At 44.8% G+C, this 144,179-nt stretch overlaps 1 protein-coding gene across 1 annotated transcript; it reads right to left on the bottom strand.

Moving 5' to 3' along the window:
• Positions 1 to 29,117: 29,117 nt before the first annotated feature.
• Positions 29,118 to 139,106, bottom strand: LOC138288375 (coagulation factor XI-like). The gene is made up of 11 exons (XM_069229945.1): positions 138,975 to 139,106; positions 120,352 to 120,414; positions 101,420 to 101,567; positions 79,687 to 79,796; positions 76,343 to 76,505; positions 74,496 to 74,608; positions 70,737 to 70,905; positions 65,635 to 65,738; positions 49,292 to 49,451; positions 33,420 to 33,532; positions 29,118 to 29,354 (listed from the first exon to the last, which is right to left on the bottom strand). The coding sequence occupies exons 2-11, from the start codon at positions 120,404 to 120,406 to the stop codon at positions 29,350 to 29,352; spliced, it is 1,140 nt and encodes a 379-aa protein (XP_069086046.1). The 5' UTR covers positions 120,407 to 120,414; positions 138,975 to 139,106; the 3' UTR covers positions 29,118 to 29,349.
• Positions 139,107 to 144,179: the final 5,073 nt, after the last annotated feature.

The following is a 144,179-nucleotide window of genomic DNA, read 5'->3' as shown; positions in this document are numbered from 1 at the left end:
GTCAAAGGGCGTATCTGCCGCCTCCACACCAGGACCATCTAGATCAGGAACATACATTTGTGTTCCAAACAGGCACTCATATGAAGTACGACCCCCCAGTGACCTTCTAGGCAAGTTATTAAGTGCTCTCTGTACTCCATATAAGTGGGCTAGCCAACCACGACCCGTACCTATAACCCTGGCCGTTAAGGATTGCTTTAAATCACGATTTAAACGCTCCTCGACAGAATTTCCCTCGGGATGAAATGGAGACGAGAATTGGAGTTGGACCCTCAACGAAGCCATGGTGTCCCTGAATGCCTTAGAGGCAAAAGCAGGGCCCTGGTCCGAATGAAAAGCCGCAACTGCAAATGTATCGACAAAGATGCGCAAATCTTTAATAACAGTTCGAGCGTCAGCCGAGCGTTGTGGCCATACCCACACAAATCTGGAGCACGAATCTACAGCAACCAATATATATTTGTATGCACTATCTGGTGTCAGCGGACCACAATGATCCAAGTACACACACTGTAAAGGTTTATTTGAAATCAGAAGGGGCGTCTGCTGCGGGCGTCTAGCCGACGATGCTTTAATTTGTTGACAGATGTCACAACAAAGGACATACTGCTTCGTCTCTTTATAGAGACCAGGCCACCAGTAACGAGCCTGTAAAAGTGAAATCGTGGCAGCCACCCCAGCATGTGCAGAAGCCACCCCCTCATGTGCTGCAGAAATTAATCGAGGTCTCTCAATTTTATTGGGAATTTCACGTACACCAATGCCTGGAATTGTAACAGTAGCATTCAGCGCACCATTCAAGCAGTAACTATATTTAGAAGGAAATCCTTTAGGAAAGGGCGTGCCATCAGCCGTAGCCTTTATGGCAGCCGAAATTTCTGTGTCTGGTTTGGAACTCGAACGAGTCACTGCGGCCACAGTGGCGACAGCCACTGCCGATTTCGCGGCTTCATCAGCCAAAGTATTCCCAGCAACGTGTATTCCAACGCGCTGGTGTCCAAGTGTATGCACAACATGGACGTTAGGAAGCATTTCCTTCAGATCCGCAACCTTACCCCACAACATTTTATGTTTAATGGTGTTGCCTTTAGAATCTCTGAACCCATTCATCTTCCAATAGTGCAAATATTCATTGAAAGACTGTACACAGTAGTAGGAGTCACAGACCAGCAAGGTTAAAATCGCCGGATCTGCGTGCTCCAACGCTAACAATAGAGCTTTGAGCTCAGCCAGCTGTGCCGTGCAATCTCCCAAGGTTTTAGTATAAGTATGTCGGGGGCAGAGCACTTCCCCCTCCATAGTGCCGCTCACCACCGCACATGCAGCAGAATACTGTTGTTTAGTCCCAACCGCTGGTTGCGCAGAGCCATCGGTACACATGACCACTTGATATTGGTCAATAGGAAACGTACCAGCAGGAACAGGGTATTCCATCTCATATTGAAGAAATTCTTGAGTCTGCAGTTTAGGGTCAAATACATAATCTACATCAGTGGCTGTCAAAGACGTAGCCCATTGTATCCATCGCGGGTGTAAAGCTTTCGAATTAGGAACACTCGCTTTTGTAACAGCCTCTAAGGCCGGAATCGGGGAAACAACAATAATGCGTTGGCCCTGGGCAAGCGGTCTTTCTTTAATCACAGCCATCTGTACTGCAGTGAGTATTTTCTCAGTCTGTGCAAATCGTTGTTCTGCAGCAGAATACAAGTGGGACTTGTATGCAATCGGGACTGTCTCACCCTCATTAAAGGTGACATACGTAAACCCAACAGCCCCAGGTATCACCCTGATGACTAAATGTGTCTTATTGTCCCGTGTGTGTAAGTGTTTAACTGCTAAGAGATCAGTCTGTAACTCTCGTAGTATGTGTGTATGCTCAATCGTCCCAAATTTACTTGAAAAGTTTGGGCGAATCAATTCGTATAAGGGTTTTATACACGTAGCATAATCAGGAATGTAAGTTCTGCCAAAATTCAGAAACCCCAACAATGACTGGAGCTTCCGAACCGTATTAGGAGGCTGCAATAAAGCACATTTCTCCAAAAAATGTGGCGCTAAGCTCTTGCCCTCACTCGACAACTCATATCCCAGGAAAATGACGCTGAGGAAGGCAATCTTTGATTTCTTAAAATTAAACTTATAGCCAATATCAGCAAACCCCACAACAATGCGCAATACACGCCTTAGATGTTGCAGAATCTCATCGTCTGTCAGATATATGTCATCAACATATGATAACGCTTCAGGGTCGAACTCGTGCAGCATTTCAGTTACACGAGCCGAAAACAGTCCTGGGCTATTCTTATACCCCTGAGGCAAACGACAAAAATTTTCTGAGAGCCAAACGCACTGAAACTGGTATAGTCCCGACTTTCGGGCGCTATATTCTGGCAGAAAAATCCATTCGAGATATCTAATGTAGTTTTGTATTTTTTACGCACTATATTATTCATAAGGGCTGCGCTATGTGAATTCTGTATTGCATATGTGCGTGCATGACTATTCAAATGTCTATAATCCACCACTATCCTATATGAATGGTCCGGTTTAGCAACCGGAAATAAGGGATTATTCATCGGCGAGACACAGGGCTCAATTACACCCTGGTACTCCAATTGTGTAAGAAGTTTCCTAACCGATGCCCTTGCTTCAAATTTAATAGGATACTGCGGTTGTGGCTGAGGTTCGCCCTTTATCGGAATTACGTGATAAGGTGATTGCCTGTCCCACCCCACGTTATTTCTATACAAGGCAGGAGCCTGTGCTAGAGCCCATGATTTACTATAGGACTCCGCTAGTTCTCTCGGAACAAGTGGTGAGAAGGAAGGTGTAATAACCTCCTCCCCAACCGGACAGTCGCGAACAAAGTCAGGTGGCCAATCCTGTTCGGCCAGCAGAACATCATATGATTTTACCACATGGTCCCAAAAAATGGCGTTTATAATACGGTCAATGTCCCCTTCCAATCGCAGAGTCACTTCATATACTCTATCAGGATCAGAGACTCGCATATCCACCGTCTCGACTTGTATGAAGTCATCAGTTGCTTTCACCTCCAGATGCTCTAGAAGACTCCGGCGAACTATTGTGACCTCTGCCGCGCTGTCTAACAGTGCTAACGCCCATGTCTTGTTCGTCAAGAGAACTCTCTTCTTGAGCGGCATGTCTAACTGAGACTGCTGCCACTTTCTTCTTTTTAAATTGCTGTTTTTGTTGCAGCGGTTTCTCTTCTTGTTTAATAGAAACCTCCGCCGAGCATTGTGAATCCTGTCTCAGTTTCACGTACTCCGTCCTCCGCTCTGACCGCCCACCTCTCTCACTTCTCTTTTCCGAGGAGTCCTGAAAGGAACGAGATTGGCGTGTATCAGTATATTGATATCTATCAGGCGTCTTCAAAGTATCCCTATTCCGGAGATTATACTTATTCTGTGGGGTCTCCGGTTGCGGAGACTGCCCACCATCTTTTTTAGGTGTTTGCTGTTTCTTGTCCCAGAGCTTTTTTGAACCCTCAGGTTGTTGCTGTTTAGCATTATCTTTATTATTTTTACCCTGTAACTGGGGTTTCTGTGGTCTAGCACCTAGGCTATCTCGACCAATACTAGAATATGTTTCCGCTATTATTCTCGGAAGTTCCCGCTCCTAATTAAGCAGCTGAACATCCCGAAGACGCATTCGCACCGCTAGCGCTACTGCCTCTCCTTTGAGATTACTCAAAATAATAGAAGAAACTGTGGCAAAATTGCCCAGCAACTGCATGCCCAAGTCTAAGGCAGGGGCAGCCCCATATTCATCTTGAATTTGTTTAAGCACGTCCGGTAAATTAGCTAATGTCGGTGTACCGTGTGCCGTAGTGTAGAGCGCGCAAACACCGTGCCCCAGGTATTACAAAGGTCCACCGGAGGAACCTTCCCATATGGCAAACACATCGTAAAAATTCTATGTTTATCCTGAGGTCCTGTATGGGGAAATACTGCTTCCAGCGTATTAATTTTTTGCGCCAGCCAAAATGGAGTCTCCTCTCGTTTAGCCGGTACCTTACCCATAACAGAGTGTACAGTGGCCGGATTAATACCCGGAACCACTGCCTGTGGGTGCGCTGGAGCAGCACGCGCTGCGTTTGTATTTAGTGTCTGCATTACAAACTGAACTAATCGTCTATATGTAACCGTTAAGTCTGTATATAAACGACGAACTTCAACCACTGCCAATTGAGCAACCGCAGGATGAGGTGTATATGTAGCCAATAAAGGCCAGGTAGGACCATCATTACTCAGTGGACCTAACCAATTATGGTGTTCTTGATAAGATAGAGGTATTTCTAAATAAGCGTAAGCCCTGTATTGTCCAGGGACATTCGCAACAGTGTATTCGTGAAAATTATTTGTACCCCCATCCACTGCTGGAAATCCGACCCAAGAATAAAAAAGTTCCGTTCTATAGGCTGCATGGGCGTCCACCACAAAAGTGACTGGACCCCCCTGGACCGTCAGTCCATGTGCCAACAGATGTCCTGTGAGCGGTTGATGCATATTGATTGTAATATTCACTACATTAGGATTCGCCATTTATAAAAAATAGCTCCAGGTCAGAGAAAGCACACCAATATCGGGGTTTTCCTTTCAAAGTTCAAGCTTGAACAACCAACCACTAAGCAATAGGAAGCACCTATCCCGTGGCGGCGGAAAGCCTCAGCCCCACGGACGTCTCCGTATACGGAACCGAGGAGTCAAAATATATATGAGACCAAGAGAGTCAGTCAGACCTAAACATTAGAGCCAGACCAAACGTTGGCGGCGCCATGTCGCGTGGGCTCTCATTTTTCTAAATGAGACTACTGGATTTCTAGGCTGCAGGATCTATAACGGTGTGGGGGACTGAGTCTGACCCACGTGTAAAGAACTCTGTCACCCTAAATCCGGCTTTTGCTCCGGCTAACTAGCAGTGCCTCATTTTTCCCATGAGGAAGGAATGATTTGGCAGCCGAGCGCATGACATCTTTGGAACTTCTCAGGGAAGTCGTGGTCACTCAGATCCAAACCAACTCTCTTATTTCCAATATGATCTCATATACAAATGACAAAGACAGTATAAGTTTTATATAATATTTTTAATAAAACTACTGTATTTTAGATATTAAGGCGTGAGCCGCAATAACCAGAACGATACAACACAGTAGGATTGAAATAGTCACCAGGAGAGTAAAACATAAGAACAAAGCTATCATATTGTCTAACAGTTTCTACTCTCCCTCTGCTTGTTCTATTTAGAGCACAGCATGTTAAGCTTCTAGCTTGCCTGTCAGAATCACTGTGGAGACATCAGACCTCATACCTGAGCAAAGACCTGTGATCTTGGTTCAGCATCTGCAACGAGGCAGTCAGCGTCTAGTTGTGGTTCCCTGGTCGGAATCTCCCTCTTGCGTGTATTGGGAAAAGGAAGTGATTTTATAACTAACATGTCATCGTGATCACAAAATGTCCCTACGCAGGAATGCCAAGTCTAAACTCCTACCACGTCTATCGGCAATGTACCAGACTGTATCCTTGACTGAAGCACAGAGTAAATGTTATGGAGAACTCCAGTGCTGAAGTAGGCAAAACAGTGTGATATGAATAACAAAACAACACCGTAGAACTGGCTATTCGAAAAATAACAGTACAAAGCCTAATAAAAAGAATGTAGAGCAAAGTGCACAGAGGCTCTAAGCTGTCAGCAAATGAATAAAATATATTCAGGGCAAAGTGCACAAAGGCCTAAAGCCTGAAGCTAAAGCGCAACGAATACGTAAAACTAACCACACTACAGTGGGAGGAGGGGTTTGTGCAGGGTTGTGTTTGGGTAACTTCACTCACTAGTGCATTTCACCTTCCTGTGAACCTTTCTCTTCCTCCTCCCCCCTTTTGTATCTTCCTTTATCTGGGAGAGGTTTTCCTTGCAGTGGGATTAGTTTTTAGGGATCAACAGATTTCCCCTTCTCTGCAGCACCTTCCCCCACTACTCCCCGTATTTCCCTCACTCGCCTTCCGGCCCTGTAGCCAAGCCGGCAAGAAAACAAAGGCTAGGTACGATTATACCTGGGAATGCCACGCCCCTCCTGGGACATGGCTGGCCCCATCGTGATATACTGGTTTCTCCTCTGCGTTCTTGGGAGGCGCTACAAGTCTTCCCCCTTCCTCCGGCTTCTTCTCGCTCGATCCGCGGGCTTCCTGGGATCCTTCATCCAGCAGCGTCTCCTTCCTCTCGGTCCGTGATCGCAGGGTTCCTTCCTGCTTCCTTGACAACGGTTTCGGGTGTCCGTCGTCTATTTCAGGGCAGATTGCGACACCTTCCGCATCTGACGTCAGTCGTTCGGGACTCTCAGGAGTGCCCCGGGGGTACAGTGTTGCGGGCCCTGGCTGACAGAGAGTAACCGAGGCGATAGATGCCCGGTTACAAATACTTAGTAGGGTATGCTTCTGGGAGAGGCTTGCCTTCAGGTGAAGCTTTCACGGCAGCCAGGATTTCATCATCCAATCTCGTCTGAGAATGGGTCCCTGCAGCAACAGAAGCAGTAGCTACTGCTGATTTGGCTGCTTCATCAGCCAAGGTATTTTCAATAACGTGTATTCCTACATGTCAATGACCCAATGTATGGACTACATGACCCTCTGGTAGCTTATCCTTAAGATCAACCACTCTCTCCCACAGAGTTCTGTGTCTTACGGTGTTCCCCTTTGAGTCTCTGAACCCATTCAATCGTCAATGATTAAGATAATCATTGTAGGACTGAACTCAATAGTATGAATCACACACAATCAATGTGAGCTGTCCTGGATCTTTATGTTGCAGTGCCAAGCTAAGAGCTTTAGGCTCAGCTAACTGTGCTGTGCAGTCCCCTAGGGCCGGCGGAGTGGGAAGGTGCGACGGGTGCAGTTGCACCCGTCGCGTATTTCAGTGTCTGCTAGGCAGACACTGAAATACTTTGTGGGGCCCTCTTACGGGGGCCCCTGCCGTGCCCATGCCCCCGCGGCACCCCCTACCGCCATCCTGTTCCTGGCGGGCGAACCGCCAGGAACAGGATGGCGGTAGGGGGTGTCAGAATCCCCCATGGCGGCGCAGCAAGCTGCGCCGCCATGGGGGATTCTAAGGGCAGCGGTAAACCGGCGGGAGACCGCCGGTTTACCCTTTCTGACCGCGGCCAAACCGCCGCGGTCAGAATGCCCTGCGGGGCACCGCCGGTCTGTCGGCGGTGCTCCCGCCGACCCTGGCCCCGGCGGTCTGAGACCGCCGGGGTTAGAATGAGGGCCTAAATGTGATTTATATGCTATGGGCACCATGTTTCCCTCATTAAAGGTGACATAGGTGAATCCAAGGGCACCAGCAATTATTCTGATGACCAAATGTATTTTGTTATCACATGTTTGTAAGTGTTTTGCTTCTAGCATGTCTTGCTGCCATCCTCTGAGGATTCGCGTGTCTTCAATTTTCCAGTGTCTACTTGGTGAAATGTTGGCAAATTAAATCACAGAGCATCTTGATGCGTTGGTCATAATCAGGAATGTAAGTTCTGTGAAGGTTAAAGGAACCAAGTAATGAATGCAGTTTCCTGATCGCGTTTGGTGATTGAAGATGAGCACATTTCTCTAAAAAGTGCGGGTCCAGGTTTTTGCGCTTGTTTGATATCTTGTATCCCAGAAACAAAACACTGAGAAAGGCTATTTTAGTTTTCCCAAATTAAATTTATAGCCAAGGGCTGCAAATCCTAGAACGATCCGATTGATCCTGGCAAGATGAATGTTGAGGTTATCATCTGTGAGATAGATGTCATCCACATAGGACAACCGCTCAGAGTTAAAATCATGGAATATTGATGATACACAGGTGAAAACAACCCTGGGCTGTTCTCATAGCCCTGGGGCAAACGGCAAAACTGGTTTTGTGAGCCAAATGAGAATGCACTCTGGTCCCGACTTTCATATGCGACGTTCTGGGAGAAAAAAACTTTGGAAATATCCAATGTTGTTTCGTATTTTTTATGCACAATGTTGTTAATTAGTGTAGTGCTGCATGAATTTTGTATTGCATAAGTGTGTGTATGACTGTTTAGGTGTATGTAGTCTAAGACTATTCTATATGAATGGTCTGGTTTTGCAACGGGGAATAACAGGTTGAGATCTCCCTCACTGGAGCTTTAGTCCTGTGTTTAAGAGGACATTGTGGCTGAAGGTGGGCAGTAGGCCTGATAGGTATTACATGGTATGGGGAAACTCTATCCCACCCTACATGTTAGCGGTATAGCACGGGTTCCTGCTCCAAAGCCCAGTCGGCAGCGTAGGTTTCTTTTACCGCTTCTGGAACAAGATCTGAGAAAGAAAGCAAAATAACATCTTCCCCATGTGGGAGCTTACAGACGTGGTTGGGGGGCCAGTCTCTTTCTGCCAATAGGATATCACAATTAAGTTAATCCCCAAAAAATACACCAATGGTGCACTTTATGTCTCCCTCAATCTGGATATTTACATCATAAACCCTGTCACGTGGGAGAACTCAACTGCAAGAAAGTCATTAGTTACTGTCACAACCAGGTGAAATATTGTGACTTCTGCTGCGCTGTCCGGCAGAGTCACTGCCCATGGCTTGTTCTTCAGCAATCTTCTCAAGTTTGCTAACATGTTTAATTGAAATTGCTGTCACCTTTTTTATTTTTTAAATTGTGGCTTTTGTTCTCAGGATTAATCCTCTTTCTTCTCTGAGGATCGCTGAAAGTCTTTCTTCTGTTTCACGTAGTCAGGACATTGCTCTGACCTGCCCACTCTCTCACTACGTCTATCCGGTGCATCCTGAAAGGAACCAGAAGGACATGAATTAGTATATCTGACAGGAGCCTTTATATTTTCTCTATTTCTGGGATTGTATCTCCATTTTGGAGTTCCCCTAGATGTTGAGAATCTGTTCTCTGACTTTGCCTGTCTTTATTTTGTTTTTGTTTATCCCAGCACTTTTTAGAACCCTCTTGTGCTTGTTTAGTACCGTCCTTAGGGTTGGTACTGTGAATGTCAGGTTTCTTCGGCTTGACTCCCAAACTATCCAATCCTATACTGGTATAGGTGTCGGAAATAATTTTCGGCAGCTGACACTCCTGTTCCAACTGTGAAATCTCCCTGAGCCGCTGGCATATTGCCAAAGCTACCGCTTCCCCTTTAATGTTACTAAGTAGGATTGAGGAGACTGTGTTGAAGTTGCATGTCAGTTTCATCCCCCGATTTTTCTTACGTTAGCAATAAGTCTCAGTCACACACAGGCAATAAAGAAGATGCAGGAAAGTTTTCAAAAGGTTTATTAAGAAGACTGCAGTCTACAACAAAATGCATGAGCTTCAATGATTAGGATAACGAACAATGCAAGAAGCAGAATGCTAAAGATATGAGTCGTGAATACAAAGACCCCCACCATTTTGAGCAAAACAGGAAATGTAGAATGCCTAAAATCCTAGCATGGAGAACCTAATCTCTGGCCTAACGAGAGCTAGGTGTGCTAAACCTAATCTGCCAGTACCAGGTCCATGAGAAGCACCCCCAAACCTTGTTACCTTGGAATGAGGTCTCTAGATCAGAGTACATGGGGACACAAAGGCTGGGTCTGCATCGAAGCGACGTGCAGCATGGATGGTGTTGATAACATCTGGTAGGAATCCCTCTGATAACCTTGTCTGTGTGAGAAGTATTTATAAATATTTTGTAGGACCCCTGATGCAGGTATATTCCCAAACAATAGATAAGGGGGCAGGCTTGTGGCGGCAATTACGTAAATAATTCCCACCAAAAGTACATTATGTTCCTGTCACACAAAAGTGGAAAAGGGACATGATGTGAATACCTACGTCCATCACTTGGTTTTGACGCTGATAGTGACGCCTTCACAGAGTGGCACTGATAACGCAAATCAAAACATTGCTTTAACTCTAAGCAAGGGCAGCCATCTTAAAAGAAATAATAAAATAAATGGGCTAAGACAGAGGAGGATAAGTAGGTTAAAAGTCACTAGGTGATAGATGCACAGGCCAGAAGGCCAGAAGGCTAAGCTAAACTCCTGAGTCCCATTAAAACTAAGTAGGATCCACTACAATATCCTATATAATTTTATTGTATATACACATTGCGCGGTTTCAAGTGCCCTAGACTGAGAAAGTATATTATTGTTAAAATTTAGGATGCCAATTTGCTGAACTAGTGTCAAAGTGTTTGAATCAATATTTTCAGTTGGAGGTGGGGGCTGTAGCGAGTACTGGAGATGGATAAAAAAAGCCATGTCTTCAGTTCTTTTGTGAAGCTGGGAAGGGAGGTGGTTTGTCTGATGTGGATGGGTAGGGCGTTCCAAGTGGTGGTGGCGAGGTAGGAGAAGGAGCGTACTCCTGTTCTGGTTTTCTGGATGCAGGGTACTTCTGCGAGAGAGAGCTGGGCTGAGCATAGGGTCCTGTGGGGTATGTGGAAGTTGAGTTGCTGGTTAAGGTAGGCAGGTTCGGTGTTGTGGAGGGCTTTGTGTGCGTAGGTGAGGATATGCACAGGTATGTCCTAACAGAATACACTAGCCCTCTGTTCCTAAATTGCAAAGGTATCAGAAAAATACTATACGTTTCCCTCAGTCCCACCCTTTTCAACATATACATGACACCCCTCACCAGCATCAATCAATCACAAGGCATCACCATTATCTTCCACACCGATGACACCCAACTCATCCTCTTTCCGACAGACAATGCAACCACCACTAGAATCAACTTCAGCAGCTGCATGACCATGGTAGCAGACTGAACCAACTGCCTGAAGCTCAACTCAAACAAGAGAGAAGTACTGGTCTTCAGCAGCAAGACCTCCCCACGCGAATTCACTTCGTGGCAGCAGAGCTAGAATGAACACCCACAGACCATGCATAAAATCTAGGTATCATCCCAGACAACAAGCACAACATGAAGGCTGAAGTCAAGACAGTGTGCACCTCCTGCTTCAACATCCTATACAAGCTGCAAAAGATCTTCAAATGTTTGCCTCAGAACACCAGACACACAAGCACTCACCACCAGCCGTCTGACCATGGCAGCAATCTCTATAAACAACTCTTACTTAGACCATCCAGAACACTGCCACAAGATTCATACTCGACCTCCCACGTCACACCAACATATCACAGCACCTCAGGAAGCTTCACTCGCTACCAATTCACAAGCATAGCCAATTCAAACTTCTCACTCAGACACACTCCCCACATCTGCAAACCCGGAGGTCGCTCATTTTCCTACATTGCACCCAATACATGGAAAGACCTCCCTCAACACATCAGAGCCTCCTCCTCACTTTTGAGTTCTGCAAGAAGCTGAAGTCCTGGCTCTTCATATAAGCACGTTGGGGAATGCACACCTACACCTACACACCTGCCCAAGAGCCGGGATACCATCTTGGGTGATTAGTGCACTATACAAATTAGCATAACCATGATGTAGGTTTAAGTTGTACAGCTTTTCTTGTGAGTAGGGTAACAGTTTGCATATATCCCGGGTCCCTGAGATTATGTAATTCTGCAGCTGTAACAGTTTTTGGATACTTATGGACTTGCCACATAACCCACCATTAGTATAATTAAAAGATTTCAACCCCTCCAAATTTTAGCTACCTTAAACCCATCATACATAACTAAAACAAACCACCACATGCAATACTGCGCGGTGAGAACCCCTTTGCAAAGGATGACTGCTCATTGCTGTATTCATTCATTAAATTGATCCACAAGAGGTGAAATGTTTAGCCAGACAGTATTAATGTGTGTTAAAATTATAAAAAGTAACATAATGTATCACTGATACAAATTGTGCCACATTTTGCAAATAATGTGCCTTTTCCTACAGGATGATTTAATTAACAATGCCACATAATTTGGTCCTCCATAGCGCATAATGCCAGTGGCCCTGTTCATATCCCAGATGCACAAGTAATGCTTCCAGCACTGATCATGTTATAATAGATGAGTAGTTAACACTGTGAAAAAAGTGCATACACATTGCCCTACTGTGCAAATAATGTCTAGAATATACATTTTTTCTGCTAGTCTTTAAAGAGGCAGAAGTTAGACAGACAGACTGTACGTCTATCTGTTTGTGCAGAACCTCTTACATTGCCACAAAAAAACAACCATTGACAAGCCAATAGGTGTGGCTTTACCATAGTAATTTGTGCAAACACACGCATACACAAATGGTGCCTGCTTGCGACCGACAGCACATTAAATCCAGGTTTATTGGCTTTGCCAATGCTTATGCTTCTTGGCAGGTGACCTGGAGGATATGAGGCAAGGAGGAGCAGGGTGATTAATGTAGCAGACTTCAGGTTGTATCCAGACCCCAGACAAACACCATGGTCATGAATCGGAGTAGAAGTTTAACTAGTAGACATCAAATATTTATAGATCTCGTTTTCCTTCTTAGGTAAGGATATTATTCTGTGCAGACTGCTGCACATTGGTGGTATAATCAGGTGCCCCCTTCTGGCCAAATCTTTTTCTTCTCAGGGTTGGGATATTTAGGGGTATATTTACCAATATTTCTCGCAATACAGCGAGACAACTTGCCGCGCCACTTGAAAGGCCGACAGCAGAAATATGCCATACCTTCTAAGATATGACATATTATTTCTGTCTTCTAGCACTGACACACGTCTGGCACCTTTGCACCAATGCAAGCACCTTTGTGCCATGCTTCTAGGGTGCCTGCATTAGGGGCCGGATTTTTTTTGTGCAGGAATGGACATCTTCCTGCACAAAAGCAATCCTTTGATGCATTTTCCTCTTTCTGTAGGTGCTGCAGAATGCAGCACACATAGAAAGAGAATGAAACAAGGAAAAATAAACATATTTCCCCTTGTTATGCCTCGGTCAGGGAGGTGCACCATTTTGGTGCAATTCCAGGCTTACTGACTTTAGCAAATGTGGGAGTGTGTGGCATGGTCTCTTAATGTTATGCCACTAACCCAAAAGAGTCAAGGAGGACCTCCAGACAGATGGCACTGTATATAATGATGGTGCTTCCCCGGTTCCTCTATTTGCTCCAGAACTTCCCTAACCACATCCCCAGGCGATGGCTCAAAGAGACGGAGGCGGTCGTGCGGCAGTTCCTGTTGCAAAGTTCACACCCCCGGCTGGCGTTTCGCACCTATCAGGGCAATGTGTACGAAGGGGGTCTGGGGATGTCTAACCTCTATCTTTACCACCTTACGATGCATCTACTGGTAGTTAATGACTGGTTGGGGGGGGTTGGTCGGATCCTGCTTACCAGCTGGAACTCTTGACGATGAGCTTTCCCGGTCTGTTCGGGATGCTGTACGGTGACCCCCTACCGCGTAAAGTCCCGGAGGTGACAAGGGTGGTGCTGATGGGGTGGAGAGCTGCACTGAGGGTGACGGGGTGGTTGCATCGTCTTACTCAACAGACTCCGCTGTGGCAGGGATCATGGCTCGGAGAGATATCGGCACTTCGGGGGTTCCATAAATGGGAGCTCATAGGCATTTCGCTGTTGGGTGACATCTGGGTGGGTTCCCACATGCGGTCCTTCCAGGAGCTTCAGCAGCAGTTTTCACTTGCTGGGACCCAGTTCCATAAATATCTGCAGCTCCGACACGCATTACATGTGCATATTCATGCAAGGAGGGTCCGATGGAGGACGAGGACTGGAGGGACGCTTTGATGGCTCCGAGGACACTGACCATGACCTCCCGTCTCCGGGTGGTGCAGACCTGCTTTCTCCACACGGCTTACCTCACTCCCGGCAGGTTGCATAGAGCAGGCCTCCTGCCCAGGCTGACTGTCCCCGTTATGCAGGCCCTAGTGCTGACTTTTTTCCATATGGTGTTGACTTGCCCCCACATAACAACCTACTGGCAAGCTGTGGTGAGGAGACCAGGCCTTTGTGGGGATGGACTGTTTAGTGGCCAAAAGAGACAGTGCAACAAAATGAAAAGCAGAAACGGCTCCCACTAAGTGGCGCCGAGGGGTAGACTGGTGTGCTCAGCAAGAAAAACTGGTTTATGAAGCGAGGGGCTGCCCTGCTAAAAATGACAGAGTGTGGGGGGAATGGATGGGGACCTGGGGAGACTGTGCTGCAGGCATGAATTCAATGTAGGAATGTTGTGTGCCTTGTCCTTGACTACTACGATGGTGCTTGATCATATACCTTTGTTATATGCTTCAGACTTGTGCTGTGTTCAGTCCGCAGAGTGCAATTGTGACCTGTTTGGTTTTATGTTGTTACACAAAACAAATAAAATTGCTTATCAAAAAAAGATGTGGGAGTGCGTCAAAAACCACGGGTGGATTTGTGGGAACACCCACACTCCACCCATGTAACACAATTTTGTCACAAGGTAACACAAAATAGTAATATACCTTGCATTACTTTGGATTTACTAAACCATGCAGAGTTATGTAAGGTAACTGTATAGCTTAATAAATACCATTTAAGGACTTGTGTTGCCATGCAATGATTGCATCATGCAAGGGCAATGTAAGCTATTAGTAAAAATGTCCCTTAATATAAGTTTTCTAATCTTCCCAGCCAGCTTTCTTGTTCATTCATTAGAGTCCTTTTGAGCTAAGAACCTGGAAACAATAAAGGCTGCACCCTGTACCCACCAAAAGGTTTCAAGACAGGAGGACAGACCACTCCCTACAGGGCAAAGGCATGCTATTCAAGCGTCTGCAGCAGGATTCTCCTGAATAATGTATGCATACCCAGCAAATGTTTACTTCACAAACCAGCCCTCCATACAGAGAGGAACCTGTGTATCTGTAGTACTCAGAAATCCTCGACACATCCCATTAATTACTTCTAACAGATATCGTCCGGTTATGACCCCCTAAACTGTTCCTGTTTTCCCCATACTCTTTGATGACTTAAGAAACTCAAATCCACACAATCCCTAAGCTTCGAAGGTCAGACATACAAGATGTCTCCAAAGAACTGGTCATCTTTTGAACCGGCTCTGGCTAGATGGACTTACTTGCACCCAAACCCTCTAACAAAGTTCCTCTTAGTTCTCTATCAAACACTTGTGCCACTGGGCTTACCCAGACGCACTCCCCAAAAAACTCAACTTCTAAGAATATGCAGAGTCATTTTGTCAGAGATGACAGTCAGCAGTTCACTATCATAAGCACCATAAATAATCATCACCACTTGCAATCATACTGCACACTAAATATGATGATTCCTGGGGCTGAGCACTGCACATTCTAGACTATGCTTGCCATCATTTGTCTGTCCTCTTAAGGCCATCTTGGCTGTGTCCGGGTTTCAAGTGCAAAGTCTGCTTTGCGGCTACCTCCTATCTCTTTTCCTCCCTGTGGTGGCCCTGGTGCTAGGCTTTACAAAGCCCACCATGTACTGCATCCTTCACCTCTCCCTAGGTCTTCCAACCGACCTGTAGGTGATGTCATTTTGCCATTTATTATCGCTGTAGCCTAACCCCTGCAAGATACACCTCAGGCTTCCAGGCTAGGCCCATTACTGTTTTTGGGGAGCCTCTTTTCTCTGGTGCCACTTTGCCTTTCCCCATTTACTGATCGAGTGTCTACCCCTCTTAGAAAGTGGATTATTAGGTGGGGTGGATGGTAGTCCAGCACTAGTAATTATGACACTATTCTTGTTCGGTGCAGTAAAGTTTCAGTACTTTAAACCTATGATTGGCCCCTGATAGCTATGGCACAGAGCAGGCAGACTTAATTTAGGAAAATGTGTAAAACAGTTAGAAGTACCAAAGCAGTTAAAATACAGTACAATAAAAAACCCACTCCAGTTTATGAAAAAAAAGAATGTTTTAACAAATACAATTACATTAAAATTTCAAAATCTCACCAAGGGAGATATGAATATTAAAGTTTTTAAATAAAATAGTGCCAAAACATGCCAACCTTTGGCAACTGATCACACTGGACTGCGACAAAAGTAAGGTTCCAAGCTGACCACAATGGAGCATGGATCAGATACAAGGTCCAGGTTTGTCTGCATGAAAGAGTTACCTATGGGCTTGGAAATATTTCTGAAGGAAAGGTGGTCATTGACGAGTCGTCGGTGGGACAAGCTGTAAGCTCAATCCGAGTCAGGATTCGGCAATGGTGAGTTGCTGAAGAGCGAGGTCTCAGTGCAGTTGTTGATGAAGACCAAAAGGCTCCGAAAAGGCAAAGACCAGCAGGAAGGTCTCTATGTCAATTGGCTTTGGATTGTGCTGCTTTTGGTGGAGCCCTTTACATTGGACTTAGAGATTTTATTGGAAGTCAGATTGTTTCAGTGGGGTTGTGTGCCCCCTGAATGTCTAGTCAATAACATTGATGGGACAGAATGTAGAACATAAAATGTTGAAATGTAACTAAGTCTAGATATTATATACCTAATTCCAAATATATGTAACTATGTGGTACATATGTCTTCAAAGTACGTAGATATGGAGAAAGAATTAGTACATCTATACTTCTCTATATGCATTTTACTTTTAGATATTTTGTCCCTCGAATTTCTGTCCTCGATATTAGTATGCCATGATATTGTTGGTGTTGATATTCAGTAGTTCAAATAGTGAGGCAGACCAGCAAGTTAGATCCGACTGGCACATTGATGTCGACTACTTCTGCTCACCATGCAGTCTCCAGCAGATTCTTTAGAAAAAAAGTTGGCAACATTTTCTAAGACCCCGCTTTTGCAGTTTGGACAGGAGGAATACGCTCTAATAACAACCAAGGGTTCTAGGACCCCAGAAACAGCACTTTCAAGTCAGGACTCACTCCAACAGAAACCACCATCAGAGTCCAGGGCAGGTCCAGTTGAAACTGGTGAACAGGGATCTTCTGGAATGTGGGGTTCTAGCAGCTTTTGTGCCCCATTAGCTTAAGACGAGGTCAGCCAAACAACCCTTGGAACTACCTTCTTGGTCCTGGGTACAAATGGGAGCATTTCCACCCCTTAAGGTCCCCCTCACAGGTCACAACAACAGGTGCAGCATTTCTTCTGTCTTCCACAGGTCCATCAGTGTTCTGAGAAGGTTACTGGAGGTGCCACATGTATGCCCAGTGCCAGCCTGTCGGTGGGGAGATTCCTGGCCACATTTTACCATTGGGGGTCAAAGTTTCCAGGGGTGACCCTACCCACTTTTGCAGCACTTCCAGTGTTTTACTGTAAACTATCCCACAGTGCCCTATTCTACCTGAAATCAACATGAAGAAACATTTCCCCCTGTGCAGAGCTCCCTGTTTTCACCCACGGGTGTGGCTATAATAATGGGCAAGCCCTGCCTTGTGATCACCCCAGAACAGTTCTGTGCTTGCAGGCAAGCTGGCTTTGAAGACAAATGGAATGCAGTCCTAGGTGGCAGCTACATCTGCCAGTGATGGTAAACATCCTTTTAAGCACAGGAAGAGGTTGGGCAAGCGCCCAGTGAGGAACAACATCTCCTCACACTGTCTAAGACCGGTCCACATCTCACAACAGGGGAGTTATCAACTGTCAAGTGACACCGAACACTGGCAAACAAGTACAGTTGGTTCATGCAGGAAAATGACAATTTTCTAACATTTTCCTTTTCAAAATAGAAATATAAAATCCAACTTGACCATTATGTTGGATTTGAAATTACTATACAAATGAGTCCTAATATAATTTTTTCTAGCTAATCCCAAAAGGATGTTCGGCATTATAAGGTGTTATGAAGAACGGAAGGGCTTCCCTATGGAAGAACCAGCCCTGCCACAGTAAAAAACGACTTAGGTGGTTTTTCACTGCCAGGACATGTAAAACAAAAGAATATGAATATCCTACTTTTTAAATACCACACACCCTTCTTTAGAGATGACTTATAAGTATTAAAAAAGAAGGTTTATGCCTGGCAAAAGGTTTCTTTTGCCAGGTCAAACTGGTAGTTTTAAAACTGGACACTTGGGCATATTTACTAGGAACTGGTGTAGGGCAGCGCCGCAAGCCTTTCTGCTGTACTGCTCTATGCCAATTTGAAAGGGCTGAAATGCACAGATCTGCACTATGCCTGCTTATGCATCACAAAAAGTGATGAAGCGCAAGCTCCTTGTAAATATGCGCCTCAGTCTGCAGGAGCAGGCCAGGAGACATGCTTTCATGCTTTCCATTGTCACTTTAGTGGTGGCACAATGTGTGCCGAAGTCCACAAATTAGATTTAACTTACAGGTCCTGGGTACACTTGTGTACCTTATACTAGGGACTTATAGGCAAGTTAAATATGCCAATCAGGAGTACGGTAAACTTCAACATGCTCTAGAGGTCAGAGCACATGCACTGAGGCCTGGTTAGCAGTGCCACAGGATGCAGAGTCAATAAAGCACAAGCATCAGTCCATAAATATCTGGGTGACCGTACAAAAAGTGGCATTTCCTCAAACCGCCCCACCCCATGTGCTGCACACTGAATGTCAAGGTTCCATTTATAAAGATCCTTCCTTTGTACTTACAGCTCATTTATGATAGAGAACAGTGCCAATCAAATCGGAAGCAACCCTAATCATGGTGATAATGAATAGTATATGTATATGTATGCATCTACAGAGTTGAAAATTGTAAGCATCACACGATTTCTTAGAGCAGGAGTGACACATCAATGTCCACACTGATGGGAAATATTTGTTTTGCACAGAGTGAGAGAATGATTGGTTCTTTATTGGTTCTTTCTTATGTCCTTCCCAAAATTTACTAATTTCATAGGTCCCATATAACATAAAATGGATGACATTAGATTAGAGAGGAAATGTGGGAGTTAATCAGGGTGAAGGACCCTAGGGCTGTCCTCCGGATTTCCACAAGGTCAGCGTGGATGTCAATCCTATCATATTTCATAAACATACAATTCTTTGTTGGAAAACAAGCCAACATGGCTGCTATTAAGGTACAGCCAATGGAAATAGTGATTGAATCAGCCAATTGTATGTGCAGACAAAAGGGGTGATACCCATGGTATATATCAGGTTGGATGTTCAGAAAATTATATCAATAAAATAATCAGGTGAATGAGGTGCTGTGAAAATACACGAAGACCCTCCATGAGTTTCAAGGTTGAAGATTAACTTAGCCAAAGGGTCTGCAAAGAGTGATGGGTCATCCACCCAAACACTTAAGTCATCAAGAGTGGTGTTAGAGCAGTTTGCTTGGTTAAGTTGAGAAATTCATTTCAGGCTTGAGAAGAAAATAAAGTAGAGAGGTGGAGATGGAGAGAGAGAACAATGTCAAATGAAGGTTTTCTGTCAGTGGTCGCTTGAGCCTAGGGAAGTTGGGCTCTACCTTCCTTATTTTTTGATTTTCAGCAGTTAAAATGATTGACTTACTCTGCATATACACACTTCCTGCAAAGTCATGCAGAAAGATCAGTGCTTCACCCCTGTTCTGAGCGATGGTTTGGAAGCACTGGCTGGTGACCGAATGTTCTAGCCCCAAACCTCCAAGGTTTGTACACTTGCAGAGATGATTCACATAAGAAAAGTGTAGTTGCTCAGCAATGCCAATAAAATGTAGGTTGGCTGCTGCCTGCTGTAGCTCTATCAGTGACCAAGTCTTTGGTCTGTTTCACACATAGGAAGTCCCTTCCCCAGTCAGCAGAGGCTGAACCTCATTGACACTACTGTGGTATGTGACTAGTAGGGAAGAGTGGGATCAAGAAGGAGTCATGGCCTACTATTGGTAATGTGCTCCACATGTCTCCTTCTTGAGCAGGAAAGAGGAAGACTAAACCCATTAGTGTGTGACTGTAATGTGTTGTGGAAAGGGATAACAATTAATTGTCTATATTTCCTTCCATTTTATTTTACTATTTAATTAATGTATTTCTTTATTTTTTGGAATCAGGGAAGAACAAACCATCCGGTGCAAATATAAACATTGGTGTCACAGAACTATGCTTGCAAACTGCAAAAGGAATACCCTATTTATCCCAGACCCATTTGAAACTGATTTGAAAGAGAGCCACCAATGGTATGTCCCTCCCACATGAATGATAATCTTGATATCATTGGTCTATGGACAGAAGTGGAAGATTCCATTATAGTTGAGCTTGGTTCACATAGATGATCCATATAGGAGCAATACAGAGGGAAATGGGTGGTTTCCACATTCAACAATAGGCGCAGGGCAGAAAAAAAAGAGGAATCTGACCTGTTGGAATGAGTTCGCAAGATATGACAAGCCAAAAAATTACTGAGCAATCAGTGTTGTCAAATGATACCATTAGGGGCTGCTTTTATTCTATTGATACCTTGATGTTGTTCAGACCATAAATTTGTCTTTGCATCATGGGGCCCATGCTGAGCCTACAACTTTTAATGAGATGCAGTCTGGAATCATGAGGTTTGTTTCAATAAAGGTGGGACCAAAAAGGCTTAATTTCCTTCAATGAAGAGGTGTTGTTTCCCCAGCGTTTAGCGCAATGGATGCAGACTTGTCCAGCAGTATGCTCTCCCTCCACCTGACATAGGCCAGGTCCATCGATGGAGAGTCTGTTTCCTCCACACTGCTGGATACATGATTGGCAGTGTCTCCTGTAAATGTTATGACACCTGGATCCCCTCTTTGACATTCTCACTGCCATTCTTCCCGTTGCTACTCTCCACCAATCCCTTGGTTGAAAGGATTTTCTTCAGAGAGAGAGCCTTGCTAGGGGTATGTTGTATGGTGTTCCATCCTGGAAGGTTGATTATTATTGTCAGATTATAAACTTTATATGCTCATTAAAGTGTTCAGTTCAATGTGAAATACGGTGTTACACTTTCTATGCACCTGCATTGAATCAACTAAAAATCCACGTAACCTCCCCATCAATAGAATGTTTCAGCATGATGCATACTCTGTGGTGAATACTTGGTGATCTGTATCCCACTAATCGGAATCCTTGAAAAGCTGTCTCAGCCTGCTGTTCTTCTGTTATTTGCAGTGTAGGAAATGGCCATCTTTTGTGTGATGTCCCACCAGATTTTTGCCTTAACTATTTGTGCTGGCTCTAGACCTCTGTGCCCTTAACCTCTGCTAACTAGTAGTACAGCGCCTGTGCTCTTCCTTTCAGCTTGATGAAATTGGTATCCTATATTTTTGATGGACGGGAAATCCGTCACCGTTGTGATGGAGTAACTCATCCACCAAACTGAAATCGGGCCCAAAGACTAATTCCAAGCCTGTGGATCGTGACAGTCTGTTTGCGGTGTACCACAGAATCTTCATTTTCAAGCACTCTGGTCCAAGACTGTGCACAGCATTATGCGCCAAACAGAGAACCTTAAAGGCCACTCGTTTTTGTATTAGATGCCAATGAAGCTCTGACAAGGCAGCTGAGATCGATTTGAACTTTGGGGTCTTCTTAAGATGATGACCGACTGCATTCTATAGTGTCTGAAGCTTTTTTAGAAAGTGTTTTTGAATGCCCAGACTAAGGGCATAAACAATAAACCAATCTAGATAATAGTGCAATGAAAACTGATTTCTGCAAATCGAAGGGAACAAATGGAAAAACCTTTCTTAGTGCTTTAAGCAGGCATAAACAAGATGGTAAAAGACAGCTCAGCATCAAAGATTACTCTGAGGCTTCTAACTTTGGATACTGAAAGAGGGGGGAACCCAGAGGCTGAGGCCACCAAGATTGATTCCAGAAGGAGGTGTACTTTTAGAAGAGGAGGATCTCAGTTTTTCTGGATATTAACTTCATGCAATTACTGCTCACCAGCTAACAATTACCCCTATACATCTGTTGAACAAATTGGCTACCTCATCAACATTTCTTGAAATCAACACCACAGTTTGAGTTTGATCAGTGTAAGACACTGTGGCAAAGCAAAAGGAGCAAATCAGCTTTGCTATGGGGGCCATGCAAATATTAAAAAGTGTTGGGCTCAGTGATGACCTCTGGGGAACACCACAAGGCAGAGAAAATAATTTTTAATAAATTCTCCAAGCACCACAATCTGCTCTGTTTGTTAAAAATGAAGAGAGTAGATCAGAAGCTGAACCAACGAGCCTTATTTCTGCCAGACGCTCAAGCAGGACTGCGGGGCTCACAGCATTGAAGTCTGGGGAAAGGTCCAAAAGGACCATGGCTGACCCCTTCCCGTTGTCCATGATGTGTCTAATCTCTTCGAAGACTGCAACTAAAGCTGACTCAGTACAATAGCTTGACCTGAAAGCGGTCTGCACCTTTTCCAAAAACTCATTCTTCTCTAGGTACTTTGAGAGAGTATTATTAAGGCCCTTCACCGAAACAGGTAGACACTAGATGAGTTGATGATTTTTCTCTTTAAGTTTAAGGGAGGGCTTTTTCAACAAAGGAAGAATTGAGGCTTTCTTCCATTTTGTAGGGAAAATGCCTACATTAATAATAGTATTTAGCAAATTGGTTAGAACCACAGCTATCTTATCAGCTACATCATGTATTACTTTGGGGGGACAGAGGTCTGAGGGGGTTCCTGATTTAGTGTGACTGATTAAGTTAGCACTTGGGTAGTGATCAAAGGGGGAAAATTCCAGAGCTCTCTAGTATTGGAACTCAAATGGGCAGGCTCTAAGCTTACATCCATAAATGATTAAGGGGAATCAAATTTGCCACACACTTCCTTCCCTTTACTCTTGAAAAAGTCTGTCAGCTGATCACAATAATCTGGCTAGGAAAAAACGTGTTAGGGGGCTAGGGCTGGAGAGTGCCTGGACAGCTTTGAAAAGGTCTCATGAAGAATGATTTTTGCAAGATTGATTTTTCCGTACAGTAAATGTGAAAATGCCTATTGTGGGTAGGGTTGGCCCGGGGAACTTTTACCCTATGGTTAGAGTGTGTTCAGGTGTCATTCCCATCCAGTAGCTAGTATCTGGAATAAATGTAGCTCCTCGAAGCAGTCAGTCCAGAAAACTGCTGGACCTGAGAAAAAACAGAAGGTGACTGGGCCTGAAGACTTTGACCTGCGAGAAGCCCTGATGGACTGGGCGGACACTCTCTTGTACCCAGGACAAAAAAGTGGACTAAAAGGGCCATGACGGTGACCTCCTGTTTGAACTACAGGGATACAACAAGCTACAAGAGGCCTCTGCTGCAACTGCCCATCTGACCAGTGCAGCTAGCCCTGGACTGGACACTGCTGTTGGCCTCTACTAGGTACTCTATAAGCCTCAAAGTGCCTCCCCAGAGGCCATCAGGGGACTCAGAAATGTATGCCTGTGGTTGTTTGGGACTTAAAGGACTAAAGGTCTGATTTAGTGTTCTGCCAAGCAGTTACTTCATAAAAAATGTGATGGATGTCCCATCCCTCGTATTACAAGTTTAATCTATCCAATGACCCTTGTAATGGGGTGGATGGGATAGCTGTCACATTTGTGGGGGAGTAACACATCTGCTGAACTCTAAATCAGGCCATAAGTCAGAAGGTAAAATATTGACCATGAGGAACCTAGTTGGTATATCTAGCCTGCGTTTTATTGCGGCCAACCTCAAATTGTGTTTAGGTCCCAGTCTACCAAGACCAGCGACTATCATTGGCACTTTGTGATTTATTTGGCGCTATTTCTACTTGAACTTTAAAAATTCATATCTCTAGTTCCCCTTATTGAATTTTTTGTCATTTTAGGGTAATTTTATTTATTCCGTTCTACTCTATTGTTCCAATTTGGGTGGCAGTTTTTATTGTTTTGCATTCTGACCTCATTACTGTTGTGGTACTGCATAAATACCATACACATTGCACTAGGTTAAGCCGGTTTGCTCTGTACCATAGCTACCAGGTGATTGAGCTCATGTTAATTTAGTGGCTTTGAGGGTTCACCCTGATAAGTGTTGGGATTATTCCTTGCAGTGGGCAGTCACTCACCCTCAAATTTCTTACATGCAGTACGTAGAAACAGCAGACATTTGGTATGAAGTGCAATATAAATAACAGATAAGTAGATGACTCCAAGCCTATAGCAGTAAAGGAAGGGAATAACCAGCTCAACGGTGTACAGGAAATGTCCACACAACTCTCACAATGCACAACTTTGCTACTTATGAAGTAGTAAGTCTTTTGCCACATTCCTAGGTCTTTCAGAGAGCACAGGCATACGCTTTCACACTGCTCTTGGGTAAATCTGTTACATCGGCCTATGGTAATCCATTCAGAGACTGTTGTAAGTCTTTTGTGGTGCTCTGCAAGTGAGTCACTGCTCAGGGATACATCTTTCACAGTGCTGTGCACAAAGTCTTTTACAGTGCTCAGGGGCATGTATTTTGCTTTACTTTGTGATAAGTCTTACACAGGCTTCTGTCGTAAGTCTTTTACTGTGTTCTTTGGTGAGTCTTTTGCAGTGTTTTTGTTATGTCTTTGACACTTCTATGTGGTCTTTTGCAGCACGCTGGGTAAAGTATTTTGCAGTGTTCTGCTGTACATCTCACGAGGCACTCTTGGGAAACATTCGCATTGCCCTAGAGCAAGTCTTTCACAGTCTTGTGCAAGAAGTATTACGCACTATTTTGCAGCAATGCCTTTGCAATGTTCTTTGGTTTAAGTCTTTCACTGTGTTGTGCAGTAAGTCTTTTCACAGTGCTCAGAGGTAAAAAAAAAATGTATTCTGCAATATTTTCTGTGCTCTCTGGTGGTAGATCTTCCTCAGTGGCCTGCAATCATTATTCACAGAGTTGTGCATCGTCTTATGCAGTGTTCTGTGGTACGTCTTTCAAAGGTCTCTTGCAAACCATAAGTTCAAGCTTCTGCTGTTGATAGTTACTGGGTTTATTTAGTTTATCACTAAACTTCTGATCCAGGGATTTTTCATGTTATCAGCCATATATTTTGGTGTTCCACAGGGGAGTAACTTGTTCTGGAACAAAACCCATGTGGTGCTCTAAAATCGGACTTGCAAGATTGGTCTCTAATTGTACCTAACTATTTGATTTTATTTCCAGTCCTACAGCTGAAACTGCTTCAGCTGAACCTTTTATTACATTCTTTCTAAATGGCGAACAAAAAGATATGTTAGTTATTTCTCTGTGTTGCCTCACACTCAGTGCTTAATTTGTAAATAAAAACATGCCCGTGTCCAAAGCCCTCCTCTTACACAGCGGCTTTATTGTGACGCTTTTTCGTTTTTCTCTTCCTCCGTTTTTCCCATGTGTGTCTTTTGCTCGCAGTAAATGCCAGAGGCAGAAAAATAAGCCCTGGCCCTCAAAAATAAGTGTTGGTGCCCTGCACCATAAACCACAAGCACAAATTAAGCACTAATCACACTGCGATTGGAAGGCGTCCCATGGGCGTTATGGTTGCTGTTTGCACGTAACACCCATGGCATTTGACACATCCCCAGATTTACAACATGCTGTAAACCTGGAAATGAGTCAAAAGGCTATGCCTCCCCAGGGGAGGTGTAAGGGAGGCACAACGAGGAGAAATAACATTATTTCTCCTAGTTTTCTCATCTATGTGTGCTGCATTCTGCACAAAAGCAATCATAACTACAACACAAGAGTGGCTGCATTGGCACATGGCAGCCAAAAGTGCGGCAATGCTGTGGAAGTGGACAGGAATGTGCCATATCTTGTAGATACGGTGCATTCCTGCCCTTTTCTTTTGACGCAGGGCAGTGCAGCAAGAAGGCTTGTGGTGCTGCCCTTCACCAAAAAAATGTAAATATGCCTCAAAGGGGATTGTAACAATAAGCGCTCAGATGATTGAACTGTTCCTAAGTGTCTATCTTTTAATTTTTCTAGAAATAAATCCCGTTACATCACACTAAATACAATAAACAAGGCACAGAACTTCAAAAGTTACAAGTTGTGGTCTCACGAGAGACTTACGAATGACAGTTGAAGAGCTAAATGTAGGTGCACCAACTGCCAGTATAACTCCATGATTTTGGATGGATTGCAAGCAGCTTAGAAGTTATGTTTTGATACTACGGAATAGATTTTTCCAATAGTATAGTCTTGATACACTGATGGTTGAAATAGCCATATCTCTGCCCTCTGATGATAAATATGTCAGAACCTGGCAAAGTTACCAGAGATGGAAAATACAGGGCACTCCCACTGCTGACACCTAATAATCCATCTATATTTATATCTGTAAACACAATTCTACCCCTTCAACACAACCGCCTCAACCAAGACCATCTCAGTGCTACACTCTTACACCAACACCCTTCACTCATGCATTATGACTCCTACGTGTTCGGCCTACAACTTTTATAACGCACCGTACTCACTTAGACCACATCACTTCTGCATTCTTATACACTCATTTACTACTTCAAACCTGCTCTTTCCCCAATCTGCACCATCATTATTAACATTCCTGGTGAATGGGGTGGTTGTAACAAAAAGGGAGAGACAGATAGTCACTGCTAACCCCTGATTGTCTAGGGTGGTTTTCCCATTCAGTGTCTATCTGATTTGAGTGTACACAATGAGCACCATATAGTGTGGTTACCAGGAAAGCACATGTGTGTCCATCTACCTAATGTAACACTCCGTGAATGAGATCTTCCAAAGGCGCCAATACAGACACCACTCTTAAGATCACTTAGGAAACCTCAGCATCCTCATTTCAAGTCCCACTAAGAAAGTCGAGACTGAAAAAACGTTATCCTATTTAAAGATTTCTTTACTGAATATTAACACAGACCTCAATAATGAAAAACAACAAAACCAGCACACAATTTTCATTACAGGGATATGTGACAAATGAAAGGGAACCTCTACCTAAGCTTTTGAGACTATAGTGCCCCACAAATAAACTCTCCCGCACAGCAAAATAGAACTGCAGATGAAATGATGGAACTTTCCATTCAAGTTTCAAAAATACAACTAATAAAATTGACACTTGCTATGGCTATCTGGTCCAACCAAAGCATTTTCATGTTGACTTCTCTGTTTTTTTTGCGATTTATTACTCACATACAAACATGTCATCCTAGCAGGAGGCTTCATCTTTTAGCTAGAGAACATCTCTTTCCACTCTTTAAAAAATCTCTCGGATGGCTGTGATGGCCTGGAATTAGAAGTCTTTTCCAAACATCCCCTCAGACAACAAAGGCTATTCAGTGCCTCAACGCCACCATCGATCATGGTATGAATGTGACCTTCACATATGTAGCCTACGTTATCTTGTCTGACCACAAAACTATCCATGACCAAACAAAAAGCCTCAGACCATACAAGTACATTTAGAGTTAACAAAAAAGCTGTCATTCGAATAGTTAAAAACAGGTTGCTCTCTTTCATATTTATACCCATCCTTTTCAACTTCTACACAAAACCCCTAATAGACGTCCTAAGGCCCCAGTCCATACTTGTTATTCATAAGCAGCCCTTATACAAATGTGCATGAGGATAACAAGTAAATACCACCAATTTTAATAAGTATCCAGTGGCTTCAAAACAAATCAAACATAAGTGTGCACGAACAGCCAAAAGGCTTTAAAATCAAGATACTAGTCGAAGGATCAACCTTCTGCTCAGACAACCTAGCACTCTGCTGTCCACCCATCCCCATCAAAGCAAAAATCAGGAAAAATGCAGTGTTATGTGGGAGTCTGACCTGAACCTCAATGCCCAAAAAGGGTTAGGAATTAAGTCTTCACTCTACCAACTAAAACTTTAAAAAAATAACCCTGTTCTTTATATCAACAGAACATCGTTGCATTGTTGAAGGTGCTCCTGTCAACTCAAGCATAGACCGTGGCTCATAGTGTACAGCAACCTAACATGATAGCACTATAAACTCAGAAAGACCAGAAAACAAAAGCACACCTCATTTATTGTCTTCAAAAACACTACTTGAGCACATCCTACATCAGAAACCGATAATGGCTGTCCATCCAAGTTCCTCACCCACTAAAACTTGGAAGGTATGGCACCAACCTATCTACTTGAAACCATTTAACTCTACCAGTTTGATTAATCTCTCTTATGTGACAAGGCCAACCCTTATCATCTCAAGAACCAACTGTAAACTAAGAGGAGACCAGACTGGCAACTAAAATCAGCTCTGACAAAAATGTTCAAACTTACCTCCACTGCAGAAGACCACAACTAGATGGGCCTCTGTGGTCTTTTGTGGTTAGTTCATGGTTGCCCATCCAGCTTTGAAAGCTGACCAGACCTGCATGCCAAAAGGCAGAATGGCCAGTCTTGTATTGTGCAGTACAATGCAACAGCCCCCCCTCAGACTTTCATGCACCCCCAACCTCAGCTATCAGGGGGCATATTTATGGGAGGCTTGCACCACCGAAGCATCACTTTTTTTGACTCTCCGGCAGCACAGGCCTCTCAACCCTATCTATGAGGCCGTGCAATGCCTCATAGATATGAAGTAAGGCAAGGCAGTTCAAGTCCCTATGTTGTCTCACTCTGCATCAGGGAGGCATTCCAATAGTCGCTGACCCAGATTTACTTAATCATGTAAACCTAGGGCAGAGCTAAAACCTTACACTTTACAGGGCACAAGTAACGAGGAGAAATATTTTCATTTCTCTTTGTTTTTCCTCTTTCCATATGCTGCATTCTGCAGCACACATGGAAAGAGGAAAATGCCTTTCGGGATCGTTTCTGTGTAGCAAGGTGTGCCTTCCTACACAAAAACAATTCTGCATGCAACGTGCCTGCATTTCCACTAGGCAGCCAGTTGGGCACCAGCACAGGGGGAAAGGTCAGGAATGAGCCTTATTTCATAAATAAGGTGCATTCCTGCCCTTTCACATTGGCATAGGGCAGCGCAGCAAGAAGACTTAAGTATGGGCCCAGGTTCAAATCAAAAACATACTTCTACAACCAACCGAATCCTGACTGATGGGCTCACATGACATGGTTATGCTCCAAAGCATCTCAATTGGACTTTTGAGCTCCTTTCCTTACAATCAGCAGCACGTAGCCTTCTAGACTCACAGACCTATAAATGCAAAATGAGTCACTTTCATTCACACCATGCATTTTCTACACCCCAATCCATCAAGCAGGCCAGTTGTAACCAGTACTCTCTACAGTTCCTCTCTATTAGTGCCTAGTAGCAATTAATGTCTGCAACTCATGCTACACAGACCAACTAATATACATGTGAAACAATGAATCAAAAATACACCAGCCAATTCAAAGATATACATTTTACTGGGTTTATTTTTTGATTTACAAAGTTTTCGTTTCTACTGAAAAAAGATTAGACAGTAGGGATATGAACCCACCACAACACCTTAATGCCCAGACACCCCCCAGCACCCAAAGGAACTCAGAAGCTTAAATCTGTACTCTGAGGAGTCGTTGTTGGCTGGAAAAATCCTCATCAGCCTTCCGTCCTTCGGGCCCTTCAGAAGCTTTAAGGGATGGAGACTCATCAAACTGTTAAAAGAAGATATTAGAACAAGTCAGCTTTGGGAGTTGAGTAAGAGGACATTGTATTTCTTAAAATAAAGTCAGCTCAGAAACCTCTCCATTATTATTTTACTAAGTCAGATTAGAGGGGTTCTCTACAGAGGAACGCTAGCGCATGTTTACAAGCCCCGTGCGCCAACGGAGCATCACTTTTTTTTATGCTCGGTCAGTGCAGACTGCAGACCCATGTCTGTTAGGCCACTCGAGGCCACTTTATGTGGCTTTTCCTGGCCTCACAGATATTGAGTAAGGCAGTACACTACTTTAGAGGGTCGTTCCATGGGAACTGCAGTGGGTTTTCCCATGCAACACCCATGGGTTTTGACGCATTCCTAGATTTACAAGGACGTTTAAACAAGGGAATGCGTCAAAACAATACGCCTCCCAAAAGCCCAGGGGAGGCTTAACGAGGAGAAATATCTTTATTCCTCCTCGTTTTTCCTCTTTCCATGGGTGCTGTATTCTGCAGCACCCATGGAAAGAAGAAAACTCCTCCATGGATTTTTTGTGCAGGAAGGTGTCCATGGTGCAAGGGTGCCCGCATTGGCGCTAGGCAGCCAAAAAGGTGCCAGGGCAGCGGAAAAGGATAGAAATACACCATATTTCTTAAATACAGTGCATTTCTGACCTTTCCCAGTGGTGCATGGCTGCACAGCAAGATCACTTGCTGTGCTGCGTTGCCCTGCACCACTGTTTCGGTAAATATGGCCCTCTGTGCCCACCAAATATGCACAACGGCCTAAAGAAAAGTTGCCTAATAAAGGAGAGATTCAAGCCCAGGTTTTAGGATATTTGCATAATATGTATCAACATATACAAAATATTAACTGAGCTCAGATACATAGCCAGTAGAAACTCTGGAAACCTGGCACTAATTAGGCTTGTAGCACCTGGTATTATCCAGGACTTGGGTGGAATGTGCAGACCAGGCGGATTCTGACAAATACTAGACTAGACTGGTGCTTGGGTTGTTGGTCCAAACAACACAATACTGGTTGTGAGCGAAACTCATCACCACACACTAGACAATTGGTCAGCCTTATTTACCAATTGGCACTGATTGGCCACTTGTCAGAAATGGGGAGCAGATAGGTCAGAGCAAGCTTTCCTACTTCTTCACTTTGAATAGGGAAATGGATTAAATTGTTCAGTAAGCATGAACCCCATGCAAAGCAGAAGCATTGAAGCAGCCCTGTTGAGATGTCTGTGTTTGAAAGGATTTTATTTTAAATGTTCTAATTTCAATGTTTAAGATTGAGAAGGCTATTGATCTTGATTTAAGGCTCTGTGCACTCCAAAGTAAATATCAGGTCTCAGATAAAACTGTGCAAGAAAACCTTTATTGAGATACTCCACTGCCTTTCCTTTCCTGCAAAAATACTTTGAGAAAATATGTATAAATGTGTTAATGAATTGCATGTGTTCGATGTAATATGCTAGGAAAAATAATTGTCAGCAATTAAACATTTGTTTAATGTCCAATTTCACACTTTTTCCTATACAGAATAATATATCTCACATTTTATAGTAAAAAAAGGATTTGCTAACCAAAATGTACAGTCATTAAGTCATATGTGGAATAATTCTAAGTGTAATGTGAAACTAAATTTAACTAAAATGATACCTTTGTCAGGCAAGGCATGTCCAGTGACCCTTGGTTGGGCATCATCAACTCTACCACAAACAGGGGCGTGGGAGATGAGTGGGGCAAGACAGCAGAGGAGAGAGGGTCGGTGGAAGTGGTGCCACTTACTTCCCCTCTCCCCAGCTACTTCTGAGACAAACACTAAGAAATGTGTTGAATTGTATACTGATTCATTTCACAATCCTGGTTCAAGCTTGACTCCTGATTTCTTATTATATTGTTAAGTACTGTAGCAGCCTCAGTTTTCGCATTTCATTGTGGGACAAAAGCATCAGAGAAGGTGAAGGCCAGGTGGAAACTTCAAAACTGGACAGTGGTTTCAACTGTGGCTTTCAAAACGGAGACTAAAATTGGGGCCAACTTCTCTGCCGGATTTCCCATCCATAATACCCTAAAATAAACATTTGAGTCAGATATATTAATTAAATCGATTGTCACAACCCTATAAATCCTCCTAGGTCTTGTCACGCTACTCCCCTGGCCACCTGTTCTGGACTCACATCCCTACATAGAAGACACTTAGAAACAGATGCACATCCTAATATCACCCACTGGGGACCTCTTCCTTTCACAACCCACTCTTCCACATTTTAGGGAATGGCTCTCTAGGTCCCTATGGATTCTCTTCCTGCTGGAAGTGAGCCAGGCCTCCTGTGACTCCTGTCTTCACATGCTTGGGCTTTACTTTTGCTGCCATGGGGGAGTGGTGACTTAGGGCCAGATGTAGCAATTTCCGAATTTGCAATTTGGAAATTACGAGTCGGTGCGACTCGCAATTTCCGAATCACAAATTCGGATGCAGAACGGTGTCTCAGACACCGTCTGCGACTCGCTATGGGGTCGCAAAGACCCACCTCATTAACATTAATGAGGTGGGTTGCATTTTGCGACCCCATACCGAGTCCCTGCACTCACAGGGATGGTGGCCTGCTGAAGTCAGCAGACCTCCATGTCTGTGACTGCTTTTTCAATAAAGCAGTTTTTTATTTTATTTTGCAGCCCGTTTTCTTTAAAGGAAAATGAGTTGCAAAATAAATTTAAAAACTGCTTTATTGAAAAAGCAGTCACAGACATGGAGGTCTATTGGACCACTGCCTGCTCTGAAAAAACCTTTTTGCCAACATTCACAAAGGGGGAGGGGTCCCATGGGGACCCCTTCCCTTTTGCAAATGAGTTACCACCAGTGTGACACTGGTGGTAACTGCGAATTGCGATGCGAGTCGCAAATAGGAAGGGAACACCCCTTCCTATTTGCGAGTCGCATTCACAATTTGCGAGTCGTTACCGACTCGCAAATTGTGAATGTGCATCGCAGAAGGCTGTTTGCATGGCTTAACCGCCATATTATGGACACAGTGAGGACTGCCAATGGCGTCCCTCCTCCACCGCCAGGCTGCCACCGACAGGCAGCCTGACGGTGGAGGGAATCATTTTCCGACAGCGCTGCCCCTCGGATAATGATCCCTTCTGCCACCAGCCTTTCTCTGGCGGGGGAACCCCACAAGGATAGGCTGGTGGAAGGGGTGCTTCGGGCCCCCGTGCGGGGCCCCATCGCGCAGGTCACTGCTCAATTTACGGGCAATGATCTGCGTGACGGGTGCAGCTGCACCTGCCACACACCAACATTGGTGGCGGCTCCATTTGAAGCCGCTGTCAATATTACGGCCCTTTTCCCTTCTGACACTGTTTCCACCCGCCGGCCCGCGGGAAAAATATTATACGGTCGGGGGGGGGGTAGTCACGCTGGTGGTCTTCTATTAAAACCGCTGAGATCGTAATGAGGGCCTTTGTCTTCCTCATTTAAACTGTTTTTATCATTGTTCTCAGTCAATGTCCACAGCTTTTGGATCCCAGGTTTGCTTTCAGAGAAAGAGGTTCATTTATCCAGCCGTGCCTTGTGTCTCTGCACTTCTCACCTGTTACCCAGTTGTGTAACTGTTCAGCTCCTAATGTCCTCACCTGTTCTCCTCCACCTTGCCTTCATTCCGTCATTAATTAATATTTCCACCCGCCCCTCGCCGCCACCTGTTGCTTTTTCTAATCTGTTGTCTCCCCCTTCCTACTAGACTCAAAATTAATTTCAAATGATCTACTAACATTTGTTCTATCAACTATTTATTGTACTTTCTTCCGTAAATTGTGTCAACTTTTTGGGTATTTGTAAACAGATCTCAGTCTCTTCAGGTATTTTACTGTATAGCCCTCTAGGACCCAATTTACAGGTAGAGTGACATTATATAAAAATAAAGAAATAAAATAAATTCCATGACACCTCAATGCAGGCTACCGGAAAGTGGTCTTGGCCCTCTGGGCCAGAACATTAGATAGTGAGTATACACCCTGATGGCCCAAGTTTGTCATGTCATACTCTGTCATGTCTGGGTTACCTGTAAGGGGATCCTCAGTTTGTGGTCTGGAAAATCCAGACACCACATCTTTGAGTTCATTTATTTGAGGAGGCTTCCGGAGCGCAATCAAGCTCTTCAGGTAACAGTCTTTTCTGTGGTGACAAAAAAGAAATAAGTTAATTAGCTGTACAGCTTAATAAATAACGCCCATTTAGCAGCAGGGGCTAACATTCCATAACATAATTAAGTTTTGTGCTGGACTGTCACCAAGGTTTATCACATAATGGACCATATTTCAACATATATACCTTCATTCCAAGTCATACAGTGCAGCGCAGCAAGTCACCTTGAGGTGCTGCACTGCATCACTGGGAAGGAAAGGGCAGGAATGCACAGTGTTCAAGGCATACGTCACATTCCTGTCCTTTACCCTCGGTTGGGGCCCAATGGGCTGCCTCACGCCAAAGCAGGCACCCTTGCACGATGGTGCAACGGTGCCTGCATTGCATGCAGGATTGTTTTTTGTGCAGTCTAACAATCCTTAGAGAGATATTCCTTGGAATGCGTCCGAATCCGTGGGTGGCTGCGTGGGAATACCTACGCAATGCTCAAGGAATGCTTACCTTGCACAAAGTAATGCATCACAGGAATATGCGTTGCACTACTCAAGCTTTTTTAAGCCATTCAAAACCACACAAGTGCCTTTACGTGTTTTTTAAAATTTGACTTGGAGATCTACGTCAAGCCTGTGTGGTGCAAGCATGATGCAAAGCTCTCATAAATATGCCCCAAAATGTATTGGGTGAGATGAGGCCATGGTGGGGTTATTTACATAATTGTGTTACTGCTGAAACTGGTGCGCAGAGTTTTTGAGCTAATTTTAGGGCTTGCACTGATTTAGAATGTAGTGATGTTTAAGTTTACATTTACAGTCCCAAGAGAAACAAGCAACATATAAAACACACCAATATCGAATAATAAATGTTGAGAAACTGTTATTTTGAAAAATATAATGTTGCAAAACTTTTTTTGTGAAGTGATCAAAAATATATGATCTAAAAATGTTAAACAGACCATCAGTAAATTATTTTAAAGAGAAACGGCACTTGAATGTAGCTACTCTGGTTGGATTTCTCTCATTGAAGCTTTCCTTTTCTTTTATGCCGTGGGAAGTGTTTCTTTTGTTCTTTGGATGTTTTCATATGTTGCTAGTACCATGGATCACAATAACAAGACAATGAGGAATTCTGACACTTTTTCAAGGTGAAAATCATTTGAAAAGGATTAATTCATTGTTTGGCATTTTACCTTTAAAATGCTGCTTCTGTTAATTATGCATGCATTGTTTCAAGGCAAGAATTGATTTACGTTTGTTCCCTTTTTAGATCTGGCATTAGACAATACCTCTTTATTTTTCTTACTTACATATAGGGATTTTCAGCCACCTCTCTCCATTCATTGGCTCGTTGTGTCATTCACATCTTGCTTCCATCCTCCACAACATTTAGCGTGGGGCAGTAGGTCAGCCTACTTAAACCACTGGATAACTTTACTTTGAGTAACTGCATTTTGATCGCTCACAAGGAGCACATCTGCATACACGATAGTTCCCTTCAGTGCTAGTGTTTTTTTCTACTTTATAATTACTTTAGTGTTGCCTTTGTGGTTTGAATCTGATGTGATAGCAGGAGGCTTCTGATGTACACTCCTTCTTTATCAAATCCCATCTCCTGCCAATGATGTTGTAAACTCCTTTTGGAATGTTTTACTTTTGCAAACTGTTCTGTATTTATTTTATATTTTATAACCTATTATCCTACATTATTTTTTCTTTCCTTCCTTTTCTCTCTTTATCTTCCATTCTATAAAATGTTTTTATCTTTCTTTTCTTCTCTTGTCTTCTTTTTCCCTCTCTTTCTTTCTATTATATTCTTTCATTCTAGCCTGTTCATTCTAGCCTTCTTTCTTTCCTTTTATGATTTTCCTTCTCTTTTTCTTCTTTCTCTTGCCTTCTTTAATTTTTTCTTCTTTCCTCCCCTCTTTCCTTCCTTCTTTCCTTCTCTTTCTTTCCTTTTCTCTCACCTTCTTGCAATTTTTCCTTCTCATTCCTTCTCTTTTCCTATTTTTCCTTCTCTCTCTTTCTCTCTTCCCCTCTTTCTCTTACTTCATTCTCTTTCTTTCCTTTTTCATTCTATCCTCTTTCATTCTTTCTTTAATTTTCTTTCCTTCTCTTTCCCTCTTTTCCTTCTCTCTCGCCTTCTCTCTTCCCCTCTTTCTCTTCATTCTCTTTCTTTCCTTTTTTTCCTCCTGTCCTCTTTCCTCCCTGCCTTCTTTCATGTCCATTCCTTTTTGTCTACTTTCTTGCCCATTCTTTTTTGCCTTCTTTTTTCCACTTTCTTTTTCCTTCACATTTGTTTTCCTTACTGCCTTCACACTTTTTCCTTCCTCCCTCCCCTTACCTTCCTTCTTTCCTTATTCGTTTTTCCTTCTTTTTCTCTTTTTTATTCCCTTCCCTTCTCTAGTCTTCCTTTCCTAGTCTTCTTTCTTTCTTTTTATTGCCTTTTTTCTTAACTTCTTGTTTGCCCACTTTTCGTCTTGCCTTCTTTCCTTCGCTTACTTTCCCTTTTTCCTTCACAGTTTTTTCTTCTCTCTTGCTTTCCTTTCCTTTCATACTTTCTCTTATTTTTCTTTTTTCTCTCTTTCCCTCTTTCCTACTCATTATTTCCTTATTACCTTCTCTCTTTATTAACACATTTCATTCTCTCTTTCTTTTTATGTCTTCCCTACCTTCTCTTTCCTCTTTTCTTTCTTTCCTTCCTTCTTAACTTCTTTCTTGCCTTCTTGCCTGTCATTTTTTGCCCACCTTGCCTTCTTTCTTGCAATATTTCATTCTTGCCTTCTTTCTCTACTTCCCTTCCCATCTTACCCCTCTTTCTTTCTCTCTTGCTTTTTTTTTTACCTCTGTCATTCTTTGTTTCTTGCCTTCTTTCTTTATTGCCCTCCTGCCCTTTTTCTTGGCCTCCTGCATATTTGTTCCCACCCTGTAGGTGGCAGTAGACACAATATGGTTCACCATCATAATTAGGGAGTCCACTTTACTGCCGTTTCCGTATTTTGTTACATATAACTACAGAGGGGGAAATATTTGATCGTCCTTTGACAGCCTCTCCATTCACTCAGTCAAGGGGGGAGGCCACCTCCAACTCCAGAAAGCATTAGAAACCTGCCTTGTCTCATCAATGTAAACACAAGTTATTAACTATGATGAATTAGAACTAGTAAGTAGGTCACATGCAAATCCCTCACCAAAAACAACTACACCAATATCCTATCTCACTATTCCACAGAAACAATACAGACCACACACATCAGCACATCAAATCAACACAAACTTACATTACACTTATCATCGTACCCACTCTCACCCTCAGGACTACACAAAGAATACAAATTCCATCCTATCTTCACCCCTGCTTTCTCACTCTTCACAAACACCTAACACAAGCACCCCAACCCAGCAACTTTCATTCACTCGCCTCTCCTCCATTGCACAATTTAGAGCCTTACATCATGATCCACATGCTCCTCCACCACCCCTAACCCATTCTCCATCCTCACTAAACAAACGCAAACAAAATAAGCAACATGCCACTCTTAGCAACCTTGCATCCCCTTGTCTATTACATAATAAGACTACCCTACAAAAAACAGTACACTCTTCATGGCTCTCTCAGCCACCAAGCCCACCACCCGCACACACAGACCCAACAAAATGCCTCCTTAACCTGCTGGAAGAGGAACACTATATTGAAAAGCAAGACTATTGTGAGCCTCAAACAGTTATCACAACTAGCAACACTCCTGCTTCAAGCTCAAATTATACTACTTATCCTTCTCCTAAACAAAACAACACTACCACTAACACAGCTTTTCTAAACTACCAGCTCATAAATGCTCAATCATTCTAAAAAAACAAGCACCACATCTACGACCTGCTCACAGACACACAACCTGACTTGCTATTCATAACTGAATCCTGGTTGGGAGATGAGATGGCCCCAGTGTTGCACAAAGCGGTTCCTCCAGGCTATCAAACCATCACACAAAACCGCATAGGCAAGAGAGGAGGTGGACTAGCTATTATATTCAAACAGGCATTGAACCTCAGTAAAACAGACTACATCTCCATAAAAGGTTGTGAAGCCCTCCTTACCATTTGCCACCCTACTCCAACTTCCTCCTATAATTTTCTCCTCCTTTACCGACCTCCACCTAACAACTCCACATTCCCAGATGCTTTTCTAGACACAGTCTCAAACCTTATTACACTATACTCCAACCTATGCATTCTTGGGGATCTAAACATTTGGTTTGACAAACCCAATATGCCCCATCCAAAAACTATCACCACTGGCCTAGTCGCATTGAACCTACATCAGATTGTACACAATCCCACACACATTTCTGGACACATCCTAGATGTCATTTTTGCCAAGCCTGAACTAGTTACTATTCATAGCATCACGCCAATCACTTGTTCAGACCACCATTTGATAACATTTCGACATACAACTCCACATCTCAACACACCCCACAACTACTTACATACATGCACCTATCGACCATGGAGCAAACTCAATTTGGATGACTTAGAAACTCAACTAACAGCCAACACAGATCTAGATACAATTAATTCTGTGCCAAAACTTTATGAGTGGATACAGGAAGCTTTTGATATCCTAATACCACTCAGAAAAACTAAACACGACAAAAGAAAACCAACACCTTGGAGAAACACAGAACTTAAAAAGATAAAGCAACAAATCAGAAAGTTGCAGCAGACCTGGCTCAAAACAAACAACAGTCAGGACAAACTGCAGCTACACAAACTTAACAGACTATACAAATCATCAATCAAAAAAGCTAAAAAAAGGTACTACCCAGACAGAATTCAAAATGCTCAATCTACAACCAAGGAATTTTATAAAATTCTCAATGAATTTCAAAAACCTACATGTATGGAAGGAAGTCATCCCACTACTCAAGATTTCACAAACAAATTGGCAACTCACTACACAACCAAGGCAGACACATTGGACTCCTATTTAAAACAGAAGAAAACCATCAGCACCAACCCCTTTCCTAAAATACCCTCTAAGAATAAACCAACCCAACCTCTACAGTCCTTCAAACAAATATCCCAAGGTGAATTTGTGGATTTGGTCAAAGCAAGCAGACCTTCTGGTTGCCCTTCTGACTCTTGCCCACCACAAATCTTCAAGAACATTCTTCTATCTACTTCTGCTGCCACACCTGTAAGAAGAATCATCAACAACTCTTTAACTACAAGAACTTTTCCTGTAGACCTGAAAAAGGCATACATACAACTGTTATTAAAGAAAACATACCTAGACCCGCGAGACCCCAACAACTACAGACCAATCACAAATGGACCTTTCCTGGGCAAATTGATAGAAAGAGCAGCATTCGCCCAGATGTCACAATACATTGAAGACAATTCTATACTTTCAGACTTCCAGAATGGATTCCGCCCAGGAAGAAGCACTGAATCTGCACTCATAGCAATCTAGGATGATCTTAAAAACACAGTCGACCGCAATGGAGTTGCTGCACTACTTCTCTTGGACCTCTCGGCTGCCTTTGATACGGTTGACCATGACACTCTAATTCAAAGACTCCACAAAGCTGGCATAAAAGGGACTGCTCTCGACTGGATTACATCCTACTTTAAAAAAAGATCAAATATCATCTATTCTCCCCCCTTCTCGTCCAAACCCTACCTCACATAAGCAGGGGTCCCCCAAGGATCAATCATCTCACCTTGGCCTTTCAACATCTGCATGATATCTTTACCAGAATTGATCAATGATTTCCATCTCACATGCTACAACTATGCAGAAGACACACAAATACTACTTAAATTAGAATGCCCCAAAAACATTGACAACTCAGAAATCTTCAGTTGTCTCAGAGCTGTTGATCAGTGGATGACCTGGAGCCATCTCAAACTAAATACCTCCAAAACAGAAATACTCATATGTGGTGACTCGAAAAGTTATGACCCTCTGTGCGTCTCGCCTGACGATCTCGGACCACCTCCTCAATTATCCAAGGAAGTTAAAAACCTTGAAATCACCATAGATTCTAAGTTAACTATGAATGCTCAAGTGGACAAATTAGCACGAACAAGCTTAATCACCTTGAAGACTTTACGACGCATCTTCCCCCCACCTCGGATTTCCACACAAGGTGGAAGCTACTATCTCACTTGTACTATCCAAACTGGATTATGCCAATGGCCTCTACCATGGATCATCTCTATTTATTATGAAAAAACTACAACGTATCCAGAATTCCGAAGCCAGGCTACTATAACATGTAAAGCCGCAAGCCCACATCTCCCCTGCCTTGGGAGCACTACACTGGTTACCCGTTGCCAGAAGATGCACTTTCAAGCTGCTTTGTATCACCCACAAAGCTATACATGGAACAGGACCACTTTTTATCAGAAACAAAAGAACCAAATACATCCAACAAAGAAACCTCCGCTCAAGATTGGCACCCCGCCTAAGAACACCAACTTACAAGAAAAAGACTATAGGTGGTACATCCTTCTCCGTTCAAGCAGCCAAACTATGGAATTCGTTACCCCCAACTATAAGAGCCACAGATAACTTTCTAGTCTTCAGAAAACTACTCAAGAGTTGTCTCTTTCTTTCATAACCACCATATTCAAACAACTATGGACTGCATATGCCTATGTAGATAAATATTTTTTTCTGATTATGTGTATATTTCTAGTTATATATAGTTCTTTAGAAAATATGTATCCCTACTATGTCATAACAATAAAATACACACACACTCTTTAAACCTGTTTGACTAAGTGTATTTTCCCATGGTTCTAATTATGTATTGTATGTGCATATGTGTGTGTATTCATGTGTGTTTGTATGTGTGTGTGTATGTGTGTATTCATATCTATATATATATGTATGTATGTATGTGTATATGTTGTTTCTGTGCTTGGCATGTTCGTGGGTCATTGCATGACTCCTGGGTGGGTTGTTATACTAGATATCTACGAATTCCTGCTCTCATCTTATCACACTTATCTACCCATCATCATATGTCATGTCTCTATCAAACTATCCTCCATTCCCACTCTGACTCATCACAAATCCTTTCTACTACTTTCATCTCCTAAATAACTCTGCCTAAGCTCTTCCCTCCGCTTCCACATCTAACTCACCAAACCTCACTCTACTACCATGACCTCCCACACAACCCTACTAAATTCTCTCTCATTTATCTCACCCTGCTACTATGCTCTCCCTAACCCTTCCACAGACTCTTCCCTCTTCCATCCCCCTTTACTCATCCCAAGCCTTTGGGTTGAGTAAATGAAGGATATACTCCCAATTAACACTTCTGGGTTTCTTTCCTGCTCCACCCCTCCATTACTCCAATCAATCTAACAAACTCTCACATCCGCGGCTCAAATTAACTCATAATAATACTAAAACTGTACTCATATTTCCCGATACTAATCCATCACTAATTCTTGTTGGGTTCCAGAGTAGCATGCTACTCACCGAAAAGCGCTTTGACGCCTCATCAGGGGTAGTAAGCGCTATATAAATACTATTACATTACATTACATGTTCTATTTTCCTCCACGCAAACTAGCTAGCAAGCCCCCCAAGTGCACTGATGTGCTGCGCTGCTTCTCACTTTTGCTAGGGCGGCAGTGACAGCTCTCCACGCGGTCAATTTGATCTTATAATAGACACCGCTCCGTGCATTCACCTGCCACCCATGTCCGCACTAGGTCTGGGGCCTCCACCTCCTCGGACTACCGAGTTTTTAACCAGTCACCTTCCCCCATCTTGCCCATTGTCAGTGGGTCCTTCCCGCTCACACTGGTGATGCTAACGGGACAGTTAAAGTTTTGGGCGGCTACCTGGTGTCCCTCCACTCTGATGGTATTTCACAATTTTCTCGTTAAGACAGCAGTTGGTTCTGAATTGCGCATGTTTGGTTTTGATTGGAGTTTGGGTTCCCTGTGCCTCTGTCCCCTTCCCCTGCGCCCCGCCCGGTGAACAGACCACCTGGACATTACTCACCTGCACCCCAGCATGACCTACATTAACGTCCTGACATGGAATGTGCGTGGCATACACACACCAGCGCATAGATATTCCATAAATTCATATCTTAAAAGGCACTGAATTCAAATAGCGCTCTTGCAGGAAACCCACCTAACGCAATCGAAGGCTGTGCAAATGTGAAGGCGCAGGCAAGGGCAGCTATTTGTGACTAATTACTCCTCATACGCTAGGGGGGCCCTGATCTGGATATGCCTGGGCACTTCGTTTATGGTGGACGGCTGGTTGACAGCTGTGAGATTGATGCTGAGGGACGATATGTGATAGTGCGCGGACGACTGAGAGGCTGGATGATATTGCTGGGGTCCATTTTCGTACCCAAGTTGGAGCAGGCCTCTTTCCTTAGCAGGCTCTCTAGCCCGCTTTCTTGATGAAGTAACCTGTGAGGTGGAGATTTTAACAGTGTACTAGACCTCCAGCTGGATCGCTCCTTTCCCCGGCTACCCGCCTCGCCAATCGTGACTGCTGCACAGTCTGACGGCTGCTGGATATCTCGTGCCAGCGTAATACTGATGCTGTATTACGAGAAGGCCGGCCAAACACACTTGCACTCTGAGGGGGAGTGCTGGGGGAGTGCTGAGTGGGAGCACTCCACCGGCACTCCCCCTCAGAGCACATCATCCCGTGGCCCGCCCCTTTACAAGGAAACGTTAACAAACACTGTATGTTTTCGTTTCCTTGTAAAGGTTTTGTAGCTGTCGTGGGATGACGCTACTACACCCTCATGGAGGAGCCGCCCCTAATGAAAGGGCAACGGGGGTTAAGAGACATGGCAAGCACACCAAAACCCACTACCCCAGTTTCCACCCCTCACTCCGGTTATCTCTAGTGCATTAACAGGTTGCAGCAAACCTAGCTCTGGGAACTGTTCAGAAAGGGAATATCACTTTACTACTGTGATACTTCATGCTGGTAATATATTTATGCTGCTAATACTCAGCACTCATTTCATGGACTTGCTGCTAGAACACTGCAGTGCATAAAGTGACAGAATACAAACAGTAACAGATATTCACTGTAGGCAGGAGTTCCACAGTGATAGACCCACACTGCACACAGGTGCAGTGACACACATACTTGTAGTCTGTGTGCACCAGTAACAGAGATACCCTGTAGCCTGGTGCACCACATGTGATGCACTGTGCACTGGCGCTTTAGCAGTGACAAAGATCCACTGAAAAATGAAGCTCGAAAGTGACATTTACACACTGTGACAGGTGCAGTGACTGAGTTACACCGCAGGCTGGAGCACATCAAGGACAGAGGTGCACTGTAGACAGGAGCTCAGCAGTGTCAGTGATTCCCTCTAGGCACATGCCCGAGTAGAAACAGAGATGCACTGCAGATAGTACCCTCAGCAGTGGCAGGTTCATTATAAGCATGTCAGTCCCAGCAGTGACAGATATACACTGCAGACAGTACCCTTAGCAATTACAGAGATTAAGAGAAGTCAAGAGCGCAGCCACAACAGAGGTACACTGCAGACGTTTCCCAGCAGTGACAGATATACACTGTTGAAGGAGCTCAGCAGATACACTGTACACTGGCGCAGTGGCAGTGATACATTATAGAGGCAACAGATACACACTAAACAGGTGCAACAACCGTGATGCATTGTAGACTGGAGCTAAGAAGCGGTAGAGATGCACTGTAAGCCGGAGCTTAGCAGTGACAGAGATTCATTGTAGACACGTCAGTCCCAGCAGTGACAGAGATACACTGCTGTAGGAGCTCAGCAGTAGCAGATACACTGTAAACAGGAGCAGTGGCAGAGATAATCAATAGACAGGAACTAAGTGGTAAAAGAAACATTGTGAGCAGGAGAAACAACAGTGATACATTGTAGATTGGAGCTCAGCAGCAATAGAGCTGCGCCATAAACAGGAGCTTAGCGGTGACAGATTCACAGCAGAGATCTGTCCCAGCAGTGGAAGAGGTACACTGTAGACAGGTGCCCAGTGGTAAAATAGATATATTGTACATAGGTGGCATGACAATCATGCATTGGAGACTGGAGCTCAGCAGTGACAGAAGGGGCACTGCAGAGAGGATTATAGTAGTGACACAGATTTACTGAAGACACAACTGTCCAAGCAGTGACAGAGAGACACTGCATTCACGAGCTCAGAAGTGACAGAGATTTATTGTTCACAGATGTAATGACAGAGATACAATGTAGACTGGATCACAGCAGCAAGCACGATACACTATAGACAGGTACAGGCACAGTGTTAGGCAGTGCTTCAGCATTGGCAGAGAATAAAACTTGACACAAGTTCCATCAGGAACAGAGACCAGCCATGCACATGTGCTCAGCAGTGACAGACATAATCCATGCACAGTTTCTCAGCAGTGGCAGAGATATTCCGTACACAGGTGTTCAGCAGTGACAGAGATACTTTACTTTGTGCACAGGAGCTCAACAATGACAGAGATATTCTGTGCACAGGTGCTCAGCAGTGACAGAGATATTCTGTGAATAGGTGCTCAGGAGCAACAGACATATTCCGAGTACAGGTGCTCAGCAGTGACAGAGATATTCCGTGCACAAGTGGCCAGCATTGACAGCCAAATTCTGAGCACAGGTGCTCAGCAGTGACAGGGATAATCCTTGCACAGGTACTCAGCAGTGACAGAGATATTCCATGCACAGGTGCTCAGCAGTGACAGAGATATTCTGTGCACAGCTACTCAGCAGTGACAGACATATTCCGTGCCCAGGCGCTCAGCAGTGACAGATATTCCGTGCACAGGTACTCAGCACTGACAGAGATATTCACTGCACAGGTGCTCAGCAGTGACAGACATATTCCGTGCACAGGGGCTCAGCAGTGACAGACATATTCTGTGCACAGGCACTCAACAGTGACAGACATAGTCCATGCACAGGTACTTGGCAGTGACAGAGATATTCCATGCACAGGTGCTCAGCAGTGACAGAGGTATTCCATACACAGGTGCGCAGCAGTGACAGATATCCTGTGCACAGCTACTCAGCAGTGACAGACAGATTCCGTGCACAGGGGCTCAGCAGTGACAGACATATTCTGTGCACAGGCACTCAACAGTGACAGACATAATCCATGCACAGGTACTTGGCAGTGACAGAGGTATTCCATACACAGGTGCGCAGCAGTGACAGATATCCTGTGCACAGCTACTCAGCAGTGACAGACAGATTCCGTGCACAGGTACTCAGCAGTGACAGAGATATTCCATGCAAAAGTGGCCAGCAGTAACAGCCATATTCTTAGCAAAGGTGCTCACAGTGACAGAGATATTCCATGCACAGCTACTCAGCAGTGACAGACATATTTCATGCACAGTGCACAGGCTCTTAACAGTGGCAGACATAGTCCATGCACAGGTACTTAGCAGTGACAGACATATTCCGTGCACAGGTACCCAGCAGTTATAGAGATCTTCCGTGCCCAGGTGCTCAGCAGTGACAGAGATATTCCATGCACAGGTGCTCAGCAGTGACAGAGATATTCTGTGCACAGCTACTCAGTAGTGACCGACATATTCTGTGCACAGGTGCTCAGCAGTGACAGAGATATTCCGTGCACAAATGGCGAGCGGTGACAGCCATATTCTGAGCATAGGTGCTCAGCAGTGACGGAGATATTCCGTGCACAGGTACTCAGCAGTGACAGACATATTCTGTGCACAGGTGCTCAGCAGTGACACAGATATTCCGTGCACAGGTACTCAGCAGTGACAGAGATGTTCCGAGCACAGGTACTTAGCAGTGACAGACATATTCCATGCACAGGTACTCAGCAGTTATTAAGATATTCCATGCACAGGTGCTCAGCAGTGACAGACATATTTCATGCACAGGTGCTCAGCAGTGACAGAGATACTCCGTGCACAAGTGGCCAGTAGTGAAAGACATATTTTGACCACAGGTACTCAGCAGTGACAGATGTTCCATGCACAGGTACTCAGTAGTGACAGAGATATTCCATGCACAGGTACTCAGCAGTGACAGATGTCCCATGCACAGGTACTCAGCAGTGACAGAGATATTCTATGCACAGTGCTCTGCAGTGACAGATATTCCGTGCACAGGTGCTCTGCAGTGACAGATATTCCGTGCACAGGTACTCAGCAGTGACAGAGATGTTCCGAGCACAGGTACTTAGCAGTGACAGACATATTCCATGCACAGGTACTCAGCAGTTATTAAGATATTCCATGCACAGGTGCTCAGCGGTGACAGACATATTTCATGCACAGGTGCTCAGCAGTGACAGAGATACTCCGTGCACAAGTGGCCAGTAGTGAAAGACATATTTTGACCACAGGTACTCAGCAGTGACAGATGTTCCATGCACAGGTACTCAGTAGTGACAGAGATATTCCATGCACAGGTACTCAGCAGTGACAGATGTCCCATGCACAGGTACTCAGCAGTGACAGAGATATTCCATGCACGGTGCTCTGCAGTGACAGATATTCCGTGCACAGGTGCTCTGCAGTGACAGATATTCCGTGCACAGGTACTCAGCAGTGACAGACATATTCTGTGCACAGGTGCTCAGCAGTGACAGATATATTCTGTGCACAGGTGCTCAGCAGTGACAGACAGTCAATGCACAGGTGCTCAGCAGTGAAAGAGATATTCCATACACAGGTACTCAGCAGTGATAGACATATTGCGTGCACAGGTGCACAGCAGTGATAGACATATTGCGTGCACAGGTACTCAGCAGTGACAGACATTGTGTGCACAAGAGTTCTGCAGTGATAGATAAATTCGGAGCACAGGTGCTCTGCAGGGATAGATATTCAGTGCAAAGGTGCTCAGCAGTGACAGAGGTATTGCATGCACAAGTGTTCTGCAGTGACAGAGATATTCTGTGCACAGTCACTCAGCAGTGACAGAGATATTCTATGCACAGACGCTCAACATTGACAGACATAGTCCATGCACAGGTACTCAGCAGCGAAAGAGATATTCCGTGCATAAGTGGCCAGCAGTGACAGACTATTTTGAGCACAGGTACTCAGCAGTGACAGAGATATTACGTACACAGGTGCTCTGCAATGATAGATATTGCGTGCACAGGTACTCAGCAGTGACAGACATATTCAGTGCACAGGTGCTCAGCAGTGACAGACATAGTCAATGCACAGCTACTCAGCAGTGAAAGAAATATTCCGTACACAGATACTCAGCAGTGATAGACATATTGCATGCACAAGTGCTCAGCAGTGATACACATATTGCATGCACAGGTGCTCAGTAGTGACAGACATATTGCGTGCACAGGTGCTCAGCAGTGACAGACATTGCGTGCACCAGTATTCTGCAGTGACAGACATATTTGGAACACAGGTGCTCTGCAGTGACAGAGATATTCTGTGCACAGGTGCTCAGCAGTGACAGAGATATTGCATGCACAGGCTCTCAACAGTGACAAATATAGTCCATGCACAGGTGCTTAGCAGTGACAGACATATATTTCATGCACAGGTACCCAGCAGTTATAGAGATATTCTGTTCACAGTTGCTCAGCAGTGACAGATATTCTGTGCACAGGTGCTCAGCAGTGACAGAAATATTCCGTGCACAGGTGCTCAGAAGTGACAGAGATATTCCGTGCACAAGTGCTCAGCAGTGACAGAGATATTCTGTACACAGGTGTTCAGCAGTGACGGACATATTCTGGGTACAGGTGCTCAAGAGCGACAGACATATTCCCTGCACAGGTGCTCAGCAGTGACAGATATTCCAGGCACAGGAAGTGCAGAAGCCAAACAGAGCAAGATCAACTAGTGTGATCTGATCTCCTCCTAAGAGGAAAAGGAATTACGAACGTACACTCCAATTGACTATCCGTCTGAGACACTTAAACTGATTTGTTGTTCAGAGCAAGTTCTCTTTGTTAAGGTAGATGAAATGTAATTTTCTCAATCGAGGAAACATGGTTCTAGAGGTTCAGCTACCCCCCAGCACTTTCTTTCCTGAGAGCTAGGGGAGGACATGGTGTTCAGTGTCCTGCACTCTGCTCCCTGTCCACTAGAATGTTTAATATCTCCCCAGGGTTTTAGCAGGTAGACCACCTCACTTGCGATAAATGTAATAAAGCCATTGGCTGCAATGAGTAGCCTCATTGATGAATCCATGCCCCAGCAATGGCATTATGTATACAAACTGAGGCTGGAAAACAGTACTTTTGTATATGCTAACATAACTTCCTGACAACCCCCTGGGAGAAATTGGGCTGTTGGTTGACTAGGGTGTGAGCCCTGGCCAAGCAACAGCCACAACCCCCTGCAGGGTAAACCACAAAAAGTCACTAAATGAACCTGTGCTTAACCCTGGGTAGCTTGGTTGAAAAAAATCAGTCAGGCTTAACTTAGGGGCAATGAGTACAGTATTTATGGAGCACACAAAAAGTAATAAAGTGAAAACACAACACAAGAAAAATCCCAAACCAATTTAGAAAAAGAAAGTACATTTTAATATATCATTTGACACTGAATCAATATAACAAGGATAATGAATTTTTAAAGCTTTTAGTAAAAACTAGCACCTAAAAGATCAAAGTGCCAACCTCGGACATATAGCACAAAGGGCTAAGGACAGGAAAATGCTAATTTTCTAAAAGTGGCATTTTCATAATTGTAATAAAAAATCCAACTTTACCACTACACGGAGTTGATCACTACAAATATATACCAAACATGACATACTGGCCTGCTCCCAATTGAACACTGCAGCTTATTAAATGTAATAAGGAATCCACAATGTTATTCTATGGGAAGAATAGGCCCCACAGTAGTGAAAAACAAATATGCAGGTTTTTCACTACCAGGACATGTCGGACTTAAAAGTAAATGCCCAGACTTTTAATTACAAATCACCCTGGTCTATGAGCTACCTAGGGCCTACCTTAGGGGTGATTTAAATGTAACAAAATGGAATTTTAAGGCTTAGTAACGGTGTGTGAGTGCCAAGGCTATGTGTCAGTTTAAACTTCAGGCTGCAGGGGCAGGCCTGGGATATATTTTAAGGTGCTACTTAAGTGGGTGACACAATAAGTACTGTAGGCCTACTGGTAGAATTTAATCTACAGGCTGTGGATTTATGATATACCACTCTAAAATGGACACATAATTATATTAAATATGCCAGTTAGGTATATTCCATTCAAACTATGCTTAGGGGAGTGAGCACAAACACTTTAGCACTGGTTATCAGTTGTAAAATGCACACAAGAAGCCAACAAAAACACATTTTAGCAAAAACTGGAGATAAGTAGGCAACAAGTTTGGGGGAAGACCACTTTAAGGCTGACAGGTCTAACACCACCATACTTCTGAATGGCGTCCGGCCTTTGATGTTCAGCTGAACCTCTCTGTTCCGGTAGCTCACCGGTATCTGACCCACCAAAGGTACACATTCCCTGGTCCCTGTAACCTCTTTCTGTTTGTATATGCACTGAAAACAGCTAACTGACGATCTGAGCACTATTTCAAACACTACCAATGGCACAATACATTGAAGCCAACTAATGTTGATAACTTGAGTACCAGTTAGTTGGAACAAAAATAATATTATCTACCTACTGCTTATTGATGCTTCCTGCTCATCTCAAGAAACATTAAAAAAATGTCAATAAGTGCTATTTCATTTTAGCTCTTGTAGTTAGTTGCACACAAGTATGATGAGATATTTACTCAAACTTGACTTGAAGAAATAAAATGTACCTTTGGGCTACGTTAGAGAAGGTGTCTTCCACATAGGTGAAAAACAGGCAGAAAGGATCCTCTTTGCAGAACTCCTGACATTGTAGGTGTGACTCGGCCTTCATCACCCCGCGGTCATTTCCTGGAAAGTCCAAACCTTTAAACATGTGGTCACTGCATGCTGCAAAAGAAGAAACAACAGCTAAGGGAAGGACATCACACACTCCTAGAGAAGCATACAAATGGAGACTGATGGGTTCTTGTTTACTGTGGCGTTTGCTTCTCATGGCTGCTTCATTTGGCATGTTGACATAGAGGGTGGGGAAACACACTTTAAAATATTTCCACTTCCACTAGGATCTATGATAAGGAGCCCTGCTAATCACTAATCTTGCCACCTTCAACCCATTTCTCACCGCTCAGTGGCATGTCTTTTACGGTTAACTATGCGGCATATCTAGTTCCGGCACCATCCCCAGGCCGGACAGCATTAGCAACAGGGGCACTCATTATTGAAGAGGCCTTACTTAAAACTTTCTGTTACATGGTTCATAACTTGGAGAGGAAAAGGTAACTGGGGAAGACCAAGGAAAGTGGAGGAATGGCAAGAAAGCAGGGGTGTTGTTTGTTTTAAGACACTCAGAGAAAACAGGAAGAAAGAGGAACGGAGGGATGGGACACAGGTGGAGTACATGAATAATCAAGCATCTGCAAAGACAACTGGTGTGGCCATGGCAAGTATGCCTTTTTCCTGTTGAAACATATGCAATGTGCACAAAATGACACCCAACATTAATATTAAAATGAATGATACAGAAGTCCATGCACACCCAGTCTTTGCACTGAAGTGTGCTCATTTTCAGGCAGGTGTGCACATATCATTAGGAAATCGTACTACTAACAGTGCATCACAGCCAATGGATGAAGATGGCTTACCCATTTTCCCAAGCTGCATGTTGTGGGCGGAAATAAAATAAAATGTGATTCCCACTGGAACAGAAGAATGAAGAAGGCTGCCCAAAAGCCTCATGTCTACATATGGGTGTATGTTCTACCTATAGGATTTTTTTAAAACATAAGCATGGAGAGGCAGCAGTGCTATCTTTACACCAGACGCTTAATGACACTGAGAGCAAGGGAGCAGCAGTGCTTAATTTGGGCCTGTGGTTTCCGGTGCGGGGCACTGGCACTTATTTTTGAGGGACACCAGTTATTTTTCTGCCTTAAGCATTTACTGTGAGCAAAAGACATATGGAAAAGATGGAGGAAGAGAAAAAAGAAAAAGCGCCACACAGGGAGAAAGCTGCAAGATTGAGCTGAAGGGCAGAGAGTGGCTGTAAATGGATTAAAGAGGCCCAAGATGGCTTCAGGATTACTCGACCTCAGTGTTCTGTGCTCGCACATTTAATTGCAGCAGCCGCTTGTTTCAGAGGACAGCTCTGGGCACCGGCACATTTTTATTGACTTTATTGACACATTAAGCACTGGGGAGCAGTCATGGTACTGAGAAAAAGGATGGGTAAACAGACAGGGAATGCAAGGGATAGAGAGAATGTGACTGGCAAAATGTGACTGGTGGAATGGGTGGTTAGAAAGTGTGAAGGCAGTTGGCAAGAAGGGATGAAAAGCTGAGAAGTGGGCAAGATGAAGAAAGACAGTGGGTAAAAACAGGGAGAGAGGGTGTCAGAAGGCAGATGCTGGTTAGCAATACTAACTGGAGATGGAGAACATGAATAGCAATAGATTTCTCAAAATACACTATTTACTACAACTTAGATTTCCCTTGGCTTTGTCTGCAGATGATTTAAGGTGTCATACAGAATTAGTCACTCTCAGTTCAATTTTGCTTTAATGGCTGTGTAGTTCGTAAACATTTTAAAGGGCATTTCAGTTTGGTTCGGAGTTTTCCTGCTTTGTGAAAAAATGCAAGGATATATTTTCTTTATGGATCTTATGTATACTAAATGAAATTCACGAGTGTTTCAAGGGACTTCAGAATGTTGTTTAAAACAGACAGGGGACTGTGTTTAGTGACTGAAAATTCCATGCAACACCAACTTAGCGATTGAATGTCTTAATCACAACAATATACTCTTTATTACTCGGACATTTTTGTTTCCTGCCATCATCTATGTCTACAAAACGTTAAGATCTCTGAATGCCATTGATTAAACAAACGTTTCATTATTTTCACTAAAACAGACACCCTATTCCAGAGTACATGGTTGCTTCGAAGTAGTAGCATTGCACATCTTGGGGTCACTCAGTAACTGCCCATTTAAATCACTGCCTGTCAGTCGTTCCTTCCTGACTCTGTATGATTTAAAGGAGACGCATGGTTTCTTTGGTTGACCTGGCACGAAGGGCGTCAAGAAAAGAGCCCCAGGGAGAGCAGGTGCTGAGCCCCCACCCCAAGCACCACCCTCCATATAGAAAGAGATAAGGAGTGGAATGGAAGGTTTCACCCAATGCGGAGTAAGTCGGGAACGACATGGGACATGGGCCAGGCAGGAATGGCCCAGATGGTAGAGCAGCTGAAGCAGGAAGAGAAAAAGTGGAAGATGGTCAAAGCTCCTCTACTGTGAGTTTCCTTGGCAAGAAGAATTGAGATGGTTCGTCTGTTTTCCTTGGTGATGCTTGTGGGACCCTTTATAAGGGCAGTGAATTGTACCAAAGAACACGTGCTTTAAAGAAAGGTTCAACACTGGTACATTTCTGGTCGGAATAAGAAGGCAAAATCAATGATTCTTCTAAATTAATACACCACCGGTCAGCTCTGTGAATTACAAAGCCTGATGGCAGTTAGACAAACAGTGTTATATATTGTTCTGTTCATCATTTAAGTTTCCGGCAAATTGGGCATTTCTATTGTACACGTGGCATGAAAAAAGCCAACCTGCACATGTTTGCTCTTAGAGACATGTCCTAGTGAAACAGTTGGACCGTGTTTGTAGGCCACAGGGGCTACTGGGTCTCAACCGTGTGGGCTGTGATTGTCTGCCTCTGTTGTACCACAGTCCTTCCAACTATGTCTCTGCAAGGAGGACCAAGTAACACCCCTTCAGCAGTAGACTTTCAGTGAGGTCACAGGCTTCTCAGGGAGGTCCTGTGGGGGTGCTCGAGCTCAGCACTCAAACACACTTTATTATAATAAATGATTGTCCAACCTACTACTCACGGACATCAATTCATCAAAATTGGAGGGGTAGCGAAAGTGACATCACATAGCTTTGACCTTAAGGACGTCAAAGGAATTGGTCTCATATGACCTTTGATCCTAAATCTACCCAGGAAGTAATGTAACTTGATCTTAACCAGGAATAATTAACAATAAGTGGCATAGATGAAGTTCTATAATAACTCCAAGATTGAGATAACAACACAAATATCCATTTTAGAAACACCTTTATTAGTGTGCTGATCTTTGAAGGTGGTGGGGGGTAATGCAATATGTGCCCTAAATTGTAGCAAGTGAGAGGAACAAGTGAGCCAGACCTCTTCTGGTTGAAATAATAGGTTAAATAGTGCATTTTAAAGCAATAATTTCACAAAATTTGCTGAATGGCCATAGGCTATGAAAGGGCACTTGTCAAATAAATAGGGCCAGCATTTTGTCATGGGCCACTCTTCTGCTTAAAATTACATTGCAATATGCCAGTCCCAGAAAATTGACATTAATTTCAGCCATATACAATAGGTGACCCTTATGTCAAAATTTACCTCCAGTATGTGAGTGTCAGCATTTTTTCCTGGTTGACCTTCTTCTATATGCCTTGGCCATCCTCCCTAATGCTAACAATTACCTCTAATGTGCTAGCTTTTTGCCATGGGTGCCCGATGCCAAACAAGCATTGGTAAATGCATTAGGTTTAGCCTATTTACTCCAACATGATGCGTTTCAGCCAACACAGTGGCTTTGCTCACATGTAACATTCAGAAAACACCAGAGCAGTTAGAAGGCATGTACTGCCCGGTGAAATACAGACAATGTATATCCCAAATGTCTGACACTGTACTAAACTCCCGCCAGTGTGGCTGCCTTCCCGCGGGCCCCATCACAAGTTCCCCGCTGGCCCAGTGGGGAACAGCCCACAACATGAGCCGGCAGCAATGCTGTGGTGCATAGGATGCAACAGTACCCGTTGCACTTTTTACTGTCTGAAATGCAGACAGTGAAAAGCGAGACGGGGCTGTGCATGGGGGTCCCTGCACTGCCCATGCCAAGTGCATGGGCAGTGGAGGGGCCCCCTGCACACCGCCTTCGTCCGATTTTACATGGCGAAGAGGGGGGTCGTAATCCCCAGGGTGGCACTGCATGTAGCACTGCCCTGGCAGATTAGGACCGCTAGCACTGCCAGCACTGCTAGTCCCTTCACTGGAAGGAAACTGGCAGTGCTTTGGCAGCGGTCCGGCCGCCACAGTGGCCCTGGCGGTCTCTGAAGACTGCCAGGGTGGTAATGAGGGGCTATGTGTGTCATAATGTATGTTTAAATCGAGGGTAACAAGTCTAGACACTCCAATGCAAATTCAGCTATTGGGACAGTGGTCTAGCAGACCTGTAAATGCACCACTGTTTTCTTGCTGCACAGGTCACATACATTGCTGGAAAAGTGTATCTTCTGTTGCCCTCTAGGGAGAATGTCGATGTAACCGGAAAGTCATATGGTGTGCAGCAATTCTGAACAGCAGTGCCTTTTCTGCATCATCCAACATGGCTGCTCCGACTTGGCTCCTGCAGGCATTGCACTGCGATGCTGTTAGGTTCACAGCTAGGGCACCTCTAATACGATGTCTGCCAGCTGGAGGCACACAGACTGGCTCCTCTCCTCCCCCCTCCACAGACTGTTGCTGGACATCTAGCACACTGGCAACATATTTCCTTAGCAAACGCTTCTACAGCTTGGAAGTGAAAGGTGACGAAAAGCTGCATGTCCGCTACCTGGAGGGTGGGATCAAAGTAATCACAAGCATCCCCACCTCACCGTTTCAGTATGCACACTAACTCGTAACCTGAGGTCACTGCGCTCCTCTTTCAGCACGAACCCAGGCAGGGTTGTGTGGTCTCCGCCTGGCCTTACGTCATAGGGAAAGGTTCACCTGAGGAAGTGTCACTGGCCGCCTTCATGGAAGTAGTAGTCTTTTGACAGGGATATTGTGCCTCTGTAAAAAGATGTGAGCTGGTATTCATGTGCTTTCTAAGAGCACGTGGGACAGTTTATACAAATATGTTCACCTTGAAGCATGTTGCTCCAGAAACTTTTCTTTTTTTTTGTTTTTTTTAGTTCTGCCGGTATTTCTAATTTCTTGGACTTCTCACTTTTTGACTGTTGCTCTTTCAAAGTAATTACAAACGTGTTTTCTGCCAGCTCTGCAATACTTTTTTTTTTACATCTGTGACAGTTTGTGATATGGGATGTGAGTCAACATGGAATTAAAACAAAGGCCGGCCTCTGCGTCAAAAGGGAGCACTAGAGTGGGTGCCTGCTTCGGCCCTGGGGGGACTGGTGAGTGCGTGTTGCCTCAGGGGGACTGATGAGTGCCATTGCGATCGAGGTTTGAGTCTTAGTGTGAGGCACAAAGTGTTTCTGTGCAAATCACTAAATCTCTCTGTGCCTGTGAAGCGCTCTGATACCTTCTTTGGCGTTCGCGCTATGTGTAAAGTAGCAAATCAATTAACAAAAGAAGTTCCAAAACCAAAGCGGATGAACACAGAACTTGGGGCTTGGGAAAAAGAGCGAACAGACGAGGAACAAGCATTGTCAAATGCAGGAAATAGTGCTACAGCCAATAGAGATGGAGGAAAAGTAAGTGGCAAGCAGAGGAACCAACGAAAAGCAAGTGCAAGTGCTGTGCAGGAGAAACCTAATAAATGTCCTCAACTATGCTGACATCACCATTTTTCCACAGGTGTTTCAAATACCAGGAATTACCTTAATAATGCCAGTACCAGTATTTTACCATGGGTGCCATTATGGCCAGAATTATTTCTAGTATGGCAGTATCTAGTATTTCTAGTATGGCCTTTTTACATGGATGTCTCTTATGCCATGTGCTAAGTCCAGTATTCAAGTGCCAATAGTTTGCTACCGGTGTTAAGAATTGCCTCCAGTATGCCTTGACCAGCATTTTACAATGATTGCCTCTATAAGCCAATAATTACTTTTAGTATGTCGGGTCAAAGACAGACTCCCAAGCATAACACCACAGTCTCACTCATGCTTACTTATGTTCACTCACACTAATTCTCACTCATTCATTCTCACTCACTTTAACATGCTCATTCATTGTCACTCACTTTTACCCTCACTCATGCATTTTCCATCATACATAGCCACTCTTACTTTGATACACTCATACTTCTTTCACTCACACAGTGACGCACTCACTCCTGCTCTCACTCCCTCATTCTCATGTATTCTCGCTCACCTTGACTATCATCCTCACCCATTCATTGACACTCACTCAGATTCATTCTTACTCATACTTTCTCACTCTCACTCACGCTGACTCACTTATCATTCATTTATCATTCAGTTGGCAGCCATTCTTAATAATTCTATCTTCCTCCCTCATACTTACACTCATTCTTATTCATTCTCGTTCCCATTCACCCACTCACATGAAGTCACTCTTACTCATTCTCAATCACAGATTCATTCACTATTACTCACTTACTGATATTCCGTTTTACTAATTCTCACTCACTACCTATCACTTACTTTCACTCACACACATTTAAAGACACAGGATTACACAAACACTGTCTCTCACACAAACACCCTCACCTTCAAGTACGCACACAGCACACCTTTAAAATTGTTTTTTTACCTCAGGCTCCAGTGAAGATCCCATTCCAGCTCCTGTTCACCACATTTCATTACACAAATAGTGAATAACACACTGTTATTCACTAGAAGAGTAATAGAACTGGGCAGAAAAAAGAGGGTAGACCCCTAAGTTCATAAGGACGAGCCACCCTGTGATCTTGGCACTTATGGTGCTACCTTAGGCCAGAGTCTGCAAAGTCAGTGCCAGAGTTTGCAATGGGTAAGTCAGGGGACACAGGTGCAGCCCCTGGTGATCCCTTATTGACATCTTTACCAGTCTTTGACTTTTAAGACGAAACAAATGTTGCTTCACCATACAAATAAATATTACACATAGAAAAAGGTCAGCAATGTAATATAGTGCCCTGGTGCTAAAGTATATTGGTGCACTTACTGGTACTGATCCCGGTCCCTCCCTTAGGGTTCTGGCTGTCCTCTCACCAGGTCCGGTTCTAGTGTGATTAGGTTCAGGTGCAGGTTACCCTCCACTCTTGTGCTATCTCACAGTCTTTTCAACTCCATGAATGGGCAGGGGCTTCTTGGGCAACCAGCTTGCTCATCAGAAACTCACTCACCCTCTTGCTCACCCTCCTCAGCCCCTAACACAAGACTGAAGTTCCTATGGGCGTCCTCAGCCGTTGCATCTGACTGGTATACTCTGGTTAGAGATGCCAGCTGAAGGGACTGCTGGATCTTTACACGACTGGCCCAATGGGTTTTTGGTGCAGGCCTGCTGAGCCTACTTGGGTCTGGATCGGTGCAATCATGCATGGCTAGGCTCAAGCACATAGTGACACCTCAATAGTTGGATGGTGAATCACGGTTTCAGGCACACTGAGGTCTCAGGTCACAACAGTTCTGGGTCATTTTACAACAGGGTGCATGCAGCACTTTTGGACAATAATTTGAGCGCAGAGGCTCAGGTTGTGTCTCATCTTCACAGATTGAGCACAGTGGCTCGGTCATGCCATAATCTCACTGATCAGGCTCAGCAGTTTAGGTCATGCTGCAACTTCATGATTCCCACCGGGCACTTGAGAGTCTAGGGTCCACTGGCATTAGGGCACACATCCCTCTCCACAGCCCTTTGTTTCTGCAGACCCATCATACCAGAGTCACGCTGCAACTCCCTCCTCCTGGCCAGTCATTTCTATTGCAGAGTTCCTTTCCTCTCTCGGCAGGCAAGGTGGATTCCAGGCACTTCATGAAAGTTAAGCAGCTCTTGCAGCAAGGGGTGGGCTCAGGTGATGTCCCCTAACCACTGGGAAGCTGGCAGCCCATGTAACCCACAGAGACATGAAAAGGTGTAAGCTTTCTGCACCTGGCTGTTTTCAGACACACTGTAGAGTGATCAGGGGGAAGACTAAAGGGTGGCCTTAGCTAAGCATACCCTTTCACCCTAAACAGAGACTGCAGTACCATGCAGGCCCATACACTGGGATGTTAGTACTAGGATCTGGGGTAGCCATAGCTGTGGAACTTGACATGAGTGGGACAGTAGGCCTCCACTCAAGTGACACAGATAAAAAAGGTCTGGTTCTGATCTTGGATTCACAAAACATAGTACTCTGCAACCGCTGCTCTATGTGCTAAGCCCATGATAGGGACAGTAGGTCTATTGTGCTTTCTGCAGCCTAATGCTGAACTTTGGGCCAAATCCACTGTGGCTCCATATATAATATTAGTGTGGCATAGCTAGCAGTAAACAACCTTGAGGAGCTTGTACTTTGTCGGTTGACGTTTGTTCAGGGTTGAGCACATGCCCATGTCCAAGGTATGGGACAGAGGCAATATTAATGACCCCTGCTCTATGAGGCCATATTGGTCCTTCCCAAATGAAGACAGTTCATGTTACTGGAAAAAGGAAAAGGATTTTAATATTAGAGAGAACACATGTAGTGAACGGTTGGGCATGATCTGGCCAATGGTAGGCGAAGGAAGGCAGTTCCTTAAAGCATAGCCTAATTATAGTAAAGGCAAGGTTCGTGAGCAGTGAAAAATTACCCCTAACTTGTGTTTTTGTTTAGGATTTTCACACATTTTGAAAATACTGAAAATCATTGGAAAAACTCTACTGGAATTTACACCACATAGAAACATTGAAACTGTAAACAGAGCGTCAGCCGGTCTACATAGATTCAGATCTGCAGTCTGTAAAGGTTTCAATCCTAGCTGGTTTGGGTGCATCAATTCCTTTATGGCCTTCAATTCTCTGCCCACCTCTGCCCCGCATAGATTCTTCCTATCTACATCAAACAGCAACAAGGGGTGATATGATTGGTAGTCAGGTGGATCCTTATGAGGCTTCATGGATCACCCTATCATGGTCTCTTTCACAGAGTCTCGAAGTTGGCCACTAGCCAAAGATTATTCATAAATGTCTAACAAACTAGGTGAGAGGCAGGTAGAGCAAAATGTATAAAACTCAACAGGGAGTCCATAATTTCCCAGATTTTGACCCATCTGCATCTTTGGAAGGGAGCTTGTCAGCTCTTCACGAGTTGGACGATTATCCCGTTCAGTGTGTTGCTCTTATCTAAGCCTCCTTGTTAGGACCTAAGACGCATCTGTAACCTAGGGGAGCAAATGCAAAAACAACAAGGTGATAGATGGAATGCTTGAATTAATCTCAGCCACTGGCAATCACTTGGGCTACATCCCAATCCATCATGTTTTTTTGGCCACCATGCCACCTCAGTTTAGACACAGTCATATGCAAATCAGTCTTGACCCTTTTTCCCCATGGAAACAGTCTGCCACTGGATTCAAGCTAGCCTGGCTGATGAGGGGTGATACCCCAAAACCGGTCCCAAGAAGCTTCTATCTGTTCCAGGGAGGATCTGGCCTGGCAGTTCAGGCTGGACTGTTCCCAGGGAGAGCAGGGTCAAGACTGATTTGCATGTAGCTGGGACCAAACTGGGTTGGCCTGGTGAGGAAACAAAATGATGTATTAAACCGAGATCTGTGATTGGGGGCAATTGTTTGCATTGTTCAGCATTCTGTCCATCATATGTTCTTTTTGCCATCTGTAACCTAGCCTTGCTTAAAGAAACACCTGATGTGAATGGTCAAAAAGAATTCTACCCATGTACTGTGCTGCAGTCTCACAATGTGTGACTCACAAATATATAATCTATTGGACTGAGATAAACAAGAGGGGGTGAATAAACTGAAAAGGTCAAGTCCTGAGTGTGCTTTCACATATCAACCAGCCCAAAGTCCTGCACCAATCCAGACAACTGCAAGGTAAGTCAGTGCATTGAATCCAACAAACATAAAGAATGTTACTGGGCTCCTGATAACACACAATTAAAATGTTCAGCCCACATTACAAGGGAGTCTAGGTAAGGAATCACAACTTCAATCAACTTTCGGAAACAAGGTCTCATCAATGACTGAAAGTGTTTACCTATTGATCAAACACAAATCCTGACTGACCTAGATGTGAAATATCTTCTCTCCCGGTCTTTCAGCTCTGCAGTAATAGTACCAATCTAGATGGCAACTACCTTGGAAAATGTAGAATAGGACAACAAATATAAAGCCCCATCCATTTAGTATGTTGCAATGTGTTCAAATGGGTCTCCTGGAGAAAAGCTACCCCCACTTGACATAACGCAAAATGATTGGGCCCTCCTGCAGAATGTGCTGAGGGACCCTGGAGTCTCCCATGCCTCTCCGATATTCGTTGTTCTTCGGCTGATTTGGGGCCCTCTATAAAGTTGCCCCGTGCTGCAGGGGCTATGGATGCCTGTGTTATGCCCCACCTACCACCACTCTTTCCCTTCTGAAAATTAAACACTATGGGGCAGATTTAAGAAACGTGGTGCTGCATCAAATGCAGCGCCACTCCTCTTGTGCCCCTTAGCGCCCCCCCTAACGTCGCCATGTATGTGCCGTAACTAACATATTGCGCACCATGACTGTAGTTTGGGAACTAGCATCAACATTTTTGATGCTAGTTTGGAGCTTTGCAGGATTAGTGCCAAAAATGTTGACGCTAATCCTGCAAAACACATTGAGGCCCATTAAAAACAATGGCATGCTTCCTTTTAATGCCCGCTTTGTGCAGGCGTTGCAAAATGCTGCTAGAAATGGAGCAAAGAAATCTTTTAGATTTCATTGCGCCATTTTAGAAGGCCCCCTAACGGGTGAACACCCCCCTTGCATACATTATGCCAGGCACAGGCATAATGTGGTGCAAGGGGTTACAAAGTGGCGCAATGCATGCATTGTGCCACTTTGTAAATATGGCGCCACGTTGTTGCAATAACATTGCCACATTAGCGTAAAGAAATGATGATAATGTGGCGCTACATGGTGCTAGACTCTCTGAAATCAGGGCCTATATGTTTTGTAGTATAATTATATTGCCCACATATTCCAAGTCATCCAGACATTTTTTAAGGCATGGGCAAAGTGGGTTCTGGCTCAGTGGCCCAGCTCTTCAAGCATCACTCCCAAATAGAGTCTTCCTGACTGAATACCTGAGCCATTTGTCTTCTTCTGAGTGTCTCGCCCTGATAACCTGGAATGCTGGTTACTAACATTGCTATCAATATAATGTATTTTATTTATTTTATTGAGGGAGAGACTGGTTGATGTGGGAGTTCATCACAGACATTTTGCAGAAGAATGCTGTACTCATTTATGAAAAAAAGGAGGGGGAGGGGTCAAAGAAACTATTTGTAATAACACTCGTCAGCTGCACTTGTATCACAATATTGAAAACTCATATCTTACTGTTTGGCCTTCTGGTACATGTATTCTGGATATTAGATGTAAAAACATTTGTAACACGGGTAGTTGCATAGTGTGTAGTTATATGTTTTTGTTTAAACTTATCACATACTTAATGCTTTAGTACATTTAAACATTAATGACGTGGCTTATGGTGTCTTCCGTCACAAGAGCTTCCTGAACACAATTAATTTGAGAGCACTCTTCTCTACAATATAAATCTTACAATATTATAATCCTAAAAGGAAAGACAAACACATTCAGTCCACTTCCAATTGCAAACGTGATGCATAGCTGTTATGCCCTATTTGCTCAGAATTGGTCACTTCATGTGAAGAAAGCTCAATTGATGTCTGTCCATGTACAGAACTATCTCTGCTTCTGAATGTAGCTTGCAGTGCTCCTGCCCACGATGTATCTCGTCTCTGTGTGAGTGAGGTTCCCACTTGCTGCTGCTGGTTACGTGTGAAGATGCTTGAACCCCTGGCACATCTTCCCTGTGTGAGGAACGTTTGCAGTGCTGCTGCCCAATTTGGTCTGTTATTCATGTGATCACCTGTTATGCATCTGAGAGAAGCTTGCACTGATGATGTCTCATCTGTGTTGAAGGACGCTGTTACTGTCTGCTATTTTCTGTGAGTGATGTCTGCACTACTCCTGTCTGGGTTGGCAAGTGATTAGGTCAGGAGCACAAGCGCTCTGACTTGTTGTAATCTATCTGTGGGCTTTTAACCACGCCCACCGCACTCCCATCACTATTACTCATTTGTGGGCTTGCCTTTCAAAAATCCTTTGTTATCATTGGTAAATGCTTTACGTTTGCCCTCCTTGGGGCAGTTTGGTTACCACCTTGGACATCGTCCCTGTTACATGGATGATTGCACGACTGCCAGTAGGTTTGACTGCACTGAGACCTGCTAACCAGGCCCCAGTGTATGTGTTTCCTAAATTGTCATGTCGGCATGGTAAATTCCTAATTGGCAAAACCTTACAGCCTTGTAAGCACTTAGAAGATGGTAACCAGGGTACCCAGGGCACAGGTGGTAAAGGGATCCCCAGGGCTGCAGCACAAGTTTGTGCCACCATAGGTGACCCATGCAAACTCCTAATGGCAGGCCTGTCATTACAAACTGCCAGAGTGGTGCAAACTACTCAAGTTCGACTGTGCCCTCACCAAGAGTGGCAAAGACCCATGCATTGCCTTATATGTATGTCAGACACCCCTAAGGTAGGCCTCGGCAGCCCTAGAGGCAGGGTGCATTATGTTTAAGGTTCAGACATGTAAGGAAGAGTTTACATGTCTCTACAATGTCCTTTCCATTAAGGTACATTGTAAGTGCAGGCCGATCCATAGGATAACATGGGACTTCAGCCCCGGTTGACCAGGGATGTAGCTCCATTATGGTACTGCCTAAATATGTTGAGTTTGGTGTCAAACAGCATGCCTTCTCTCCTCCAACACAAACCTTGTGTTGAGGAACAGAGGGCATGCACCCAGGGGGTGCACTAGTGGTTGCCCACCTGTTTGCCACCCTCCTCTGTGCTCTAGCAGAACAGCCCGAGCTCTTACTCGTGCCTGCTGCCACCAAGATAGGTTTCTAACCTCCTGCCAGGCAGCCTGGAAGCTCCCAGAGGTCAGAAACAAAAGGCTGAGGTGGACAGGTGGTCACACCTCTGGCCCCGAGCCGGGCTAGTGAATAGAGCGATCAGGGCGGTGAGCGTCAAAAGCTGCACCACCCCTGATAGCCATCAGTGCCGTCTTACAGTAAGGAAACAGCCCTCCTCCTACCCGCAGGCACATTGGCTTGTGGACGCATGGGGAATTAGGTATGCAGGACTGTGCACACCCCCACCAGGTTAACCACACCTCTAGGGTGAGCAAACCAGCTTGTGCACTGAATTTTGAGTTCTTAGGAGTGGGAGAATAGATGGTTCTGAGTAGCTAAAGGTGGCCTGTCCTACCAGATGTGGTCACCTCAGGGGTGGATTAGCTGTAGGAGCTAGCTGCCCATTGGTCACTAGTCTCCTTACCCCTAACTCCAGGATTTAAGGGACACCCCAGACACCAGATCCTTAGATCTGAGTATCCAACTTCAAAGAAGGACCACAAGAAGCTCTGCATCGCCGACAACTGGACTCTGCCCACTGCTCCACAGCAAAAGAGAAAAACTCTGTCCCTGAGGCAACAGACTGGGAACTTTGTGATTGACGTTTGTACATGGATGAAATTCAACACTCCTGACCAGAGGTATACCTGTAGAAGCCAGAAGCACCTTCAGTCTTCCCTGGACTGGTAGCACCAGTACCCTGTACACTCAAGGTAAAAATGATTGTAGGATCTGATGTTTCTCCGGCCATCGGGCCTGTTCTGGGGTCATAGAAAACCAGGTGGTTCAGTATCTTCTAGGAGTTGTAGTCCAGCCTGCCTCCAAGTTTCAGTCTGTTAACTCACTCCCTCGGACCCCGGTAACTTCCCAAAGTATTCCTGCACTCTTACAGCTGCCAAGGCTTGTTGGTTGCCAGCACGGTAACTAAATTCTTCACTCAAGGCTTCAGGTGCAGAATACATCGTGCAACCTGCATTCAACACCTGCAACCCAGCTCAAGCTGATATTCTGCATCTCCATGTCAGCATTTTCATGCCAGTGGTAAAATAAGCACCAGTGCGAGCCTCGTTCAGCACCACGGACACCCAGGACAACTCTGCACCTGGACCCCACAGACCTGGTAAAAGTGAACTGACTGTTTGTGGCCTGGACCGGGGCCCGCACTACCTTAAACCTCCAAGGGTTCCCCAGCCCGACCTCCAAGTGGTCGTTTGTTACCAGTGGCATCCCTGCCATTGACCTCAATGCGAGTCCTGTTCAGCACCACTGACAACCAGCACAACTCTGCACCTGGACTCCACGGACCAGGTAAAACTGCTCTGACTGTTGTGATCTGGTCCCAGGGATTGCACTAGTTGGACCCCCCAAGGGTTACATGCAACTCCTCTTTTAGGTGCATTTTTGCAACAGATGCTATTCTTCCCATTGACTTCAATGCAACATTAAATGCCATTTCTGCAGTGATTTTCTATTGCTTCTAAAATTGGTATCTCTGGTTCTGCTGTACCTATACTGTTTGTTTTGGTGTCTAACTTTATATTAAAAATAATTTCTATTTTTATAAATTGATGTTGGATTTCTTTTGAGTTGTGTCAATTACTTATTGTCCATGTTTGTGCTGTGAAATGCTTAACACATGATCCTCTAAGTAAAGCCTGACTCCTCTTTGCCACACTACCAGGACTGAGCTAAGGATTTACTAGTGTGAATCCAAGGACCATCTCTAGGGTATTGTGAGAGTAATACATGGTGAGGACTAACCCCCCCACACACACACACCACATAATACTCCACTTTCCTACAGACGTAGAAATGTTTTTTAAGGTTCAGGAATGGGTGGAGTTTATGGGTAGTGAGGGGTTGTACAGCTCAGGGATGGGTATAGTGAAGGAATGGGTGTAGTTTGGGGCGAGGGATGTTTGTAGTTTAGGTGTAGTGAGGGTTTTTTAGGTTTCTGGTATAGAGAAGTAAGGGCAGAAAGGGCTTTTATGGTTCAGGAATAAGTGTAGTTTATGTGTGGTGAGGGTTTTTTAGGGGGCAGGGTTTTCTGGAGGGCTTAGGTGATGGATGGTGTTCAGAGGTAATGAGGGATCAGTGAATTAAAAGCATCGGAAGTAATTGTTTGGCAAAGCAAATTATAAAAATCACAAATAATATCCACTGAAGTAATGCACTGAAATAAATACCTCAAACAAAGCTGTTTCTGAAAGTAAGACCTGCAACCATTTTATTTGCGCCTTAAACATAAGCATGCAAAAGAACATTTTGAACAAAAAGACATTCTATGCATTAGTTCCTATGAAATAGTAAATGTCATTCATTCTGAATATTTCCATTAAACAGTTTAGGTGAAATGGTTTCTCAGTAAGGGTATTCCATGAAATTGTTTTTCTATGAAATCACGTAGAACCCTGTATAACATGTGCAACAGTATTGCTGTCTGTGTTCTAGGATTGCACTATGTAGCCAAGACAGATGGCTTAGAGGCTCAAGTTTGGATCTCTGCAACCCGAATAATTGCTACCTGGGTGTTTAAAATATACCTGTATTCAGACCTATGTACATGGTGACATTGTTTTTCAGTCAAAAGTTAGGATGTGTATGATTTGTTATATCTAAACAAATCCTAGTTTCCTAAATTCAGAATCTGTGACATGTGTGCTGAATCCAACTAGCGGTACATCAAAGAGATGCAGAATATTGTGATATTTAAGAAATATGTGCCATTATACATTTGAGGTGGATCCATTTCAGATTAATTATTAATTCAAGACATTCAAAAATTAGCTAGACACCACATAAAAAACATGCAATGCATGAACTCAACCTAAATTCATAGTTAGAAATACACAAAAGAGGTGAAAGAAAGAATGCCAGATTATCAACACTGCACATAATAGCCATACTTTCATCAAACAATTCTCCCAGAGCTGTAGCACCTGATTTAAAGAATTAACCTTGAGGAGGGTATGCACACAAAGAAACATTTGTACTGAGAACCCAAGATTTATCATAAATGAACCTGGCATATTGTTTTGCCATACAATTTGATGTTTCAACCTCAGGGGACTTACCCACAAACACCCCAGCGTTCGATATTAATTCAACATTTACCCTAATATGAAGCCCTTTTCAGAACCCACCCTAGAAGTAAAGGTTGACAAGCCATGCAAGAGAATGTTGAACTTACTGCTTTTATCCCCAAAGCTTCTTAGCGAGAAGCCTGAAATGACATTGCTTAGCGGAGTGATCGAAGGCATCAATGTGGCAGAGCTCTTCAGGTAGCAAAAAAACCTTATGAAAAACAGATTAACAACCAATCAGAATTTAATTACTTAAAACTGCCCTACCATAATCTACTGTATGAAAGCACAAGGACAACCTTATAAGCCCACGTGGACGAGGATAAGTGCGTATTAATGAAGACAGTTATCCCGTGGGACTCGTTTATAAATGAAAACCTTGATTAGTATCTAAGAGGGCCCCCTAATTATTTCAATATCAATCATACACCAAATTTAATTTGCATAATAAATTGCAGGACACGAAAATAGATTTACATCTGACATGCATTGAAGCCAATCATATATTACAAAAAGCAACATTAGTGATAATAGTGCAGATGGCGCAGTGCTCAGATGTGATTCTTTTTACAACATACCTGAACAAAGACACAGTACAGTTCCCAATGGTGGTCTTATGTACTCAAAAAAGTCCAAACAAGGTTGCATAAATTGGTATGGCATTTCTTTAGATTAAATCACAAGAATCAACCAAAAGAGAGGTTCTGTCAACATCTCAACTTTGTGTGAATGTAAGGGTTTCCTCAGTACTTAGACATCTGACTACCAACCATCTCAGTAGTTGACACACTTGTAAATTGGGATCGAATCATTGCAAACCCAGAACAATCTCTCACTGCTCAATTAAGAACAATCATTCACATGTTGTGAAATACGCAATCTTCACTGGTTGAACAGGAAACTGCTTTCCTCCAAAGATATGCTCATTTCATCCTCAAGCGGTAGAACATATTGCTACACACTCCTTGTTACTGCTCCATGCGCAAAGAGAGACTTGCGAAGACTGCGTTTTTGAATATAAAATTTCCACTCCCCGCATACAATAAATGGGGGCTGCTCTGACCTGATCTCCCGTTGCTCCCTCTTCCTTTCAGGTTTTTGTGTCTCCAGTCTCAGCTCCTCGCTCACCTCTCATTTTACCATAGAGGTTGAGAGGTCAGACTTTCAGCACCTTTAGCAGAAGTTGTCCTGTGGTCTAAAGTCTTCCTTTGCTCCCATTGCCGTCATTGGGAATGTTTCAGTCATCAAGGACAACAAAAGTGGCGCCTATGTGTCTTCACTTTTGTGGTTGCCAAAAGTGATCATGTTTTTAACATGTCATTTATGACCCATGCGCTGATGGTTCCATAGAAGGCTCAGAATTGACTGAGGGCCCATGGACGCTGCACGGGTACATATTAGACACTTAAGCTGCCTGCCTTCAAACCATTATGAACATGGTCTATATTGGCAGTTCACAGCTGCAGGACTGGAAAGAATTAGGAATTTTAACAATAAAATATGTTAATGGATATCAGAAATTGATGCTTCAACAATGCACCGACAAGGAGTGTGTGCATCTTGCCTTGTATAGCTTCAGCGTTTCTATAAGTTCATGCATGCTGTCTGTGATACATGTCAGCCTGAGTCTTCTTACATATTGTTCCAGAATCAAATTGTGCTATGGGCAACCTGAGGTAACATATATGTTCCGGTGGTTTGCCTGAGAAATTGCCTTGTATATCCAGTGAACTTGTAAAGAAACCTACATGCAAGTCTTTTTTATTTGTTTTACAGTTCCAGCCTGTGCTACCTGTAACAGGGTCAAATTCACTATTTAATCCCTTGAGCATCCACAGGGAGCTGGAGGCTTTGGAGGCCGGTTTTGGAAGACCCATGGCAGATATATGATGGAACAATGCATGCGTATATCAAGCATGCTTTTACAACGCGGTCTCTACAACGACCGCGACTTTACCACGCATGCATTTACAACAAATTTTGGTAAAGGAACATGCGTAGTAAATTCTCCCCGCCCCTACATCTGACACCATACTCCACTCGCCCAAGCACTTAAAACTGCCCCTTCCACCCCCTGCCCTGAGCCCTAGGCCCCCGCCCTACCCTGTCCTGTCCTAAAACCTACTCCGCCCTGTTCTAAAAACTACCCAACGCCCCACCCCGCCCTAAACCCTAAAACTTATCCTGCACTGTCGTAAAAACTACCCGACCCCGAATCCCACTCTAAACCCTAGAAGCTACCCTGCCCTGTCCTAACACTTACCCGCCTTGTTCTAAAAATGACCCCGACCCCCCACCCTAAACATAAAACCTACCTGTCCTAAAAACTACCATTCCCTGTCCTAAAACTACCCCATCCCACCCTGAAACCTACTCCGCCCTGTCCTAAAAACTACCCCAAACCCTCATCCTAAAAGCTACCCTGCCCTGTCCTAAAAACGACCCTACTGTGTCCTAAAAACTACCCGACCCCCCTTCCCGTCCTAAACCCTAAAACCTAGCCTGCCCTGTCCTAAACACTAACCTGACCCCGCCTCCACCCTAAACCCTACCCTAAAACCTATCCTGCTCTGTCCTAAAAACTACCCTGATTCCCCGCCCTGAACAATAAAAGCTACCCTGTCCTAAAAATTACCTCACCTGTCCTAAAAACTACCCCGACCCTCTGCCCCCACCCTGAACCCTAAAATCTACCCCACCCTTTCCTAAAAACTACCCCGACCCCCACCTTCAACCTAAACCCTATAAGCTATCCCATCCTGTCCTAAAACCTACCCCGCCTTGTCCTGAAAACGACCCCAACCCCCGCCCTAAACCCTAAAACCTACCCTGTCCTAAAACCTACCCCACCCTGTCCTAAAAATTATCCTGACCCCCACCCTAAACCCTAAAACCTACCCTGTCCTTAAAACTACCTCGCTCTAAACCCTGTAAGCTTCCCCACCCTGTCCTAAGAAACTACCCCAACACCCCGGCCTAAACCATAAAACCTACCCTGTCCGGAAAACTACCCCTCCCTGTCCTAAAAACTACCCCGCCCTGAAACCTAAGACCTACCCTACCCTGTCCTAAAAACTCCACCCTAACTCTAATAGAGACCATGCCCTGTCCTAAAACAAACCCCGCCTTGTCCTAAAAACTACCTCGACCTCCCACCCTAAACCCTAAAAGCTACCCTGCCCTGACCAAAAACCTACCCACCCTGTCCTTAAAACTACCCCGGACCCCAAACTTAAAATCTGCCCTGTCCTAAAAACTACCCCCACCCTGTCATGAAAATGACCCCAGACCCCGCTCTGAACCCTAAAATCTACCCTGTCCTAAAACCTACCCCGTCCTTTTAAAAAAAACTACCCCGAGCCCCGGCCCTAAACCCTAAAAACTACCCTACCCTGTCCTAAAACTACCCCTACCCCTCCCCCACCCTGAACCCTGAAAGCTACCCTTCCCTGTCCTACAGCCTACACTGCCCTGTCCTAAAAACTAACCCCAACCCCACCGCCCTAAACCCTAAAACTTAACTGTGTCCTAAAAACTAACCCACCCTGTCATTAAAGGTACCCCGAACTTCCGGCCCAATCCTGAACCCTAAAACCTACCCCGCCCTGTCCTGAAAACTACTTCGACCTCCCGCCTTCACCCTAAACCCTAAAAGCTACCTTGCCATGTACTAAAACCTGCCCCCACCCTGCCCTGAAAACGACCCTGAATTCCCTCCCTAAAACCTAAAATCTAACCCCCCACCCTAAACCCTAAAACCTACTATGTCCTGTCCTAAAACTACCCATCCCCAACCTAAACCTTAAACACTACCCTGCTCTGTGCTAAAACCTACCCTGCCCTGTCCTAAAAACTATCCGACCCCTGCCACCACCCTAAACCCTAAAACCTACACTGTCCTAAAAACTACCCCACCCTGTCCTAAAAACTACCCCAACTCCCTGCCCCCACCCTAAAAGCTACCCTGCCCTGTCCTAAAACCTACCCTGCCCTGTCCTAATATATACCCTGACCCCCGCCCTGAACCCTAAAACTTACCCTGTCCTTAAAACTAACCCACCCTGTCTTAAAAACTACCCCGAACGTGCCCCACCCTGTACCCTAAAACCTACCTCGCCCTGTCCTAAAAACTGCCCCAACCCCCCTGCCTTCAACCTAAACCCTAAAAAGCTACCCTGCCCTAAAACCTTCCCCGCCCTGACTTAAAAACTACCCAACCCTCTGACCCTGTTCTAAAAACTACCCAAACACCCATACCCACCCCCACAAACCTGGCCCCACTTACCTCTCTCTCCTCTGGTCGCTACTCCTTCCTGTTCTGCTCGGACTGCTCTCACTGCCGTTACCACGCTTATGCGTGGTAAAGGTATGCGTGCTAAACGCATGCGTAGTAAACGCATATGCGTAGTAATGGCCGCGTGGTCAATGCATAGAGCTGCTAGTGATGCTTCCCACCCATGGCCATTGTATGCAACTCTGTGACCTTCTCCAGCTTCCCCAAGGTGAAATGAAGAAGACACAGCAGGGGCAAGAGTAATAGTGTGTGAGAGATAGAGTGAGCGAGAGCGAGTGTGAGACAGAGATAAAATGATTAGAAAGTAACAAGTGAGAGGGAGAGGAGGAGAGAGACAGAAAATAGTTTGAAAGAGAGGGAGGTAGTGGGGAGGAAGGGAGCAGGCATGGTTTTGAACACATTTTCCAGGGCTACATTTTACTTCTATTTCAGCCCTGATTCCAGAGAGACTTTTGATTGACTACAAACAAAATTAATTAAAACATGCTCTTAAAAAAGTAACATACTTTTGCATTTTGATTGCTATGGGGCGTTTTCTATCGCCAAAACAAAATCCCACAAATAATAAGAGGGCAGACATAAAGCTCAGACACGACTCAAAAATATTTTCTTTTTAAAGCATATGATCTCAATTACTATGAAAATATGAGCACGACTAATGCACAGGGGGTCATAGTTAAGGATGGAAATTTTAGAAACGTGTAAAGCTGAAAAGAGAATAACAGGTTTCGTGCAAATCTGTCCACAAGGTCAAAAGGTAATAGCATAACATAGTGGTGACAACTGATAGATCGATAGATAGATAGATAGATAGATAGATAGATAGATAGATAGATAGATAGATAGATAGATAGATAGATAGATAGATAGATAGATAGATAGATAGATAGGATAGATAGATAGATAATGTTTTACTTTCTGTTGTCAGTAGTCCAGTCTGATGTGAGATATGTGAAGTACTGGCAGCGAGGATGGTTGCTGCAAATGAGCTGGCAGTACTCAGCATCAGGAGCCAGAACCTGCTCAAAATCATTGCCAGAAAAATCAACATCGGGGAGGAGATATTCAGTACATGTGGCACCACCTGAATAAGGAGAGAAGGAGAAGAGAAGAATGAGCTCAAATCAAACACTGCCTTCTGAATCCCCAGTGTACCTGTCAATCTTCTACTCTGCTGTTTGTGAGAAGTGGACAGCATGACATGCCCTTAACCCACACTCCTGAAGTGCAGGCTCGAGGTCTGGAGCCACTGAAGAGGGCTCTTGACTGACTCCAATAAGTGCGTGTTGAGGAGGCAGGAAACCGCAGTTAGAAGCTATGTCTGCCCATGTTGCAACCAGCCCCAAAATATCTAAACTAAACTCTGGATTTACTTTGACATTATGCAAAGCACTGAGATGAATATCAACTCCCACAAATTAAAATTCATTTAAAGCACTTTGTTTTGACTGATTTCGCAGTTTAACTGAGCTGAAAGTGGAGGCGAATGGGCAAGGTAGCAGAAATGTTTGGGGGCTCTCGCCTGTCTAATTAAAGTGAAGTTGATTTGATGTTTGTGGAAGTTTTATAAATAAACTAAATAACATCTACTACAGGTATGTCTTCACTTCAGCCTCGGGTGACTAAAGGCAAGTAGAAGAGCTGAGAGCTAACTGAAGGAGACATGAGGGAAGACTGACTGAGATGTGAGGACAGGCAAAGAGAGACATGAGGGGAGGGGGAGGCGTGAGGGAAGACAGAATGTGAGCAGGCAGAGGGAGACACGAGAGAAGGCAGAGGAAAGCACGACGGAAAGTGGAATGAGACATTAGGGTAGGCGGAGGAAAGCATGAGGGCAGGCAGAGGAAAGCATGAGGGCAGGCAGAGGAAAGCATGAGGGCAGGCAGAGGAAAGCATGAGTCAGGCAGAGGAAAGCATGAGGGCAGGCAGTGGAAAGCATGAGGTAAAGGCAGAGGAAAGCATGAGTCAGGCAGAGGAAAGCATGAGGGAAGGCATTGGAAAGCATGAGGGCAGGCAGTGGAAAGAATGACTCAGGCAGAGGAAAGCATGACTCAGGCAGAGGAGAGCATGACTCAGGCAGAGAAAAGCATGAGGACAGGCAGTGGAAAGCATGAGGGGAAGGCAGAGGAAAGCACGAGTCAAGCAGAGGAAAGCATGAGGGCAGGCAGTGGAAAGCATGAGGGCAGGCAGAGGAAAGCATGAGGGCAGGCAGGCAGAGGAAAGCATGAGGGCAGTTGGTGGAAAGCATGAGGGCAGGCAGTGGAAAGCATAAGGGCAGGTAGAGGAAACCATGAGTCAGGCAGAGGAAAGCATGAGTCAGGCAGAGGAAAGCATGAAGGCAGGCAAAGGAAAGCATGAGTCAGGCAGAGGAAAGCATGAGTCAGGCAGAGGAAAGCATGAAGGCAGGCAGAGGAAAGCATGAATCAGGCAGAGGAAAGCATGAGGGCAGGCAGTGGAAAGCATGAGGGCAGGCAGTGGAAAGCATGAGGGCAGGCAGAGGAAAGCAGGAGGGCAGGCAGAGGAAAGCATGAGTCAGGCAGAGGAAAGCATGAGGGCAGGCAGGCAGAGGAAAGCATAAGGGCAGTTAGTGGAAAGCATGAGTCAGGCAGAGGAAAGCATGAGTCAGGCAGAGGAAAGCATGAGGGCAGTTAGTGGAAAGCATGAGGGCAGGCAGTGGAAAGCATGAGGCAAGGCAGAGGAAAGCATGAGTCAGGTAGAGGAAAGCAGGAGGGCATGCAGACGAAAGCATGAGGGCAGGCAGTGGAAAGCATGAGGGCAGGCAGAGGAAAGCATGAGTCAGGCAGAGGAAAGCATGAGGGCAGGCAGATGAAAGCATGAGTGAGGCAGAGGAAAACATAAGTCAGGCAGAGGAAAGCATGAGGGCAGGCAGTGGAAAGCATGAGTCAGGCAGTGGAAAGCATGAGGGCAGGCAGTGGGAGATATGAAGCTAGCTGTGAGGAGAGGTGAGGGCAGGCACAGGAAGACACAAGGGAAGGATATATGAATGCAGGCAAAGAGAGGCAAAAAGAATGGCAGAAGGAGAGATGAGGGTTGGAAGAAGGAAGCATGAGGCACAGGCGAGGCAGGTATGAGGGACCACTGTGGGAGGCATAAGAGCAGGGGGTGGAGACAGGAAGGCAAACAGAGCAAGACATGATGAAGAGATGAAAGAGGTACACCACAAGATCAAATCAAAATGAGTAGAGCAAGCAAGCAGAGGAACAGAGTGAGGGCAGTGACAGAGGGAGCTGCAGATAGAATATAATGTAATGGTAAGCAGAGGGAAAGACTATATAGGCCAACACCACAACTGTGAGGGCAGGCAGAAAGACCGTGAAAGCAGGCATGGAAACTAAGAAGGGCCACAGAAAAGGCTCAGAGGCTTAGCCAGAAGTAGAAACAGTAATGGTAGACACAAAGAGGGAGAAGGTGTGGACAGATAAAGGAAGAGGTGTTTAAAAAGCAAGTGGTGGTTGAAGGCAGAGGGATCAGGTAGCTGAATGAATATGGTAATATTGATCTCTGAAGGAGGTCATGAATGTAATTATTACATCTCCTACAGGGTGATGCCTCCAAGACACATCTCATCCATGCCATCCTACCTGAGGTCTTGTCCACCACTGATCTCTGAGTAGTGGCCTACTGCTGTGGGCGCAATGCATGTCGGCTCCATTATACCATCAGCCCTTACGCGTACCTTATCCCTTACAATACTCCATCTGGCTCACTGTAGCTGCTTTTTGCTCACTCTTTCTACTTGCCCTTCTCACACAACAAACCTTAAACCACAACCAACTGGCCATCCAACCTCCTCCCTCAAACTCTTGTTCCTTCCTGTATCTGGCAACAAACAACTCTTTTCTTCTATGGTCACCTCACCCCGTCGTCCTGCACTGTGAGACCTCCACTGTGTCCTTGCAACTACGCATCAGTTCACCCATCAACCTGGGTACTTTTAGTACTGGTGGTGCTCAAGAAGTAGAGTTTGCTGCCAGCTGCCCACCTGAGGGGGTACCTGAGGCTGCAAAATAGTATAGAAGGGGGTTCCAAAGTGAGGGCAATGATGTGTGTGAAGATGTTTGTGCACATGATATGAAGCACAATTGCTGTGGCTGTGTGACTGGGGGTCACGTGGGTTGGTCACAAATGGAACTCTACCCACGGCCACGGCTCACCTCACTTCCAAGCAGGCCTGGCAGAGGGATTTCACATCACTTTCAAGTTTTTAATGACACTTTCGCGGGAGATTTAGTCAACACTGTGCATGGGCAGGAAGGGGATCTTTGGGGCCAGTTGGCCAGAAAACAAGAGTAGGCGGCTTGATTTGTGACTGTCTGGTCTGAAAAGAGAGTGAAGTTGTGAGGTGTGGCTTGTGACTGCGGGGCTGGGGAAAGTATGTAATGGAGCCAACAAGGGAGGGTTGTCTGTCATAAGGAGGAGATGGGAATGTGATAACACTTAAAATGTACATATTTGCTGTTTAGGGTATATTTGTGTTTCGAAAGTAATGGGGCCGAGGATGAGGAAAAGAAATTCTATTGATTATATGAAGCGAATAGGTAACTATAAACCTCACACTGTCTAACCCAAAAATATTTCTTTCATTGATTTCTACACAATAATTTCACAGTAGAAAGACCCTCAGAAGCAATCAGGCTATTGTCCATTACTTACAAGCGTTTTGGTCAAAGCAGTCCCTCGGGCTGAATCCAGACACAACCCCTTCAAGGATATTGATGACTGGTGGAGATGGCAGATTTGTAGCAAATTTTTGGAAGCACATTTTACTGGAATTGAAAAACAAAGCATCCACATTACCATTAATGCTTTATTGATACCACAGTGCTTTTGCATAAACTTGCAAAATGACGGGGATATCAGTACTCCCTCACGAAATACATAGCCTTGGTGATACCAGTGTTTTCATTCATGGTACATCCTTTTTGGCAGGCTGTAGTATGCTCCACTGCAAGCATGAAACACTAATCCCGCTTTATTTATTTTTTTAATTGCCTTTCCCTGGTAAAACTATCTTTGCTATCCTAAATGAAGCAAGCCACCCTCCTCGGCCATTAAATCCATGCTCTTTTTGTCAAAATGTCATTTGGCTGGTAACATGCATGACATTTTCACTTGAAGACATTACTTGCTGAGGGAAGACATGAAAGATATTGTCAGGACACTAGTTTTAGGAAACAAATGTCTCTTGTTGAGACATTTTCTATTCGATCCAGTGTCCTGTAAGTGAACAATTACACAAAATTGCAAAATGCAAACATTTACAAATTTCAATGTAATTAATGTTTAGCTCTGATGAAGATGGCAATAGTCTTCTGTAATTAGTTAGGTTCCAAACCAGCTAACTTCACCAGACTCCCATAAAACAATGTCCTTATTGCACAAATTAGATGTTGATATTGCTCAGAGACATTTCCGACGGCGATCATTTCACAAGTGATTTCTTTCAAGAATGTGTGACCATTGTCATGCACTTTAAAATATGTTTTATATCAATGTAAAATAATACGAGAACACATTATAAATACTCGTCCTTTACATTTTATTTTGATGAAGGTTTGCTATGAATCTATGTACATGAGCCAAAAAGCATTTGTGCTTAATACACAGAAACCTCTGTACAGAAGTGCGTTATGATTCAATATGTGCAAAGACTTCCTATTATAGATTAAGGGATAGTTTCACATCAAGTGATTAGAAGATCCTCTAAGTGTATGAATAGAATATGCAACCATCTCCTAGCTTATGCTTAATCATATCTAAAATTGTGTATGGCATTAAAGATAGTAAAAGGATCACTCCATGTTTTAATCCTTATTTTCAATTTTTTGGCACATATTTTATTAAACAAGACTTTTATGAAGGAATACAATGTTATTGAATAGCTTTCTTCTACGAGATTTCATTTTATTGTTTTTAATGGCCAATGTATTTTATATCTTTGACGATTAAGGGAAGCATGTAGAGTTTGACAGGCAGGGTACTCCGTTGTAAACCAAACCCTTGGTCTGCTTGCTTCATTTAGCGGCAGCCAGACCTTTAGTTTTCTGTCGACAGAGTACCCAGAGCGCTGTCAGTGGAAGGCATTACATTGCAAACCCTTTTTAGGGTGGATGGTGTAATGTCTATTTTTTGTTCAATTTGCTGGAATAAATTTAAGAGTGTATCTTGGTTGGACAAATACCAGGAATCCACAGCAGCAGAATTCATATATAATATGAATTAAAATATCACTGCAACTGTCAGCTAAGACCTGTTTCCCAGTGTAGGTTGATGGTTTGTGATGGGTAAGTAAAGCTCTCCGAATGTTGATGGGTGTTCATGTGTGATTGCACATATGGTTTCGTATTGTGAAGCCTCTTTCTCTTTCTGGTACCACTGCACCTGTGGTAAATCGTCTGAAGTTCTTATGTGAACTGGTATGAGATTGAACTATAGAGTGACAAATTGTTCCACAACACACAACATTGTTCCACAATAATCCCCTTCCACTGTATTCTTACCGCAGATGTGGAGCTAGATTATAATTCTCTGTAACGTAGGTGAAGAACTGACAGTCAAGGGACTCGGAGCATGCATCCTGGCACTCTGTAGGGTTTTCACGGACGAGAGCCCTAATGTCGCTGCCAAGGAAATCAACGTCCTGGTAGGTTTTCGTGAAACAACCTTAAAGTAAGCAGAACAAAGTGTCTCATACAAAGAGCCCAACTAATGTTTAATATTACTTAAAGTAGATTACAACAGAAGAGGGGCATTGAATATTTTCGATTTATTACTGATTCTTGTAGTCAGTTTCTTAATTAAGGGATACCCAATAATATAATATGGCTCCCTTAAAGCAAGGAATTCCAGGGTAACGCAAGTGACCAAATGCATCCTTTGACCTATGGACTGTGATAGGAGTACCAGACAGCATGTTACCACAAAATCTTTCTCTGCGACATAAAACTTGACCTCTATTAAGGAGGCTTCATGAAAACTGAAACAGTCCTAGTCCTGCTGCCTTTGCCAGTTTCTTGTAATCTCATCTGGCTACTCTGAAGAAGTATTACACTCCACACCCACTCATCATTAGTCTGAGGAAGGATGATCATTTTACCTTTTAAGGGCACAAATATGCTTTCTCTACAGTTCAGAAAGATCTGCAGGAATTACAGTAGCATTTACAATTTAGTAATCGTCAATACGATGTTTGACCTTGTCAAAAAATATACCATTTCCAGTTGACCAATGTAACACACAAAGCTGTGTAAGTGCTTAGTATTCACGAAAAACAGTGACTTTCTTATTTACCCTAAATGGGCAAATTGTGTGCAGTGGGAACAACATGCATGCCTTAGGTTAGAACATTTGTGGAATTTCACTTCCTTTGTTAAAGAGTTCCAGATAGGGGCTCTTTTCTACAGTCCATACAGCATATGTGATTGGATCTATCCAATATCCAGATACATGAAGAAAATGCATTACACTTGCTTGAGAACACCCACAAGCTTATGATTTAGTGAATGTGTGACTACATTCTGAATCCATTTCTTTGTTCACTCCTGTAAACCTAGTTTGAGTTCAAAACTGAGTGTATGTAGTGTAAACATGTGTTTGTACACTATGCAGTAGTACAGTGATTCTCAACCTTTTGACTTCTGTGGACCCGGACTTTATCATTACTGGAACCCAGGGACCCCCACTAAATCATTATTAGACTCTGAAGTCCCCCCACTGAGTCACTACTGGAGGCCTGCCCCCCCAGCCTAAACATTGTCGATGATCTGAACCACAAAGCAAGACACCAAAAATACAGAAGCAAGCATTCCATCAAACACATACACAAATGGTAACACATTTAATATGCAAACAAATATAAATAAAAAAATAAAAACTTTCATTTTAAAAGAAAGTTTGGAGCTTTTCTAAATTCAATTGAAGCCACACATTGTTCAAACTTAGTATATTCTCTTTGATGCACCTGCACTTCTCCCACAAATCATTCTGAGGATGCCAATTTAATTTTTAGCCTCAAATTTCAGATTCCTTGACATTTACAGTACATTTTAAAATGTTCAATTATAAATTTAGTCACTTTATTTATATACGTATTATTAATCGGTTAATGTTATTTCATTATGTAAACAGTCATGGACCCCCTGAGGAGGCTTCGTGAACCTCCAGAGGTCCCCGGACCACAGGTTGGGAACCACTACAGTAGCAAATTAAATTTACGCAAAAGCATTCCCCATGTTTCATTCCTACAGATTACTGCATAAATTATGTGTTTGATATTATTGACTTTTTCAGTTGCAAGTCTGTCACAAGAAAAATGAGGATCAAGCCAAGAATGAATAAGGTTTACATTTACATATAGTTCCTGCAGATATTTATATATTCATTTAATTTTATGGGTTCCCAGGGAACCCCTTTATGTACAGCCCAAAGGTCTGTCGGTGAAAGGGTCATTTAAGTCTATCAATAATGGATGAAATCCAAGGTTTTGTGTTGAGTATGTTGGACAACAGCTATACTTTTTGTGAGGCCCGATCAGTAAGGAGGTTTGGCATAATTCTGACCTATGGAGGTGAAACATATATTTTGGAAATTGACCAAAGATAAAAATTACTGACACTAAGGGCCATATTTATGGGCTGGATTGTGTCACTCTTGCACCATGCAACGTGGTGCAAGAGGGACGCAAATCTTAAGTGAGATTTATAAGGTTGCGCAAGGCCACCTTGCGTGGCTCTGCATAGCTTCATAAATCTTGAGTAATGTATCTCGAGTAATGTAAAGGAGCCCAAATTGCTGAGTTACATTACTCTGTGCCAGGGAGGCATTTCCAGGGGTGTTGTGTTGGTGTTCTAACGCAACATCCATGTATTCTGATGCATTCCCAGATTTATGAGAACCTGTAAACCTGAGAATGTGCCAAAAAGATACGCTTCTCAGGAAAGCCATAACAACAAGAAATGTGTTTATTTCTTCTCGTTTTTTACTCTTTCTGTGTGTGCTGCATTCTGCAGCACACATAGAAAGAGGAAAAAGCCTCTTGGAATTGTTTTTTTGCAGGAAGGTGTCACTTCCTACTCAAAAACAACCATGTATGCAACACAGGCACCCTAGCACCATGGTGCAAGGGTGCCTGCTTTGGCGCAAGGCTGACAAAAGGGTGCCAGGGCAGGGGCAAAGGACAGGAATATACCGTATTGGATAAACACGGCACTTTACTGCCCTTTTCCTGTGACCCATGACAGTGCAGCAAGGTGACTTGATGCGCAGCCACGCGACACAAAGCCCATAAATATGTCCTATGAACTCAGAAAACTCCTGCTGGTTGAGCTTAAGACTGAACGATAAATTGGTTCTGTTTCACAAAGTATGTTCGAAACATCAAGAATAAAGAACAAAGTACAAACATCGAGAATAAAGAATTGAGGAATACAACTCACTCTAGTAGTTTACCATCGTTTTATACATATATATTGATGCAAACTGTAATATGGATACTGAAACACTACGCTAACCTATCCTCTTTGTTTTTACCTATGCATGGTAACAATTACATTAACAAAAAAAGAAAAATAATGAAACAAAGGAATATAAAATATTGTCGAACATCTATCTAAGATCACGTTTGGAAATTAGCACTTTGATAATATTGTTTTTTTAACTGCATTACGAATATACGAAACTGTAAAAAGTGTTTTCTGACTCTAAACTCATATAAGGATGAACAGTGAGGACACTGAAGACGTTATTGTTGACACGTTTCTCAGGTGTGTATCCTTCGTCTAATGATCAAACAAAACGAGATTGGTCACATGATTCTATGGGAAAGCATTCATTTTCCAATACGTACTATGTTTCTCTGGGTCAGTTGTAGATAAACGAAACCCAGACACAGCATTTTGCAAAGTGGTTCTTCTTACTGGAAGGCCATTATCAGTGCGTTTCAGGAAACAGGAATAGCTGCAAGAGAAGAAATGAAATATTAATGGAACTTTAGCCCTAAACTCAAACACTTTGGTTATGTGTACATTTGTTAATCAATTCATGTTTACTAAGCTGCAACACCTAACATTTTTAAGCTCAGTTACATTGACAGTACATAAACTAACAAACAATTAAAATGACATCCTAAGAAGATAAATTCTATCCAGTGGTGTCGACCTATCTATTGATAGTCTCTTTGGTTGTATGTTGGAGAGAATTCTAGTAGGTTTGTGCATGTGCTTGCCGGTGTGAGAGCTGTGTAAGTATCTCCATGAATGAGTGCAGGAAGTGAATTGGGCTGTCTGTGTTTGTATTTTGTACCTGAATAGTCGGTGCCTAAATGATCATGCATGCGCCTGGATAGGGTGTTATGGTGTGCATGTGACAGTTGTGTGGGTGGTGTGTCAGGGTGTTGAAGTGGCAAAGTGTGTATCTGTTTTTCAGTTTAGAACAGACCTTATTTATTTTAAACAAAGTGTAACCCAACAGGTTGTAAACTAACCGTTTATCCCAACGTGGAGTGTTCGACCTGGCATCCTTGGCGTGGTTTCCCCAGTCTTTTTGCCTCTGCTTTCATTATTTTTGACTGTGTGCTGAATTTCGGTTTTGCTGGTTTTGGTATGCTGGGCACTTTACCACTGCTAACCAGTGCTAAAGTGAAAGTGCTCTCTATCTAAATTGTGATTAGGACTGGTTATCCATGATTGACATATTTGATTTACTAGTAAGCCCCTAGTAAAGTGCACTTGAGGTGCCCAGGGCCTGTATATCAAATGCTGCTAGAGGGCCTGCAGCACTGATTGTGCCACCCACATGAATAGCCCTGTAAATATGTCTCAGACCTGCAACTGCAGTGTCTGTGTGTGCAGTTTTAAACTGCCAGTTCGACCTGAAAAGTGTACCCACTTGCCAGACCCAAGCATTCCCCTTTTCTACAAATAAGTCACCCCTAAGGTAGGCCATTAGCAGCCTCATGGGCAGGGTGCAATGTATCTAAAAGTAAGACATGTACTGATGTGTTTACATGTCCCCGTAGTAAAATACAAATACTGTCAAATTCGTTTTTTTACTATTGCAAGGGCTTTCTCTCCCACAGGTTTACATGGGGATTGCCTTTAAATGCCTTTTAAGTGTAATTTCCCATTGGAGCAGAAAGAGATATGGAGTTTGGGGTCTCTGAACTCGCAATTTAAAAATACATCTTTTGGTAATGTTGGTTTTTAGATTGCCTGTTTGAAAATGCCACTTTCAGAAAGTCGGTATTCTCTTGCTTAACCATTCTGTGCCTCTGCTTGGCTGCTGAATCCGCGTCAGGGTCAGACTGATAGTTGGGCTGTTTGTGAATTCACTCTAGACAGTGACAAAAACGGAGCTGAGGTGTGTCCTGCGTATCCTGATGGGTCTTCCTGGGCTAAAGTGGAAGGGAGGAGCTGACATCTGCACTTGAAAGGGCTGTGTCTGACCTCACACAATACAGTCTCCAACCCGCTAGAGTGTAGCTGGGGCAGGGCAAGGAAAAGGCATGGTCTTGTGCACGACAAAGACTTGACTTTGAAGTTTGCCTACTTCAAAGGCAGAAATTAGTATAAGTAGTAGACCCAAAACCTCAGAATTTTAAAACACTTCTGGATCAAGAGGAACATCTGCCAAGGAGAAAAGCTGAAGAGCTGTGAGGAAGAGTACTGCCCCTGTGCTGTGTGTGCTTAGCTGGATTGGCCTGCAGTTGCTGCTTGTGACTTAGAGAGGACAAAGACTGGACTTTGCTGTGTATCCTGCTTGTGAAGTTACTCCAAGGGCTTGGACTGAGCTTACCTCCTGTTAAGAAGTCTCAGGGACATCAAAGACTTCATCTGCCAGCCTCTGGGCTCTCATGCTGAAACCCCCTGATTTGCCAAGTAATGCCACTCTAGTCCCTGAGCCCTTGGAAGGAGAAACTGGTAAAACCTGAGTGAAAATCCATGCACCGGAGCACAGCGGCAGAAAAAGCGATGCAGCACCCGACTCATGGCTGTAAAATCGACTCACCACGTGCCTCACGGTTGCCGAAACCAACCCATCACCAGCCCAGTGCGATTTCATTGTTACAGTGCATCTGTATTTTCCACGCATCATCCTTGGGTGGCAAAACGTCACCATCACCGCATGGACCTGAGGCTGCCTATCCAGAAAGTGACACATTCCTTCCCTGCGAGGAAAGAATCGATGCATTGCTTACCCAGAAGGGAAAGAATCGACAGACAGCTTCACTTGCATATAAATGCAGCAATGTGACTTGGAACTAAGATAACCACTGTGGGTGAGCTGTATGAATCACGCAGTCCCCACGCATTTGATGATAGTAAGAACAGATGTGAGGTCCTGTGTATTTTAACTTCCCATGTTCTGCAGTACCTTATCAAATGATACTCCTGGATGAGTAGAATTTATGTCACAAACTGTGCAACAGATATATGTTAGGACTTAATATATGTTAGGAAGTAATATTAATACAATATAATAATGTGTGGAGACTGCATGATTCATACAGATCACCCCCAGTGGTGCTCATAGCTCCAACCCACATTGCTGCATTTGTATGCTTGCACACCTCTACAGATCTGGGCTGCCACCAGAACAGGATAGCAGGAACAGCCCCATACTTTTCAGATACCTAGCACAACAGTCATGTGCCACTGTTTGCAATCTGTGGAAATGATGCATCAGGTACCTTGGCCTAGTAGAGGCTGCATCCGAGTCTTGGGCCACATTTCACAGTAGAAGTACACAGTCACCAGTGTCACATCTTCTACTGCTCATCTAGCTATACATTAGAGCTGTGAAGCTACGCAATGAAGCCTAAATTCTGGTACTACCAGGTGATCCCTCAGCCCCAGGGAGTCTTAGTTTGTTTAGGGCACCCCATATACTACAATGTTTCCAGATATAAATTCAGATCAGGGCAGAGGGGGTCAGAGCTAAGCACCATGCAGTAAACATCCCTTTCAGAGCTCTCCTTGCATGACCTGGGGCCTCCCAACTAATCCTGTCAGTAGAATTGCCATCCATGGAGAGAGAGTTGTCCCTCCCTACCCCACCCTGTGACAAAGAGGAGGTGGGTGACTGCTCAGGAATGGAGGCACCACTTAAGATTGCTGCCCCAGGACCACGGCCTGTGGCTGTCCGCGTCCTTTCAAGACGGTGCCACAAAGAAGCCGCAAATAAGCTGCAAAGTGCAGCCTGATGCTGTTGGCCAATGAGGCTGGCGAGATTGCAGCTTGGAATGCAGCCTGATCCCCCGGCATGGGGCCGCAGACACCCCTCGCTCTGTTCCCATCCTATCACCTGCAGAGAACCAGCTAATTGTCCTGGGGTTTGAAGGATGCCCCACCCACCTGCAGGATCGCTCGCACCCTGGTGTGCTGCCTAAGCATGTGCTTTCAGCGTCTCATGCACAGCGGCCTGTGGGGGCTCCTGAGTGCATCGCCTGCGCTCTGGATAGCCATGAGATGGCATGAAAAGCATGGAGCTGAAGTATAAGGACAGACAGCCAGTACCAGAGGAGCAGAGTGGAGCTTCCCTGGGGAGTACAATACGGAGAATGCATCCAGGAAATCACAAGCAAAATAACCAATACTGCTAGCCTCTGACACTCTCAGGAGGGCCCATCCCCTTTCTTTATTCAGACTCTACCCCACTGCACTCTATGAATGACAGCATGGCATCATCATACCTGGCCCGCTGGGGGGAATGCAGGGAGCAATAGCACATTGCGGTCATGGCCAGGTTGCCCTGCTGAAAGGACTTGAACTTAGAGCCTTGCTCCGTGTGCACCCACTGGAGGGCATTATACAGTGTTGATCTGGAACGGGACCTACCAAATGCCCCGGGGTCATGAGCAGCAGGTCACCATACTACTCTACCTGTGATAGGAAACAAGCAGGGCACAACTGATTACCGGAGGGGGAGGATTCCCAACATGTCCGCTATATTGGAGAGACTTATCTAACATAAGTCACCACCCGGATACCTAAAAAACTGTGGCGATTTAGGAGTACAGTCCCATACGCCACTCTCTCTTTGCTTTCCTCCTTTTGGACTACATCAGAGACCTTCCTTACATGAGGCAGTGGTAGCACACAGATTCATTGAGGCTATATCCTGTCTCTCTGTGCCTTGCTCAGCTCTAAGCTGACCCCACAGATAGATACATTATAGCCCTTACACAATGTTCTAGTACCTGTAAATGATCACTCCTGGGCTCACAGGGTGCACTAATACAATCACAGAAGACCCCACCTCAGCAACCCTCTGAACAGGGGACACCACTGTACTTCTCTCAATGCATGCAGCAGATGTGGCTCGAACTGCACCAAAGATGGACAAACTGGACACTATACTCACACCCATTAACTCCACTAGAGAGGCGCTGGAGGCCAAGATTGACTCAGTGGCGGTGATGGATCTCGGCTTACACAGAGACGATTATAGGAAAATGGAAGACCAGATGGACACAGCGGAGACTACTATTACCGACCTGGCTCCAGTTACAAAGTTCACTTATCTATATTGCACAATATGTTTGATCAGATGCGAACATTGGAGGCCAGAATAGAAGATCAAGTGGGCAGGGCCCAGCATAAAAATATAAGAATATTAGGTCTTCTGGAATTCATTGTGTGTGACTCAATGATTTTCTTACCCTAGGATTGGATATAAGAGGTGGTCGCTCCAGACGATCTGTCCAATTTCTATGCACTGGAGTGGGTGCACCGGTTACTAGTCCGACTTGTCCCCATTTCTCCCCCGCCCCCACCCATGTGAGGGGTGGCACCTTCGCCTTTGGTGGTCCAGCTTCTTCATTACTAGGAATTAGACTATCTAGTATACATGCTCGGTTTGCATGTCACTTCCAAGTGGAAAATGCTAAATTCACAATTTTCAGGACTTCACAGCAGCTGTCAGGGCTTCTCATGGCTTCATTTACACCCATCAAAAAGTGGATCGGAGATCTGGCTATCCCATATGCTTTGCTTTTTTCCAGTCAAGCTCTGCATACAAAGGAATGGTGTCATTTTTTTTCCAAAACCCCGACTGCAGCATGGGAATGGCTTGACACCTAGGTGCTCCAATGCTGCCCACACCATCAGAAAGGCATGTTGATACCATGGAAATGCAAATAGCCTCATTCCAGAAGAAGGAAAGCCTTGGGCCCAATGCACAAACAGGCTTGGGTGGGCAGAGACCCGGTTCTTGCTACAGATGCATTGATGAGGAGCATCAAGGGATACTAGAGGAGTACTGGACTCTGGGTCTGGTGTGAACAGTATCCTTGGCTCTGATCTCAAGTGACAGTCCTATCACATCTCACTAATAAAGCATTAGTGCTATGGTTTATTATTGCTTGGATGGAGTGTTAGTGTGAGGCTGTCCTAGGGGGTTAGCTGGGGTTTGTTTCTATGGGGTCATCCCCCCGTTGGGGGAATTGTTGAAGTCTTTCATTTATCACATAATGGGATGTTCGATTTATTCCTGCACTTGCATGTCCTATTGGAGGGACTTATGGAATGGGCCACATTCAGGACAACAACTCACTCTGACTCTAGCCCTTATGCCTAGCACAACATCCACTGTAGGGGTGCTCCCCTGGAATACATAAGGTCCCAATTCCCCTTCCAAGAGACACAAGCTCCAGACATATCTTAAACAACTGAGGGTCCAAATAGACTTCCTCTAGGAGACCAATTTAACAAAAGCAGAGGGCCTGGCACTGCAAAAGCCCTGGAGGGTCTAAATCTATGCTACCACATATTCTGCACTCACTAGAGGAGTGAGTGGTTTGGATATTTCCCCAAGACCCTGTTCCTCTCACAGATAACGATCATTGACCCAGAGGTAGATATGCGATATAAGCAGGCTAATTAAATGGCTAAGACATAGCCCTAGAAAACATATCTGCTCCTAATATGGGCCAGTCAGCTTTCCTGACTTCTCTAACACCCCTCTTCACCTCTATATGCTACTACCCTATATTATTCAGTGGAGATTTTAACTGTGTGACTGATGTCATTTTAGATAGATCACATCCCTCCCTACCTACATCCCCAATACAGAAAACTGCTCAGTTATTTCAAGGCTAGATCAACGACTCAGGATTTGATGATACCTGAAGAATTTTAAACCCAGAAAGGGGGCTTTATTCCTTTTACACTAACTATTGGTGCTCCTAGATAGTCTCTTATGTTCTACCAACATCTTTATGAGAACTAAAAGAGTAGAATATTTGGCAAAAATGCCCTTGGACCATAATCCGCTATTGTTAAGTCTTGACTGGAGGATGTCCAGAACCTGCATTTAGGCCTGGAAACTCAACACTACGACATTGGACAAAACAGTCTTTAGGTCTGCAGTGGTAATCATGATCTGTAATTACTTTAGGGAGAATACAGGGACTGCTGTTTCTTTCCTTATAGAATTGGAGGCATTTAAATTAGTAGTGCGCGGTCACTGCATATTAGCAGTGGTGGGGATTAAGGCCCAGCTTTACGCTGAGACTACACACCAGAACACCTCCTAACGTTGTTAGAACTACCGAATTATGGAACGCAGGCATCCCAAGACAGACTACGAGAAGAAAGGGAGAAACTGCTTGAATTAAAGGACAACAGGCGTAGGATTACTGATCATAAATAACAAGAGTGCATGAAGAATGTGACAAGGCAGATAGAGTGAGGCAGATAGAGTGCTGGCGTTGCTCACTACACCAGATAAACGGGGCTCCTAAGAACTGCAAATGTGCAATGCATAGGGCAAATGTGTGTATAGTCAGGCAGAGACCAACACGGCCTTCATCGTTTACTACTCCAATCTCTATGCGCGGTCCGAGGTGGCCCCCACCAAAGCCCTACATGTTTATGTTTTGGCAGACCACACAAAAAGGCTGCTGACAATGGTAGCTGTGACCCTGGGCAGCGATATCACAGTTCAAGAAGAGAGGGGAGTGATTAAAGCCCTGGACAAGGCCAAGATGCCAGGTTCGGATGGCCTACCCATAGACTTGTATGAAATGTGTCTTGGAACATTTGCCTTGATCTTGTCTTGACTTCACTATGTAATGTGACCAGGGCGAAGGGGGACTTCCCACCCACAATGGAAGATGCTCTATTGGTGCCCCTCCTTATAAAAGACAGAGATCAAGTATCCTGCTACAGTCAAGTTTCCATATTAAATGTGGACTATAAAAAAAATCCTTAATAAAATCCTGGTCACTTGGCTACTCCCCCATCTGAGTAAGCTTATCCATACTGACTAAACAGATTTTATACCTAAACATAGCACTATCTCTAATATCAACCAACTAGTTGTTTATACTCCATTGGTCAATTATCCTAAAGCACTAGCAATCGCTATTGATATGGAGAAAGCATTTGGTTCTTTATGTTGGGACTTTTTATAGGCTACAATGGCCAACTTGGGAGTAGGGTGCAGTTTTCTTAATTGGACACAAGTCCTGTACTCAGCTCCAAGGCTCGAATCCAATTGGGGGGGTTATATCAGCACCTTGTAGGGTTGAGCTCAAATGTGGAGGGTAATTTCGTACTCTTGAGGATTTTAGCCAACTGTCTGGACTCTCGGTATGTTCGGACAAGTCAAATGCATTCCCGATTTATGTTCCATTAACAAACATTATTCCATATGAGAGGGGCAAGATCTTCACTGGAAACCGGTCACATTTCGTGACCTAGGTGTACATAATTACCATACTGCGCCCAATGACCTCCTTGCGGGCTTTCACAGATTTCTTGCTGATGCTGCCCCTTTCAGTCACAGCTAGAATTGCACTGTCTAAGATGGTTTTATTACCCCTATTTGTATGCTACTTTGCAGCACTCCCAATCTATATTCCAAAGTCCATCTTTTGCTAGATGGACGGCCTAATGATATAACTCATATATGGCATAGGATGGCGCAGACTAGCATTTACCAAACTGCAGCTTCCCACCGACTGCTGTCGTTTTGGCGGTCCCTAATAGGGAGCTGTATTAAATTGTGGCCCAACTGAAATGGGTGACCTACTGGAGGCGCTGCAGATGGAGGGGAACTGTGCCTGGAGTGCGTTTTGTCCCTACCCACACCATTTTATTGACCATATTGATTTATCTCTATGATTGAAGTAGCACTGACAATCGTGGTCTCCCAGAGAACACCCTGCAATATGTTTTGCTCCAGGTTCTGCAGCGGACACAGAAAAGAGTCCCTTATGCAAAGGATCTCCCACTGTGAACTCTGTTGCAAGTCCTGCACGAGTGTAATTGGTCTGGGATACAGAGAACTAGTATGCAGATGGAACACTTTGGTATTTTGGCAACATTGTTTCAGGTATGCCCTACCCCCATAGTGTTTTACTTTTTTAAGCAGTAGTGATGAGGGCACTACTTTTTTTTAATGAAAAAATACAGAAATTAAAGCAAAATGTTTTCCATGCATGCTAATGGCAGCTCATACTGGCAGGCAGTGGGAATCGCAGAACAACGAAGCACGTGCTGGTGCCAGAGGAGGCCTGGCTTGGAGGCTGGGGTGCACTTTAGTGTCGCTTATGCAACACTAAGAGTGGCGTAAGCATGATGGTGGGACTTCCAGGTCATCTTAGAACAGTGCAAGCACTGCGGACTTGCCTACAGTGGCAGCCGGCAGCTTTTTGAGGGAATTGGCGGCGGGAAGCACACAGAAACACACACACTAATTCTTTCACACACAGACATGCACGCACATCCATTAAGAACACTCATACCATTCAAACATGCACGCACGCACCAAACATTCATTTTAAAACATCACACCGACTCATTCTTTCACACACGGACACACATCCATTTACACTCATAACATTCAAATATGCACGCATGCACCAAACATTAATTTAAAAACATCATACACACACATTCACACACATGCACGCACATCCATTAACAACACTCATAACACTCAAACATGCACGCGCGCACCAATCATTCAATTTAAAACATCACACACATACACACACACACACACACTTACCTTCAGCCTCCAGGTCCCAGGAGGGTTGGGACTGCTGCCTTCGCTCATCAGCCAATGAGGGAAGGCAGCAGTCCCAGCCTCGTCACAGAGTGGGATGGGGTCAGTGAGACTGCTGACCCCACCCCACTCTGTAACGAAGGTTCAATGGGTGACGATTTCCTCTTCGCCCAGGGGAGGGCCTTGAGGCGCTGTGACCTCCTCAGCCCAGTAAAGTTCAGCTCAGGCAGCCAGGAGTCTGCGCAAATCCCGCATGGCTCACTCCTGGCTGTCTGAGCTAAAAATGAAGAGTGTCTGTCAGGCTTACCTTTGTTCAGCCTGACAGACACTCTTCATGAGGGGCAAAAGGTGGGGGGGCGTGGCCCCTCCAGCCTAAAGGACTGGCCGCCACTGCTTGCCTAACAAGGGTAGTGTTCTCTTATGGTGATTCATTCATACCCGTTCGCGACCCTCACCTTTTTAGGTTGAGCCAAGGCAGCCACAGCTTTGCAATGCTGTAAACGCACCTATAGACGTGATGGACTTTTACTTAACACTACTAAATTTGTTCTGTTCAGGGACCTGCTCCAACTAACAGTGCAACACATTATTGTACATTTGTGCACATAATGAAGCCCCCCCAACGCCCCTCACCCCCCCCCGTTATGAATGTTAATTTTTACCTCCATGTCATATTTTTTAAGTGCATCATTATTTTGTTCTATGCTTAAAATGTAAAAAAAATAAGTGCAGGTACTCATCAAATTAGGCAGCGGGCTAGGAGGGGGGCCAGAGGTGTGGCTAGGGGGTGGAGCTCGAGGCAAACATTTACCTGGGATCCAGATTTTCTTGGTGTGCATTATAAAGACATTTCTGCTATCTTTAAAGTATTTGTGTTGCTCTTACATGTACAAAAGAATACCTTTAATATATGTGCAAATTGCGTCTGCACATGCGTCACAAAATATTTTTTATTTTGATACTATATATAATTATGACTAATGTGGGCAGTTTGATTTTGTTTCACATAATTACAATTGCAAATGTTTCAATTCTAGAAATGTGATACTGTTATGCCTGACAACCCCCCATCCAGGTCTAAGGAGAACGAGTCCCTTTTCAAGATGGGCACTGCATTCTTGTCCAGTGTTGATTGTATTGCTTTTATTCTTCATATCTCATCAGTTTGCTCTACAATTGCATCTCACGGTTTGTTTTGGCGTATGCACTCTAGCTACCATATTCATGTAGAGAAAGATCCAACTGTGCCACCTTCCCTGGGGCTGCTACGATACTCCCAATCACCTCTTCTTCCGTCACTTCACTGCGTGCAGTATATTATGAGCCACTCAGATCTTTCCAGCCAGGTATCTCCAAAATCATTTAATAGCCTAGGCAGCACATATTGTATTCACTCTGTGGGCTCACACCATGCCCACATGAAGTAACAGTGGATATTGTAGCACCCAGTATAATGTGCTGCATGCCTAAACACTTATAAGGTCCCACAGAAGAGACCTATTGGCTAGGCCAATGCTTGTTTGTTCTCTTGCAGGTAAAGGAGGGGGGGGTCAGTGGTGTTGTGTTGTTGGTAGAGCTCGTTTAGGATTTCCTTAAATTGGCCTCTTTTAAATAGTCTGGCTGGAGGCTTGTATTGATGACCTTAACTTTTGTGCATTATGCTCAGGTTCTGCCTCATTGTCTGGATTACTGGTGCTCCTACAGGTGGCTGAAAGATCCAACAGGTAGTCTCTTATGAGAACACTGGTAACTGCCATTGATATTACGTACAATCACAATTCAAGGGGACTAATGCTCTTTATTTCACTTGCAGGGACTGTGTTATTGTGCAACCTCCATGCTCAGTGTCAGGGTTCACCGATCTCTCTTTGTTTGCTCTTCCTTACCCCATAACCACCCTATTGATTGCTTTTGTGTACTCTGGTTGCCTCACAAGTATTTTTTCCAGAGAGTTTGGAGTTTACATCTGAGTCTTATCATGTAACCTTTATTTTATGTAATCTAACAGCTAATAGTCCCAGGGGCGTAGCTTCGGTGTGGGGAGGAGGTGGCGGTGGCGGAGTTATTTTACACCCACCTAATAAATTAATTTTCTTACAAGTAGTTCGGTACCGCTGCTTTCAGGCAGGTATTGGGAGATGTCAGTTGGACTTTGCCAGGAATATTTACATACACACAGACAAAAACGCACACATTCTCTCCCTCCCTGTTTTGAAAGTCCTCAAAAATATTGGTTATTTATACTGTTTTCTCTCATTACTTTTACCAATCCGCATTCCTCTCCCTTTCCACTGCCCCTTAGGCCCCTCTCAGGCACCTTGCTTGTCGTATAAGGTACCCATTAGGGAAATCAAGGTCTGGACTGCAAGGTAAAAGTCACGAACTGCACAAAAAGTCCAAATGGAAAAAGCAAATAGACCTATTGATTTGGATGCTGAGCTGAGCTTAACTAGGATTGTAAGAACACCCTGTGTGATGAAGCAGGCATGTGTAAGTCAAAAGTAATGCTATCAACTGTGTGCTACAGCAATCAATTATATTTTGACAAGAAAGTAGCAAACACTCAGATTCAGAAGTATTAATCATTGGAAAGTGATCAGCAATCCATTACAACACTGTTGCAAAGTGACCAATTTTTGGGTGGTCGCCGCCATTTTTTAAAATCTGTTTTTTTAGGGCTCACCTGCTGGTAATATTAGACTCTAACACTGGGACACTGCTTTCCCGTTCCCAGTGTTTGTGCTCTGACCCCTAAAATATGTTGAAATTGGCTTAAAACCCGATTTGAACATTTAATTTTCCTTTAAGGCCATAGCATATAGTGCAGAAATACACCCACAGAATGAAAAGTGAAACGCTGCTTGTGGACTGCAGACCCTATTGTGTCCTGTACAACAATGGCACTGAAAAAACGGCGTTAGGCCATGCACCATGGAACCGGTCAAACTGGAATGGTGTGACAAGCAAAAATACAATGGATTTAGGCCCAGATCTGTGACTGGGGGTGAATGTTTGACATTGTTCAGCATTTCGTCCATTATCTGTTCTTTTAGCATTTGTCACCCTAAGCAGGAAGGGTATGCCCAGATGTGGGTCTCATGCTTGCTATGCCACCAGATTCAAGCTAGCCCGACTGATGAGGGGTGATACCCTGAAACCAGTCCGAGGATGCCTGTTTCCAGTCCAGGGAGGACCTGGCCTGGCAGTTCAGGTGAGCTGTTTCCATGGTCAAGACTGATTTGCATATGGCAGAGTCCAAACTGGCATGGCATGGTGAGAAAAAAAAATTGTGGCTTTAGGCCCAGATCTATGACTGAGGATAAATGTTTGGCATTTTTCAGCATTCCGTCCATCATCTGTTTTTTAAGCATTGGCCTAATACTTGGTCTGAATGAAGTGTGAAAGGTTTCTGAAATTCCATACAGGAACCATGCAGTAGGTTGACTTGTATGGGGGGGTGATGAATTCCCTGAGCTTGGCAGAATATGCATGGTGGGGGTTCTGTGAGCATCTTTTATGTGACAAATGTCAAAATCCTGCCTGATAAGTGTGTTTGAGCCACATGTCATTCTTTAGGCAGAGAAAGGGATGCAAGGACATGTCTGGGTGCTGGAGGAGCTTTTCTTTATCCTACTAGACTTCTGTCTCCTAGTTTGCTGTAGGTACAGGCCCTGCTTCAAACTCGATTTTAGTGTCATATGGGGAAGGTCATCAGACTTACCCTAGCACACTCCCCATTCACACTGTCAGAGGCCAGATTTAGTGAGGCTTAATCACTTTTCCACCTTGAATAGGCCCTGAATCATTGCATTTTGGACCTGTCTGCAGCAAAGCAAACTGGAACTATTGAAAAAGTAGGTCTTCCAGGGCACATTTGTTAGAAAGGAACTAGGAATTTCTTAAGGTGTCCTTACTGGCAGTCTAGTAAACCCTACAATGCTGGACCATCACCCACTCTTCCGCAGAACTCTTTCTGGACTTGTGGAAGTACAGAAGAGAATTGGACCTGCTGTCTGTGACCAGTGAGGAGCTCTGAAGGACTAGACCTGCTCTCTGTTTTATAGCCAGCAAACAAGTGGGCTCCAAGTGTCAGTTGGTTGGCCCCCTGTGTAGCTACATGTATGCATAAAGCTGCAAGAGGCCTTTTCCAAACAATTCCCAGCTGACCCATAGCAACTGGAACTTGGACTCGGCCTTGCTGGTGGCCTCTGCCTGGCACTCTTAGAGTCTGTAGATGCCCCTCTGAGGACTGAGCAGCATAGAAGTGTGCTCCTGTATTTGCTTAGGCACTAGGAAAAAGTTTGGAAATGTTTTTAATCTTTTGCTCCAGAGCCAAGGGGACCTACAGCAAAAAGGTGCTCGACCTGCAGTACCAAAGCACTAGGTTTAGTTTCATGTGAATCCACCTCAAAGACTCCAACATCTCTGAAAAAACAACAAAGTCCCTTTCTGTTTTGGAACTTGGATGTATTTGCAACTCCTTGAGTAACAGGCATTACGAGTGCTCCTGGTTTATCAGCGACACCACAATGTCATCAGCAAACATTGAGCTTGTATTCATCATCTCTCCCACTTGACTCCCACTATTTCCACCCTACATCAAACAGCTTATGCCAGAGGCTCCACTGTGGGAACAAACAAAAGAAACAATAGCTCGCAACTCTGCCTTGTGCCCCTCTCAATATTTATTGGGTCTGATTTAATCCTCTTGACTCGGATGTGTGCCCTAGGGGAACCATAAATAGCCATTAATCCTAGTGCACCAATCCCCAATGATATGGGGGTAGCCTGGTGGCTAGGATTCCTGTAACAATCTTCAAATCAAGATTTATTGGAGAGATTGACCTATGAGAGACATTTCCTGGGGCCTTTGCCAACTTAGGTATTATGACAATAGAGGCATCCTTCATGGTATCAGCAATTTCCAGTAAGGCGCCAAATGTATTGCATGACATGCGTAGAGTGGGGCCTATGCTAAGCTATAACTGTTATAAAAAAATCTTCTGACCCTAGTCTTCTGGCCCAGGTACCTTCCTCAAATTCAGCTTTTCAATGGAAGCTGTAACCTCTTTCATGGTGAACTCGAGGAAGTCCGCCTGGCCCTCAGTGGAAAGGATATGTAAGCTAGAGCCCGGGTACAAATCCGTGTCCATTGGTGAGGCACATTCTTTAGTACACAGGGCTTTATAGACGTCTTGGTCCATTTCTGAAATGCTCCTGTCTTTAGACTTCAGCTCTCCTGTAGTTGATGTAATCCCCTTCACTGTAGTTGAAGTCACTTCTGCTCTTAGTTGAGAAGTTAGCACACCGTCTGTGTTACTACAGAAATATTAATTCTGTTTAGTTTAAGCTAAGTAATTTTATGCCATGTTTTTATTGGGGCAGTTTGTTTATGCTTCGTCTCCAAGTTTTTAAACTATGTTTCTAAATCCTGCTTCTTCACAGGTATCTTCTATTTCTGTCCAGAAGCCTCAGAGGTAAAAGGCCTACAGAGAACAGCCTTGAGAAAATCCCCCAGAGTGGTTGATTTTATACCTGGGTATTGTTGTCAACTACGGTGTGAGCTATGGCCTTCTGAATATCCTCCCTGAGCACTGGATCTTGGAGGATGAAGTCATTTGATCATCATGTATTATCTAGAAGTGGTTGCGGTGAGTTATTCAATTGCAATGTGATAGGGGCATAATCTGAAACAACCAAGTGCCCAATGTTAATAGACTGTGTGTGTACCAATAGGCTAAGTGGAATGAACATGTGGTCTAAGACAGCATATGTTCTGCAAGAGGCCCATATCTACAAGGCTGCGCAAAGCCACTTTGCTTGGCTTTTCATGGCCTTGTAGATGTAGAGTAAGGCAATGCAGCACAAGTCATGTATTGCCCTACTCTGCGTCAAAGAGGCATTCCATGGGCGTTGTGGTGGGTTTTCCCATGCAACACCCATGGATTTGGACACATTCCCAGATTTACAAGTATTTGTAAACTTGGCAATGCATCAAAAGCCTACACCTCCCCAGGGGAGGCGTAACTCGGAGAAATAAACCTTATTTCTACTTGTTTTTTCCTCTTTCTATGTGTGCCGTATTTTGCAGATGATGGAGGAAAACTCCTCCATTGATTGTTTTTTCTGCAGGAAGGTGTCCCTTCCTGCACAAAAAACAATTATTCCTACAACGCAGACACCCTCGCACCATGGTGCAAGGGTGCCTGCATTGGCGCATGGCATCCAATTGTGCACCAGCGCAGTAGAAGAGGACAGGAATGCACTGTATCTTATAAATTAAATTACTTCTGCCCTAGAAGCCTTGCAGCACTCTCCAGTGGCAAAATATTGTAATTCTGCCCCTTGGTGTCTTGCAATTGACATATGTTGGCCTGGCTTTCTTTCTGCATTAGAATTATCACTTGCCGTTTGAAGCACAAGTTAAGGCCTTTGACATTATCAAAGCTCACTATCCTGACCATCTTCTGCACAAGTCTTCTGTGCCTATGTACAATCATTTTATCCTGTGTTTGCAATTTGTGCCTCCTTTCTGCCTCTGCTATCTCCACACATTAGCTCAGCACAATTCCTCCTGCCTATTACCAGTGGATAGCTAAGAAGCAAAGCTCGGGCCGGAAGACTTCAGTCTGGAGTAGGATCAAGCTGAAGATGAGAAGAGTATTCAGAGACCACTTACCCCCAAACCTCTGGAAAACAGTAACATCGCACTCTTTCCCCATGTTCCATTCCCAGCTGTGTGAAATAACTGCCAATGCATTTATCTGAGAGTTCACATTCCACTTTACCTTTGGTAATTTTGAGGCCCAGGAAAATATCTGGAGGGCAATCCCTCTCGGCAACGTGACCCCTCCAGACCAACTCCCTTTTGGGTCTCCTTACACAGCCTTGTCTCTGGCCTGAACCTGGTATATTTCACTTATCACTCACTTCAGTCTCACAGCCTAAGTGAATAGTTGGGCTAGATTCCATCCTTTTCTCAGTTCTTGCAGCGCTTCCCTTTTGGCCTGGTCTGTCTTTTTTTTGGAGGGTGGAACCCCATTCTACCTCATCAAACAGTGTACAACTGTGGTTGTACATTAGTCGGCCTCGGACTGTTGCAGTGCTTGTCTCGGAGAGTCTCCATCATGGATGCCTAGTATTGCCACGCCTCTACTGGGGACCAGACCAAATAGTATCTATTAAATATAAATACGAAGTTTCCTGGAGTGTGTTTGTATATATATATATATATATCTCAAAACAAATCCCTTTCAGGGTTAGAGTGGCACATAAATTATGCAAAAAAGAAGAGAGAACTCTGGGTAGTTCCCAAGTTTAGGTGGAGAGCAGCTCCAGAAAGGAGAACCCTGCAACACCAGCAACACCCTAGATTTGCTCACCTCAAATGTCTGTTTATCTAGCAAAGGTTTTAAGCATAGGTTCAGCACAGTGCTATCCATGCCGAGCTAGATAGGGACACAGTCTTTTGTCATTTGTATAGCAAAGTCTTTAAGCATAGGTTAGGCTCAGAGTCAACTTTGCTGAGCTGTCACAAGACAAAAGCCATTTACTACTCCAAGCACAGGGTACAGACATTTGAGGTGAGCAAATCTAGAGTGTCGCTGGTGTTGCAGGGTGCTCCTTACTGGAGCTGCTCTCCACCTAAACTTGGGAACTACCCAGAGTTCTCTCTTCTTTTTTGCATTTATATATATATATATATATCAACTGGAAAACAGTACCATCACCCTGTATAAGTCGCTGTGGAGCTCTGACCAAATGCCCAGATTGTGTCCTCTGAGGCTGTGAAGAGAGAAGAGAAGTGCCCATGGATGGCACCGGTGATGTAGGGACAAATGCAGTCAAGGGACTCTTTACAGTCTCACTCGAACCCACCTCAACTGAGACATTAGGAACTGGTGAATGAAGAGACAAATGCCTGAAGTGCGAAGAACCTTGCATAATGTACTTTCCAGGACCGTGAGCAGTCACCAGGTGTCCTTTGCTAGTTACAAATTCAAAGGGTTCAGCATTAAAGTGAGCAAAAGATTTGCGTTTTCTCCGTTGTTGCACCATACTTGATCTCCTTTATTGAAAACAATGTTCTTGGCACATTGGTGCTTAACAGCAGATCCTTTCATTGTTTGTTTACAACACATATCTACTCAACAATGTTCACCATCTGTTGTAGATCTTCTGTTGGTCCATTGTGGTAACTTGGTTTCCATGGCTCTCCCGAACATTAGGGTGGCAGAACTTTCACCTGTTGCTGAATGAGGAGTTCACCAATAAGCTCAAAGTGTAGCATGGAGAGCTGACTTCAGATCAAGTTTCTCCAATTTAGATCACCAGACAGTCTTTTTGAGTGTGCTCATAAAGCGTTCGACAACACCATTTGTTTGTGGCCAAAGTGGTGTGCTCTTCTGATGCTGAGATGATCAAGAAAGTCTCGACTGTTGAAAGGCAGCCATTGTCATACTTCAGAATTGAGGAAAACCCCATATTGGAAAAATGCCATCTAACTTCTCACTTATTCTTTCTTGAGTAATAGATGAGAGATCTTTTACTAGTGGAAAATGGGAATATTCATCAATAATCCCCATCAGGTTAAGTCCATTGTCAAGAGGACCAAAGACATCAACAGTGATTCTCTCCCACACATTTTTTGGTAAATCCATCATGTTCAAGGAATGTTGAGTGATTTTTGGTAGATAAGCAATTGCACAAATGACAGGCCTTCAACTCTCTTTCAACTCTCTCGCCAAGATGAGAAAACCTAATTGGGTCTTGTGGAGCTCGTTTAGTGGCAATAATTCCACCATGTCCTTCATGGGCCATTTCTATTACTTGTTGTTGCAAACTCTCTGGTACAACAGTTATCAAACATTGTAAGACAATACCTTCTTGACTAACAGACAGTTCATCTTTCACATTTTGAACTTCTGATATCCACTGTCACACATGAGAGGTCTGGTGTGCTTTTTGCAGGATTGATGTGCAATGTCTTTCGTTATCAATATGTCATTGTCTTTACTTGTTGTAGTAATTATTTGTTTCAAAGAAACAGCAGCGGGGTACTCAACTTTACAATGAAGTTAATATAGGCTTCAGTAGCTTTGGAAGGAGTACCATGCACTGTATAGGCACTCATGAAATGTAGTGAGCAGGGTTTGCTCTCTCCCTGGTCAATGCACAATAGTGTAGTTATTTTTCTGTAGCTGTAAACCCCAATGTTCAAATCTAGGAGGCATCCTGGCTTTTATATTGCCAAAGATGGTAAGCAAAACTTGATGATTGGCTACAAAAGTGAAAGGATTTCCATATCAGAATAGGTGGAAATGTTCACAAGCCCACACTACTGCTAAGCTTTCATTCTCAGGTTAGGAATAGGCACTTTCAGTTTGCGACAAACTTCTGCTTGCATATGCCACAAAATACCTTTGAGCATTTGGGTGTCCGCTGTGTTAGCAAGAAAAGAGCCCAACCCAACCAGGCTTGCATCAACAACAACCTCTGTATGAAGCTTTGGATTAAAGTAGGCCAATTTAGTAGCGTTCTCAATACTTGCTTGATTTTCTTGAAACTTTGTTCACATTCTTGTGATCAGTAAAATTAAGCATTTCTTTTTGTTCAATCTCTTCAGGGAGCACTTACTGTTACAAGTCACATAGGTATCTATGAACAATAACTGGCCATGTCAAGGAATAAATGTGACATGGCAACATCTTGTGGGGAATTGGTGGCTGGCAAAGCTTGTACTTATGCTGGAGCTGGAGCCATACTGCCATCAGAAAAGATATGACCAAAGAATTTGAGTTTTGTTTTGCATTCAGAGTTAAACCTGCATCAGCAAATACACACACACTTGCATGAGAGCTTTATCATATTCCTTTTGGGTAGCACCAAAAACCAATATGTTCTGCAGCTGATGACACACCCAAACTTCAGTGTTTATATTTGAACAAACCAATATGAGTAGAAAAGGTGGTAATGTACTTGCAATTTTGTTCAAGTTCTAACTGATGATGTCCTTGTTCAGATCAAGGTGAGAGAAGACGTTGGCACCATTTAACTGTGTGAACACTTAACGTCACAGTTCTACCATCATCACCAACTCACAAGACACTACACTGACCTTGGTCTTGATTTGTGAAAGAACTATTTCAGGAAACCCTGCAAGATGGCTAACTGGCTGATGCTTTCTTCTCCTCTCTCTGAGGAGGTTCTTGAAGAATGAATGGGTACATCGCCTTTGGTGCGTTTAGCAGTAACCAGATCTTTAAAGGAGGATTTTTTTCCAGTGTGTGCCAGAAGACATGACTGTGAATGTAGTAAGAGTATATTGCTGTCAAAGGCCACCAGACCACAATGTTTGTATACTACTGGGCAAAATGGCCAGAGGGGCTAGAGCCATGAATCTGAATGTACGAAGATAATATCTGTTTCAATGGCCATCAGATTACAATGTTCAGATACTGCTAGGAGAAATGGCCAGAAAGAACTGGGCCACAAAACACAGCTCTCTTCCACTCTTTCACAGTGCGGGCCATGGCAAAAGTATTTTGTGGTGTTGGTTGAGGTCTGTGGAGAATGCACCTTCGCACCACACCTGGGGCTCCTGGCATGGACATCAATTCACCAAATGCCAGGGGTAGCATAAGATACATTGCATGCTGGTTATCTTTCACTTATATATGCACACACATTCTTACATTCACACATACATACACACTCTTTCACATACACACACTAACTCACAAGCATGCATACAACATACATTTAAAGGCATTTATTTCCTTACCTCAGAACACAGGGAAGGTTATATTTCAGCAAATTGTATCCTCTGCCCCTGGGTTCCAAGCACTGATTTTGCCACCTCTGATGCAAAGGGGTCACAAAGGCAGTGGCAGGAGTCTCAATGGGCAAGCCAAGGGTCGTAACTGCGACCCCTGGTGACCCCTAAATGATGTCCATCATTCCTGGATTTGTATGTTAGTTCTCAAGGTCTGATTTGCCAGACGTTTTCCTGATGGGCTCCTACCTCTGTACTGATCACTGGGGTTCGCTTACGGGTTGAGTAATACAACCAAAACCCCACCTTGTAGCTCAGCATTAACATCTGCTGTGGGTGGAATTACCAACATCAACCTATGCCAGATCCATCCCTGAAGATTCTAACCCACCTCAGTCTTCCCCATTGAAGGTTGGCTCCTGGGTTATATGTCTGTTACAAAAGGGCCACTTTACATGTTGTCCTTCCCTGAACTGTTAGGAGTATCCCCCTGGTGCATAACACTCTGTACACCCTCTTGTTCTCTGGTGCATGTGGATCCCTAGCCTTGGTGAAGTCCCCACAGGTCCCAGCACATCGATCCCTCTGCAGTGAGCCTGTGTTGGCTGAGAAGGTCCATATCTGTACCCCTTATCCTAAGTGTGTGGTGTCGGGTCTCCGTTTCAGGCAAAGCTCTCAGGGCTCATGTAGTCAATGTGCTGGATGCAAGGTGCCCACTCTCCCTCCCTTTGGGTCACCTCCTCTGGAAGCTGTGCATGATGGGGTCACATACCCTGCCGGCAATGTCACAGGCACTAGGACATTGGGCCATAGGCAAGTGCTAGCACAGGGGTTCAACTCAGCACCTCCTTTCCTTAATTTTGTTCTGTTTATTCCAGACTATGTACAGGTCTCTCTGGGCCTAGCCAGCCACTAAGCAGGGGAGAACAGGGGCCTGCACTCACTCTCCCAGTGCCTCCTCTCAGTGTGTCAGGCCATCCATTACCAGAACACTCAACCCTCCTGCAGTTTCACAGTACCTCAGATGTGTATAATACAGAAGCCTATGGATATCAGAATTCTGCTCACACAGCCTGTGTGTGTTGATGTCTCCCTACCTGGGAATTCGGCACTTCTGATCCCAAATTTCTCTGCTGCTGCTTGAAAACAAAATAGTAGCTGCAGAGGTCCATGTAGTCACTCCACTACTCCAGCCATCACCAGCCCACTTTTGTCATAGCATTGGGTGTCTAAAGTTAGCCACAGGTATCAGTGATTGATGGGGTCAGCTCTTCTTTGGGGAGGGCCGCATAGCCTGGAAATCATTTAGTTTAGCCAGGGAAGGAGTGAAACTCTGAGATCTACATCTTCTTAGTTCCCTTGTTGGCTACCTCCTTCTACAACCACCATTTAAAGCTGCCCATTGACAACTAAAGGTCTGTGGTGTGCAACAACTGCAGGTGCCATTGAGTATCATCTGTGTACTGGTGCGCACAAATGTCCAACTTGTCAATTACATCAATTAGCATCTTGCTGTACAGATTAAATATGATGTGCACAAAAGGGGTGCAATTATTTTTTGCAGCTGTTATCCCTTGTTTTTCTGCACCCAGCTGCAAACTAGGTGCAAATAATAGCCACACCCCGGAATTGGTTTGTTTTTGGGACTTCCTTACTGAACTCAAATTAAAGAACTACTTTCAAATGTTTGTGTTTCTGCTGTCATGTTAGAGGCTGGTAATCTGTCTTTCTTGGTCAACAGCCAATATTCCCATGAAGACAAATAGCATGATTTCCATTAAACCACATTGGGTACCTTGGAATGTCGGGATGCCTTAAAACAAAGGTGAAAAATCTGCAGTTAAAATGGGCGGTGCAGTAAACCTGGCAGCATTCCGCATCTGGAGCCAAGATTCTCTCAATGTCATTTCCAGGGAAGTCCACATTTTCTAAGAGAGTAGCATCTAAAACAGACAGAGAGAGAGAGAGAGAGAGAGAGAGAGAGAGAGAGAGTAATTTATATTAAGCAAGAATTCAAGACCCTATATGAAACTTTGTTGATAGATGTTTAGGATGAACAACAGTAAAACCAGACAACAATACATTTTCCTTTGTGGTTTAAAGAACTTCTGTCAACATCTTTTATCTCACCATCTCAAACCACGTAAGACTTATAAATTCAGATAATATGGAACATAATGAAATAAAGTATTAAATAGCAGTGGAGAAGGGTCCAATCTAGGTACAACAATGCTGGATCCAGGACTGACACTCAAAATATCCACCTGACATAAATGTATTTATTTATTTATTGCCATTTACATAGTGCATCCATTACTCGTCACAGATTCTTCAAGTACTAATGAAAAGTTGGCCACAGAAATAAACAATTTCAGGCTTAGTGTGAAAACAGCCAGAACTTTGGTAGCTTTCTAAATCTAAGGAGGAGATTATGTTCTATGCACAGACTGGGAGGGTGAGTGTTCCAAACTTTTGAGCCCAAGATGTAGAAACATATATCTTCCAAGTCTGTATTTAAGGACCACAAATTGTAGTGTATCCCTGGACCTTGATGAATAGAAATGACCCTCATTTAATCAGCACAGGAAGGTAATGAACGCATATTTTAATTCTCAAGAAAAGGTGAATATTAAGTCACACATTCCTTATCCTACTGTAATTCATCAGTGTTTACAAATGAGAAGAGCACAAGTGGGTTATTGTTTATAAATGTTGCCTGGCATTTACTGAGATACACTTACCTTTCTCTATAGTTCTTATTCTAGCCTCATTCCATTTACTCTATGTATTTAAAAACTTCTAACACAGTCATTATGACAATACATATTGAGCATCCCTTTGAATATAAAGACTGGAAGGATTGTTGGAAGGATTATGGCGGTCATTCTGACCGCGGCGGTCGCCGCCTGCCAAGCGGTTCCCGCCGAAAGACCGCTCTGCGGTCAAAAGACCGCGGCGGCCATTCCGGCTTTCCCTCTGGGCCGACGGGCAACCGCCAGAAGACCACCGGCCGGCCCAGCGGGAAAGCCCCTCCAACAATGAAGCCGGCTCGGAATGGAGCCGGCGGAGTTGCAGGGGTGCGACGGGTGCAGTGGCACCCGTCGCGATTTTCACTGTCTGCAAAGCAGACAGTAAAAATCTTTGTGGGGCCCTGTTAGGGGGCCCCTGCACTGCCCATGCCACTGGCATCCCACGGCACCCGTTCCCGCCATCCTGGTTCTGGCGGTGGACACCGCCAGAAACAGGCTGGCGGGAAGGCGGTCGGAATCCCCATGAAGGTGCTGCAAGCAGCGCCGCAATGGCGGATTCCCTGGGCCAGCGGGAAACCGGCGGGAAACCGCCGGCTCCCCTTTTCTGACCATGGCTTTACCGCTGCGGTCAGAATCGCCAAGGAAGCACCGCCAGCCTGTTGGCGGTGCTTCCGCCGCCCTCCGCCATGGCGGTCATGGACCGCCAGGGTCAGAATGACCCCCTATGTCTTTCAGTGCAGAGACCCCTTTTTCATTTCAGTCTGAAGGCATATGTTATAGAACATCTACCTGTGATGAATTGTGGTTTCATCAAATGCACATTTCTGACATGTGCTGTCATTCTATACATTTATAATGAATATCTCTAATATGCAAGATCAACCAAAAAACACATTCAGGGATAATTTAGTGAACACATTCAGTTTTATTTAGCTTGTAAAATATTCTGTGAATCTTATGACTGTTTTCCTCAATAATCTTATCTGTTTTAACCACTTGCTTTTAGGATTCTTTCTTTTAGTTTTTTAAACACATACAGGACAGGTTCCATATTAGCCATAGCCTCCATTTTAGTTAGCCTGTCCAACTTGTTTATACCTCTGATATAAACACAAATAACATTAATGTCATCCACCAGTATCATATTTATCACTCCTAGAACCGAGAGAGTGTCAAGTCATTCAGATAAGGACCTAGATATAACAAGTGATGCGGCACCCAATCTAGAACAAGTGTTCCCTTATTTTAATGTCAAGAACATCAAAAGAACAACCACAGATAAATCATCAAAATGTTGTAATCCTAATTAGTGTCCCTTCATCTCCCATTTTCTTAAAGAAGTGTCTAAACCACTTCTGGTGCCTGTAATCTGTACCCAACATTCCTGAAACTACCTCATTACAGATAATAATTTAGAATTTAAGAATTACCACTAGTCCCCGTAAGTGGAGAGAAACGTCACCCAGGTCACAGACGCAGTTCTCAGATGAGCGCCACACCATATTCCATCTCTAAAGAAGAAGCTTCCAGCAAGACTCGCGGAGGCTCTGTGAAGCATTCCATTCTGTCTTCATAAGCTGGTGCCAAGACTGTGTTCTCGCATAGATGCAATGTCCTAGCTCTTGACATTGTTCTCGAAATAGCTGACAATCCATTACAAACAGACAACAATCCCTGTTGTCCAGGTATGAACACCACCTCTGAAACTTAGGCTTATTATTTATTCTTCTCCTAGAACTAACATAGCACTTAGAGATAGCACAATGAGGGTGGACGGGCTATAAGCTGTGATGTTAAGGTTTCCCTATTTTCACCGTTATTGAAAAGCTTAGGTGCTTTTTATTATCTTTTGTGATGTTACCAATATAATGTGCACTAGATATCAGCCTTTCAAAAAAACTATTTTAAACTAAATATGTTAAAATATATATTCAATTTCTAGTGATCTTGAATATGTAAATCGTCATTAGTGAATGATTATTTGAATTACCACTGCTCCCTGTTAGTGACCCAAAAAGCAGTGACGCCACCTCATTTATGTATTGGGTGGAGTTTTGCGGGGCTACAATATCCTGTTTTTCACATTCAGCATTGGGGCACTGAATTATATTCAGTCATGTCACCAATACATGTGAAAACAAGCCTTGTAGAGCTGAGCCAAAGACCCATTTTACACAACACTTTGGTCAAGTGCAAGTAAGTTTTAAAGAATATCTCAAGGCGTAAACCAGCATAGTGTGTCGCTACAGACCAGGGTGAAGCAATTAAAAGCTAAATAATGTTCATTTGACAGACTTCATCCATTTAAGTAGTAGTTTTTTTCCTGTTTTTGAAAACTGAGTTTGCTCCTCTGTGGCTGATGAACAATGGACATCATTCAGACAGCTTCTCAACATCACCATCCATTGATGCAAATCACCCATACCTCTGTACTGAACGGATCACTTCCATATCCATACCTCCCTGCTCAACATTCAATCAACATACTGTGGTCAGCCCGAAAGAGAACAACAGACCTTCAGTTCCTGCAAGAAAGTCTCCAACAGCAACCTAAAGCACATAATTTTCTCTTTCCCTCCCACTTCCACTTCCATTTAACCATCTAACCATCTGACATCAACCTCCTTCTAAACAACTTCAGCTCATTTATGGAAAACCACATGAACACCAATGCCCCAACTAACACAGCCCTTCAGCATCTTGGTACTTCAAAGACCTCATCAACACACCTTTCATGCTCAGACAGAAAAAATGGAAATAAGCAAGCCCCCTGATTACATTATGTTATAGAGTCTCTGCGCTCAGCACACAGATAAAGTAGCAGTCAAAGCCAGGTACTACTAGGCCATTGCCTTCAAAGAGGCAGCCAACTGAAGCAGGATGCATGCTCTGAGACTTGAGCATAGCATCAACTACCTACACGATCATTGAACCCCACAATGAACAGTCAATGTTAATGTTCTCAGCCTCTTCTTTGGTAAAACAATACAGATGACCTAACATCACATAAACACTAAGGGGGTCATTATGACCCCAGCAGTGAGTGTTAATGTGGTGGCAGTACCGCCAACAGGCTGGCGGTACATACTACCACATTATGCCGCTTCTCCACTCATACCGCCAAGGTGGTATCAGCCACCGGGCCGGAGATGTCAATCTCCAGCCCGGCTGCTGGCACAATACTTCCTGCGGCATTATGAGTCTGCCTGCCACCATGGTTTTCATGGCATTAGCAATGCCACGAAAACCATGGCGGTAGGCCATACCGGTGACAGGGAATTCCTTCCCTGTCACCGGTAGGTGGCTCCCCCACCCCCAACACTCACCTGACACCCCCACCTCCTCCATCCAAACTCACCCACCTCCTCCGATCCTCACACTCCCCCTGCCCCCTCCATCCAAACCCCCACCCGCCCCCATACACACGCTAACACCCCCACCCTCTCTGATCATCACATACACACTCCCCATACACGCACACACCCTCAGACACGCATCCAGACATGCTCACACACACTCTTACAGACAATCACACTGACATGCAGACACGCACTCACTTCACCATTCTTACACGCATTCACTCACACGTATACAACCAAGCAAACAACACAACACACACAGACGCATTCACACACTCACTCACACATTCATGCACACACACCCAACACCCCCCACCCTCGCACCCCATCTCCCCTGTCAGAAGCCCAACTTACCTTGGTCAAGGAGGTCTTCCGGCAGGGAACAGGAAGGGGCGCTGCTACCGCCAGCAGTGCCCCGCCAGCAGAACACTGCCAGGCCATATGAATTGTCATAATACGTCTGGCAGCGTTAAACTGGCGTGGTGGTGCTGGTGGTAGCAGCTCCAGCTCACAACTATCCACCAGCATGATCACTGCCGGATTTCCGCCCTTGTGGCGGATGTCCAGCAGTGATCATAATATGGCGGACGGATGGTAGCAGTGGTGAAGGTATTTTGGTGGCTGTCACCGTGGCGGTAGGCGGTTTTTACCGCCAATGTCAAAATGACCACCTAAGTGTGCTTTCCCTCTTACTTTCATCCTCCTTGCTGCATCCCACAATGGTCACCCTTCACAAACCTGTCTTTCTTAAACTTCATCAACAAACTCAAATTCCTTAAAGCCACCTCCTTCGAAGATGATGGCTTATCCTACCCATCATTAAAGCTCTCTCTAGAGAAGCTCACTCAAAGCATCTTCCCAGAAGCTTTCCAGACAGGCTACACTCATCGTCTCCCAAACAAACAACACTAAACCCTGCTGATTTTGCCACCTAGAGTCCTATCACTTACCTACCCTTCATCAGTAAGAGCAGAAAAGCACCCCACACACAAGATCTCATTAATGTCAAACCACCTCCTGCATGACTATCAGTTAAGCCTTTGATCACATGGATCACAGAAACAGATGTCATACAAATAATGGATGATGCCCTCCTGGACACAGAGAAAGATGGTCCATGCCTTCTCATATTGCTGAATATATTGGCTAAAGCATGCATGCCAAAACAACGTGGTCTTAAGAACGACCGCGTCTTTACCACACATGCCTTTACAACTAATTCTGTTGTAAAAGCATGTATGGCAAAGGAAGATGCGCGGTAAATTCCCCTCTGCCCATGGCCCTAAACCCACCAACCCTGAGCCCTGAAATGGATCCCACTCTGCCCCTGAAACTACCCCAACTCCTGTCCTAATGCCTAAAACCTTGTCCCCTACTTAAAACTACCCCAACCCCCACGCCCTGAGTCCTAAAACAGTTCCCAGCCCTGCAAACTGATCCTTCCCCCAGCCCTGAACCCTAAAGCCCTACCCCAACCTTTACAACTACTCCAACACCCCCAGTCCTGAACCCTAAAACCCTGCCCCAACCCTCACAACTACCCCGATCCCCCCCACCCTGAGCCCTAAAACCCTCCCCTACCCAAAAATACTAACCAGACCACCCTGTAAAAAAAAAACTAACCTTCCCCTGACCTGAGCCCTAAAACTGCCCCACCCCTCAAAAGTACCCCCAAACCCAGTCCCAGCCCCTAAAAACCTACCACCTCCCTAAAAAATGTAACATGACTTCCCCTTTTACATGAAAAAAAAACTAACCCGACCTCCACCCCACCCTAAGCCCTAAAACTTCCCCCACTCGTATAAACTACCCTCCCTACACCGAACCTGGCCCCAACCTCACTTACCTCTCCCGTTGCTTCCTCTTCCTGCTCCTGTAACACCTAGATCACGCTGTCTGCCTTAACCACGCACATGCGTGGTTAAGGCACATGCATGGTTAAGGCGGACACCACGCCAGTGCGTGCTTCAGGCAGTCGTGGTTTAGCTTGCGGGAAAATGGCACACGTGGCTCAGACTGCGTTGTTAAGGCTGTTTCCCCAACAAATGTGGGTTTACCACATGGGTCTGGGCAGATTCAAACATCAGCTTTTAACCAAAGTTGCTCAGGTTCACCTTTGACACTAACCCCACCCTCAAACAACACATACATGAGAAAAACTATATTGATTGGTACCAGTTGTTTTAACTAAAGAAAGTGAAAATGCTACCCCCAGAAAACGAATTTAGAACTGATGTTCGAACCATCTCACTCTTAAATTTAGATTGTGTCAATGCCAGGGTCTGTGTACTTCCAGACAACCCTCTGGCACCTCTTAAGGGCACAATAAATGTTGCATCATGCTTCATTGAGGGTACAATGAAATATGACCACATCTCTCTGATCCTTGGTGAGCTCCACTGGCCTCTATGCTAGCTCACACTACCTTTAATGTCAGCTGCCTCAGCTACAGTCATGAAGACTGGCACCCCGAGTATTCTCCTTACAAGCTCACCATCACTAATGCCACTCAGCACTCCCACAGCCAGGAGACTACAGACTAGAGATGTAGAGGTGCAAGGAAAAAACTGTAACAGGCCTTCTCCGTCTATGCACCCAGGAACTGGAACAACATCCCTGTATGCATCAGGGTAACCATTCTGTTTGACAGTTTTGGAAAATAACTCAAAATGCACCTCTTTAAAGAAAACTACATTGTGGCTCCGTAAACAGTCCATCTGTCTCTCCAGCACCCGGTACCTCCATCTTGAATGTGTCTCTGTGTCACTGTCTTTGACTGGACTGCATTACGCTTCCTATTATCTCTGTTTGTCCTATTCAACTGCCACATACATGCAATGACACTGTAACTATGGAACAGTAGGAACCTGCCTGTGTTTGTTCTACTTCTATGTAAAGGAAATAGTAAATCATAGCGGGCCCTAGTGTTTAAAAGCATCTGAATTTGCACCGTGTGGACAGGGATTTGCAGAAATGGGATACCTGTGAGTACTATTGCACCTTCATCTATATAATTGGGATGTATTCGCCACATTAGGATGTTGTGCATAGTGACCACTTTGGTATCCCAGGGCCTGACTTTTTGCCCAGGAAGGGTTGCCCAGAACCGTATTTATGAAGGAAAGCCACATCAATTGTACCTATTGCATCCTGTTTGCTTTCAGTGGCGACAGGGCCTCCTTTATTTTCCATATTAGGTAGTGTCCTCCGTGAATTGGCAGAACACTTTTGAATACAAAATGGTAGAAGATCAGCAGCACACTCAAACAGTACAGTATAAGGGGCAGTTATCTTCTGTACTAAAAGTATTCCAAAAACAAACAAGGTCGTAAATCACCAAAACAATTCTAATGCCTAAAGAGACACAAACGCCTCTAAAAACCAACAAAGCAGCCAGGTCTAGAGTATTTTCCGCAATATGAATAAAGGACCAAGCCTTATATTGAAAACATGCCCACAGGAATAACCAGAGATGGGACAATCCACGTAGTTGGATTCTAAAACCACTCAAAGCGGACTTCCTGTCTAGAGGGGTCCCCGTTAACAGCCCCTGAGTGTCAGATTGAGTGCTTCCAATAAGCAACTCCCTGAACCATTCTGGCCGCAGCAGAAAGTGGTGGAATGCAGCCTGCCTTGGGGAAACGACCAGCAGTATTAGGGACAACCTAAATAAGTTGCTCCTGCTGATCTGTTAAAAACCTTAAAAATATTTAGGGGCGGATGTACCAAAGCATTTTCCCATTGACACAGAATGGGTAAAACCCTTTGATACATCTGGCCCTTAATGTTTCAATTCCATTTACGTAAAGGGACAGAAAATATTTTTATCAAGCATTGTCAATATTTGAAGAGGCTGGAGATGAACAGGTTGGTGCCTTGGTAAGCCGAACATGCCACACAGACCTAATATTCGAGGGTGGACAGCGACCCTGTGGGACATACAGAGAGCAAGAGTGTGGTGCCCGGTGAGAGGGGTTATGTAGTAATAACCTTGCCCTCCTTTATTTATTTACAAAACATGTGAGCGGCATCATAAAGATGAGCTGAACCACACCAAAATGAATGTGTGTTTATTCAATATTATTAAAGCAACAAAGCCCACTAACTATGGAGCCAGCTTTATGCACTTGCTGCTTGGTGACATGATCACGGAGTTCAGTCCCTTCCTGGGGGGCTACTCTAGAGGAGGGGGCCACTGTGCAAACTGTCCTGGAGAAAGAGTTGCTGCGTATAATCTAACAGCTGCCCTTTTCTGTGTGAGTCCAAGAAGTAACTGTATGCCCGCCAGAACAGCCAGTAACACATCGTGTGATGAGAAAGTGACTCAGATCTGGCTTGACTCAGCTGCTGTCTGCCACAGCATGCCACTACGTTTGTTAAAATATACATACAATGGGCTTCAAAGGAGGAAACATCTCTCACCTAAAGTTATTTGGGCCCATATTTATACTTTTTGACGCAAAACTGCGCAAACGCAGTTTTGCTTCAAAAAATTTAGCGCCGGCTAACGCCATTCTGAAGCGCCATGCGGGCGCCGTATGTATTGAATGACGTTAGCCGGCGTTAGCCGCCGGCGCTGTCTGGTGTGCGTTAAAAAAAACTACGTACACCAGGCAGCGCCGGCATAGGGGGATATGGAGCTTGGGCGTCAAGAAATGGGGCAAGTCAGGTTGAGGGAATTTTTTCGCCTCAACCCGATTTGCGCCATTTTTTTTCACTCCCAACCCCCATAGAAATGACTCCTGTCTTAGCAAAGACAGGAGTCATGCCCCCTTGCCCAATGGCCATGCCCAGGGGACTTCTGTCCCCTGGGCATGGTCATTGGGCATAGTGGCATGTAGGGGGGCACAAATCAGGCCCCCCTATGCCACAATTTTTTTTTTTTAAAAACACATACCTGAACTTACCTTAATGTCCCTGGGATGGGTCCCTCCAGCCTTGGGTGTCCTCCTGGGGTGGGCATGGGTGACAGGGGGTGTCCCTGGGGGAATGGGGGGGCACCTGTGGGCTCCTTCAGAGCCCACAGGTCCCTTAACGCCTGCCTTTTGCAGGCGCTAAAAAACGGCGCAAAAGCGGCCGTACGTCATTTTTTTTGACCCGCCCACTCCCGGGTGTGATTTTTGCCCGGGAGTATAAATCCCAAGCACATGCCTCGGAGTCGATTTTTTAGACGGGAACGCCTACCTTGCATATAATTAACGCAATGTAGGTGTCCACGCTACAAAATGACGCTAACTCCATGGACTTTGGCGCTAGACGCGTCTAACGCCAAAGTATAAATATGGAGTTAGTTTTGCCTCGAAATTGCGTAAAAAAAACGACGCAATTTCGGCGCAAACGGAGTATAAATATGCCCCTTGATGTTTGGTATATCATTCTGCTTCCTAAAATGTGTGTCCATTTCAATGGACGAGGACCATTGTTTACATTATGAGGTAGGGACTTGTGGTGAATGCAGATGCCATCTTGATTAGAAGGCTTCCCCCATACAAGTAAGGTGTTCTCCATTCTATATGTTTACTTGAAGCCTGTGCTACAAATTTAAGGGCATAGTTATTAAAAAGGTCACGCAGTGCAGAAAGTCACCTTGCTGGGCTGCCTGATAAGGAAAGGGCAGGAATGCGCCGTACTTAACATTGTATGGCGCATTCCTGGCTTTTCTTTGCGCTGGCGCACATTGTGCTGCCTAGCAGCAATGCAGCCACCCTTGCACCATGGTGCAAGGATGACTGCATTATAGGCAGGCAGGAAGGGCACCATTGTGCACAAACACAATCCTGAGAAACATTTTCCTCTTCTTATGTGTGCTGAAGAATACAGCACACATAGAAAAGGAAGTAACAAGGAGAACTAAAGATATTTCTCATTGTTACGCATCACTTGGAGAGGCGCAGGATTTTGACGCATTCCCAGGTCTCCCAGTAATGGTAAGCCTAGGAATGTGCCAAAAACCATGGGTGGATGCGTGGAAAACCCACGCTCCACCCATGAGACACCTTCCCAGGGCAGAGTAACACATCCCAGCCATTTGCGCTGCGTTGCATAACCCACACTCCATCCATGAGACACCTTCCCAGGGCAGAGTAACACATCCCAGCCATTTGCACTGCGCTGCGTTGCATAACCCACACTCCATCCATGAGACACCTTCCCAGGGCAGAGTAACACATCCCAGCCATGTGCGCTGCGTTGCATAACCCACACTCCATCCATGAGACACCTTCCCAGGGCAGAGTAACACATCCCAGCCATTTGCGCTGCGTTGCATAACCCACACTCCATCCATGAGACACCTTCCCAGGGCAGAGTAACACATCCCAGCCATGTGCGCTGCGTTGCATAACCCACACTCCATCCATGAGACACCTTCCCAGGGCAGAGTAACACATCCCAGCCATTTGCGCTGCGTTGCATAACCCACACTCCATCCATGAGACACCTTCCCAGGGCAGAGTAACACATCCCAGCCATTTGCGCTGCGTTGCATAACCCACACTCCATCCATGAGACACCTTCCCAGGGCAGAGTAACACATCCCAGCCATTTGCGCTGCGTTGCATAACCCACACTCCATCCATGAGACACCTTCCCAGGGCAGAGTAACACATCTCAGCCATTTGCGCTGCGTTGCATTACTCTAGATTCATCAATCCAGGCAAGGCCACACAAAGTGGCTTTACATGGCTTGAGAAATGTAACTTAAGAGTTGATTCACTCTTGCGCCCCATTGCATGGCAAAAGGGCGAAACAAGTCTTTCATAAATATTGTGGTGATGTGATCTGCTATCTATATTCCATATTCTGGATTCTATCTCCATGGTGGGCAGAATGTAGAGAGAGAAATTATCAGGTGGGATTCTACAGGGCGCAGTTGCTGTTAGCAGCTGATCAACACTGTGGCCAATAAAGCTGTGTTCTAAGAAATTCCCCTGATGTGATGAGTTTGGTCTTCCAGACTACCACAAATATGCCCCAAAGTATGTAACTGTCTACATAGTGTGTCATGTTATTTTTAAAGAAACACATTTATATTTGTAAAAAATGTTTCACAAAAAGGTTCATTAACATAAAATTTGACAAATATTATTCGGGATTTGCATTCATTTTTTGAAGAGCTGGGTCATTAGTTTACTCATACTCCCACTTCATTTCAAAAGTTGGATCCACTGGTGTCTTTCCTTTGTGAACATGACCATCACAAAGATCATGGGTGCCATGGTGGTCATTCTATTCTGCTGGTTGTTTTTGTTATGCAGCTCCTCTTCTATGTCACTGGTTGTATGTGCTCAGAAAAGCATCTAATATCTGATGCTTCAATTTGAAAAAGAAGGACAAACAGGAAAAGATAGCTTTCCATCAGTATGTAGGTGGAAGCGTCTCTAAAAATAGAAACGTAGGAGTGTGACGAGTTACCCATTGGGAAGCACCACTCAGGCAACTATGACTTGTTTATCATGGGTATTGATCTGCACCTGGAAAAAACATGGCTGAAAGGCACAGCAAGACTATGAGCACAGTTATAGAGCAGTCCCCAACCACCCTCTAGTTTATTATGAGGGGAGCAAACAATTCTCTTGCCAAAGAGTGCACAGCCTACTCACCCCAAGGACCACTCACCTCTCCTGCATATATTTACCGCCTGTCAGAGCAGGTTTGCAGCAAACCAGGAAGCTGGAAGTTCAACATTTGCTACACGCTATCTCAAAATGTGAGCAGACGGAATGCTGGTCCTTTTGGTTCCAGGGCTCCAATTCCTGCCTTTGCCCCATGTGCCTTGCCTTCCATTGCAGCTGGAGCACATGCTTAACATGGATAAAAAGAGGAAGAAAGAAGCCTGATGGAGACTGCTGTTGGAGAGGAGTCGGCTGGAGCCAGGTCTTTTTTCCTACTCTTGGCAAGTACTGCTATCAAAGCCCATCTTTACCCTATCCAACTGCAAAATACCTACTGCAGCTTATTTATGGACACAAATTACCCTGTAATGCAGCTCTGCATTGCATGTGGCCCCGTTCCAAGGAAAGGTTTCTGATACCAAAGGTTAGGCCCAGGGTACCATTGCAATCACCCAGATCCCAGCCTTGCTTTCAAATTAAGTGAATAACGTAACAAATTTACAGGGAGATCCGCTGCATGAGCTGAACCATGAAACTAGCCAGTAAGTCACTTCACAATTAAAGAAAGTGTATTTCATTAAAATGCAGAAATGTTTCACTATAATATTTCAAATTATATGATGTATTGACAGGCATTAAGTAAAAGTGATAACTTGAATTTAGAGTAAACTTAGAAACATCATGACCCCAACTGCACTGACACCAATGCTGTTAATCAATCAATTAAACATTTAAGAGCGCACTACTCACCCATAGGGTCTCAAGACGCTGAGGGGTGTGTCCTTAGAGATCAGTTGAAGAACCAAGTCTTGAGGTCCTTCCTGAACTGAGGCAGCAATGGCGACTATCTGAAGTGAAGAGGTAAGGTCTTCCAAACTTTTACTGCAAGGTAGGTGGAAGATCTTCCTCCAGCCTAGGACTTCTTTATGCAGGGTATGTTGGCGAGGGACTTCTGGGACGAGGTCTGGAAGGGGAGTACCAGGTGATACGGTGGTTGAGTTAGCTGAATCCAATGTTGTGGAGGGCTCTGATGGTGTGTATAAGGAGTTCTTCTTGGCGGTGAGCCAGTGGAGGTCTTTCAGGTGTTCTGTGATGTATTCTCGGCGGGGGATGTTCAGGATAAGTCTGGGGTGGCGTTCTGAATTTGTTTCAGCTTGCTCAGGTTCTTCTTGCAAGTTCCGGCATAGAGGGTGTTGCTGTAGTCACGTCTGCTCATGATTAGGGCATGTGTCACTTTTTTAGCAGTCAGTTGGTATCCATCTGAATATCTTCCGTAGGAGCTGGAAGGTGTGGAAGGAGGTGGAGGCGACGGTGTTCACCTGTCTGGTCATGGTGAGCGTTGAGTCGAGGATAATGCAGAGTTTTCGTGCATGGTCTTTGGGGTTGGGAGGTCTGCTGAGTGTTGAGGGCCACCAGGAGTCATTCCAGGCTGAGTAGAAAGGTCCCAGGATGAGGATCTCAGTCTTGTTGGAGTTCAGCTTAAGGCAGCTGTAGGAAAGTGCCCCTGTTGGCATGGTTACCCCTCACTTTTTGCCTAGTATTGATGCCAACGTTGATTGAAAGTGTGCTGGGACCCTCCTAACCAGGCCCCAGCACCAGTGTTCTTTCCCTAAAACTGTACCTTTGTTTCCACAATTGGCACAACCCTGGCACACAGTTAAATCCCTTGTAAAAGGTACCCATGGTACCAAGGGCCCTGTGGCCAGGGAAGGTCTCTAAGGGATGAAGCATGTATTATGCCATACTGGGGACCCCTCACTCAGCCCATGCACACTGCCTTGCAGCTTGTGTGTGCTGGCGGGAAGCCAGGGTGCCATGCCCACAAACCATTGCCTGTGGCATAGGTAAGTCACCCCTCTAGCAGGCCTTACAGCCCTAAGGCAGGGTGCACTATACCACAGGTGAGGGCATAGCTGCATGAGCAATATGCCCCTATAGTGTCTAAGTCCATTCTTAGACATTGTAAGTGCAGTGTAGCCATATTAAGTATATGGTCTGGGAGTTTGTCATTACGAACTCCACAGCACCATAATGGCTTCACTGAATACTGGGAAGTTTGGTATCTGATACTGGTACTGATGCCAGTGTGGGATTTATTGAAGCATGCAGACAGAGGGCATCTTGGAGATTCCCCCTGTATGTTAGCACAACTGCTAGTGTAGGACTGACTGCTCTGTGCCAACCTGCCACTTTCAGATGAGTTTCTGACCACATGCCTTTTTAGGGTCGAGCCTGCGTCACATGCGCTCGCGCATGCGTTTCTCTAGCAAGACACTTTAGGTATTAGAAAAGGGCTCGGAGCCCTGTCGACGTCACGTCAGTGTCTTTCATTGGCAAGTTGGCTTGCCTGTTAGAATACGCTTCTTTTGATTAGTGGAAGGCATGCATACGTCATGCCTTTTCCGTGGTTAGCCCTCCTCGAGCGCAGCGACCAAGTACGGAAAACATGTGAGGCTCGCTGTGGTTGTGGACTACTTTTTCTCTGTTTTCCGAGCGCGATCTCGCTGGGCAGAAGTCGAGCGCTTCGTTAATCGCACTTTTTCCGGTTACGTTAATAAACGCACTTTGTGTGAACTGTACAGCGCTGTTTTTTTCTTAAAATGCAGGAAAAATCCGGTTGGGAGTTTACAACAGCTGCAACTCCAACAAATGCGAGACCCTAGTGCACTGCAAATGCTTGTTGCATTCTGTGGTCAGAAACAAAGCCTGACCTGGGTGGAGGTGCTTCACACCTCCCCCTGCAGGAACTGTAACACCTGGCGGTGAGCCTCAAAGGCTCAAGCCTAGGATTACAGTGCCCCAGGGCACTCCAGCTAGTGGACATGTCCGCCCCCCGGACAAAGCCCCACTTTTGGCAGCAAGTCCGGTGGGAAAATTAGGGAAAACAGGGAGGAGTGACCACACCAGACAGGACCACCCCCAAGGGGTCCAGAGCAGAGGTGACCCCCCTCCCTGCAAAATCGTCCATCCTGGTTTGGAGGACAGGGACCAATAGCGAAAGGAATGTGCCCCCTCCCCAAAGGGAGTGGGCACAAGGAGGGTGTAGCCATCCTCAGGGACAGTAGCCATTATCTACTGCCCTCTGACCCCTAACTCACCCCTAAATCTAGGATTTAAGGGCCTCCCTAAACCTAGCTCATCAGATTCCTGGCGACCTACAAAGAGAAGAAGGACTGCTAAGGCTTTCAGCTTAGCAGTCCTTCTTCTCTTTGTAGGTCGCCAGGACCAGCAGAGAAGAAGGAAGACACAACTGCTTTGGCCCCAGCCCTACCGGCCTGTCTCCTGCTTCAAAGAACCTGCAAACCGCAATGCATATAGCGGGCCCAGCGACCTCTGAACCTCAGAGGACTGCCCTGCACCCCAAAGGACCAAGAACTCCAGAGGACAGCAGCTCTGTACAAAAGAAATGTTCAACCAAGGACTCACACCTCACTCCAGATGCACGAGTCCTGACCCGTGTGCCCCCTGACAACCTCAGCCCGTGTCCAGGTGGTCCACCCAGCAAGAAAGAGTCCGCAGGCGATTGGGAACAAGGGCCCACTCTGGGTTGACCGCTCCAAGCCCCCACGACGACGCCTGCAGAGGGAATCCAGAGGACCCCCATGACCGCGAGCTCCAGACAAAGATATCCGACAGCAGGCGTCCTTCTTACCATTCCGACCCGCGGTGTGTCTGAGACACCCCACCCCTCCGGACCTCGCCTGCAGCCTCTAAGGGACCCACAGGGTCCCCTCATAGAGTTGCATTAGAAACCCGACACCCTGTTTGCACCCAGCTGCCCTAGTGCCGCTGAAAGTGTGTGTTTGGTGCCTACTTGGTGCCCCTCCAGTCCTCTCTTGAACCCCCCTGGTCTACCCTCCGAGTCGCGGGTACTTACCTGCTGGCTGACCAGATTCCGAGTACCCCCCTATCTCCATAGGAGCCCACATTAACTGGGCTCTCCTTTGACCTCTGCACCCGACCGGCCCTGTGTTGCTGGTGGTGGGTGTATTTTAAAGAAAACTGTATACATTGTTGATTCCATTCAAAGTTCTGAATATAACTATGCAAAGTGCCTTACATTTTATGTACTTACCTGCAAACTGAATCTTGTGGTTCTAGAAATAAATTAACAAAACATATTTTTCTATATATAATCCTTTTGGTCTGGAGTTAAGTCATTGAGTGTGAGTGTGAGTTTCTTCTGTTGCTTGTGTGTGTACAACATATGCTTAACAATACCCTCTGATAAGTCTAACTGCTCAACCACACTACCACAAATAGAGCATTAGTATTATCTATTATTGCCTATGTCAAGCCTCTGCGGAACCCCTGGACTCTGTGCACACTATGGGCCTGATTCAGACCTTGGCGCCAAGGTCCCGCCGGCAAACGACCGCACCGCGGTCAAAAGACCGCGGCGGCCATTCAAACATTTCCGCTTGGCCGGCGGGCGCTCTCCACAAGAGCGCCCGCCGGCCCAGCGGAAATGCCCCTGCAACGAGGACGCCGGCTCAGAATTGAGCCGGCGTAGTTGCAGGGGTGCGACGGGTGCAGTTGCACCCGTCGCGTATTTCAGTGTCTGCAAAGCAGACACTGAAATACTTTGCGGGACCCTCTTAAGGGGGCCCCTGCAGTGCCCATGCCATTGGCATGGGCCCTGCAGGGGCCCCCAGGGGCCCCGCGGCACCCCCTACCGCCATCCTGTTCATGGCGGGTTTCCTGCCATGAACAGGATGGCGGTAGGGGGTGTCTGAATCCCCATGGCGGCGGAGCGCGCTCCGCCGCCATGGAGGACTCAATGGGGCAGCGGTAAACCGGCGGGAGACCGCCGGTTTACCCTTTCTGACCGCGGCTGAACCGCCGCGGTCAGAATGCCCTTGGGAGCACCGCCAGCCTGTTGGCGGTGCTCCCGTGGTCGGTGACCCTGGCGGTCACCGGCCGCCAGTGTCAGAATGACCCCCTATATCTCATTTTGATGTAGTATATACAGAGCCAACTTCCTACAGCAGCTCTCCCTCATCCAAGTGGAGACTGCTTCCATCCCGTCCCCGAAGTTCTTCTTGGCTGAGGAGGGGTTCTCGGCCTGGGAGATGATCAGCTGGATGGCATCAGCATAGGAGACAATGTTCATACCATAGTTTCTGAAAATAGGGGCAAGCAGGGTCATGTAGATGTTGAACAGCGTGGGGCTCAACGATGATCCTTGGGGTATTCCACATTTTACACTGACAAAAGGCAACAATGTTTTATGTTTAACTTTAAAAGAGTGAGCCTTGTATCTAAATCAGGAGTGTTGGCATTTATACTTCTTGTCCTTTGGCTTCATACTCCACTTCACAATCCCTCCAAGCATGCTGAATGGTATCCAAACATGGTAGGGATTGCGGTCACTTTGTGCACTATGCCTTGACCACAAATATGTCTGACAAATTTAAGCACTGTTTTCTGCAGTTATTAGAGTCTCACACCAGTCAATGAACCCACCTCATAAGTTTAGATTTCCCTTAGTCTACTCTGAGGCTCTAATTACATCAATTTACCACAATGGTAAAAGTTTGATGGGGCGTGGCTATCATTCAAATGTATCTGCATGGTACACATATGTCTCTACAGCTAAATGATCAGTTCACTACACAAGTTTTATATTTTTTCTTTACTGATGTTGACCACTTCATTCTTGGATGCAGAAATGTTCTTCCTGTATTTTTTTACTGCTCTTTCTTATGACATTGTAAGGTGTGGGGTAAACGCTGAAGTAGGCACACTCACATAGCATGAATGGGCAATTTATGTATGCTCAGCAAGTGCTATCTGACCAGGTACTGAAGTACCTTGGCTACACTCATAGCTGGTGAAACGCCCTTCTTGCAAGGCTTTCAAACAAATGCACAAGCGAGGAATTTTGAAGGTGTGTAGCTTGTGTTTATAGACCTGTGCAGGAGATTGTCCTCTAATTATTTACTCATATCAGAAGGTTCGTGGTCTATATTGACACTGGTGGGAAAGAGACTGCAAACAACTGTAATCTGTCTTGAGGGCAAAAAACACACTACTTGTGACCTCAAGTGACTGTGAAAGGGGTTTCAGGACAATGAACTTGATAATGTCACCCATATAAGACAGACTTGGTATTGCATGTCTTTCTTCACTAATGTTCAGACAACTCATGGGCCTTCCTTTGACTCTTTTAAATTCATTGCCATATGTTAAACAGATGGCTGACTGCTCATCTCCACACAGATGGTACTCAGTCTAAGAAGGTAGATCCTACTGTCCAACACAACAAAAGAAACCAGAGTCATGGGATTTTTTAAAGTAATTTTGCTACCCACATGTTATGGATTCAGTGATGTAAAAGGTCTCACTAATTACTAATTTCTTATAGATACATTTCCTGTGGCAATATAGCATGGTCTATAATGTCTTAACTAATAAATGTACACAATAGCCAATTATAATTGTATCACTCATAGTGAATATCATGTGCCATGCTGAGCATACCAAATGCAGTTTTGTTTTTGGTAATGGTCAAAGTGTGCTAAAATTGTCAGTGTGTATAATGGTGGTGCGTTTGGTAGATTAATAAATGTTACAGTTTTGATATTCACAATTGCAGTTTCTAGTGTTTTCACGTAATGCATAAACCATGCCAAGTTCAGTATGCCTAGCTTGTAGTACGTATTGGGTTGTTTACTGTAGTTAGTAAGACACCAAACTTCATCCACATTTGGTCTGGTAAATCCTTCAGACAGGGAACTCACGTCACACTCCTAAGTATCAGCTTTCATTTGTTAAATCTGATAATGTACACATATGTACTCTTGATAGACCTGCTAAACATATGTTTCAGGTCCTACGATCTGATGTAACCTCTTGTAATGTCATTTCCTGTGAGGTCAAAGGTCGAGATGCCACTCCCTGTGATGTCACCCACAGTGATGTCACTTGCATATCGCCTAACTTGGTTAGTCCCCCTCCCTCTGTTTTTTGAAGACCTTTACCCTGTCTGTAAATGTATCTTACCTTCATTTGCTGTTGCACACACAAGAAAGACTTGAAGAAGGATGAAATATTTCATGATTTTATCTGTAAAAAATGATTGACTCGATTAGCAACAAAATCACGAGGATAGAAAAGAAAAACAAGTTTATGAGTTTTACGTCTTTCCACTGGTTCTCTCTGCACACATTCATTTTTAAGTCACTCAATTGGGACTTTAATATCTAGCAAAGGTCACCAAATTGGGACTTTAATATCTAGCAAAGGCAATGAAGTACAAAGATGTGCATGTTCATATTAGAGTGTGCAGTCACAAATTAGGTAATATATTGTTGTCCCTTTTGGGCCTGAAATGACCTTATTATCATTGCTTTGCACTCCCATTCCAGAAGCTTATTTAAAACTCTCACTGTTCATCAGAAATATGAGAAAGGCAGAATTGGCTGCACTCACTTCCAGCTCCCTTTTTTTATAATCCATTTCGAAACACCAATGTGATTTAGTGTCTCATGCTTTGAAGTTTGTGTTTCACAGGTGCCTCCTTTGTAGGGCCCACTGCACTGTCTTGTCCTTTGCCCTGCAAGCAGCCTCTCACATCAGATGTGACTCCAACATAGATAGTCCCAGAATACAAGCCCTTGGTGTTTCTTGTGGCTCACACTTGAATGTAGGCCTCACAGACATATGCCTACCAAAGGTTACAAAGGCCCCCAGCCCTACTCTTTATGATTCCCTTATCAGCCTCGACTCCTTCCTGATTTTTTCCCCAGGACCCACTGACCTTTTCAAGATCAAAGAGCCCTTTTTGAAGTGCACAGGAGAGCCAGGCTCCCCCTTCCTCTAGTGTGTGTCCCAACCAGCTCGCAAGAATCCAAAAATCTGGCTGTGGGTCTTCTCCTCCTCCTCCACATGCTTTCCTCAAGACCCTGGGCTCCTAATATGGAACCCATAGGCCAACATGTATTGTACAGCTCACAGGCACACACGCATCACAGCACGCACACACTCAGTGCACAGCGCTATATGCTAAGGATGAATTAAGCACACAGCAGCAGAACTTTACATGAGTGGGCTGGTAGACACCATTTCAGTGGCACAGGTAAAAAGGCCTCTTCACTCTAATGATAATCATTATTGATGACACCACTGTGCTTGTGCTACTTACCTTTTTAATAAGGCCAGCAATTCTTTACCACTTACGAGAGTCGAGCATTGGGCACCCTTTACGGTCTAAGCAGCACAACAATCGGGGAGACAGGCCTAGACCATAGCCCATATAAATGATCTGTGTTCGTCCAAGATGAAAAATTACTACCAGGGATCCAGATATTGTTGCAGCTGGAGCACTCAGGGCAGGGGTGCACGTCTGTCACCATGAGAAGGACTTTTCTGCCTCAACAGTCTTGAAATCCTGCTTTGGGTTCTTGGCTGCTGAAGATAGGGAAGTCACACAGGTGGTTGAAGGGTGGAGATGAAACCAGTTTACCACATGTTCCTGGCTGAGGCTTGTGTTGAAAGTGAGCAGTGCCAAGCTTTGGCCTGACAAAAAGTGAAGTACAAACAATGCGCACCTCTTACCAGGAAATGTCATGTAACTGTATAAACAAACTTCGCTTGAGAATACTGATACTCTAGACAGGTAAATATTTGTTCTGCACATCAGAGCCCCATGTGTGTTTAGCTGACCCTGGTACAGGCACTGCTTGGCCACATGTTTTGTTTGGTGTGATGCCACCTATTGTTCTTGGCAAAGGACTGCAGCTGGGGTAATGAAATGAGGTCAAGCAGAAGGCACAGAACACATTTCTCATTTATTTCAGGGGGAGGTGGGCTACAAAAGTGAGTAAAGAGATAGTTTTACTCTGGTTTCTTACTGAAAGATAACGTATTTCTACTTAAGAACTAGGATGTTGGAGTCAGTGCCACTATGGGAAGAACCAATCATCTCTGGAGGTCCACCCTAGCAGTGACAGTGCAGGTATGCCAGCCTTGCCCTGAAATGCACAGCACTCGACGAGTGCCCCAGTGTTGGTCTAATGTAGAAGAATATTGAACGATGAAAGAGTTGCTGTGGCTTCAGTACAGAACACTTTCCCTTGGCTGAGGTGTGAATTCTCGCTTGTGTCGTGTTCTATCTGATTACAAACAGAGCTTTTCCTTGCGATCCTACAGGCCTCATATCTCGCCAAAAGGATGCATAGCGGCTTCTTGAATAGGTGTCATCCTACAAAGAGCCTCACTTTTGCTTAGCCCTTATGGCCCTCTGCACTTGAATAGTCGAATGATTCATTTTTAAACCTCAATGCATCTATCCTTTTGACAACACACAATTTGCCCCATTAAGTTATCAATTGAATGCTGACATGGAGAAATGTTCAGATATAAAACAACTAATGTCAGATTTTTAAATACACAAGTGACAGGATTGTTTAAATTAATCAACTAACCCTCTCTTGATTAAAATATTTTTAAAGTTCCTTCTTTTATATATTTCACTAAATCTATTTAATCGGTCCATGTTATGTCGTTTGTGCCAGTTAAAGAAATAAACAATGGAACATGTTCTCTGTATCTAACCTGAACAGTTGGATATTCGGAAAATATGTCTGCAGTTGTTTAGAGTTTATGGGATGTGAACAATTACCTTTCACAATGGGTTTGGTCCACAGTGTATACACAAACCACAGCACTGACCTATACACTAGTGGTTCCTTCCTATCCAGCACGCCCCCGCCCACCGTATCTCCCGACCAGAGGGTTGAGCTGGAGAACGCCATCTCCTTATTTGAGATACATGAGGCTATACGCGGACTGCACACAGGAAAGACCACGGGACCGGACGGTCTTCAACTCGAATTTTATAAAACACACACCACACTCCTGGTGCCCGCCTGCAAACACTTTACAATGATGACCTCCAAGCTGCCTGTCTGCATCACTCAGTCAGCGAAGCATAGCGCTGCTACCCCTAGCTCTTTAAGGTAAGTACAATTAGTGTTTATCACAATACCATGCATGCAACGTAATAATGCCAGGACAATGTTTGTGGGTATAATATGTCGCAATTTATTGATTTCACAGGTAGGGTTAGCTTACGGGCGATCCCGGTGTCGGAGATGAGTTTATTAGTATTGGCCGACACCCATCCTGAGAAAGTTAGAGCTGTTACGTCTGGTGTTCTCTGCACCAACATGCTTAGCATCTTACAGCTCGTTCCCTTATCGTGGTTTACCACTTTATTAGTTTGTCATGCTCCTGACAAGTCAGAGCGAGACCCCGGCCAGTCTCCACAGTTGCTCAGGATTCCAACTGTCCCTTGCGGGATTAAGGAGCGCCGTTGCGTCATCCCAGGCCCCGCCGTAAAGGCTCCCAGTGCCCTGAGGAATATCTTTGGCTTCAGGAATCACCATCTGGAGGCCTTTTAACCAATTTTAAAGCTTTAGGATCGCCCTGTAACTCCGCCAAGCCCCGGGGATGGCATCTTGCGATAACCGGGCCCCCCCACCTGTGCTCCCTCTTTTAAATGCTACTCACACCCTGCTCGCTCAAGAGCGTCTCTGACATTTATTAGAAAAATATCTGCGCCTGCGTCTGACAGGTGTATCCAATCTGCCTCAAAATTACTGCTCAGGCGTCTACTCAGCAGGATATGTCTGACGAAACCAAATCCGTGCTGATTTGCAAATTTTTCTATCGACCAGTTGATTCTCCTCCTGGACCTTTCAATCGCGGCAGGAGACCTGGCTCCCCGCCACGCCTCCCTCGAGATAATCTCAGACCAAATTAATTCGCCGCCCTCCATCAGGGTGGCAAGTCTGGCCAGGCCCTGTGACATGGCCTGCAGCAGTGGGCCCCTCCCACAAGAGGTGAGGTCGTTCCCGCCCAGGTGGATTACTAGAATGTCCGGCTTAAACCCTTTCTCCCTCACCAGCTGGCGGACTCTAGGTTCCAGCATGGCCCATCTCATTCCCGGGGTCCCCATCCAGGCAAGTTTGATGTTGCTGAAACCGTGCTTCCAGCCACTCTCTCTGGCCCGGTGTCCTGCTCTGTCCACCAATGAGTGGCCCATCACCCAGATTGTCTTAGCTCCTAGACGGACAAGAAGGTAGGCATTACCACGCTATTTATTGACAACCGTGATCGCACATTTTTATGGTCTTATAACGTTACAATATTATCACCTGTTTTGCACCCTAGTACCCTTCTTATGCTAAACCGCCCATATTATCCAAGGTCCTGATGTACAGCTTGTATCTCCCTGACTGCCACCTTCCAATCCTCTTAATGGTTTCCGCCGGCAGGCCCTCCGCATAGGCCGTGGTGACCGCACCGATTCTAAAGGAGTGCGTTGACCATTTTTGCCCCTGGTACCCTGCCTTTGCGATTGCCCAGCTCAAGACCCTTCTATATTGGAACTGTGTCAAAGGCTGGCCATTATGGTGTAGCAATAGGTATCCTGGCCCTGAGGGACGGCATGCCATGTACCTCCTGGGGAGTTCTATTGGGCAACATATGGGGTCTCCTAGTACTCTTAAACGCACCACCACACCTATCCCTCTCTGGTCAGTTTTTGAGCGCCAAACTTTTAGTTCGGCCATGTCTTGGCCCATCTTGAGATCAGCCCATATTAGAGCCCTATCGGACGCGTCGCTCCTTGACCTCGCCACTAACTCAGAGGTCCTGAATGCTCCGAAGAAGGCTAGGGAAAATGTGACACTGAATAACAGCTCCTCGTACGGTGTGTCACAAATAGCTGAGAGTGCCCCCACCAAGCCCCTGAGCATGTCTAGATCAATAGGCGTCCTATGGTCGTGTGTCTTCTCCTCTTGTCTGGCCCATCCCTTCAGTGCTGCCCTCAACGGGAAACCGGCCGTAGGGTCTCCATCTCCCCTTAATTTTGAGAAATGGGCAATGGGCGCCAAGTGGCTGGAGACCCACGCGTGCGATTTCCCGTTGTCCTTCGCCCATAGTACGAAGCGGTGCACCCCTGCGGCCGGCGGGTGGGCGTCACCAACCCCCCATGACTGTGTTAGTGATGTGAACCTGTCGAAGCACGCCTTGTACTTGGCGCGGGTAGCAGGGGCCACTGATAGCTCCCCCAGCGCCCCTATCCTTTGATCCACTGAGCCAAGCGCCACCACTCCTCCTTGAACGGTGTCATCTCCTCCGTCGCCTGGGGGCATGCCGCCCTGAATTTCGCCCACTGAAAACGAGAAAGAGCATCAGCAGCCACGTTCTTCACCCCTTGCACATGCCGCGCTCGAAAATCCACATTTCTCAACAGGCAACCTCTCACTAGCTCCCTCAACAGTCCTAACAATACAAGGCAGTTCCCCGACTGGCAATTGATGGCCTGCACTACTGCCATGTTGTCCGACCAGAATGTAATCCTCCTGTTGGCTAACACTTGTGGCCACAAATAGAGCGAGAGGACAATTGGGAACATTTCCAGTACGGTAATGTTCTTTGTGAGTCCATGCCTGACCCATGCGTTGGGCCATTTCGCCACACACCACTGCCGGTCTAGTATGACCCCAAACCCCTCCCTGCATTAAGCGTCAGTGGCGAGCTGGAGCTGCTGACAGGTACACCATGCCAAGCGCCACAATAAGGAACCATTGAATTCCTCCAAAAATGACAGCCACATGCGCAGGTCATCCTTCAGGCCCTTGCTGAGGCGCACCATGTGTCGGGGTTTGCTGACCTTCGCTGTCGCCCTTGCTAGCCACCTGGCAAATATTCTGCCTGCTGGTATAATCCTTGCTGCAAAGTTGAGCCTGCCCAGGAGGCTATGAATTGTGGCTAGCGTTGTCTTATCCCTGCTGAGCACCTGCCTGATGTCGGCCTGCAGAGCTGTGACCTTGTCCTTCGGCAATCGGCACATCCCTGCTATTGAATCAATCTCAATGCCAAGGAATGTCAAGCACACTGTAGGTCCCTGAGTCTTTTCAGGCGCCAGTGGCACCCCCAGTGACCTACTGAGGTGCTCGAACACTTTACAATGACGACCTCCAAGCTGCCTGTCTGCATCACTCAGTCGGCGAAGCATTACTTATCTCCTTGCCCAAATCAGACAGTGATCCCACAGTTCTGGGCTCATACTGCCCTCTAGTGCTCGTTAACAGGGATACAATTCTTGCCAAGCTGTTAGACTCACTGGCTCCTCTGGTGCCCACGCTCATATGCCCCGGTCAGAAAGGGTTTTTCCCTGCTCGAAGTACCTCACTGAATCTACGCAGATTCTGCAGAGTTATGGAAAAGGTCCCTGGACCTGGCCAAGATCCAGATATCTGGTCCTAGACCTGGAGAAGGTCTTTGACTCCCTGGAGTAGGATATTCTAATCGCAGTTTTGGCTCGCTATGGATTGGGCCACATGTTTATTGAGTTGGTGAAGTTATTATAAAGCCAACCTGCAGCTAGAGTAACAACTGGGTCTTGGATTTCTGATCCCATCATGATTCAAAATGGAACCGCAAAGCTGTCCCCTCTACCCTCTATTCTTCTTGCTAGCTTTTGAACCATTGCCCATTGCTCTTCGTGCACACAGGTGTGCCTGGGGTTTACCGCTGGGGGATGGCCTGCACTCAGTGTCATTGTACGTCGACGACTTGCTACTCTACTTGTGGGATGTTCACAGGATTCCCCCTGATTTAGCACCAATGTTTAAAAAAATCTGCAACACTTTCTGGCTCATGGTCTCCTTTATAACTCACTCATTGATGCCCTTTATGCTGCTTGTGGTGGAATGCAAGGGGAAGGCCGGATGCACCTTCCCAGGCAGTACCTCCATGTCATGGGCCGCCACTTGCCACATTAGTTTGCTGACTCTCTAAGTACACATGCGGCGGTCTCTGTGACACCACTGTGCACTCATTGGGAAACTGATTTAGGCCGCCTTTGTACAGACAAAGAATGGACAAGCATGATGGAATATCTCTCCCTTATTCCACACAATGCCCGCTTCCGCCTTATTCAGCATTACATAGTCCACAAGGCCTACCTTACACCTGCAAAAATAAAATGTTACTGTCATAGGACTGATGCTGCCTGCCCCCCGCTGTGCCCAACCCGACACTGGCTTGATACATATGTTATGAGACTGCCCCTCTCTTCATCAGTATTGGCTGGGTGTGACTTCTCACCTAGCGCACTCTACGGAGAGACCGGTACCCCACTCCTGGCCGGCCTGTTTGCTGGGCCTAATGTGTAGAGACAAAAAAAACACACAGTCACCACTCTATTTATAGATTTGTGTCTGATCCCTGCCAAACGTTTAATTATCTGGGGGTGGAGATTGTCGCACCACCAGAGGTCTATGCCTGGGGGATGTCCATGCCGGCATAGGCCCATGCTGAGGGGGCTTCTGGGGGCATAGAGGACATGTGCGGTCTCTGTAAATACCCATTAACAAACAGCTGAGACACTATCCTGGTGACAATGCGGCTTGGCGACACATTTCATGACGCACCTACGTCACCGGTGGATGCTCAGAATGCTTTACACCTGTAAACTGACACTCTTACCTTTCATTCCCCATAACTTTTTTCCCTAGAAGGTAGCTATGGCAAAGCAGCTTAGGCTGAACTAGGAGACATACAAAGCTCCTACTATACCACTTATATCATATGCACAATATCATAAGAAAACACAATACACAGAGTTACTAAAAATAAAGGTACTTTATTTTTATGACAATATGTCAAAAGTATCTCAGTGCGTACCCTCAGTAAGAAAGTAAGATATATACACAAGTTATATGTACACAAACCAAAATTAGGTAAGTAAGAGCAAGAAAAGTAATGCAAACAGTGTAGAATTACAATAGGTTGCAATAGGCAAGCATAGGGATAGGGGCAACACAAACCATATACTCCAAAAGTGGAATGCGACCCACGAATGGACCCCAGACCTCTGTGAGCTTGTAGAGGGTCGCTGGGACTGTAAGAAAACAGTGAGGGTTAGAAAAATACCCCACCCCAAGACCCTGAAAAGTAGGAGTAAAGTACACCTACTACCCCCAGAGAGCACAGAAGTTGTGATAGGGGGATTCTGCAGGAAGAACAAACACCAGCAGTGCACTGACAATGGATTTCTGGACCTGAGTACCTGTAAGACAGGGGGACCAAGTCCAATAGTTGCAACAGTGTCCAGGGGGGCAGGAGCCCAGGAAACCCCAGATGAAGGAGCAAGGAAGCTGCCTCCAGTTGGAAGAAGCTTGGAGTTCTGCAAGAAAGAAGAGGACTAGGAACTTCTCCTTCGGAAGATGGATTTCCCACGTCGCAATAAAGCTTGCAAAGGTGTTCCCACGCAGAAATACTGCAAACAAGCCTTGCTAGCTGCAAGGGTTACAGTGAAGATTTTTGGGTGCTGCTGAAGGCCAGGAAGGACCAGGATGTCGCCTTTTGGAGGAGGAGACAGAGGGGGCGCTCAGCAACTCAGAGAGCCCTCACAGAAGCAGGCAGCACCCACAGAAGTACCCCAACAGGCACTTGGAAGAAGAGTGAACTGGAGTCCACACGAAGTTACAAAGGGGGGTCCCACGATGTCGGAGGACAACTCAGAAGGTTGTGCACTGCAGGACGGAGTGCTGGGGACCCAGGCTAGGCTGTGCATGAAGGAAATCCTGGAAGAGTGCTCAGAAGCCGGAGCAGCTGCAAATCACCCGATATACAGCTTTGCAGTCTAGCGTGGGGAGGCAAGGACTTACCTCCACAAAACTTGGACTGAAGAGTCACTGGACTGTGGGAGTTACTTGGACAGAATTGCTGTGTTCCAGGGACCACGCTCGTCAGGATGAGAGGGGACCCAGAGGACCAGTGATGCAGTCTTTTGGTGCCTGCGTTAGCAGGGGGAAGATTCCGTCAACCCACTGGAGATTTCTTCAGAGCTTCTGGTGCAGGCTACCCCCAGAGCATGCACCACCTGGAAACAGTTGAGAAAGCTGGCAGGATTAGGTGCTACAATGTTGCTGGTAGTCATCTTGCTACTTTGTTGCGGTTTTGCAGGCATCATGGAGCAGTCAGCGGTCGATCCTTTGGTAGAAGGTGAAGAGGGAGATGCAGAGGAACTCTGGTGAGCTCTTGTATTCATTATCTGCAGAATTCTCCAAAGCAGAGTCCCTAAATAGCCAGAAAAGGAGGTTTGGCTACCAAGTTAGGAGGATTGGCTACCAAGAGAGGTAAGAACCAATCAGAAGGAGCCTCTGACTTCACCTGCTGGCACTGGCCACTCAGAGCAGTCCAGTGTGCCCCCAACACCTCTGTTTCCAAGATGGCAGAGGTCTGGGACACACTGGAGGAGCTCTGGGCACCTCCCCTGGGAGGTACTGGTCAGGGGAGTGGTGACTCCCCTTTCCCTTGTCCAGTTTCGTGCCAGAGCAGGGGTGGGGTTCCCTGAACCGATGTAGACTGGCTTATGCAGAGATGGGCACCATCTGTGCCCATCAAAGCATTTCCAGAGGCTGGGGGAGGCTACTCCTCCCCAGCCCTTCACACCTATTTCCAAAGAGAGAGGGTGTAACACCCTCTCTCAGAGGAAATCCTTTGTTCTGCCTTCCTGGGCCAGGGATGCCTGGATCCCAGGAGGGCAGAAACCTGTCTGAGGGGTTGGCAGCAGCAGCAGCTGCAGTGGAGACCCCGGAAAGGCAGTTTGACATTACCAGGGTTCTGTGCTAGAGACCCGGGGGGGTCATGGAATTGTCCCATGATCTTAGACATGTTACATGGCCATGTTCGGAGTTACCATTGTGACGCTATACATAGGTAGTGACCTATGTATAGTGCACGCATGTAATGGTGTCCCCGCACTCACAAAGTCTGAGGAATTTGCCCTGAACGATGTGGGGGCACCTTGGCTAGTGCCAGGGTGCCCACACACTAAGCAACTTTGCACCCAACCTTCACCAGGTGAAGGTTAGACATATAGGTGACTTATAAGTTACTTATGTGCAGTGGTAAATGGCTGTGAAATAACGTGGACGTTATTTCACGCAGGCTGCAGTGGCAGGCCTGTGTATGAATTGTCAGAGCTCCCTATGGGTGGCAAAAGAAATGCTGCAGCCCATAGGGATTTCCTGGAACCCCAATACCCTGGGTACCTCAGTACCATATACAAGGGAATTATATGGGTGTACCAGTATGCCAATGTGAATTGGTAAACTTAGTCACTAGCCTGTTAGTGACAAATTTGGAAAGCAAAGAGAGCATAACCACTGAGGTTCTGGTTAGCAGAGCCTCAGTGAGACAGTTAGTCACCACACAGGGAACACATACAGGGCACACTTATGAGCACTGGGGCCCTGGCTGGCAGGGTCCCAGTGACACATGGTCTAAAACAACATACAGTGAAATATGGGGGTAACATGCCAGGCAAGATGGTACTTTCCTACACCCCTCTTGAACCTAACCACTAGTTCATGTATTTGTCTGATACACACCCTGACAAGGCCATGTACTGTTCCCCTCCTTTAATCCCTGCATGCTGAGGACCCCCCTTACCTGTTAATGCCCCATTACTGAGGCTGACAACCTAATTTAGCTGCCATGTTGCTTTTCGTTGCTTATATTAGACATACTGAATCTCTGACTTCATACACAAATTGTACGGTTGGATAAGAAGTGGATATTAATGTGGATATGAAATGTAAATGAGGTGCAGCTGTCAATTAATATTGCTACCAAGTACTCAGTATGTGTAATAAAAATGTATATAAAAATTGTAGTAAAGAGATTCAAACAAACATTTTTATGCATGAATGTTTTAACACGTAACTAGATTATTTTTTTGTACGCTGCATATGATTATCTTTATGATGTGTACTTCCCTTTGCATTTTTATTTTTCATGATTTTAAGTAATCTAAACAATATTTACTTTGCCTTAATAAATAGGAATATACTTCATAAAAAATATCCACAAAACATTACAACAATGTGTAGCATTTCATTTGCTCTATGCACCTACACATGAACAAAAAAAATCATTACCCTCCGTCCTTCCAATAACTTCAGAGCGCTAGAAGCGAGGGGTAGCAACAGCTTTTCTATTGAAACAAAATCAGACGAGACCTGGTCCAGCATGCTGCCAATTTGTGGCAAGGGAACCGAAGTGTGGAGAGAAACGATGTGGCCAGGGTCACACAATCTGGTCAAGCGGTGTCCCGTCTCCCTTGGAATTAATTCAGGGGTCTAACGCTGGTAGAACTGTGGGACCCAGGCAACTGTTACCTAGAGCCCCAGCTTAATTTATAAACGTATGAGCGCCGGTGCCAGAAGCTCTGCTCCGAAGTCCACGGCCCGGGCAATAACATTTGGCGACCCCAGTACCAAGGCTGCATAGTCTTAACCACCTGATGCTTCTTTAGTCTACTACCAGATAGACGGGTTCCCGCCTGCTCCCTACGTGACGCTTTTCTGTCTTTCTCCTCCTGCGTCGTTCTCCTTCGTGTGTTTCCCCTCTTCTGGATAATGTCCGAGCGGCGGCTCCCGCCGGCAGCCACCAGCGCAGGTTAAGCACTGCCCAGAGCACCCAGCGAGACAAAGAACCGGATTCCACATGGAACTCCTGGCTCACGTGGAATCCCTTTATGGCTTTAGGCCAAATTCGCAGTTTTCTCTTCCTTTTAGCTGTGAAAGCTGGGCTGGCTTTAGCGCTGGTGCAGCCCGGGGCGGCAATCTTTGCTGGCGCCTCCCCAGTTTCCGAACTCCCTCCAGCGGGGCTACTCATACCAGTGTAGGGTGCCCGGCAACTTTATATCACAAACACGTACAGGTACAACCAATCATACGCGTGTAAATCAGTTTAAAGGAAACGTTACATAAAGAAATGAAGACTTCGAAGTGTAGGAGTCACATGTCACTCATACTGGTGGGCTGTATATTTTGTCCGGAGAAGCACAGATCAGGGCTAATCGGTTGTCTTTACTCACACACATTTATTTCTACCTGAACAAACATTTATAGCAACATTAGGATAATGCAAGAGTTGAGAAAAACAAAGTTCTAACATATGCCCTGCAGTTTACATGCAGCTCTTTGAGGTTAGTTTGTAGCTCATGGGGCTGTATTAAGACTGTAATTATGAACTGCAAGTAACAAAAGTATCTCTGTGACAAAAACAGAACCCACTGAGCTATGTACAAAACAATACAAATCCGTGATCTACGTAATACGCATTCTCTGTAGCAGGCACATTAACCCTTTGCGCTACTTTATGATCAATCAAAATGCCACTAGAGAAAACTCCAATTACTCTCCAGTGGTACATTAATCGCTGGAGTCATCTTGACACTTTTACTGTTGCCTTAAAATTGCTGGACACACAAGGAACTCTGCAGGAGATGCTTTTCCAACCCATGTTTTTTCAAAACACAGTGCTGCGTAAGTTCAGTTCCCGGTGTGATGACAGTGGTCGCACATCCCTAAAGCGGGCCCTGACTAAAAGGCACATAACCAACTCAGTGGCAGAGGAAGAGACAAAATAAATAAAAAAATACCTATAGTCTCTAGTCTACAGAAATTCCCACAGCTCCTAGACATTTCCAACAGGCGCACAGTTCTGCTGCATTGAACTGTGTGCCGAGCTTTTATTTTTTCTTCACACTCTGGTCCATGGGATTCAAGAAATAAAAGTTGTGGTCTCTTTATTCTGCAGAACTTCTAATAATCTCGATTAGTTTCCTTTTTGCAAGAGTGACCTTGGAGTCCTCCTAAACCGAGTTTGGGACACATATAGTCAATCTATAATTTATGTATTGTGAAGCACTTAGGCCCATATTCATACTTTTTAGCGCCGCATTTGCGTCGTTTTTTGACCCAAAATCGGTGTAAACTTACAAAATACAATTGTATTTTGTAAGTTTGAGCCGATTTTGCGTCAAAAACGACGCAAATGCGGCGCTAAAAAAGTATAAATATGAGCCTAGGTTTGCCGCACAGAACATAAAGTGGGTGCATAGTGATCACTAATGCGGCTACTTTTTTAGCGCCGCATATGTGTCAATTTTTGACGCAAAAGCGACGCACACTTACAAAATATAATTGTATTTTGTAGGTTTGCGCTGCTTTTGCGTGATAAAATGACACAAATGCGTCACAAAAAAGTATAAATATGGGCCTGAGTTCAGTAACTATCAAGGGTGCCATGAGCCCTAACAAGCAATGGAAGCACCTTTCCCACCACCGAGCCGAGGAGTTGCCATCAATGTTACATCCTTGAAGTCATAGGGAGTGTGAGAAATCCAAGCGCCAACCAAAGAACACATGCTGCAAAGATATCCAGGAAGAGTGTGGTAAATGGGGCAGTGTGTAGCAGGCGGTGCATTTTGAAGCATACTCTTTCAAATGTATGACTAATGCTTGCTTTAGTAGCTGGCCGTCATTTGCTGACTGCACATTTCCCAATGAAATGGCCATTAAATAAATGCACATAGAAATATAGTTTTACTAATAAAACTACACAATCGGGTTTTATCACCAAGTGTATTGATTTGTTTTGATCCAATAAAAATCTTTATTCCCATCACACTTCAGAATTACAAAAAAATTGACTGCAACTGTACTTCACACAAATTACTGTAGGAGTCATTACACTAACATTTACGTAGCAGTTACTAATGAGAATTTACTGCCACCCAGAAGAAACCTAGTCAGAAACCTTTAAATATGCATGATTGAGTCTTGCCATGCCCAAATTAGTTGTCAGACAAAGTATTCAGTTGCAATGGTAACACAATCAGTCTAATAGACTACTTCAAATGTAATCCTGTTATATTTTTCTGAATTAGCATCTCCAAAAACGAAGAATTTGTGCAGAATTCTCAATTACCATTTATTTTGTAACTTTCTACCTAAAAGCAACTTTGTTCCAACTTCACTGCACAACCGGTGAAGGGGTACAAATTGGTGAAATGTTGCTTTCTTTTTTGAGGAGGGTCTTGCTCTGTGCGTTGTTTTCGACACAATCATTCCTCCCAGGCTTCTTAGCTCACATAACCCCATGATTCAGTCTCTAGCTTCCCTTTTTAGGTGTTGCCTGTGAGCTGCAAGTGCTCTCGCTTGCAAGTGATATTCTATACAATGGCCATGCAGCTCACCCACTGCTTAACATTTGTTGTCTTCATTGGTCACTCTTATTTGCTGCCTTTTAATTGGCCAGCCCATGCTGGCTTCACTTCCTCTTCCTTCTGATGGAACATGGACCAAGCACTGATTGCTTCACCTTGATTGCTGTCCTTCTGCTGATCAGGCTGTGATTAAGATGCTATTTTTATTTTTTATTTTTCCCTGTCGACTTCATTAAACCTCTTGCCATTTGTAACAATGTATTTCTATGACAAATGCACTTCAAAGAAGCAATTTTCTCCTTTGAAATAGATGTTTACTGTGACAACAGGTGTTATCTGCTTTCATTTGAACAATAGATGTCATCCGCTTCCAAAAGAATTTTCACTGAGGCATGCACATGGGTGCAATTGCTTTCTTTATATGAGGGATTCTTTGCCACATGTCATATTCTTTTTTCTTTTTCACACATGGGGAGATTAACTGATTTGCTCAGAATTGCAGGGGTGTTGTACAGAAACCTAAGAAGCATTGGCAAAGCCAACAGGGCTTGCCTTTGAGACTATTAGCTCTGCATTTGCCTTTTGTTCATGCTGTACAGAATGAGCATTGACGACTTTGGCAATGATTTGTAACCATGCTATATAGCAGCAAGAATGTTGTGTACTATGGCTAAAGTAAAAGCAGTATGATGCCTCCACTGCTAATAAACATTAACCCAGGCTGCTTCATTGCACTTTTTAAAATTAGTTTTAGCCACACTGCAGATCATTCGCACCGCTGTAAAGAATGACTACAGAACAAAAGACACTACCTTTCATTGGCTAGATCTATTGGTGTTGCTGATGCGTGTTCTGCTTTCTGCCAGACACAAACTGGGGTTACACTAGATGTTTTTTCTACCAAGAACGAACTGAAAACTGTCAATTAAAAACATACATTAAATTACGGACAAATGCCGTCTGTTACAGTATCAATCACTGACAGTGGACATCTGTCCCATATAATGGATGGTATGTGTAAATAACCTAAATGGCATAGGTCACAGTGTCATTTTCCCAGATGTCTTGGATACTCCACAAGACACCAAGTTTTACATTCCTTACATGAGGGCTATCGCTGGACACTGTCAACTGTGTGCACCTTAAGGCAGCACCATGGCCATTCTTAGCGCAGGTCCACGTAGGAAATGCATGTTTATAGCGCTGTCGAACGCATCAGAGATCCGAGGGAGAGCAGGTGACAGCCACGAGCGGTCGTGAATACGGTCCCAGCATTGTCACACTTTTCAGCCATGGGTCCCTGCTTCAAGAATTGAGCTCACACAAAGATATCTTACTCATACAAAATCACTTTAACACTGCAGTGAGTCGAGAATTCACAGATAAAACTGGTGCTTTGTTGTTAACTTTGAACTACATTATGCTTTTTCCAGTCTAACAGGATTGTAGTTGATCCTTTCTGACCTCCAGATCGTAATATCAAAAACCCAGAGTGTCCACCAATGGAAACCTTATAACCAAGTACTGGGGTTTGCGACTACAGCTTTACCACAGCCGGGAGTGCTTTAAAACGGTGATAAATGGTTCCAAAGAGAGCATGCTAGGGAACAGGTTTAGGGTGGTTCTCTTTACAAAAGTCCTTCCCAGGCCCAATCCAGACACAGTCTTTGCATTGTGACACCCCTGAGAGCAGGGTAGTCTCCAGCCTGAGGCACCCACAACAGAGGCACACAGAGGTGTGAGGTCTTGCAATGGCTGACATTAACCCAACTGAAAGTGTGATGGAAAAAGACCGAAGGCCTAACCTAATGGGTCCCATCACCTTCCACAACAGAATATGTAGTTCAGCCCCTCACCCCGACCAGCTCCAGAAAGTTTAATCAGCAGCTCCTTGCTAACAATGTCTTTACTGAATTTCAGTGTCTGGATCTCCACCCTCTATCCACAGCAACGCACACAATAAACTCCTGCTCTCCCAGAAAACTGCTGTGCTCACCCCCCCCCCCCCCCCCACCCCCAGCTTGTGCACCATTAAGCCAGAGGTGTCCAAAATGGATCCACATTGCTTTCTAATTAATCTTGTGAGCCAAACTTGAGAAGTAATCTGTTCCAGTATTTACAGAATCTCATTTTGAAGTGTGCGGCCAGCCATTATTTTAACAACCCCTGAGATGATCAGCTGTCGTTCCTGAAACGATGGACTAGTGGTAGCCTAGCACCACACCGACTGTTTACGAGAAACTAGTGCCGAGCAAAAGCACAGACTGCAGCACTAGCTTCACATGCAAATAATGTTGCTTCTGTCTAGACTGTTGCATCCTCAAATTGCACGCTGCCTTAAAAAGTGTCATCTATATTCAATAAATCTGACATGAATACTTACAATCTCTGATGGTCACCTTCCTTTTTTTCTTTTAAATGATGGCCTTCTTCCTTTCCTATCCTCTGCATATCTTTTCACTATGGGCACATGCCTCCTCTAAGTCACTTGCATGTTTGCTTCAACCTCTAATAATGTACTTCTGCAATGGTGCACAACTCATTTGAGCGACCGCAGTCTCCCCTGTTATGGAAGCCGTACCCCTGCAATAGCCAACCTCCTCTAGGTTATCTATTAGTCCCACCAGACATCTGCATTAATTCACATATCTCCCTGTCCCACTAATAACAACATTTCTAATAATTTAATGTACCAACAAGAAACGAGTGGGTGCATCGAATGGTTTGCCTGGGTACACAAGACCAGTAGCACTGGACTAAACACCCAACCATGGGTTCCGGCACATAGTGCTGCCTGGCGTTAAGCACTTCAACACCCCGTCAGTACTAGTAAGTGCTATATTAATGCAAGTTCAGAGTACGATTGAAAGCCATTCACTGTCCAAAGAACTTCAACCTCCTTGTGCAAACCTCACATTCTGGAAGTTTATGCAGAAGGTTCGAATGGGCTCAATAGACTGGAATTAACATCTAACATCATGGACTAATCTGTTTGGAACTAGGAATCGCCAAAGCGGAGGCACATCCTGGCAAACAGCGTACGCAGCTGTGAAGATTTCTATATGCACCCGTGGTGATATATATATATATTTAATTTGTAGTGGAAGAAACGTTCAGCACAATATGGTCACCAATACTTGGCTTACTCTCGAATATAGAAAATCTCCAATCTAACTCGCCAAGCCTGTGGTCACTTCATCTTTTAGTCTGAGGAGAGAGAGAGGAGAGCTTTTCTAACTAGTTAAATAAAGGATGGGTGAAAAGTGTCTTTCTACACAATCTATACCTTGTCTGTGGATGTACCAAGAGAGGGAGGTTGTAAAGGGTGGGGCTGGAGGGAGTTCAAATATATGATTGTAATATTTTGAGACTTGACCTCTGGACTTCAATAAGAATCTTGAAAAACAAAAATGTATTAACGATTTCTATATGAAAACATGTACAAAAACGTGTTTTTTATATTTTTTACGGAAAGCGTGTGATTTTACAAACTTTGCGATTGAAAATAAAATTTGGTATACACTTAAATCTCATTCAATGTAAATAAAAAACGTTTTTGGCCTTACAATATGTTTTCTGGACGTATTTTTTTAACATTGTAAGTGTTCTTGTTATTCCACCTAAGAAAATTATGAAGCGCCGAGAGCCGATTCAGTCAGTAGCGTGCGCCACACAAGGACATTTATTTCTAGTGCTCATACAGATAGATGCACATCCTGCATAGGACTTGTCTTCTCTGTGGTGGCGGTTGCTGTACACAGGGCTGGCCCTTGGAATGGGCGAGCTGGCCCCGGTGTGCATGCATTCCATGGGGCGCGTGGATCTGTGCGCATTCAACAGGGGCGTCCTTCTCAGCCTGCTCCAGCCTTGTCCTTGTCCCTCGCTGTTTGTGTCTGTCTAGTTTGCCAGTTTAAAGTGGTTTTAGTCCTTCATTATCACACAGAGGGTGATCTTTTTAACACCCGTTTAGCCCCCTTCCATGTCCTCCCTGCTGACACATGAACTGAAGCAGCATCTGCGCGAGGCAGCTACGCTACCGGTGATTTAGGTGAGCGGCGGGAGGTCGGGGTGGTTGTGTTCCCAGGTACTGACCAGCGAACACAAAAGGGACCCCCTTCTGCATCACTGCCCTCGGCTTGGGTGCCGAATGTCTTCCCGCCCATGCCCAGGGTGTTATCTTAGCTAAGGCCGGCTCTGGTTGGACACCCCCCTCCCCGAAGAAGAAGCTACAAAATTTTTTACCAATGTGGCTGAATCCACTAGTGCAGTTGTGCAAAATTGACTAATCTGGTACTTTGTTAATGCATTTTTGCACCCCAACCTTTTACTTGTAGAACATGAAGCATGGGCTGGAAATAAATCAAAATCACTCCGACATGTTCTGAAGGGGGACACACAAAATATTTGAGATATCTGCATCTCCTGTAACATTTTTCAAGTTAATGCACACAAAGGTAAAGTTTAAGAGGCAATATGTGTAGATAATGTCACAACCGCTTCACCAATTACTACAAGTTACAAACAAACGTTCAATTGAACGTCCAATTAGATCAAACGTTACCTTGAAAATCACCTCTGAACTTACCCCCTCTTATTCAAGTAGCTGGTTATTGATTCTGGAGTTTTTTCTGATGTTGTGCAGGACCTGCCGGGGGCTGCTGTCTGTTCTGGTGCGTGCGAGTCACGCTCGGTTACCCAAGTTGACAGAGAGAGGCGGGGCCAGCTGAACATGGGAGGGGCGACTAGACGGGGTGGAGATGAAATCAGAGCCTGAGGGGGTAGTGAAGGGCAGGTGATAGCGTTATATCAGAGAGGAAGAAGACGAGTAAAGGGCGGGGTGCTGATAGCATGAAATCAGGGGCGGAGCGGCCACGCTCATCCTGATTAGGCAAGTCGAGTCCTGGAAGGCCGCCAGCACGACTCGTTCCTATACAGGTAGAGCACACATCTGGGCAAAATACACACTTCATTGCATTGCAAACAGTTCGAGTGCAGAATAAATAGCGGCAAGGGCAGTCCACTTTCAACGCAGCAGGGGATCTGGAGTGTGAGGAGGGCTGGAGCACGATGCGGAGCTCGGGTTTGGACGCAGAGACGTTTTAAAGCATGGGCAAAGTGGGCTCTGGCCCAAGACCCCAGCTTTTCAAGGCCCCGCTGCCCCCCGAACTGAGCAAGCTCTGTTCTGTAGATCGTCTTGCCCTGTTGGCCTTTAATAATATTTGCAAATAGATTAAGTACTTTTTTCCTTCAATTTATTTTTAAGCGAAGACCGGACTGGTCAGACATAAAAGAAGGACTAAAAACGTTACATTTACTTTTATATTTGGCCTGTCCCGTTTTTTGCCTTTTGAGTGACTTTGTGAATGTGTACCTATAAGTGTGTTTGTGTGCCTGTGTGTGTGTGTGTGTATATGTATGTGTGTATGTACAGAGGGCCCCTCTCAGCCTATGAGTGCTTTGTGTGCAAGTGTGCTGCTGCCTTGTTAATACAGGTCCAAAAGGGAAAGGCGTTACCTTCTCTTTCAGGCAGAGCCTGGGTGTGTGCATGTGAGAAGCCCTGCAAGAAATGGTGAGGGAGCCTCAGCAATACCCTTCCACTGGCTGCCACCACTCACCCTGGTGAAGCACTTCAGCCCTTGTGAGGCCCAGATCCATAAAATAAATATTGTTTATGTGATAAAGTTAGCATCAAAGAGAAAACTCTTAACCATGTTGAATCAAGGTGCTATGCAGTCAGTCTTATCAGGCCACATTAAAAACCAGACTGGGTTGTTGCTTGGCAAAGGTGTTGACTCCTTATGCCTTTTGCACCACACTCTTAAAAGCAGCACTTAATGAAAGGGTCACTAGCGTAGTCTACATTTGTAAGGGATGTGTAGATCAGCATTTCTCAAACTGTGGGTCACAACCCACTGGTGGCTTGTGAGCTGGTTTTTGGTGTGTCATGACACTCCATTGTGGTTATTTTGCTATAATATGATTTAAATAGGACAATATTGAGAACATGCTCATCACTGGGAGCACGAGCGTGCCAATCTGCTGGTGTTTAAATGCATCTAGTTTGTAAACAAACTATTTTGCCTGGTAAGGAGTGAGGTACAATTCAAGTACAAGCTTTGAATGAGAATGACTCAACCCCATTGGCTTTCCAGCAGGACTTGCCTTTTAGGTTGCACAACAGCTCTGCGTCATGTCGCAGCTAGGTGCAGATGCAGCTGCTTTGGGGTATAATTTGGGTGCAGTGGCTCAGGTTGTACCGCAACTTCACAAGTTGGGCTCAGTCACACCAAAAATTCATAGGTCAAGCACAGGCCCTCAGGTCGTGCTACAATTGCACACACAGCTCAACAGAGTGGGTCAAGCCACAACTTCACAATTCCCATCAGGAACTGAAGAGTAGGGCCCACCAACATCAGAGCATACAGATGTCTTTCCACTGTCCTCAATAGACCCATTGCACTGGTGTCACACTTTACCTTGCTCCTCTAGGACTGCGATTCCTCCTGCAGGGTTGACAGGCGGGGTGGGGTCTAGGCACTTCATGATAGGTATTCAGTTCTTGCAGCAAGGGATGAACTCAGTTGATGTCCCCTAACCTCCAGGTAGCTGGCTATCTGGCAGACACCGGTTCTGGTTGCACAGCATTCCCCTGAATAGTCTGTGTAACACTCCCTTCCTGGGTCATAGAGAACTTGGAACTCAATCTACAAGTGGGTGAGTGGGTTACACATTGTTTTACAATCAATGCAGGCAGGACAAGTGGATCCGCTGTCTGCACTTTAAGAACCTGTTTGGGGTAGCTCTCTTTTCAAGTGTCCTGTCCACAGCGCTTAATTTGTGCTTGTTTTTCCGGTGCGGAGCACCAACACTTATTTTTGAGGGCAGGAACTTATTTTTTTGCCTTGAGCATTTACTGCAAGCAACAGCCACATTTGGGAAAGACGGAGGAAAAGAAAAACGAAAACGCGTCACAATGGGAGAAAACAGAAAGCTGCAAGAGTGAGCTGAGGGGGCTGGGAGTGGCTGTAAATGGATTAAAGAGGCCCGAGATGGTTTGAGAATGACACTGCCTCAGTCTTCCGTGTTCGCACATTAAATTGCAGCGGATTTGGGCACCTGCACCTTTTTATTTACAAATGAAGCACTGCCTGTCCAGGCTGCTCTCCAGACACAACCTCTGTGTTGGGTGGTCTGGTCATGAGTTCCAAGGATTCACAAAATGCTATATGCTGAGATTGACATTCTATGTAATAAATTCATGACTATAACAGTAAGTGAGTCTGTGAACAAATAGCGCATGGTTAGTGTGACTCTCCAGGATAGAAGGCAGGCCCAGGACCACACTCAAATTAAGGGTCAGCCCAAGGCCTTGGTAGATACACTAGATTAGTATGAGGCAAGGCCTCGGTAGATACACTAGATTAGTATGAGACAAGGCCTCGGTAAATACACTAGATTAGTATGAGGCTACGGCCAAAATCCAGAACTGTGATACCAGATACATACAGTTGGGCACTCAGGGCAAAGGAACACAACTGTAGACCCCTGGTTTTAAGCAGTTTTGCTTCCATTGTTTTCTAGGAGCAAACTTGGTGCTTCCAAAAAAAACAAAAGAGTATAGCATGTACAAGGCATTAGTGACTATTAGTGAATACTTAAATGGCTTGGGTTAGCAATGCTGTGTGTGGCAAAGGTGGGAGGCGAGGCACAGAAAGTAGACTGCTAGCACATCTGTAAAATCTCACTTTCCCTTTAAAAATAAGGAGGAACAATAAGGAGAAATTTGAATAAGCACTTTGTGAGGAGTATGCAGATTAATATTTGACCTTTACATTGATAAAGGTTTGTTTACCTTTCACTAGGTTTTTAAATTATTCTGTTTACTGAATTTAGGTCGGTGCTAATCACTGCTTAATTTGCAAAAGAAAGCGTGCCAATGACGAAGCTCCTCTTAGAAGTCTGCATCCCATTCAACTATATGTCAACGCACTTAAATCCACCTAATGCTTCTTTCCTCCATCACCAGACACTCCTTTTCTCTTCATCCCACTCTTGGAGGTTCCTGCTTTCTCTCTTTGTAATGCTTTTTCCAATTTTATCTTCCATGTTCCTTTCGATTTGAGTGTCTTTCTCTCTCTTGATCTAGGTACATGTCTGATGCTGAAAAATAAGTGCTGGTCACCGAAAACAAGTGTTGGACGCCCATACCAGCAACCACAGGCTCAAACTAAGCACTGGTGCTAATGCTTTTTCCTTCTAATTTATTCTTCCATTTTTCTATTTTAAGAATGTTTGGCTTGCTTTAATGTTTTATAAATAACATCTGACAGAAAGGGCGTCCTGGAAAATTAACTGTTTTGTTATTAGCCCATTGACATAGTACACCCGTTATCATTTAACATTATCACACTTAACCAAGAGGTTTGTCTGCTTCCTCTTTTGGAGTTTGGCAACTAAATTGTGAACATCATTATTTTCTAAACTGAAAATACATACACTCATTGTAATCATGGTTCCATTAGGCATGATATGAATGGTGAAGGCCTATTTTAGAGTTTGGCAGATGGGTACTGCATCATAAACGTGATGGATTATTCCGAGTTCATTAGGATATAGTGCACTTTTAATAGGAAGGATGGGATATCTGCCAAACTCTAAATCAGGCCCTGAGTTATTTACTAGGTGTGCCTTTCTTATTCTGAAAAGGCTGCTACACCTCCAGGTGTTTCTAAAAGAAATATGCAAAGGGAGCGAGTGAGTGGGAAAGTGCAATTTCATTCTTTGCTTTGTCCACTCAACAAACAAGGCCAGAATGCTGGCAAAAAGGAAGCCATGAGTTAGAGTTTGGCAAATGGACTACTCCATCACAAACATGATTGATAGCTTGCCCTCCTCATTTTAGAGTGGCTAGCTTAAGGAGACATTGAGAAGCTTGACCTTTGTTGGCTGAGATCTCTTCAGGGTTGAGTGCATGGCGGTGTCCAAGGTACAATATGGAACCAATAATAGTTCTCCATGGTCGTGAGGGCCATATTGGTCCTTTCTAATTAAGACATCTGTTCAGTGAGTGGGTCATATGATAGGGCAAGGATTTTACGTTCACAGAGAACACATGAAGTGAATGGTTGAGGCATGTTCTGGACAATGGTAGGCAAAGGAAGACCAATGCTAAATGCCTAACTAAATGATAATAAAAGCAAAGTTCTTTGTGAGCACCAGAAAAACACCACCCTGTGGTATTTCTATGGCATAAAAGTCTAAACATTTATAACCACAGCTTTTTACAAGTTTTGAAAATACTGAAAACCACTAGGAACATCTCACTGGAATTCACGACAAATTGAAACTGAAAACAGAACATGAGCCGACCTATGCAGATTCTTGATTGCATTCCGTCAAGGATTAAAACCTAACTGGCTTGTTTGCATCAATTACTTTCTGACCTTCAATACCACGCCTGCCACTGCCACAGACAGAATCTTCATATCTACATTTAACATCAACAAGGGGCGATATGATTCGTAGTCAATTGAATCTCTATAAGGCTTGGGGGCACCACTATATGGGCTCCTTTGTGGAGTCAGGAAGTTAGCCATTAGCCAATGATTCCTCATAAACCTCCAGAATCCTAAGAAAGAGGTAGAGTAACACCTATGTAACTCAACATGGAGTCCCTTCTTTCCTAGAGTTTTCCTGACCTGCAATTTCGTGAGGGAGATCGACAGTTCCTCACTGGCAAGAGGATTACCCAGCTTAGTATGTTGGTCTTCTCTAAGCCTCCATGTTGGGA

The sequence above is a fragment of the Pleurodeles waltl genome, chromosome 4_1 (genome assembly GCF_031143425.1).
Source record: "Pleurodeles waltl isolate 20211129_DDA chromosome 4_1, aPleWal1.hap1.20221129, whole genome shotgun sequence".
NCBI lineage: Eukaryota > Metazoa > Chordata > Amphibia > Caudata > Salamandridae > Pleurodeles > Pleurodeles waltl.
The sequence above is the reverse complement of the archived record's forward strand: the minus strand, read 5'-3'. Positions and strand labels throughout refer to the sequence as shown.

Coding starts and splice junctions, on each gene's coding strand:
- LOC138288375 (XM_069229945.1), bottom strand. CDS start 120,406: ATGAAATATTTCATCCTTCTTCAAGTCTTTCTTGTGTGTGCAACAGCA. Junction 74,609..76,342: donor AATCTAGCTCCACATCTGCG/GTAAGAATACAG, acceptor TTTCAATTCCAG/TAAAATGTGCTTCCAAAAAT. Junction 65,739..70,736: donor TGGACTACTGACAACAGAAA/GTAAAACATTAT, acceptor GTTTTTCATAAG/GTTTTTTTGCTACCTGAAGA.